The 117,441-nt window shown below is 51.3% G+C and overlaps 11 protein-coding genes and 23 non-coding genes across 44 annotated transcripts; 19 read left to right on the plus strand and 15 right to left on the minus strand.

The window, feature by feature from the left end:
• Nucleotides 1-1,347: 1,347 nt before the first annotated feature.
• On the plus strand, nucleotides 1,348-7,434 carry BTN1A1 (butyrophilin subfamily 1 member A1). The gene is made up of 8 exons (XM_059674448.1): nucleotides 1,348-1,490; nucleotides 1,973-2,101; nucleotides 2,322-2,675; nucleotides 3,091-3,372; nucleotides 4,376-4,525; nucleotides 4,986-5,006; nucleotides 5,129-5,155; nucleotides 5,557-7,434. The coding sequence occupies exons 2-8, from the start codon at nucleotides 2,008-2,010 to the stop codon at nucleotides 6,228-6,230; spliced, it is 1,602 nt and encodes a 533-aa protein (XP_059530431.1). The 5' UTR covers nucleotides 1,348-1,490; nucleotides 1,973-2,007; the 3' UTR covers nucleotides 6,231-7,434.
• A 2,198-nt stretch (nucleotides 7,435-9,632) lies between these two features.
• On the minus strand, nucleotides 9,633-9,706 carry TRNAT-AGU (transfer RNA threonine (anticodon AGU)). Its single transcript has one exon. It is a non-coding gene; the product is annotated as a tRNA-Thr (tRNA).
• A 1,780-nt stretch (nucleotides 9,707-11,486) lies between these two features.
• TRNAR-ACG (transfer RNA arginine (anticodon ACG)) lies at nucleotides 11,487-11,559 on the plus strand. Its single transcript has one exon. It is a non-coding gene; the product is annotated as a tRNA-Arg (tRNA).
• A 471-nt stretch (nucleotides 11,560-12,030) lies between these two features.
• Nucleotides 12,031-12,103, plus strand: TRNAV-CAC (transfer RNA valine (anticodon CAC)). The gene has a single exon. It is a non-coding gene; the product is annotated as a tRNA-Val (tRNA).
• Nucleotides 12,104-19,802: 7,699 nt separating this feature from the next.
• TRNAK-UUU (transfer RNA lysine (anticodon UUU)) lies at nucleotides 19,803-19,875 on the minus strand. The gene has a single exon. It is a non-coding gene; the product is annotated as a tRNA-Lys (tRNA).
• Nucleotides 19,876-20,833: 958 nt separating this feature from the next.
• TRNAA-CGC (transfer RNA alanine (anticodon CGC)) lies at nucleotides 20,834-20,905 on the plus strand. Its single transcript has one exon. It is a non-coding gene; the product is annotated as a tRNA-Ala (tRNA).
• A 514-nt stretch (nucleotides 20,906-21,419) lies between these two features.
• On the plus strand, nucleotides 21,420-21,493 carry TRNAI-AAU (transfer RNA isoleucine (anticodon AAU)). Its single transcript has one exon. It is a non-coding gene; the product is annotated as a tRNA-Ile (tRNA).
• A 1,007-nt stretch (nucleotides 21,494-22,500) lies between these two features.
• On the plus strand, nucleotides 22,501-22,572 carry TRNAP-AGG (transfer RNA proline (anticodon AGG)). Its single transcript has one exon. It is a non-coding gene; the product is annotated as a tRNA-Pro (tRNA).
• A 249-nt stretch (nucleotides 22,573-22,821) lies between these two features.
• TRNAK-CUU (transfer RNA lysine (anticodon CUU)) lies at nucleotides 22,822-22,894 on the plus strand. The gene has a single exon. It is a non-coding gene; the product is annotated as a tRNA-Lys (tRNA).
• A 90-nt stretch (nucleotides 22,895-22,984) lies between these two features.
• Nucleotides 22,985-23,057, plus strand: TRNAK-CUU (transfer RNA lysine (anticodon CUU)). The gene has a single exon. It is a non-coding gene; the product is annotated as a tRNA-Lys (tRNA).
• Nucleotides 23,058-24,458: 1,401 nt separating this feature from the next.
• Nucleotides 24,459-24,546, plus strand: TRNAY-GUA (transfer RNA tyrosine (anticodon GUA)). The gene is given in 2 exon segments: nucleotides 24,459-24,495; nucleotides 24,511-24,546. It is a non-coding gene; the product is annotated as a tRNA-Tyr (tRNA).
• Nucleotides 24,547-25,590: 1,044 nt separating this feature from the next.
• On the minus strand, nucleotides 25,591-25,663 carry TRNAA-AGC (transfer RNA alanine (anticodon AGC)). Its single transcript has one exon. It is a non-coding gene; the product is annotated as a tRNA-Ala (tRNA).
• A 1,894-nt stretch (nucleotides 25,664-27,557) lies between these two features.
• On the plus strand, nucleotides 27,558-30,676 carry ABT1 (activator of basal transcription 1). The gene is made up of 3 exons (XM_059674460.1): nucleotides 27,558-27,833; nucleotides 28,784-28,989; nucleotides 29,141-30,676. Exons 1-3 carry the CDS (start codon nucleotides 27,593-27,595, stop codon nucleotides 29,519-29,521), a joined length of 828 nt encoding a protein of 275 aa, XP_059530443.1. The 5' UTR covers nucleotides 27,558-27,592; the 3' UTR covers nucleotides 29,522-30,676.
• An 8,172-nt stretch (nucleotides 30,677-38,848) lies between these two features.
• On the plus strand, nucleotides 38,849-38,955 carry LOC132221497 (U6 spliceosomal RNA). The gene has a single exon (XR_009450026.1). It is a non-coding gene; the product is annotated as a U6 spliceosomal RNA (small nuclear RNA).
• Nucleotides 38,956-43,785: 4,830 nt separating this feature from the next.
• Nucleotides 43,786-43,858, minus strand: TRNAM-CAU (transfer RNA methionine (anticodon CAU)). Its single transcript has one exon. It is a non-coding gene; the product is annotated as a tRNA-Met (tRNA).
• A 1,938-nt stretch (nucleotides 43,859-45,796) lies between these two features.
• Nucleotides 45,797-45,869, minus strand: TRNAM-CAU (transfer RNA methionine (anticodon CAU)). Its single transcript has one exon. It is a non-coding gene; the product is annotated as a tRNA-Met (tRNA).
• A 462-nt stretch (nucleotides 45,870-46,331) lies between these two features.
• On the minus strand, nucleotides 46,332-46,404 carry TRNAA-AGC (transfer RNA alanine (anticodon AGC)). Its single transcript has one exon. It is a non-coding gene; the product is annotated as a tRNA-Ala (tRNA).
• A 1,960-nt stretch (nucleotides 46,405-48,364) lies between these two features.
• Nucleotides 48,365-54,536, minus strand: LOC132220826 (transmembrane protein 225B-like). 9 transcript variants are annotated; one of them, XR_009449875.1, is made up of 6 exons: nucleotides 54,013-54,535; nucleotides 53,523-53,713; nucleotides 50,488-50,701; nucleotides 50,010-50,119; nucleotides 49,639-49,776; nucleotides 48,365-49,233 (listed from the first exon to the last, which is right to left on the minus strand). XR_009449875.1 is itself a non-coding variant. In XM_059674462.1 (6 exons), the coding sequence occupies exons 3-6, from the start codon at nucleotides 50,684-50,686 to the stop codon at nucleotides 49,091-49,093; spliced, it is 624 nt and encodes a 207-aa protein (XP_059530445.1). In that variant the 5' UTR covers nucleotides 50,687-50,701; nucleotides 53,523-53,713; nucleotides 54,013-54,536; the 3' UTR covers nucleotides 48,365-49,090. The 9 variants fall into 9 exon arrangements, 7 of the variants coding, with proteins under 7 accessions (XP_059530445.1, XP_059530446.1, XP_059530450.1 ...); XR_009449874.1 differs by having other exon boundaries at nucleotides 50,010-50,043; nucleotides 54,013-54,533; XM_059674462.1 differs by having other exon boundaries at nucleotides 50,010-50,153; nucleotides 54,013-54,536.
• Nucleotides 54,537-55,614: 1,078 nt separating this feature from the next.
• On the plus strand, nucleotides 55,615-55,696 carry TRNAS-GCU (transfer RNA serine (anticodon GCU)). Its single transcript has one exon. It is a non-coding gene; the product is annotated as a tRNA-Ser (tRNA).
• A 2,461-nt stretch (nucleotides 55,697-58,157) lies between these two features.
• On the minus strand, nucleotides 58,158-59,088 carry LOC132220854 (histone H2B type 1-C/E/F/G/I). Its single transcript, XM_059674508.1, has one exon. It carries the CDS (start codon nucleotides 58,938-58,940, stop codon nucleotides 58,560-58,562), a length of 381 nt encoding a protein of 126 aa, XP_059530491.1. The 5' UTR covers nucleotides 58,941-59,088; the 3' UTR covers nucleotides 58,158-58,559.
• A 37-nt stretch (nucleotides 59,089-59,125) lies between these two features.
• Nucleotides 59,126-60,173, plus strand: LOC132220838 (histone H2A type 1). The gene has a single exon (XM_059674491.1). The coding sequence runs from the start codon at nucleotides 59,263-59,265 to the stop codon at nucleotides 59,653-59,655; it is 393 nt and encodes a 130-aa protein (XP_059530474.1). The 5' UTR covers nucleotides 59,126-59,262; the 3' UTR covers nucleotides 59,656-60,173.
• A 3,690-nt stretch (nucleotides 60,174-63,863) lies between these two features.
• Nucleotides 63,864-64,288, plus strand: LOC132220866 (histone H4). Its single transcript, XM_059674525.1, has one exon. It carries the CDS (start codon nucleotides 63,897-63,899, stop codon nucleotides 64,206-64,208), a length of 312 nt encoding a protein of 103 aa, XP_059530508.1. The 5' UTR covers nucleotides 63,864-63,896; the 3' UTR covers nucleotides 64,209-64,288.
• Nucleotides 64,289-66,314: 2,026 nt separating this feature from the next.
• Nucleotides 66,315-66,764, minus strand: LOC132220851 (histone H2B type 1-C/E/F/G/I). The gene has a single exon (XM_059674505.1). It carries the CDS (start codon nucleotides 66,732-66,734, stop codon nucleotides 66,354-66,356), a length of 381 nt encoding a protein of 126 aa, XP_059530488.1. The 5' UTR covers nucleotides 66,735-66,764; the 3' UTR covers nucleotides 66,315-66,353.
• A 276-nt stretch (nucleotides 66,765-67,040) lies between these two features.
• LOC132220848 (histone H2A type 1-H) lies at nucleotides 67,041-68,211 on the plus strand. Its single transcript, XM_059674501.1, has one exon. The coding sequence runs from the start codon at nucleotides 67,048-67,050 to the stop codon at nucleotides 67,432-67,434; it is 387 nt and encodes a 128-aa protein (XP_059530484.1). The 5' UTR covers nucleotides 67,041-67,047; the 3' UTR covers nucleotides 67,435-68,211.
• A 4,246-nt stretch (nucleotides 68,212-72,457) lies between these two features.
• TRNAT-AGU (transfer RNA threonine (anticodon AGU)) lies at nucleotides 72,458-72,531 on the plus strand. The gene has a single exon. It is a non-coding gene; the product is annotated as a tRNA-Thr (tRNA).
• Nucleotides 72,532-75,031: 2,500 nt separating this feature from the next.
• TRNAI-AAU (transfer RNA isoleucine (anticodon AAU)) lies at nucleotides 75,032-75,105 on the minus strand. The gene has a single exon. It is a non-coding gene; the product is annotated as a tRNA-Ile (tRNA).
• An 839-nt stretch (nucleotides 75,106-75,944) lies between these two features.
• Nucleotides 75,945-76,017, minus strand: TRNAV-CAC (transfer RNA valine (anticodon CAC)). The gene has a single exon. It is a non-coding gene; the product is annotated as a tRNA-Val (tRNA).
• A 1,194-nt stretch (nucleotides 76,018-77,211) lies between these two features.
• TRNAL-UAA (transfer RNA leucine (anticodon UAA)) lies at nucleotides 77,212-77,294 on the minus strand. The gene has a single exon. It is a non-coding gene; the product is annotated as a tRNA-Leu (tRNA).
• A 1,405-nt stretch (nucleotides 77,295-78,699) lies between these two features.
• TRNAV-AAC (transfer RNA valine (anticodon AAC)) lies at nucleotides 78,700-78,772 on the plus strand. Its single transcript has one exon. It is a non-coding gene; the product is annotated as a tRNA-Val (tRNA).
• Nucleotides 78,773-79,588: 816 nt separating this feature from the next.
• On the minus strand, nucleotides 79,589-79,662 carry TRNAI-AAU (transfer RNA isoleucine (anticodon AAU)). The gene has a single exon. It is a non-coding gene; the product is annotated as a tRNA-Ile (tRNA).
• Nucleotides 79,663-80,051: 389 nt separating this feature from the next.
• PRSS16 (serine protease 16) lies at nucleotides 80,052-86,336 on the plus strand. The gene is made up of 12 exons (XM_059674449.1): nucleotides 80,052-80,164; nucleotides 80,239-80,399; nucleotides 81,341-81,440; nucleotides 81,536-81,665; nucleotides 82,818-82,941; nucleotides 83,145-83,222; nucleotides 83,311-83,358; nucleotides 83,887-84,177; nucleotides 84,930-85,071; nucleotides 85,522-85,701; nucleotides 85,780-85,925; nucleotides 86,044-86,336. The coding sequence occupies exons 1-12, from the start codon at nucleotides 80,056-80,058 to the stop codon at nucleotides 86,110-86,112; spliced, it is 1,578 nt and encodes a 525-aa protein (XP_059530432.1). The 5' UTR covers nucleotides 80,052-80,055; the 3' UTR covers nucleotides 86,113-86,336.
• A 3,432-nt stretch (nucleotides 86,337-89,768) lies between these two features.
• TRNAQ-CUG (transfer RNA glutamine (anticodon CUG)) lies at nucleotides 89,769-89,840 on the plus strand. The gene has a single exon. It is a non-coding gene; the product is annotated as a tRNA-Gln (tRNA).
• A 3,966-nt stretch (nucleotides 89,841-93,806) lies between these two features.
• Nucleotides 93,807-97,029, minus strand: POM121L2 (POM121 transmembrane nucleoporin like 2). Its single transcript, XM_059674411.1, has one exon. It carries the CDS (start codon nucleotides 96,997-96,999, stop codon nucleotides 93,934-93,936), a length of 3,066 nt encoding a protein of 1,021 aa, XP_059530394.1. The 5' UTR covers nucleotides 97,000-97,029; the 3' UTR covers nucleotides 93,807-93,933.
• A 6,895-nt stretch (nucleotides 97,030-103,924) lies between these two features.
• On the minus strand, nucleotides 103,925-115,893 carry ZNF184 (zinc finger protein 184). Of its 3 annotated transcripts, none has more exons than XM_059674413.1 (6): nucleotides 115,514-115,893; nucleotides 115,113-115,251; nucleotides 112,038-112,105; nucleotides 111,080-111,206; nucleotides 110,624-110,719; nucleotides 103,925-106,311 (listed from the first exon to the last, which is right to left on the minus strand). In XM_059674413.1, the coding sequence occupies exons 2-6, from the start codon at nucleotides 115,117-115,119 to the stop codon at nucleotides 104,354-104,356; spliced, it is 2,256 nt and encodes a 751-aa protein (XP_059530396.1). In that variant the 5' UTR covers nucleotides 115,120-115,251; nucleotides 115,514-115,893; the 3' UTR covers nucleotides 103,925-104,353. The 3 variants fall into 3 exon arrangements, with proteins under 3 accessions (XP_059530396.1, XP_059530395.1, XP_059530398.1); XM_059674412.1 differs by having other exon boundaries at nucleotides 115,478-115,893; XM_059674415.1 differs by lacking the exon at nucleotides 110,624-110,719 and having other exon boundaries at nucleotides 115,478-115,893.
• Between the last annotated feature and the right edge of the window lie 1,548 nt (nucleotides 115,894-117,441).

Below are 117,441 nucleotides of genomic sequence, written 5' to 3' on the forward strand. Positions count from 1 at the left end.
GGGTCAATCATTTGTTTGGTCTTCATCATATTCCCAATTAGAAGTCCAGGACTAAACTGTGGTAATGAAGGATTTTTGCCACAAATATAATACAGAGCTGACATCTTTAATTTATAAAAAAGCTCATACAAATGGATATGAAACAGCACCAGAATGTGTCTGTCTAGGAAACAAATGAGTGGTTGGCCTGAAGAGCTCACTTCTGGAAAATATTGAGTGGATAATATGAAAAGTGACCAACCTCACTATTATATAAATACATGGTAAACCCGGCCGGCGTGGCTCAGTGGGTGAGCGTCAACCTAGGAACAAGAGGTCATGGTTTGATTCCCAGCCAGGGCACAGGCCTGGGTTGCAGGCTTCATCCCCAGTGTGGGGCGTGCAGGAGGCAGCCGATCCATGATTCTCTCTCATCATGGATGTTTCTCTCTCCCTTCCTCTCTGAAAGCAATAAAAATATTTTTTAAAAATAAATAATTAAAAGCATGGTAAGATCACAGCTTGATCCACGTCAGTGGTGCAGGCAGGGTTAGGTGAGGAGGACGTTCTGTTGATAGTGAGGCAGGTTCAGCATTCCAGGAAGGAACTTGGGCGGCCTGCTCATCCCCTTGGACCCAATGACTACATTTCTTGGAATTGATCAGAAAGCATATCAGGAAGTTATCAAAGATATGGACAAAGCCTATTTGTAACATGTATTATGTATAATAGGCAAAAAAAACAAAATGCCCACAGTCTTGGGAAGTGTAAGAACCTACAATATGATCTAACTGTTAACCACCCTTCAAATCATGTGGAAGCCTCATCAGTTCTGTTTTCTGGTGCACATGCACGTAAGGTAAACCCTGGGATGAAAGATGCTGACACGTGAGTAGCGGTTATCGTCAGTCGGTGACATTATGGGTGATTTCTCCTTCTTAAAAAACATTTTCCCATATTCTTTTTCCATAACAACAAGAGGCTTAACCTCGAATAGGAATTGCAGGCCTCATGAGTTGCTCCCAGGGAGGCAACCCGGGGCCCTAAAAACCGAATCACACACAGGTACATACAGCCTGCCTGGAATTCTCAGCCCACATAAATAATAAAAAAATACAAGTCACACCCTCTTCTATGTCCCTACCGTAAGCTTTGTGCTTTACATGCTTAGCCTCTCTGAATAAGGTTATTATTAACAATATTCCTGTTTTAGAGATGGAGGAGCGGAGGCTCCCGGCTCCTCCCAGCGTTCTCTTGCCCCTTCCCTGTCCACTCTGCCCATTTAGTTAGCCCCGTGCTTCTGCGTAGGCCCTGTTGTCTGAGCAGCAGACCCTTCCTGTTGTCGCTGGAAAACTCCTTTCCAAAGTAAACACGTCGGGGATGGGGTGGGGGCAGGCGCTCCTGAGGGCACTGCCCCTTCCTCCTCTGTAGCTTTAACTTGGACCGGGGCACGCCCAGCCTTCTCAATCGGTGGCAGTGCCTGGCAGGTGCCCTTTCCTCCAAGGAGCCAGGTGGGTGCCCAGATCCCGCTCAGCCAGGACGCATGTCCTCTCCCTCTGGCCCCGGGCGCCTCCCAAGGCCCAGGCCCTCTGCACTGCACGCCCTTAGCTCTCTCAGCGCCTTCCCTGTCCTTCTCCAACCTCTTCTTTTTCCTCTTCATTCCCGGGCACCCACCTCTGCCTCTATCGCGTTATCTCTGTCATCATTGCTAAAGCAAATACCAAATCACTGCCTTTGAAAGAAGAGGGTTTTTGTAGAACAGTGGTCCCAAGATTCCTTCCTTCACAGGCACCCCTTCTGGGGCACCCTGTCTCACAGCTCCCACCTCCTGTCTCCTCAGGGTTGTTCTTTTAGGGTGTTGGGTGGGCGGATGGCCGGGGTGTGTGTGTGTGTGTGTGTGTGTGTGTGTGTGTGTGTGTGTGTAGCGGGCGGGGGGCGGTCTGTGCAAGGCCTGGCTCCTCCGAGGGGGAAAGAACTGCCCTTTGTCTTCTAGGCCAAGCTCCCCACTGACTGCAGCGGAGGAGGGCGATGGCCGCTTTCCCCAGCCCCTGCCTCGGGGGGTGTCTGCTCACCCTCCTGCTTCTGCATCTGCGCGGGCTGCACGCAGATCCTGTGGACGCAGGTGGGTCTCCCTGCTGTCCCTGGCCTGCAGGGTAAACAGAAATGACCCCATTCGGTTCTCCCTGGAGGCTCAGCCTGGGCCCCAAACTGGTGTCGTGGGGCGGGGTGCCCCAGGAATGGGCGTAGGGACGCTGCCCTGGGGCGGGGAGCCCTGTCCCCATCCGTCCTCGGCCCTCCCGGTGTCTGGCTGTCCCGGTGTCTAACTGTCCGGTTCCCGGCAGCTCCCTTCGACGTGGCGGGGCCCGCGGAGCCGGTCCTGGCGCTGGTGGGCGCGGACGCGGAGCTGCCCTGCCACCTGCCCGCGAACCTGAGCGCCGCGCCCCTGGAGATGCGGTGGCTGCGGGAGCCAGAGGCCCTGGCGGTGCTGGTGCACCCGGCCGGGCGCGCGCAGGACGCCAAGCAGCTGGCCCGGTACCGGGGCCGAGCTGAGCTGGTGCTGGACGGCCTGGCCCAGGGCCGCGTGGCGCTCCGGATCCGCGGGGTCCAGGCCTCGGACGACGGCGAGTACCGCTGCTCCTTCCGGCGGGAGGACGGCCCAGGTCAAGGAGAGGCCCGCGTGCGCCTGCGGGTGGCCGGTGAGTACCGCGTGTCCTTCTCCCTGACTCCCGGGAGGTGTGCCTCTCTTTTTAAATATATGTTTATTGATTTCAGAGAGGAAGGGAGAGGGAGAGAGAGATGGAAAGGTCAATGATGAGAGAGTCATTGATCAGCCCACAACCCGGGCGGGTGCCCTGACCTGGAAGGAACCCTGACCTCCTGGTTCATAGGTTGATGCTCAACCGCTGAGCCAGGCCCGCCGGGCTGGCGCCCCTTTCTGAGGAGGTTATGAAATGCCCGTGTTGACCCTCAGTTTCCTTGTGTGATGCAGTATGGAGAGGAGCCCCCTCCCCCCTCCCTGCGTGCTTCTCTTTTTCAATCTATGCCGTCCTGTGGGTCTAAGGCTCCAGAGGGAGTGCCCTGAAGGAGTAAGACCAGCTGCTCTCTCCACAGCGCTGGGCTCTGATCCTCACATCCACATGGACCTTCAAGACAACGGGGAGACCCGGCTGGAGTGCACCTCGCTGGGGTGGTACCCAGAGCCCCGGGTGCAGTGGAGGACACCCACGGGAGAGAAGTTCTCCTCCACGTCAGAGTCCAGGGATCCCGACGAAGAAGGCCTGTTCACCGTGGTGGCTTCCGTGACCATCAGGGACCCCTCCATGAAGAACGTGTCCTGCTGCATCCAGAACCTCCTCCTCAGCCAGGAGAAGGAAATAGACATTTTCATACCAGGTCAGTGAGCCCAACACTGGGTTCCTCTGTGAAGCGTGACCTCCTGGCAGAGCAGTCTGCTTTCTCCACCTAAAATCCCACCCACTCTCATGAGGGAGCCCCACCAATTTCACTCAGAGTAAAGATTTTAGCCCCAAGATTCAGTGGATGAGCGTTGTCGACCTATGAACCAGGAGGTTGCGGTTGGATTATCGGTCAGGACACATGCCCGGGTTTTGGGCTCAATCCCCAGTGTGGTGTGTGCAGGAGGTAGCTGATTGATGATTCTCTCTCATCATTGATGTTTCTCTCTCTCTCTTCCTCTCTCTCTCTCTCTCCCTCTCTCTTTTCATTTCTGAAATCAATAAAAATATTTTTTAAATATTCTGAAGGCATAAACTGTACCAAGACCTTGTAGAAAACCCAGGTTTTCTTAGGAGATGCACCTTGGATAGAGAAGCTTTGTCCCTCAGGCCTTCCTGATCCCGAGACCCACTCCTTGAGCAAGCAAGAAGACTAAGCCCTCCTGTTTCCACCCCTTTCTCCTCCAGCCCAGGCGAGAGCTCTGTCCAGGGTCCTCAGGAGAGTGAATCTTCTCATTGTCCCCCACACACGGCCTCTGGTCCAGGCAGGAACTGTTCCTTCTCCCTGGGTCACTGAGTCTGTGCTGTTGCACCCAGAGGTGACGCTTCCCCTTCCTGGGTTACTTCCCTGTGCCCTTGGCTCAGGTCCTCCATTGATCATTAAGGAGGAATTTCCATAACGACATGAATTCGTCCATTTTTTTCTTGTTCTGTCCCAAAACGACTCTTATTCATCTTCATTCCTCTCTTTCTCTGCTTTTTCCTACCTAAGATCTTTTTTTCTTTTTTCCTGAAAAGCCTGCGTGGCATTGGAGGGACTGTTTTCACCCTGGAAGGAATGGGAGGGAGAGGTCCAGGTCATGCCCTCTTCCGAGTCCCTTTGGAACCAGAAGAGGAGCTGGACTTGCTCAATGTTTCGCAACAAATGTCCTTTGTTTCAGCTCCTTTCTTCCCAAGGCTGACTCCCTGGGTGGTGGCTGTGGCTGTCATCTTAGTGGTCCTAGGAGTTCTGACCATCGGGTCCATATTTTTCACCTGGAGACTATACAAGGAAAGGTCCAGGCGGAGGAAGGATGAATTCAGCTCTACAGGTGAGTCATAGCATCCCGGCTGCTTGTCAGGAGTGAGTCCGAGTGAGCTTGGATCCAAGTCCTGTAGGATAGTTGCCAGGGGAAGATATTGGACTCTGGAATTCTGAAAGTCAAAGGGGATTCTAGGGCTCCTGGGGTCACTGATACTCAGTCTGAGCAAGGACAGAGGTTTGGGTGCAGGAGGAATCAGAACCAGTTCTAGCAGGTATTAGACCTGAAGTTTGCTCACTACCCACCCTGAGGCTATCCTCACTTTTACTGCGGTTTCCCAGTAAGGACTGCAGATAAGATCCGAGCCAATCGGAACTTCCTGCATGTTACTTAGAAAGCAGCACAATTCTTGTGCCTCACCATTGGTCATGTTTCAGTGGTGGAGTAGCCACGAGGTAACAGCTACTCCTTTGTGAGCTTCATCGCGTCCACGGTAGAAGGTCATTCGTTATTTCTGTTTGTTTTCCAGAGAAACTCCTGAAAGAGCTCAGTAAGTTCTGTCTTCTTGTCATTATTTCACCCTCAAGATTCTCCCTCTCCCTCTCTCTCGCTCGCTCTCGCTCTCTCCTATAAAACCTTTCAGTGACTGTCTCTCTCTCTGTCTCATTGCAGAGTGGAAGAAAGCTACACTGCATGCAGGTCAGTGACTCTCAACCTCTCAAGGGCTCTGAGGCTTCAATCCCCAGGGACTCAAAGTCCTACAATAGTTGGAAACAAAAGCACCAACACCTTTTAGGGGTGAGGATAGAGAGGGGGAAAGGTGGCAAATAGCATCAACTTTTCCTTGAGGCACACGGTGGCGTGGGAGATGGATAGGAGACAAGCCCGTCTGGCCAGGGTGTTAGGCCCTGGGGACAGTCAGCTTGTACATCACCTGTGGCTGTCGAGGGAAGAGGGGAACAGAGACAGCTGAGCAGGCTGAACAGTTCAGCTCTTCTCAGAGGAGACCTGCCAGCTCCTGTCTCTCCGGAGAAGGGAGGACAGGGCTTGCAGCCTCTTACATTCGTGCCTGCTCAGATTCACTTCCTCTCTGTGTCTAGTTGATGTGACTCTGGACCCGGACACCGCCCACCCCCACCTCTTTCTGCATGAGGATTCCAAGTCTGTGCGGCTGGAAGATGAACGTCAGAAACTGCCCGAGAAGCCGGAGAGATTTGACTCCTGGCCTTGCGTGTTGGGGCGGGAGGCCTTCACCTCCGGGAGGCATTACTGGGAGGTGGAGGTGGGGGATAGGACCGACTGGGCCATCGGGGTCTGCAGGGAGGACGTGATGAAGAAAGGATTTGACCCCATGACTCCCAAGAATGGGTTCTGGGCTGTGGAGCTGTATGGAAACGGGTACTGGGCACTCACCCCCCTGCGCACCCCTCTCCCCCTGGCAGGACCTCCCCATCGGGTTGGGATTTTCCTGGACTATGACTCAGGAGACGTTGCCTTCTACAACATGATGGACGGGTCCCACATCTACACATTCTCCAAGGCCTCTTTCTCTGGCCCCCTCCGACCCTTCTTCTGCCTGTGGTCCTCTGGCAAAAAGCCCCTGACCATCTGCCCGGTCACGGATGGGCTGGAGGAAGTCACGGTAGAGGCTGTTGCCAGGGACCCCTCCAAGGAGATCCCACTGTCCCCCTTGGGGGAGGATGCTGCCTCTGGGGACACAGACACACTTCATTCTAAACTCATCTTTACCCAGGCCAACCAAGGGGCACCTTAGGGATGAGCCCAGCTTAGCTGCTTCCCTTTGCTCTCACCCCTCTCTGCCACCTTCACCCCTCAGGCTTCACCCAGCTCTGTGGCTTCCTGTTGGATAGGGATTAGTCTTGGGAAGGTTGTGTGGCTGCTGCTAGAGAATGTGGGGTGTGGGACCTTTCTAATCTGTTTCTGTACCAATAGTCAGGGTCCAGGGAGGTGACTCTTCAACGACATCTGTTCTTCTACCCCTGGAGGCCACATCCTAAAGGGAAGGACTTGAAATAAACTCAACAGACAGCTCAGGGATCGAGATGGGGTCAGGTTAGATGGTCATGGGGTGATGACAACCACCCTGGTGTCCAGAGGAGGGGTCTGTGGAGGAACAGGCAAGCAGAAACCCCAAAGGATTCTGGGAACAGGAGACCTGAGGCTAACACCCCTTCAAGGAACCTGGAGGGGACACTGGGATGGAGGAAAGTGAGGTGACCGTAGGCCAGGGATGACCACCTGGCCTGCCCCTACAGTGTCAGGGCCTGTATCTCAAATACCTAAGCTTGTCCTACAGAGCAGAGGAAACAGGCCCTGCTGCTGTGGAGTCCGAGCGATTGGAGGGGGGAGTAGAGGAGAGACGCCAGGAGCAGGGCCAGGGTGTCAGACAGGAGGTGGACAGGGAGGAGGATTTTAGACAGTTGTGTGCACAGCAGTGTCTCAGACCCCGTTCCTCTCCACACTGACCTGCTGCTCCCTTGCCTGGGGGCCATCCCACCCTCACGCTGTGGGCCCCAACGTTTCTGCTTCTCCTCCTCCTTGTGATCTGGGCTCTCTCCTGTTCAGAGGCAGTTCCGGGAATCGTCCCTCAGGGACATCCCCACTTCATCAGCCACGATCTCAGCCTTGTGCCCCCTCGGCCGTCATCCCAACGTCCTGTGTAACCCCTCACACGCCCCTTCCCTGGGCATCCACTGCTCCCTTTTTCCAAACCGTGGCCTGTGCGCTCTCTCCCCACACAGCCTCCCTCCCACACCCTTCTCCTTGGGTCCCCTGATTGCGGTGTCCCTGCTCAGCACAGCGAGCCCAATTGCTCCTGTCTGTCTTCACATTTCCCTTATGCCCCAGGCTCCTCTGGTCAACAGGCTGCACATTTGTCCACGCTCACATCTCCTACTCAGATTGTACTTTCCCTGCGTTCAGCATCAATGTCGCCCGTGGTCTTAACCTAATAAATAAGTCTGTCTGATTGCTGCACCTTCCTTTCTTTATTGCAATGAGTGGAACCAGAACAAAAACACAGGAAAGGCCCGGCCAGCATGGCTCAGTGGTTGAGCAGCAACCTATGAACCAGGAGGTCACGGTTCCATTCCCCTTCAGGACACACACCTAGGTTGTGGGATCGATCCCCTATAGGGGGCGTGCAGAAGGCAGCCGATCGATGATTCTCTGTCATCACTGATATTTCTATCTCTCCCTCTCCCTTGCTCTCTGACATAAATAAAAATCTATACTTCACACACACACACACACACACACACACACACACACACACACACACACACACCCCTGAGGAGAGAAGGCATGTTGCTCACTGAGCATTGTGGTTCTATTTACCCAGGACCCATCGGGGCCTGACAGCAGTGGGTGGGCTCACCTGGCAGGCAGACCCGGGGCTGCTGTCTCAGGAGAACCCAGGGACTCTCAAAAAGGCCCGGTGCCCACTGGCTGCCCGCCCTCGGCCCGTTTGGGTGCTGACTCCATGTTCACCTCTAAAAAGGTGATTCTGGTGCACGTCAGTGAAGCCATGTCTTGGCATTTTAAAAGTACTTTTCCAGGAGGAGGAAACGTTTGGAAAACTTTTCATGGGAATGCCTTGGAGTCGGGAATCAAGCAAGCAAACAAGCCTGGGTGACCTTATAGACCGCTGTTGCAGGCCCTTGTAGTTCAGCGAGAATCCCGCTTCCCCCTGCGTCGCCCCAGGCAAGGACCAGGCACAGCCACCTCCCAGAGGCTCTGACCAGCCAGCTCTGCCGCGCGAATGGATAGAGTGTGAGTCTGTGTCCTCTCCTCGTCCTGCCTCAAACACTACTCCCCCCACACTGCCCACCGCATGCCACCCACCCACACTGTATCGCTGGGAGAAGAACATGATTTATTCCTGCTTTAAAAGTGTTCATTTGTGTTGAAATTATGCTTTTAGAAAGTCAAAGAAAGAAAACCACTAACTTAAAAAAAAATACTTGGGAACCTCGTGCAGTTGCTTTGCTGGTTTAATGTGTAACGCGTATCCTGAAATGTGTATGTGAAAGAAACCTCACCCAGAACAGACGGGCTGCCACAGGAACCCCTTGCTGGGAGTAGAAAGAGAACCGGTTACAGATTTTAATCAGCGCCACAACCTCGCCCCTCACCCCTTTCCTTTTCCCCTTCAAGGAAAACGGTCACCAGGCCCAGGACTGAGCAGGTGACAGGCTCTTAGGAAACACCTGTGCCCTTCCTTCCCCAGCCCTAGCCTCTGGGCACGAAGCACCAGAAGCCGACTTATCAGATGCACCTGGACCACCCTTTCCAGTTGGCACAGGTGCCAGTGCCTGGGGGACATTGTCTTGCTAATGTTGGCTTGATTTCCAAATCTTCTAAAAGGGAAGGCACGTCGTCTTGCCAAATGCCTTGCCAAAGCCTGTCTTCATCACCTGGGGCAGAGTCAGGCATTCTGGGATTTCAGAAACCTCTCAGGTGTGATTACGGAAGTGGCTGTGGTGGAAACCCCGTGCCAAGTGCTCCCTTTGCCGGGTTTAGTAGACACAGAAACTACTCATCTCTCTCTCTCTCTCTCTCTCTCTCTCTCTCTCTCTCTCTCTCTCTCTCTCTCTCTCTCTCTCTCTCTCTCAGTATAACATCCATTCAGAAAAGTCCGCCCATCTTTGGTGTGCAGCTAGATAAACTCAGAACAGGCAGCGAGACACCCCAGCCCCTACACGTGTTACATTTAAGGTAGGATTTCAGTGGCTGCTATGAACGGAGGTGTTTGCAGCCTTCTCCACAGCACCTGTGCCCATCATTCCTTTCTAAAAACATTGCCTGCAGAGTGTGAAAGGGCGTTCGTGGGAAAGATGAGAGAATGATCAGAGGTTGTATAGCTTGAAGTTTAAATGCGGTGACTTTGCCTTCTGCTTTCCCTGGTTCCTTTTGTACTTGATGAAAAAATACACGTGGAACAAAAGTATAAAAACAGGAAGGATGGAAATATTCTTCAAAAGAACAACAAATTCATCTCCGTGCTGTTTTTGTAAATAATAAGGAAGTCCATCCTCAGGCCCGTGTAAAACAGTTTTGTGAAACCGCATAGAGAAAATTTACCCTTAGGATTTCACTTTGATCACCCATCCTCTTTTGAACTGGGGAAAGCCACACCCGGAAGGGGGGAAAAAAAAGGCCCCGCTGGGATTCGAACCCAGGATCTCCTGTTTACTAGACAGGCGCTTTAACCAGCTAAGCCACGGAGCCCGCACGCCGGCTCGCGTCCAAATCGATGGGGAAAGAGAGAGACCTTTGATTTTATGCGGTGCATTTGCTTATTTCTTCTCCGCCAGGGTCAGGCGCAACCCAAATGCTTCCCAAGACGCGAAAGACGAGTCTCGGCCTGAGGGCTCGGCCTGGACACCGGCAGACGGAAGAAACCGAAGGAACCGCGCAGCTGTGGGAAACTGAGCCTCCCCGCGCGGGCGCGGGGCCAGGGGGCCAGGGGCGGGGACCCGCCGCGTCCACGCGGAGACACGCCTCCTCCGGTCCCGGGACACTGACACCAGAACAGGTCCAGCACCAAGAACAGGTCCGTTCGGGAGGCAAGCTGCATGTTTTCTATCCCACGGTTTTTAATTAAAGTTCCAGTCATTCCTTACCGCAGGTCTTTCCGTAAATTTGGGTTCCACCTGCTGCTTGTAGCTTGTAATGTTAACTTACACAGTTCTAGAGCTGCACCTTAAAAACACAAGGCTGCCCAATGAAAACCTAGTCTCGGAAAGAAATAAAAGGGCGATCCCCGCTCCTCTGACGCTACAGGAAGAGACACTTTCTTGTCCAAAGGCTCTCTTTTGATAAGATGTCAAATTGAGAGCATTCACAAGAACTTCTACTCTCGCATGGGGGCTTGTGTGAGTATTGGTGGCGGTGCCCAGCCTATCCTCTGCTTTGTAACGTGAATCTGAACAAACAGCTGTAGTGAAACTCCGAACAGCTTACAAACTGTCGCCATAGCTGTGAAAGTCTCCTCCCAAATGAAGCCTGTAAGTACGCGGGGCCGTCTTGCTTGATGACTATTGTCATGGTGATACATGTATTTCTAAACTGTCCTAATATTTAAGGATTTCTCGGTCACACCATAAGGCACTTATTTCCGCCTACATACGTGACGGGGCAGCATGACTCTGCCAGATGCCTTGTTTTTGTTAAAAGATTGAAAGTCGACGAACTCAACCCACAGGTGGATGGAAACTCCATGAAATAAGCACCTGTTTCTTTACTATGGTAAGATGAGCATCATATGGTCAGAGGGCGCGGAGCCGCGTCATGATCAGCAGCGCAGCCACCCTGATGGGCCGTGGCTCACCGCAGCGCCCACAGGATCCGGCTGGGGTTCCCTTTGGCCGGCGAAGCACGGACATGCGGGGCGTCGAGGGGGCTGTGCAACAGGCCGGGGGCCCGTCTTGGGAGAAGCTGGGACCTGGAGCCACCACTTCCAACCGGGGTGTGAGCTCTATGTTCTGCTCCGGTCTCAGGCTGACCATTCGGGCCGTGGAAGGGCCCTCGGGCTGGCTGTTCCATCACCTGAAGCCGGAGAAGGGGCAGGTTCCGGGGTCACAGACCCCACCATGTTGTAAGGACGTGTGGGGGTGCGGACAGCGCCGTTTCCATCCGCTGGGAGAGAAACCGAAAACTGGGTCGTCTGTGACTTGGAGGGAGAATGTGATTCTGACTGAGTAACAAGTGACAGCTGAAACTTGGCGTTTCCTTCCACGATGAGTACAGGCAACAGATCACAGTTGCATGTCGGCAGTTTTGACTTGATCACTATGGCTATTTTTCAGATCAATTCAGGCGCTCCATCTATCAGATTATAACCCCCTGTCGGTGCGGGACAGGCACCTGGACCGTGTGCTCCCGGCAGGTGGCTGCCCTCAGAAGGGCCTGAGCGGGGAGGGATCAGACCCGGGACGCGCACCCCCGGCTTCCCCGGCCCCGCCGGCTGGTTTTGATGAAGACGAGCCGCCGCCCCTGCCTTCCGCGCGGGCCAGTGGCGCAATGGATAACGCGTCTGACTACGGATCAGAAGATTCCAGGTTCGACTCCTGGCTGGCTCGGTGGGCGCAGCTCTATTTTGCTTCTCTCTCCGCCGACCACGGAGGAGCCGGAGAAGCTGGTGCAGGAGAAGCTCCCGCCGCCGGCGGCCCCACAACGCGCGGCCCACTCCGGCCGCGTCCCCCACCCCCACCCCCACCCCCGCGCGCCCTCCCCACAAGTCACTCCGGGAAGGTCGGTGGTTGGAAGGAACCTTAGGCAAAGGGAAGCAATTAAAATGTGCAAATTCGTGTTGAGAAGCAACCACGATAGGCTTCAGGTAACGATTGGAGCCCCTCTTTTGTTCTTCCCCCATCCGGGAATTTCCAGTAAAAAAAAGACTGGACAGGGCGGCGCACACGGGCGCTCGCGCATGCGCACAGGCAGGGGCCGCCACAACAGGCTCCCGCGCATGCGCACCCAGCGCCGCCAGCGGAGGCGACGGGCAAAACCTGTGCGAGGAACAGCGGCCCCTGGAAAGCAGCCGCCAGCGCGTTTCCGTAGTGTAGTGGTTATCACGTTCGCCTCACACGCGAAAGGTCCCCGGTTCGAAACCGGGCGGAAACAACTGTTTTTCTCACCATGTAGTTGGTCAGTTAAAAGCCTATTTTACTTAATTTTTTTAAATGATCACGACCTCATAAACACGTGCCTCCTTTTCTGGTCTGGCTCGCCCGGGCTGTGGTGCTGACGAGAGTGCCGAGTCCGGAGGCCGCCGCCGCCGCCCGGCCCCGGAAGCGCATCCCGGGCTCGCGGCCTTCCCGGCCCATCCCTGGCCTCGGGTCCTGCGAGGGTTCGGTCCCGATACTCGGTGAGCGCGGAGCCCCCGGCGCCTCCGGTCCCATCGCAGCCCCTGCGGGGAGCTCGCGGCGGGCGGTCCCTCGGGCCCGGGGTTCGAGGTGTCGCTGGTGGAACCCCCTTGGAGGGGACAGCGACGGGCCCAGGGTCCCCCGTCCAAGCGGAAAGACCCCCCAGCTTAGGGACCGAGCAGTGCAGGGCCTGAGGGACCTGCCCGGTTGACCTCTGACCTGGGGCGCTGGGCCGGGGCCCGGGGATGCGATCGGCCCGCGCGGGGTGGGAAACGGGTCGGCTCCCCCCTGGTCGCGGGGTCCCTGTCGGACGCGTTTCCCCCGGTTTCCACCCCGTTTCTGAGGGTCAGAGCCGGTCGCTGCGGTGCCCGGGGCGCCGGACGGGATGGGGCGTCTGACGTGTGTATGGCGATGAGGGCCCCCGCCCTCCCTGCCCCTCGGGCCCCGTCCCCTCGCGGGGCCCTGTCGGCAGCACAGGAAGCGGGGCCCGGCTCCCCTGGGTCCAGGATGTTTTTAGTTGCAGCCCCAGGCCAGGCGGGGGACAGGGTGCCCCCTCTTTCCTGCACCCGGGGCCGCAGTGAGGCCGGGCCCGCCGCCCGCGTGCACGTGGCGACTGTGGTCGACGCCTGCGGCTCAGCGCAGGGCAGGCCCGTCCCGTCCCTCCTTCCCGGGCCCCCGCCCCCCGTTTCCTAAAACCCCTGAACGCAAACGGCCCCCAAAAGCCAACGGAGCCGAGAGGCCGGAGGGCGAGGCGGAGGAGTCCGGCTGGTGGGTGAACCCGGGACTCGGGGGAAGCACGGCCCTGGGCGGGCGGAGGGCCTGCGCGGCCCCCAGACACGCGTCCCCCCAGAACGCGGGGAGGGACCCGGAGACACCGGGGAGGGACGTGGGCGATCGGGGGGCCGGCGCCCGGTCTGTGCCCGGCTCCGCGGAGACACGTCCAGGCGCCCCCAGTTCCGTGACTGCAGGTGCCCGGGACCCCGGGGCCGGTGGAGGGCAGTGCCACGGGGTCCGCACACCCTCAGCCCCAGGGGGACCGGGCCCCGGCCCCCACATTTCCTCGGGGGAGGTGTGTGTGGGGGGGAGGGGGTAGCTGACACCATGTCACCTCTGCCCTGTAGCCCTGCGCCTGCACGCGCTGCTTTCCCTTCTTCCTGCACTAGAGGCCCACGCAGGACAGTCATGCTGGGGGCGGGGGGCTCCCTCAGCCCGGCCTGCGCCCTTTAGCAGCCTGGGGGGGGCGGGGGGCTCCCTCAGCCCGGCCTGCGCCCTTTAGCAGCCTGGGGGCCCTCCGGGATGTCGGGGAGCGGCTCCCGCCACCACCCAGGAGCTTGCCAGCGGGCTTGTGGCCGAGGGGCTCCCCCTGGGGTCAGCTCCTGCATTGAGCGCTGCCCCCCGTGGCCAGTGCGGTCACAGCGACCCGCTGTCCGGTCTTTGGGTGGTCATGCCGCTCAGGCTTTTATAGAGAGAAGGCGGAGGCTCCAGGCTCACTGTCCTCAGCGTGGCCTTCCCTCCAGCCCGGCCCTCTCTCGCCCTAAGTGGGGGCAGAGGGGGGAGGGGGTGGGACTGAGACCCGCACCCACGGAGACCTGCCTTTCAAGGGACCCAAAGGAAGCGGCCACCACGGGCCTTCCTGTGCGCTGGCGCCGGAGTGAGGATTGTCTCGGTTTTCTCTTTTGCTGTTGTTTTCTTAGGGGGGGGGGGTGCATATTGGATGAAGTGGGATTTGGTCCATGGACAGTGGAGACAGACTCACGAAGAAAGAGGAAAAAACGTATTTGATGTGCTTATTCACCATCCATGTTTCTTCTCAGAAGTGCTTGTTAACTGCCCATTGGTTTCAAATTTTCACTTTGTCCTTTTCTCATCGACCTGTAGGAATTCTTTACATATTCTGGATTCTAATGCTTTGTCCGTTATATGTGTTATGAATCTCTTTGCCCAGCTTGAAACTTATCTTTTTATATTTTTAGGCTATATTTTTATATACGCAGATGATTAATATAATCAAATTTGAGTTTTAATGTCATTAAGCCTGTCCGTCTTTCCCTTTATGGCTTACACTTTTTGTGTCTTGTTCCCTACCCGTTCTAGGGGCTGCGGGAGGAAGAGGGGCGAGCCCTGCGGGAGAAAAGCCACCTCCCGGCCCGGCCGCCATGCCCAAGGGGCAGGCCGCGGGGGATGCGCCGGGCGAGAGTGAAGGGCAAGGAGCCGCAGAGGAAGTCGGCGCGGCTGTCCGCTCAGCCGGCCGCGGCTGCAAAGCCCGGGCCCGGGCCCAGACAGGCCCCTGCAAAGAAAGGGGGGAAGCCGCCCAGAGGCGGGAAGGGGACAGCGGATGTGGGCCAGGCGGGGAGCAGCCCTCCCGGAGCCCGCGAGGCCGCCGCAGCCCGGGCGCAGAGAGCGGAAGGCGCCGGGGTGCCCAGTGACGTGGACTTTGCGCGTAGCTCTGTGCTTCGAATGCTCTACTATTTGAAATACTATTTTTTAAATCAAGTTTTATAAAAATGCGGGGTTGTGGTTTTTAAATGTTAGCACGAAGACACTTTGTTGTTGTCTTTTGTGGAAAAGGCAGATACCACTGAGGGTTTAGCAGCCGGACAAAACCGGGGAACCGAGTCTTCTGTCCTCGGTTTTGAAGATGACTCTCGGCTCCGGGCGCCCGCCGCTCTGGCTCCGAAGACGGACAGGGCGGGAAGCCGGGCATCGCGTCTTCCTTCCTGACCCCTCAGCTCAGGACTGGCCTCGGCCCCTGCCGTCGGCCGCGTGGGGTGGCAGTGCTCGGGCTTCCTGGTGATGGCAGCGCGACGGTTTTGCTCAAAAGGGCCAAGGTTTCTGTTTCCCGGCTGTGGATCGCCCCGTGGAGAACCCTGCGGCTTTAGAATTTCTTCTGGTGGCAGAGCTGACCCGTGAACATGCTCCTATAACATCGCTCTCCCCTCTGAGAACTCTTCCTGTTCAAGCAGCAACGGCAGATTTGATTGACTTTTTGAGGAGAGGATTTTGGAAGCTGTAAAATTTGTGTGTGTGGAAGTTGTAAAATTTTATAGATTGTTACCCATATTCTGCTGGAAGTAACAGGGGGTTTTGTTGTTGTTGTTCATTTGTGTGTGTGTGTGTGTGTGTGTGTGTGTTTAAGTATCTGAAAAAGGGGGAAAGCAAATTGGCAGTGGGAGGGGGACCATTTCCTACCCAAATTCATGGAGCTATTATCATAGAGATGCCTTGTGAAAGTTGTATAGTTTTGCTTTTCCCATGTATCCTTAGCCTTTCTGAACTGGTTTTTGTGACACATACGTGGTAGACGTTCAGTATGATATTTTTTCCATATGGATAAGTGGTCATCCCAGCACCAGTTTTTGAAAAGTTTATCCATTCCTCCCTGATCTGCAACACTGCTCTTCCATAAATCAAGTTTCTGTGTGTGTGGAGGGGGAGGGTGGGATCTGATGGTGGTTTCCAGTCTAACTGACCGGCCAGTTTGTCTACCTGTGGCCGTGCTATTCAATCCTGAGTACTACAACATTAAAAAAAATCTTGCTATCTCAGGACAAATCCAACCCCCACCTCCAGCACCTCCACCAAAGTTTCCTTCCTTGGGAGTGTCTTGGCTATGTTTAGCTAGGGAAGTTCTAAATCAAACAAACAAAAATGTGTTGGAATTTTATTGGATTTGTATTGAACTTGTAAATTACAGTGTTGAGTCTTTCAATCTATGAACGTAGTATAGCTTCATTTATTTAGGATCTTTAAATGTCTTTCAATAAAGTTTTATAATTTTCCCCATGAATATCTTCTTTTGTTAATATTTCGTAGGGACTTTATACATACTTTTTGATTCTATTTTATATGGCACATTTTTAGTTAACTACATTTTGTTTTTAGCAAAAGTTGATTGTTGTATCCAGCAACTTTGCTAACCTCTCATTAATTCTTATATTTGTATACTCTTTTGGGTTTTCTACATAGACAATCATGGATTATTTTGTATATGCAAACAATTTTATTTCTTTACCACCATATACTATTTTTCCTTTTTCTAATGCTAGATATTGTCCAGGTGCCCAGGGAGTGGGTAGGAAGTACAACAGTGAACAAAACAAAGTTTCTGCTTCTACCAAGCTTATATTCTAGTGGGTGAGTGCGGTAGGAAATACACACACTTCTGTGACAGGGGACTTAGACGTGTAAGTGGTACTACTTTGATAGGGTGGTTAGGTGATATTCCAGTAGAGTGAAGGGGGATGTAAGACATTTGGGGGCGGCTAGCAATCGGAATCTGTGCCAGGAAGCTGCCTTCTAACACACACTCTTGCTGGACGATAATTAACTCCTTTGATGCCTGGCCTGTCTTACAGAACCTGTTTCCCAGAATTCTCCCATTTTACAGAGGCCATAGACCAGGAACCACACACAACCCCCAGAGGGGTTATCAGCACTGGAGCCAGGCCAGGCCTTTGGGTGTAATCTCACCTCCCCCATCCCAAACACAGGGCTTTTCCCAAAGCCTGTGAAAGGTCCGGAAGCCGGCCATATTTGGGGGACAAAGAAACCAAAGGGCATAAAGGGAAAGCTTCCTCCGTATTCATCACTCAGGGTTTGCAGACTGACTCCCCTGAGTCACGGCACTAGTACATCTGAAAATAAATGGGTTTTTCCTGAATCTCTGAGTACTCCTTGTGTATTTTCCGGTCGCCTGGTAAATTCTGTAACAGAGCACTTAATGAAATAAGAGAGCAAGAGATGTGACTATGAGGGGAAAGCATTCCAGCGGAGAGAATAGCAAATGCAGAGGTGAGGTGGAACTAGACATGCTGAGGAAGAGCCAGGAGGCCGGAGTGGCTGAGTCGGAGTGAGGGTAAGAGTGATACTGATACGACTGCAGAGATGGCCAGGGGCCAGAACATGGATGCCTCTCCAGGCTTGATTTTTCTCTGTGATAGGATACCATTAGAATTTTGAACAGAGAAATGACACAATCTAAGGTGTGTATGTGGCTGATGCATGAGCTGTGTGTGTAAGGGGGGAAGAGTTAAAGGAGAAAGACCAGTTAAATACAGGTCTCCCACTTCAAATTCACCCTTTTGCAAATCCTCAGTTACTTCAAATATTTTTTTTGCTAATTTCTCCGATGATTACTGTGGAAATTGGATGAAGATGACTTGGAGAATGTGTGGTTGGTCTTGGACAATGTAAGCCTCCACAAACCCAGGAAGTACGTGATCTCGTTGGTGAGATGAGGCATTCCTTACTATTCCTGCCACCTTATTCTCCAGTGATGAGGCCCACTGAAGAAGTCTTTTCAAAGGTTAAGTTCTGCACAAATATTTTGGCAGATCCTTCAAACCATGAATGTTTAACAAATGTTATTAATCATTCTGTAGCGACTATTACGCCTGAGGATTGTCACAATTTATGAATATGTACATGAAATTGCCACAAGTGGGTGGGAAATCCACTATAAGGGAAATTGTAAGTATTTCTGACATTTAAAAAGTATTTTATGTTTATTACTATATTCATGCAATAAAATATTTAATTTAAACAACAACTTTGCATAAGATTTTTGTTACAAAGCTTTTGAAATTATTTTAGTGGAAAAATTTGCTTTGCAAAGGGTGAATTTTTCTTTGCAAAAGGTGAATTTGCTTTGTAAAAGCAAAAGGGTGAATTTGAAGTGGAAATTTGTTTATTGTTTGCCAAGGACTGTGTCTGCCCAATGATTTATAAGCATAACTTTATTCCATGACTATGAATTCAATATTACTATCCCCATTTCACTTTAAATGCAAGGAATGAAAATATTCTGCAAGCCAAGCAGTTGTAATTTCCAATAAGGAAGGGTAGTCATGAAAGGACAATAAATTGCAGGGGAAAGTGGTCATGGTCCTCAGAGCGCCAGTACGTCTTCAACAACATAAAACTAGAAGGAACATTGTTTCTGTTCAAGGACGCCAGTGTTTTAGACAGAAACATCCCTGAAGTGGGAAAGGGCAAGTTAAGAAAACGTAAATCCGCCTTTAAACCACTTTTCCGATCCATTGGGCACTTACATGCCTATCTGAAAAGTCATACACCAGCGCCCTAGTTCATAAACATTTGGGAATTTGTGTCTGGCTTGAGACAGCCTGAGAGGCCCAGAGTTGTCAATAATCACGTGTATCACTAATCACATGTTCAATAATCACGTGTATCAATAATCTCAACAACGGAGGCACTGGCCCGGCGGGGGCTGGGAGGAAACGGAGGAACACTTACTCCCTGTACCGTCCAGGCTCAACTGTGGTCGCAGCGACCACGCTCCTCGCCAGGCCCCTGCACGGCTCCCGGCCGGGTCACAGGAATGACGGACGGAAGCCCTACCGGAACTTCCTGGGGATACGGCCGCACCGCGGACTCACTTCCGGGTCCCCTCTAGGCCGCTCGGAGGGCCGCCTCTCGGTGGCCCCGCCCGCTGGCCAGGCGGGACGGCGCGGTGGTTCCCCGGCGGCCGGGAGGTGTGAGCGGGAAGTTCCGCCCGCGCTGCCGCTCGGCCCCGCGCAGACCCGGCTGGGGCTTCGGTCTCGGCTCCTGGAGGGAAGTCCGGGCGGAAGGGGACGGCCTGCACCGGGGGTCGGCCCAGGCTCGGGCGGGGCTGCCTCCCCCTTAGGTGCTGACGGAGGCCCTGGGGCCCTTCTCCAGATTTTGGTGTTAAAAGCCCCCAAAACCCGAAACATAGGTAACAAGGAAAACAATTATACTACGAAATAGTTACCACACCGTTGAAATGATTTGCAATGGTCACATGCGTGCTTCCTCGTTAATGCAAGGCATTAAATATACATGAAACAGGAAGACCCCTCTCGACAGCTGTGTCTTCAGATACTCAAGCAGGAGTTACTGGTAACAACTGTATTGTGACATGAAAATGCCTGCGATTTCTCTTGGCGACAAGGCCACAGCTACTTCTCTTCCGACTGTAATTGTTGCTTACATTCATACGTGAAGAATATGCTCAATTTCAGTTAAAGGTTAGAGATTTTAAAGATTTTTCTTTTATCATCCAAGTTCACCAGTCCCCAAATAAAACCCAGAAAAAATGCTTACTACAGTGCCTAGGACATGGAAAGCGCCCCCCCCCCCCCCCAAGCCGATATTGGTAATTTTATTCTTACTTTTTTTGCGCCTGTTCAAATTTCCTTTAGGTGACCAGATGGAGTTAATCACATGAAGTACTGAGTTGAGACAAAGATAAATTATAATTCAGCCCACTAATTCAGATACGTTCACCCAAAAATAAAAGGCCAACGTGAGACGCAACAAATACTTATTTTCCGAACAGGCCCGAGCTTATGATTTCGGTACCGTGCTCAGGATTCCCTCTCACTTTTCAGTGACATCAACCTGTGATTTGTGCAGGCTTTCCTACCTGTTACTATTTACTGGAACAAAATTGCATAAATGGGCAAGAAAAACGGAGACGCCCGAACAGGGACTTGAACCCTGGACCCTCAGATTAAAAGTCTGATGCTCTACCGACTGAGCTATCCGGGCTCTTGCGAGTAAGCTGTTCAAAACAACTATATTTAACAGAAGTCTAAAATCGAAGAAGAAAGTCATTTTAGAATTTTTATCTGTGATTCCTGTTCAGAGCTAGTCGATCTGAAAATGCGTCTTAACATTATTAAGCACAGAAACTCAGCTACAACGAAGATTTCCTTTAAGACAGAAGTCAACCCTATTACATTAATGCTGATGTCCCCCAAATTCTATATTTACAAAAATATATGAAATCTGACCAGGAAAAGGAGAGGGCTCTCCCCTAAAAGCTGACTTCTTTTCTTTATTCTTTTGTCCAAAGACAGCTGAGGCCCAGCTCGAAATCAAACCGTTTCCTCTGCCCCCTTTTCGGTGTCCAAAGCGCCTTGGAAAAAGTGATTTAATCGACCCGCTAAAGCACAGCATCGGATCGGCTTCCCTTTGAAAGCTCTCTGCTGGGGCCTGAGGGTGGAATATTTGGGCTATTTCTCCGGGATGCCCGGGAGCTGCAGTTCCTGATGCACTGAGTTCTGCGCAGTCCCGTATGTATTTATACGCACTATGTGTACATCTATTGTAGCGCATATCCTGGGCTTTTTCCAAGGCACTTTGGACACCGAAAAGGGGGCAGAGGAAACGGTTTGACTTCGTGCTGGACCTCAGCTGTCTTTGGACAAAAGATTAAAGAAAAGAAGTCAGCTTTTAGGGGAGAGCCCTCTCCTTTTCCTGGTCAGATTTCAGGCACTTCGCTCTATCCCCATGTGTCTAGGTTAAAAGCTGACGAAAGTCCTAGGACTGCGAGGATTCCTCCACTTGGAATACTGATAAATGTTGTTTCATCAACCATTTCAAGGTTTTTATGAATAAATGAAGAATAATTTAACTTTAACATTTAGAAAATCCTGGAATTGCTGAGGGGAAAAATCGAATTTTAAAAGTTGGGGAGAACAATAAAGAGCCTGTTTGCAGGGTAGGGGATGTAGCTCAGTGGTAGAGCGCATGCTTCGCATGTATGAGGCCCCGGGTTCGATCCCCGGCATCTCCAGGCTCATTTTGTACTTAGACACAATCAGAAGTTACATTTTGAAAATGTCCAGTGATTCTATGCTGTATCCTCCCCTTCATAAATTTCTTACAGTGTTCTCTCACCGACGGGAACTGTTTATGTAGAAAAGGAAATTAAGTTGCTGAAAAGTCTTTTGGGGTATCTTCACCTGAAACGCAATTGAAAAATGTAAAAACACACCCAATTGAGAGGCCGAAGAGAAGCAACCTGGAGAATTGCCCCGCACTCATTAAATTAACGGCCGTCTTTGGTGTCTAGCTGGTCTTTATAAAGGACAGAAATCTTATCCTGCGAACACAGAAAGGGAAGGAGGCCTTTTGCTAACCCCTGGCTGCTGCGTCGCGCCACGAAAAAATAGGAGCAGCACTGGGAAAAGGAGAAGCCCAGCGCGGTGTGCGCGAGTTCCGCTGCTGGGATGCGCTGCACTGCTAGCAAACAAGCAACGTGGAGGCTACAAGTCCCTTCTGCTAACTTCTCAGGGAACACGCCCGTTGGCCGGTTAGCTCAGTTGGTTAGAGCGTGGTGCTAATAACGCCAAGGTCGCGGGTTCGATCCCCGTACGGGCCAGTGCCTCTTTTTTTCTTTTTCCATTGCCGCGGTGGAGCTCACGATGTTTCAGACACTGAGTTCATTTTCCAGAAAAGATAAATCACACGCCCGCCTGCTGCCCAGAGCACCCGTCTGCGTCAGCGAGGTGCTCACAGCGTTTGCTCTGGATCGGAGGGAAAGCTGCAGGACACCTAAGCAGTTATTAAATTCATCAGAAAGAAAAGTGTCACCGTGGGCTGGCCAAGCACTTCCCTCCAAATACTACGACGCAGATATGTCTTGAGCGACTGGCACGAGGGGCCCGTGTGCGCAGGCGGGTCTCAGTATCGCCCCTCGGGTGGATCATCGGAGGGTCCCGCCCTGAGCCCTTTTCCAGGATCCACCTCGCCCTCGGTCACCGACTTGTCACTCTGCTCGGTCATTTCCTGATGTGACGCCTGTCAAATCGGCTTCATGTTTCACCAGAACGGACTTTTAGCGCCTCAATTATGCATCTCCTGTAGCCCGGTGCAGCCCATTTCCTTGACTCACTACGATCTCACAGCTTCACATCCCGCTGAGAAAATTTTCACTATTTTCCGTGGGAAATGCTGAGACCAAATCAACAGCTGCACGTGGGTTTGGGAACGCGAGCGGAGCCAAGAGAGCCCCGCGCTTACAGCTGCAAGAGCCTTAGGGGCCTTGTCAAAATGCAGCCTGCGGGCCCTCGCCCCAGAGAACCGGCGCAGGTTTCCGGTTCCTAACAAACGCACGGTTTATTGCAAAGGATGGGTCAAGGGCTTCTGAGAAAAAAGGTTTTATACGATCTTGAGAGAGCTGGGTTGCGGGAAACCCCGGGAAGTTCTGAGAGCAGCGTTGACCTGGTTTTCAAAATAGAAAAAAAAGAGGAGCGAGGGAGGAAGGGGGGGAGAAAAAGAAAATATGGATTATAGTTGTACACATCTATACATGAAATACAAGAACAAAAACAAATAACAGAAATTCACTATGTATTTAATATATTCAGGAGAAGAATGAGCACGTGCGGCTCGTTGGTCTAGGGGTATGATTCTCGCTTAGGGTGCGAGAGGTCCCGGGTTCAAATCCCGGACGAGCCCAGGCTTTTGTTGCCTCTTTCTGTCACTACATTTTGTGATCTGCCAATATGGGTTGGGGAGAATAAGATGTGGACCAAGTGCGTGCAATGCATGCTAATAACTTCATAGGATGCTTACATTATTTGAATTTCATGTTATTTTACCTATAAGACAAAAGCAAATCATCAAACAAAAATGTAGATCTTATATTCAAATCTCTCACAAGAGCTTTAGTAGTCTCCTTATACATTTGAAACAAGTATCGCGTGCGCCCGGCTAGCTCAGTCGGTAGAGCATGAGACTCTTAATCTCAGGGTCGTGGGTTCGAGCCCCACGTTGGGCGACTTCTTTTTGGGCAAGCTCTTTTAATTTGCTTCCAACGTTTTACCTAATTGATTTCGTGTGATAGTACTTGAAACATTCCCCCACGGGCGCCCGGCTAGCTCAGTCGGTAGAGCATGAGACTCTTAATCTCAGGGTCGTGGGTTCGAGCCCCACGTTGGGCGAGCTCTTTTAATGTACTTCCTACGCTTTTAAAAGAAGACGTCTTTCGCCGCTGTCCCATGAGAAAATTTAGAGCCCAACTCTGGGGACAGCTACGGTTCCTGCCTCTGGGAATACCTTTCTCTGGTTTTTTACTTGGTCAAGAAGGGCATTTACTCTATATAGTTAAGCTTCTTGGATGCGAAAGAAGGTGCAGACATGTTTGGGAAAGGTGGAGTCTGAAGGTGCACAAAACGATCCACAGGGAACAGTTTGACAGGCAGAGGCTCGGAGGCGGCAAAGTCCATGGAGAGTCTCGAGCACGTGTCGTTATGGAAACATGGAAGACGCATGTTTTATAACCATTGCCTCCTACACCTTAATGGGCCCAATAGATAATGCTGTTTCCCACCTTTTTCCTTCCCTATGGCAAGTAAAAGAACCAACTGAGCCACGACGGGCTGTACTTGCCTACAAAATAAAATCGAAAGGGTTTTGAAAATTCAAACTCCATTTCTACCCCCGACTCCCAGTGTCCAGCCACTGACATTTGCTCACTTCCTCCGCACCAGGCACCCTTTTTACTCGAACAGATACATGCTGGCTGTGGACCCGGTGAGGTCCGCCCTGTACTTCGCCAGTGTTGTCCCCGATGGAGCGAATGTGGCTGTTATCAGAGAGTGAGTTGAAAATCAGTCCCTTGGTCAAATTGGCCGAGACTTTTTGAGACTCCCCGTCTCTCTGGGAAAATCCACTGCACACGTCTTCCTTTATTATTCCTTGGAAGCTTTCGTACGTTCATTGGTATGGGTTTCACCAAAACACCCAGGACGACGAGAAGAGAAAGTGGACGCATACACTTTTTCATTGACTCTAAAAGCCGGATTAACCACACTCCTCCCTCTGGCTTCACTGACGCTGTTCTCATGTCCTCCCAGGCCTCGGGACAACGCGATGGAAACGCCTGCGTCTGGGAATCCCAGAATGGCTGTGCATGTGAACCACCTGGGGAATTCCTAACATTTCAAATTTCTGGGCTCTGTCTCACACATGGTCAATCTGAGCCTGGGATGGCTTAGAAACCGTGTTTTAAGGGGGGATACCGATGGCTTGTGTAGACTTTGCCACAGGGTGTGCACGCCGACGTGGCTGAAGAGGAAAGTCATGATTTCTGCAACTTACTTTCAAACGTTACAGCTCAAGGAATGCGTGCACACACGAAAAAGAGGGGAGGGGGTGAGTAAGGAGAGTGACAGGAGGCAGGGCCTTCTCTCCTTCCAGGTTCCCATGTTCTCCTGGGTCCCCAGTAGCGGACCTGTGACGGTCCGGGCCCACTAATCCAGGACTCGGGCGCGCCGGGTCGCGGGCCCCGGAGCTGAGAGCGCAGAGTTGGCACCCGCGGAGGGAAACTCAGCACCGCGCTTCCTTCGATAGCTCAGTTGGTAGAGCGGAGGACTGTAGCGGTGGCTCCCAGGCATCCTTAGGTCGCTGGTTCGAATCCGGCTCGAAGGAACTAACATTTTGCGCCAACTTTTTTTTTTTTTCTTTTTCCATCCCCAACCCTTTAATTCCTGGGTGGGCATCCATTTGACTATCTTTATTGTGCAACGAATCTATGTTTTTATGTCTTTATTCTCCGTCATCGTGAGATCAGATACGCGCGATCAGATGTCAGCCCGGTCATTCGCACACAACCGGTGCCACAGGGAAGTCCGGAGCCCCGGCCGGGCGTCCAGAGCCGCGAATCCGCTCCCCGAGGGACCCGGAGCGGGAGGGGCGGAATGGAGGGGAGGACCGCCTGGCTGACCCGCCGACCGCGGGGACCGGGTGGAGCACGCGCGCCCCCTGGTGGCCAGAGAGCCAGGAGCCTCCGGAAGGATGTTCTCGGGGGACGCGGCAGCCCCGCCCGCCGGGGGGCACCCCGCGCTACGCCCGCTACGCCCTTCAATTGCGCGAGGGCGGTTCTCAGCCTCCGCCGGGAACGGCTGGTGGACGTCAGCATCACCGGGAGGCTCGGGCCACTGCAGGGAGGCCCCTCGCGCTGGTCGTTTTCAAAGCTCCCAGGTGATCTGAACGTGCTGCGAGGTTTGAGAACCTCTGCTACAAGAGAAACAAATATTTTAGAAGAAGAAAAAGAGAGAAAAAGCAGTACGATTGTCTGCCCGCTTTGCGAAATACAAGGTAGAGATTTTCTTAACCATAGAAAGCATTTCGTAATGTGGTGTCGATCTCATTTCTGCCCCGTCTCAACAATGTGACCCCGGATGCCTGAGGAGTCCTCTGTGGGTGAGAAAGGGTTGCCTGCGGGCTGTGTGCCCGGCAGTGTCTTGTATCTTTATTCTCAAGCTCCAGAACTTTTCATTCCAACCTGCAGACGTGAGAGGAATCCCAAAAAGTTGACCCCGCCTGTCCCATCATGCAGATGAGGTGACCAGCAGTATCGGAGCTCTGGTCGCGACGGCCATCCCGGCCTTGAAAATGGGCGCTGAGAGGTCCGGAACCCTGAGACGGGGGTCTGTAAGTGAGAGGGTTTCAGCAGTTATTTTGTTTAAAAGTTGGAGAATGCGGGCATCGATCCCGCTACCTCTCGCATGCTAAGCGAGCGCTCTACCATTTGAGCTAATTCCCCGTCCTTCCCTGACCCACTTTAATATTTGGAAAGAATTTAGATTTATTTTTTTTTCCTGACACAAGCTGTAGTTGACCTGTCAGCCCATGGGACTGGGTGGACTGCGGGTCGAAGGTGACCGGACAGCCCCAGGACAGAATGCGGGCGCGGAGCGGGTCCGGTCTGGAGACACTCGCGCAGCGCAGCGGGCTCAGCGCGGAGGCGGCGGACACTGGACACCAGTTAATTCAACACGAATCCACCCGCGGGGGCAGGGAACCGAAGGAGGCGCCGGGGCCTCCGGGAGGGAAACCAGTGTCTCGGGCCGTGGGGAGGCCCTCACCCAGCACCTGCACCTTCAAACTGCTTCGCCTCAAGCTGCAGCTCAGAAACGTCCTCCTTGAGGTTTCGTGTTACTTTTAATCTAATTAAATTGGGGCAAGAGGATCAAAATTAAAATGGAGGACGTGGCGCATCTTATTTAAGGAAGTGCCTCTGTCTCTAAGTTCTGCAGGACCTGCAGGATGACCGTCCCAGAGCCCGACAGTGTCCTAATGCTTGTTCTTCCTAATGCCTTTTCTTTTTTTTAAATTGCAATCAGGGCTGACAAAAGTGGATGACTTCCTGTGGTAAGAAACCCACCGCCCCCACCCCATCTTAGACGAGAGTTCAGAACCTCGTGTTCTCCGTGCGCGTGGAAGCCCACCGTTCATCGCAGAGAGGCCACCTCCTGCTGTCGCCATCCTCCTCCCCGGACAGCACGTGCCCAGCCGCAGAACTCAGCGTGGCCTCCACTCATGTGCTTCTGCCTGTCGTTTTCCATGGTTCTGTTAGGCGTGCAGGTGCAGAACGGGAATGAAAGAAAGCAGCCCGCACCAGCCCATCGCTCAGATCCATGGAGCTTTTTTTAAAAAAAGGGAAACTATTTTTATTGTATCAATTTCTTTTAAAAATATACTTTTACTAATTTCAGAGAGTAAGGGAGAGGGAGAGATAGAAACATCAGTGACGAGAGGGAATCACTGATCGCCTGCCTCCCGCACGCCCCCTCCTGGGGATGGAGCCCGCACCCCGGCAGGTGCCCTTGCCCGGAATGGAACCCGGGACCCTTCAGTCCACAGGCCGATGCTCTATCCACTGAGCCACACCAGCTAGAGCTCCACGGAGCTTCATCAAGGCTGGCAGGGAACTGGGAGTGAGGGTTTGCCGCGGTCCCCAGGATGCGGTCTTCACTCCCTATTGCCGGAGCACATACTGAGCATTGACATTTTACAAAGGCCGACTTAGCAAACTTTCTTTGGGGAATTCAGCCTTCAAATACGAGTAACCACATCAGTGCTGAAAGGCAGTGCCGACGGGGAGCCCATTAGTTTACTTCCGGGGAGGGTGGGTGACAGGCAATACCGGTCACGGGAAGGACACAGGGAAAAGGGAAACTGGTCGAGGGCGCCCTCGTGTGGCCATTGGCGCGCCCTGCGCACGGCCCCTTTAACAGCCAATATGGCGGGTAAGAAAGCCGCAAGGCTGCCGGAGGACAGTGCACTGTAGAAAACCGAATAAGGTGGTGCCTCCGATCCATGCAGCCGTGCTTCATACCGCCACCACATAAGACACTCAGCATCTCCCCAAATCCGGGAGAAGCCAGCTGCATCCCGCCGTTTCACGTCTCACACGGCGTTCCGCAGAGTGTATTACATTTCCGGATCAGCCTTTTCCGGTGGGCATCTCTAGCCCGGAAGTCAGGCTACTTCCTCTTTCCTGAATCTCTGAACACCTCTCTTGGTTTGAATTTCCCGCTGAGCTAGGACCCACTTCCGCCCTCTGCACTAAGCCTAGACTTTCCATTGGTCAAAACCCTCATAGGCCCCACCCCCTCGCGCAGGCGTCGCACGCAGCGCGCGTCCGAAGGCGCGGCGCTTTACGGCTGTCGTGCTTCGCGTCTCGGCAAGCATGGCGGCGGGGGAGTCGGAGAAGGAAGTAGCTGAGCTGGAGCCTTTAGAAGAGAAAGACCTGAAATTAGAAGCGGAGGAGGAGGAGGAGGAATCCGAAGAGGCGGCTGGCAGCGCCAAGAAGCGGGTGGTGCCTGGCATTGTGTACCTGGGCCACATCCCGCCCCGCTTTCGGCCTTTGCATGTGCGGAACCTTCTCAGCGCCTACGGCGAGGTGGGGCGCGTCTTCTTCCAGCCCGAGGGTAAGTGCGCGGGTCCGAGGAGTGGGGGGTCGGGGGTGGAGGGTTGAGTCCGCGGTGTGTGCGGGTCTGGTAGGGGCCGGAGTGGGGCGCAGCCCCGCAGCCTATCCTCGGAGAGCTGATTTGGGTTTTAACCTCGCCTCCGCCCACCCCTATTTTGGCCCGAATTTGCCAGGTAGTTAATGCGTACAGCCTGAATGAAATCGCAGTGCTTTTTCTCAAAACAGAAGACATCCCTTTGTCCTTTCGGGCGAGGTGAAGAGACAGTCTGATCAGCCGCCCCCACCTGCCCGGCAGGCACTAACCGGAAGTGGAGTCGGGGCCTGTGCAGGTTTTAGGGCAGACCTGATTCAGGAGTGTTAGCACCTAAATTAAAGGCCTTGCCAAGTGGGAAGCAACAAGCATTTATTTGCGATAAGAGGCCCAAAAAGTCTAGCCCTGATTTTGAGACAAACACACAAAGGGTATTTATGAGAAAAGGGGACAATTGCATCAGGAGAAGGAAGGCATTGCTATAGGTGCAGGTAACATCGGGATTCTGATTCTAAACAGTGTTTTTAATTTTCAGCCTGGTACTTACAGTTCATTAGTCATTATGTCTGCTTTCTTGTTATCTTTGCAGAGTTCTTTGGGGCACAAAGTTGCTTTAGGCCCAATCCAAAGGTTATTTTGCCGTTTAAACATCCAGAGGTTGGAGGCCTAAACATATAAAGCAGCTCTTCGGGATAGCAGCTCTGGTTCCAGTTTTAAGTGGCTCCATTTATATTTGGACAGGAGCTAACATTGAGGAAGGAATGAGTTAGGCATAGGGAGAGAGGGTGGACTTTGCAGTTCTCAACTCCCTTCCCTACGAAGACCTTGAAGTAGGATCCCGGTCTCGGGCAGGTTTTGAGAACCCGGTGAGTGGCTGCTGCGCCTGTCTCCATGACCACGGCTCTCTCTTTGGCACACAGGTGGGTTCGTGCGGCGCAAGAAGAAGGCAGCGGCAGCCTCGGCCGGGGGAGGGAAAAAGCGGTCCAAGTACAGCAAGGACTACACAGAGGGCTGGGTGGAGTTCCGGGACAAGCGAGTGGCCAAGCGTGTGGCCGCCAGTCTGCACAACACACCCATGGGTGCCCGCAGGCGCAGCCCCTTCCGTTACGACCTCTGGAACCTCAAGGTGAGGGGATAGGCTTGTCTGCTGCATCTCCCATCCTACCTCCCCAACCCCAGCCCGGCACCTGTGACCTCTTGTTGGCCCTGCCCCCTCCTGTTTTCTCTCCATCCCTGGCCTGTCCTACCCAGACCTTTTTTTGTTTTCCTGTCTACAGTACCTGCACCGTTTCACCTGGTCCCACCTCAGTGAGCATCTTGCCTTTGAGCGCCAGGTGCGCAGGCAGCGCCTGAGAGCCGAGGTTGCCCAGGCTAAGCGTGAGACTGACTTCTATCTTCGAAGTGTGGAGCGGGGGAAGCGCTTCCTTGCTGCTGAGGGGGACGCTACCCGGCCGAATGGCTCCTGGACCTTTGCCCAGCGACCTACTGAGCAGGAGCTGAGGGCCCGGAAGGCAGCTCGTCCAGGGAGTCGTGAACGGGCTCGCCTGGCAAATGCTCAGGACCAGGCTCGCTCCAACCGAGGGCTCCTCGCCAGGATCTTTGGAGCCCCACCACCCTCAGAGAGCATGGGGGACCCCGTGGTGGTCAAGGACTCTTGAGGGGCAAGGAGTCCCCTCCATCTCCCAGCCCAGCGTTCTGTCTAGCTGATAATGACTACTCACGCAGACAGTTTGTTTCTCAGACCAGGAGTTTCTGGTGAGTGTCCAGATATAGTTTGGGCCTCTCCTCCCCTCTCCAGCTATTGCACATGCCTGGCTGAAGCACCTAATTCATGCTAGTGCATGATTATGACAACTGCAGATGCCTGTTTTGTCTCATCTGACAACCAGTTGTCTAACTTAGGATTTACCGAGTCACTAGACGCGGCTGTGAATGACAGCACGTACCAACGCGTACTCCTTGGCATTCGGAATCGCATAGGAAAGGGCAGGTATTTAAGAATAAATGGACAGAGGCATCATGGTGGATGTGTGGTGTGTAAGGGGCCATGGGAAGGTATGATTCCTGATCACAGCCTTCAGAGATGGGGTCGTTTTTTCACCAACTTTTCCAGATCATTCCTAAAGAATGAACAGAAGTCTGGAAGAGCCTGTGAACTGTAATCACAAACAGGTCCCAGGACGGAGAGTTGGGTGGAAAGCAGTGCACAGGTGAGCGACGCCAAGAGGTAGTGGCACAGTGACCCGCTCGGGTGCACCTCGTGTTGGGGCTCAGACGGGAGCCTCGCAGACAACATGCAGAGCAGCCCCAGAGGCGCTCCCAGTAAACCATAGGACTGCAAACGTGTCACCATAACAGAAGTCTCCACACGGCCTTGTAGAGATCACGCTGGGCAAATAGAGTAGTAGATCAGAGTTTAGCTAAATTTAACTCTCTAATAAAAACCCTTACAGTCTGATAATACAGAAGTTTCTTACTACACATCTCAAAGTTAATTGTGAAACATTTAAAATACTCAATTAAAATCAGGAATGAAGATACTTCCTATTACCACTACTATTCATACACTGTCCAAGAAATCCTGGTGATACAGAGACAAAATGGAAAAAAGGATAAAACTGCCCCGGCTGGTGTGGTTCAGTAGGTTGGAGCGCTGTCCTGTGCACTGAAAGGTTGCCGGTTCCATTCCCAGTCAACGCACATACCCAGGTTGCATGGTTGGTCCCTGGTCGGGGTTGTGCAGGAGGCAGCCAATCCATGTTTCTGCTCATCATTTCTCCCTCTGCCTTCCTCTCTAATAATAAAAATATTTTTTTAAAAAAGATAAAATTGACATTGTAAGTATCATAATTTCAACATAAGTCTCCAGAAAATTGGATTTCCTGGTTTGAGCATAATACTGTCCATAAATGTAAATAGCACTCTGCCTGATAACACTAGATAAGGATGCCACAGACAAAAGACCCTGCACTGAAGTAGGAACACGTGTGCAATGTGTATAAAAGCTGTTCTATCAGGACTAAGACAGCACTCAACTACAGGGATGGGTAAGTATTCACTGTAATTGTATTGACACATCAACCCACATTTCTATCAAAAGGGCATGGGTAGGATTATCAAGAACAAAAGGGGGGTGGGGATGGGTAGGTAAGTTGATGTTCAATGGAGGTAGGCCAAACTGTATGATCGGTATAACTGTCAGAACTCTTACCTGTCATGTTCACCCACAAACCTCAACCCCATACATTTACCGCTCATGGTAAGGACCCTATAAACCAGAGTGAGAAAAGCATTTCCTGGTAAGTTAGAGCCATGTCTGGATTAACCTGTCCACTTAACGTCTCCAGAAGGAAGTGTTTCTTGGCAGGACCTATTGTCCTTCACTAATTACATTGGAAGGGATGTTTAACCCTTCCCCACTCACCTAGCCCTCTCACCATAGGTGTGCTCCTGTTTTCATGATGCACTACTACTGGCACTTCTGCCCTGCCCAGCGAGTGGAGCAGGGAAAGTAGTTGAGCAGAACTGAGCTGCTCCAGACGACGTTCTCCCAGGTGTCTTTCTCTGGGAACCTGATGTGTTTAACAATTGGGTAACAAGGGCACTGGACTCCACATGAGTCATTAATGGTGCATTGGTAGTTACTGACTTTTAGCCAATATGGTCAGATAAAGCTATTACTCCTCCTTGTGCTGTTTATGTCATGCAGTGGGGAGGCTCTGAAAGGACCCACTGTCCAAAGAGCACAGAACACATTCCTTCCAGGTTTCACTCTCAGCCTTAGCACCAGAATTCTAGATGGTCCATTAACTACCACCACCACCAGGACTCAGGGCCAGCCACATGAATATCCACCTTATTCTTTCTTCAGCTTCATTGAAGTACTAGAGGCCCGGTGCATGAAATTCGTGAAGGGGGGGGGGGGAATCATCCCTCAGCCCAGCCTGCAACCTCTCCAATCCAGGACCCCTCATGTGATGTCCGACTGCCAGTTTAAACTGGCAGCCAGACACCCCCCTTGCAATCTGGGATGGGTGGCTCCTAACGGCTCACCTGCCTGCTGGCCTGATCCCCCTAACTGCTTTCCTCTGCTGGCCTGATTGCCCCTAACCACCTCTGCCTCGGCCCCGCCACCATGGCTTTGTCCGGAAGGACATCTGGAAGGTCGTCCGGAAGATGTCCGGTCTAATTAGCATATTACCCTTTTGTTAGTATAATTGACAGATAAAATTGTAAGATATTTAAAGTGTACATCATGATGAGTTGATATATATTGTGAAAGGATTCCTGAGTATTTGCTTTATTCTAATACGAGTGTAGGGGGGAAGTTTGTTCTTAGTATAGTAGAGACAAAATGCAGTTTTTCAAAACAAATGTTTATTTAAGAATTAAGGGAAAACAAAAACATTAAAGCATGGGAATACATTGAATACAAGTGTCTTGTTTGGTCTGAAATCTTGAAAGTTACTCTAACTACTTACCTGAGGTAGATGTAGGTTGGCACTGTTTCAAGAGAACCTCCATCCATCCCAGAAGTTACCTCCCAGTTTTGGTTACAGGCTCCCAAGTGGTCCTCCCCAACCTCAGGTTATGCTATAGGAACAGTAACAATACATTTCCCCTATGGTTAAAAGACCTCGGACTTGTTTCATACCCACAAAGTTCTGTGTTTGAGGTGGTCCATCTTTAATTTGCTTGAAGACTAGAGACAGTCATCATGAGATTAGCTGAAAAAAGGGTCAAGTCAGCCTGTCAATTATACCAACTCCGTCCCCTTCTGCAAGTTCTAGTGACTAACAAGTAGCCCCGGAACTAATTTTATCACCACCATGCCACACACCCATACTATTTTAGTGTTACAATAATCCAACATAGACTAGTGATAGGCATGATTTTCAAAAGAAAAACAAATACATGGTGTGTGTTTTACCACACTGGGCAACTTTTCATGGTATAAGAACTATTTATGAAAACAAACATATCAGCTTGAATCACCTCCCAGGATCTGTTTGCTAAAAGAAAAAACACCTTAGAATCAGATTCCTTACTATCACTATGAGCTATACCCACTGACCCTAGGATTATCAAGATGAGCAGCCAGTCATCAGGATCATAGCTTAAAGCCACACACAAAGTAGCCGCTGGCCACCTCCATGAGTCTGAGGCCAGCGCTCCTGAGTTCAAGGATTCGCTATGATCGACCAGATCAACCAGACAGACTAGCAACAAAATATTTATTCACCAGTCTAGTCCCAAACACTGCAGAAATCTTAAGTATTTTTATTAAATGTCTTTTAATCTGAGAGGAAAATACCCTCAGAAGTGTCCATGTATAGATTCCTGGATTAATTACAGTACATCTAGAGAATATTAAATATAATAATTATTCTGTTAAACTGGAAATAAGTGCTTATTCTCAAAACTCTGATGAATTTGGCAACTACTTTTTCTCTCTAGCATTTAGCATCCTAGATTCCAAGCCAAATAAATATCTTATATTGTGATTGCAATCCTTTCCCTGGGAATAAAAAGTATTCTCTTTTCTTCATTCTGGCAGATGAAGGAAATGAAAGGCATATCATTATGGGACTGAATTTGCTATAAACAGCAGGATAATGGAGTGAAAAGAGCAATGCTTTGGCGTCAGAATAGTTAAACCAAGAAGCATGGCTCCTCCATTAACTGCGTCATCGTGTGTTACTTGCCTGAGCAAGCCTAACCTTTCTTCCAGTCTTCCATCAGCCATTCTGCACGGAGCTGATGAGGATATATTATCATTCAAAGAGATGATACGTAAAGTCAAAAAAAAATGTGTATACTAGCAACATCATAACTGTCACCCTGGAATCTGCACTTCTGAGTTGAAAAGAGATGACTCTCTAACGTGGAAATCTCAAATACCAGTGACACTCTGACATTTCAGAGAAAGGAAATGTCAAGGGTGAGCCTCAACTCACACCACGTAAAACCTGGGGGTTTTGCTTCTGTATGAGATTGGCCCTCCAAAGGAGAAACATTTGGGGGTTCTAATCCAGGATAACTCCTCCCCACTGCTTAGTTCTTCTCACTACCAGCAAGTTTCCCAAAACACCAGGCACCAATCTGGCCAAGAATTTTTTTTTTTTTTTTAAAGAGAGATCAAGAGGGAAAGTATTCTCCTTTCCCCACAGTGACGCATGCCACACCATCTGTCACAAGGGCACAGTCCTATCCTTTACTGGATTTCCCAATTTTAAAAAAGAGAAATTAAAGCAATCATCAACTAAGTGGTTCAGACAAAAGCATCTTCACCTGAGTTTCCCATCAGCCTGCTCGGAACAGCCCAAGCTCCTCCCACAACAAGCTTCTGGGTACCTAACCACTGTTTACATCCTGACTCGTGAAAGCCGCCTCCACCCCAGGGGTCAGCTAACTGTGAGCACAGGTATTCTCATATCTATTATATGTACAAGGTCCACAACTAGATCTCTCACTAGAGCAAAATTCTCTGCAGAGTAGGTTCTTTGGGGCCCAAAGGTAGAGGTTTCTAGCAGGACTTTTTTCAGACTCGAGATATTTACGGGGTTTTCACTCGTGTGAGTTCCCTGGTATACCAAAGGCGCTGGTCATGGACAGCTTTTCTCAGACGTCACAAGGGCTCTTCTCAGATGGCTTTTTGTGTTGTTCAAACCCGAGAAGATTCTCCATCTAATGCTTTCGCCACATTCCAGACAAATACCTACATTTTCACCAATATGGCTTCTTTGATGGGTAAGAAAGTCATAGTTCTGTTGGAAGCTTTTTCCACACTTGCTAGAGTTTCTCCCAGTGTGGGTTTTCTGACGTCCAGTGAGCTGCACACAGTGTGTGAAGCACTGTTCACACCAAGGGCATTTTCTTTTGGTGCAAATTCCCTCAGAAAGAGAGCAGTGAGCATTGCTAGGAAGCTCTCTCACTCTCTGCGTCTCCAAGGTTCCCCACCGGTACGAGTCCTCTTGTGGGGATCAGCTATGAGCTCAGACTAAAGGTTTTCCAAACCTGAAGGCCTTTGAAGGTTTCTTGTTGGAGTGACTGATAGGTGTTCTGTTAGGGTGGCTCTCTGGGCAAACCATTTCCCAGCTTCCTAAAATTGCAGATTCTCTGGTCCCCACTAAAGTCTGAGCTCTTCCAAAGGTCTAAGATTTGCCTACAGTTTTTCATCTTAATGAGTTCTCTGACTCGTAAGTGCATTTTTTTGTGGTGTTATAACTTCTTGTCTGGCCAAGACGTCTGCAAGGTTTCTGATGGGTGGGGAGGGCTGAGCTCAAGCCCCTTCTCACCCGCATGACAGATAGATGGTTTCTCACTGAGGTGGACTGTCTGATGCTGGAGGAGGGCGGAGCCCTGGCGGAAGCCTTTGTCACACACACTGTATTGGTAACGCAGCTCCTCTGTTTGAGTTCTCATTTTCGGTTGGGCAACAAAGCCCATGCCTAGGAGAAAGCCGCTCTCACATGCAGACCACTGGTGTGGCTTCTCTTCCATGTGGATTCTTTGATGCACAATAAGGTCTGAGCCACAGCTGAAACTTTTCTCATATTCAAGGCATTTAAAAGTGTGTGTGTGAGTTGCCTGGTGCCTGATTAGGTTGGCACTCCGAGTAAAACTTCTCATACACTCCAAGCATTTATAGGGCTTCTCCCCGGTGTGGACTCTCTGGTGAACAATAAGGTCTGATTTCTGGCCAAAGCATTTCTCACAGGCACCACACTTATAGGGCTTCTCCCCAGTATGAACTCTCTTGTGAACAATGAAGGCTGAGCGGTGTCGGTAACTTTTCTCACACTTGCTACATTTGTAGGGCCTCTCGCCAGTGTGCGTTCTCTGGTGGCTAATGAGATCCGATTTCCCACTAAAAGCTTTTTCACACTCCAGACACTTAAATGGTTTCTCACCGGTGTGAGTTCTTCGGTGCCGAATGAGGTTTGTACTTCGACTGAAGCATTTATCACACTCACTGCACAGGTATGGTTTCTCACCTGTGTGGCTTCGCTGGTGGACAAGCAGATCAGAGCTCTGTCCAAAATTCTTGCCACAAATGTCACATGTATAGAATTTTTTACCTGCATGTGTTCTCTGGTGTCCTGACAGGGCTAAGTGGTGCCAGAAGCTCTTCTCACATTTGCTACATTTATAAGGTTTCTCATAATTGTGGATCCTCTGGTGTGAAATGAGATCTGAGCGCTGGATAAATGTTTTCTCACACATATCACATCGATAAGGTTTCTCCCCAGTGTGGGTTCTCTCACACATAATAAGAGCTAAGTTCTCACAGAAGTTTTGCTCGCGTTCAAGGCACTGGTATAACTGATCATCTATTTGAGTAATCTCATGCACATGAATGAAAATCTTTTGACCCTTCTGAGGGCGCGCATGATATAATTTCCTTTTCTGAGTTCTCTGAGTAGCTCTCTTTTCTGAAGTGCACATTTCTATGGCTCTCTCCTAGGGAGTTTTCCACTGGTCGTCTTGACCCATCATCTTCATTGTCATTTTTCTGATAAGAACTTGAATGACACACTTGTTTTAGGCCTTTGAGTCATGAGCTGTTTGTCTCTACAAGTTTCCAGCATCATACACACTAATTTCTTACTCGGTATTTCCAACACTGTGAGACAAAGAGAAGTATTATTTATATTCCTGCAACTAAGAAAAGAATGCTCAAAATTAGCATCACTGTTGAAAAGACAGAAATTCTGCATCAGGGTACATAATGCTATTGGTTTTTCAGGGGCTGAAATCAGTTAGTCTCTCTCTTTGCCAATATCAACCAATCAGCAATATCTATGGAACGTACTAGGGATTATTATTTATTTCATGATCTGGGTGATCTCCAACCCAGGCTCTTCCTCTCCCATCACTCTGGCTGAGCAGTGCCTGCCCTGGCGTTCTCTGTCCCCTTTGCTGCTGTTTTTCTCCATGGCCCTTACCACCCAATACAGTGCACACGTATTCACTGACTTGCTGTCTATGGTTGGAGTATGACATGACGTCTGTTTGATCGCTGCTCTTCCCTTAGTATACAGAGCAGTTCAGGCATATCGTTGGTGCTTCATAAGCAGCTTATTACAGTTCTACTAGTGTCCTTATCTGGTAAAGGACAAAGGCTGATGCCATGGGAGCTGGTCTGAGGAAATGCCTTTTAGAAGAAAAAGGAGACATTTCAAAAGACTGAGGAAATGGAGCTCACCTAGAATGTAAATGGAGGAAACGCAGCATTTACTTTCTGGTCCTGAGAATGTGATTTCTCAAGGAAGATTGCATTCTGTAAAACACAAGGACAAGAAAAGGGTCAACAGTCATAAATGAGAGGACTCAGCACTAGATCATTTCACTCAACCTGAAAACGGAAACTTCCATTAACAAGAGAAAATGGGGGGGGGGGGTGTGAGAAAATGGTTTTCTTATACAATCCCTGTTACCCCATTTGACCCTGAAGAAAAAGGGCGATAAGACATCTATAACCATCCTTGGGAGTATGACACTAACCTCTTTGAAACACTAAGGCATCGCCTTCCCCAGGAGTGCACGCTGCCCGGGTCTGAGGTACATCAGGGAACACAGGTCCCTGGGGACGACACCCCCACCTTCCCTGCAGCCTGCCATCGCCACCATTCTGGTCCTCCACAATTTACAACAGACTTGGCTGATTTATATTTCAGCCACAAACAACTCGGGACGCAGTCACCTGGGGGCATGAGTAGTTAGACAGCCAGACCTGTCCACTGATTTCTACCTCACAGCTTTAACCTGCCTGCTCCAGGTCACAAGACTTTCAGCTGTTCCCTCAGCAATGTTCTGCTATTGAGGACCTGACAGGCAGCACAGGGAACATACACTTAGCCCATGGCCACCAGTAATAACAGGACAGCGTTCATGTTCTGGTCCCAGGAAAGACAGGGGCATGACAGCTGGTTCTCCCATGAAACGCAACTCTGAACTCCGCACCAGATCACGGGACACAACCCGACCTGCAGTGAGTTCACTATTTTTTGTCCCCTTCTGTGCCCCTGGTCTGAACTCAATGCAGGCTGAATCGCAGAAGTCAGAGAAACTGTAAAATGTAATTCAGTTGGGATTTTTTTGAAAACCTAGGGGCTCCCATGCCGATGATTAAAACTGACTTCAGCCAGTGGATAGAAAACAGAGTGCGGCAGCCTGTGGCAGAACAAATCTAAAGGTCACTGACAAAAAGAGAAAACCCACTCTAAGTACAAGAGAAAATTTTTTTAAGATTTCTCATAACAGCAGAATACAAGGAAGAGAAGAGACCTAGTGTGCACACAGGAGAGGTGGCCCTGGAACAACTCTTAGGAAAGGGCAGAAAGGACCACACAGCCAAGGAAAAAATGAACAAAGGAAACTATAAGGCCCTTCAACATGGAGAAAAAATTTAAAATGCACAATCTATCTCCCTGGTATATTCTAAAACTGCCATCCAGTTTTAAAACAAAAACGAAACTTTACTACAATGGCAAAGTGGTAATGTGCTGCTAAATTAGCAACCTTGTAAAATATGTTATGTTCTAATAAAATAAAAATAATTCAACTAAAAACTGGGAGAAGAGGAAGAAAACAGTGAAATAACCTCACTGATTACTGCATTAATTAATGGCAGGCAGAAGTTAAGAATGCTATTAAGAACTGGGAAACCAGATAATTAAAGGTTAAATAAGAAAACGGGAATAAAGGCATTTAAAAAGGTCTAAGTACAAACGTAGCCATTATAACAAAAATCAAACTTTCTAAAAATATTTTTAATGAAAGAGCAATGAAAACACATCACGTAGGGAAAAAACAGGACAAATATTACATAACACTGATAACCAAACCTGATGAAGAGAGCATACAACAATTTTACAGCCCAGTATCAGTATCAATGTGAAAATTACTAGCAAAATCCAACACATTCTTACACAAAATGCAGCATACACTTTTATACTGTTACTTTTTTAAATTACGATTTAGTGCTGGCTTTGGCAGCACATATACTAAAATTAGAACGATACAGAGAAGATTAGCATGGCCCCTGTGCAAGGATGACATGCAAATTCATGAAGCGTTCTATATGGAAAAAAAAAATTACCATTTATCCTGGAAATCACTCCACATCTATTGGTAAAGATTTTCTTTATTCACTTTCACAGCTGCATAATACCCCATTATATGTAGCTATACCAAGTTTATTCAACCACTTTCATACTTATGGGCACTTCAGTTGTTTTAAATATTTTCAAATTATAAGCATTAGAATGATTACCCTTATGGATGTGTATTTTCATATTGTTGGAGGTGTATCTTCAGAGTCAATTTCTAGAAAAGGGACTGCTGAACCAGATGTAAATGCATATCTATGTGAGCAGAGAAACAAGTAGACAGAATCATAAAGCAAACATAGTAAAATGTTAACATTTAGGGACTACAGGAAAAGGGTGTATGGGCATTCTTTGTACTATTTTACAACATTTTTGTAAGCCTCAAATTATTTCCAAATTAAAAGTTTTTAATTTTATTTAAAAACTTTTAAAGAACATGGTAGCTGAGCGTTGGCACACTGTGCTAGTTAAAATTAAATGTGCAAGCTCCGAAATCAGATTTTGGTTCAAGTTCCCACTACGCTCCTCTGTAGCTGTGAGAACTGGGGTTCTGACTTGAGGTCTCTGGCTTCAGTTTCCCCTTTGATAAAGCAGGGAAGCTACGATGACATGCCCGAAGGAGCTGCTGTGAGAACTGACACAGTGTCAGTTAAGGACTCGGCTCAACGTCTGGGTCTCCACAGGTGCTCGACAAATGACAGGTCCTGTTGTTTTCTTGATTCCTTCTTCACATGCACAAAAAGCCTAACATTCATAGAGCCCATCCTCTGTGCCTGCCTCATGTGTAAAGCCTTGTTCAAAATCCATTTAAAATAATTAACTAAATAATAAATAATAAAATAACTCAGCAAGTTAATGATTAATAAAAAGACTGTGCAAACACAGTTATGGAGAAATGTCACGAGGAAAAGGAAGAATCCAGAACCACAACTAAATGAAGATATGCAGGATCTAGACAAAGAGCTAATATAAGACGAGTTTATGGGAGTCCTGCCTTTTAAATTGTGTATTACTGTTAAGCTCAAATAGAGAATAGAGTAGAAACAACGGATGCTGCCCTGGCCGGTTTGGCTCAGTAGAACAAGCTTCAGCTCGAGAACTGAAGGGTCCTGGGTTTGACTCCCGCCCTGGGCCCAGTCAGGGTGTGTGCCGGAGGCAGCCAAAATGTTTCTCTCTCTGTCTCTCCCCGTCCCTTCCACTCTCTCTGAAAATCAGTGAAAAAAATATCCTGAGGTGAGAATTAACAAAAAAAGAAATAAAGGATCCGAGCTTGGCCGTAGCCTGTAAATGAATCAGAGTATTTCCTGAAGTTGCCCGCCCAGGGTATTGTATTTGCCCGAAGTAGCCAACAACTGTGGGGCACTAAGAAGAAAAAAAATTGTTAAATAAGGAAATAATTTTGTCAAAACTCTAAGTAGACAATAACACTTTCCTACTTCAAAATACTGTAATTGTCTCTTATCACACGGAAAAACACAAACTTTCCACAGCTGTATGCAATGCGGCTCCTCCAGCCATCTCCAGCCTCCCTCTTCCTTCGGCCGGGAACGCTCTTCCCCAGGTAGCCTGCTCCTTTATTTGATTCAAGGGTCTGGTTGAGAATTACTTCCTCAGCAAGCAGCACACTCTGACGACTTTATCTCACATAACCATCCCCCTGATCCTGTTTCTCCCTCTCCGAGCGTGTGTGTTTTATATCTGTTCATGTGTTCCTCTCTCCTACTAGAACAGAACTCCCGCTAGGGTCAGGACTTAGTCTTTTGTTCACTGCAGTAACCTAGCATCCAGAACACATTAGTTGAATGAATAAAAAATATGAATGAATGATTGAATGGATGAATGAATACCAGAACAAAAAGCCATCATCATCCTGGGAGCGCAGCAGCAACGCATCCGGCTAGGAGCTCTGGCAAAGCTACAAGTATCCTTCAAGTCGTAGCTTCAGGGAGCCCTCCTCTAGGAAGAGACTGGCTCCCTCGTCCACCAGGAGGGTCAGACGCACCGAAAGAACAGCAATAAAAGCACAAGCACAGCAGCTGAGCAGAGAACTTCAAAGCTCAAGGTTATCCTTACAGTTAAAGGTTATACGGGACCAGCAGACAAGGTCTGTAAAGCATTATCTAAGAGTTAGATAATTCTCGCCCTATCGGGCCCTAGGTTAGGGATTATCATACCTATTTTTCATTGCTTACACAGACTGCCTCATTTAATCTTCCCAAGAACTCTGTAAAGTTGGTGTCAATTCCAATGTTTGCACCTTACAGATAGAACGCCTGATGCTTAGGGCAGTTAAAGAATTACCCAAGATGTCACAGCGAGTCAGTAGTAGAGCCAGGATTTAAACTGCCATCTCTGACTGCTGACCTGCCTCGCACTGGACACAGTGCCTTTGGAGGCTGCAAATCCATCAAGAGGCAGTTCCTACAAGCCCATCGCGAACGTGCATGTTGGGATGGAGTGTGCAATCCACGTAAACTGCAGGTAGGACCTGATCCTATCACTCTGCTACCCCACAAGCTAAGGCGCATTCCCCTTGACCCTGATCTTCTCCCGTCCCACCTGCCCTCCCACCCCCTTCCCTCCTCCTCCTCCACAGCCCACCGATTTATACGGAAACGTACAGCGTGGTAAGCCACCTGCTCCAACAACCAAGACTCAAGACTTCTTCCTCCGTAACTACTCGCCACACACACCTCTTCCCTCTCCTGGAGGAAACACACACACACTCAACAACGCGCAATTTCCCCGGAGCTGGACACGCACATATTAGTCCCAGGTCCTCCCCGGCCTGGTCAGCTTCTTTCACCCCGATCTGGCCGCTCCTCACCTCTGCTTCACTGTTTCTCCTGCAAGAAGGACCTGCACTGGCAGCCAGGGTTCCCTCCCAAACAGCTCAAGACAAAAGCTAGGAATCCCTCTGGATAACAACAAACTTCATAACAAAGCCCCGACTCCTGCTTGTTTAACGTCTGTCCTTCTGCTAACTGTTTATTCCGTCAACCTCTAAGGTCAAGATCCCGTTCTCCTACCACTGCTAAGGGCATATATATAACAAAGTGACAGAATGCAAGTTTCCCAAAACGGCCGCGGCGCGATGCAAACCACCAGAGTCTCCTGCACCCAGACCCGAATCTCTGCTCGGGGGCCGGGGCGGAGGGGGGCGGAGGGGGACCGGGCGGAGGGGGGCGGAAGGGGACCGGGCGGAGGGGGCGGGGGTCCACTGAACGCCCGCGGTTTTCCCTACACGAAAAGCCCAGGTCGCTCAGAAACGCGCCCGGCAGCGTTCGCGGCCACGATCCGCAGGAACCACCGCGCTAAGCGGCTCTTCTTTCAACTTTTCATTGATCGCCTTTCCGTCCGGGTCCAGGGTCCCCGAGCCGCGGGGGAGCACGGACCAAGGCCGCTCCCAGGCCGCGGCCACGGGGTTCCGGTCCGCTGCGATCCGCGGCGATCCGCCCCGACCCCGCAGGCCCGGCCCCCCGAGGCCCGTTCGCCCCGCGGCCCCCGCACCGCCCCTCGGCCGCACTTCCGGTGACTCGGGGACACTAGGTCCGGCTCCCCGGCGGCCGCGGACCGAAGGGCCCACCCTCGGGCGAGGAGGGGAAGCAAACCTGGGGCCGACGAGAGCCGGGAGCGGCGCCCTCTGCGCGCAGGGCCGGGGAGCAGAGGCCTCCACAGCGACCGGGCCGGAACGCGAGCCCCCTCAGCCGGGCCGGAGGCGACGGCGCAGCCCCGCCCCCAGAGTCACGTGGTCACGCCCCCGGCGACAGCGCGCCCCGCCCGCCTCTGCGCCAATAGGGCCGAGCCTCCGGAAGGGGCGGGGCGAGGGCGCGGGCACCCGCCCAGGGCCGAGGGCCCGGATGTAGGAGCCGCTCGGCGGGAGCGGTGCAGTTCCTGTTGCTGTTCCCGACGTCGGTTCCCTTTCTGCACGGCGCGCCCCGGGGTTGGGCGCGGGAGTGGAGGTGCCGGGATGGAGTCTGCCAACCCCGAGAGAAACACCCCGAGGCACCGGGGAGAGATGGGAGACCCCAGAGAGGAGGCGGGAGGAGGGTCTCCGGGTGGCGGCTCTGCTAAATGCCGTTCTCGTTCAATGTCAGTGTAGCCCGGCGGGCGTGGCTGGGAGGTGCGCATCCACCCAGGAGCCCAGAGGTCCCGGTTCGAGTCCCCGTCAGGGCTCATTCCCGGGTTCGGGCTCTATCCCAGTGCGGGGCGTGCAGGCGGCAGCCGAGGGGTGTCCCTCTCGCTCTATCCCAGGCCCTTCCTCTCCCTAAAATCAACACAAACATTTTCTTTATTTGTTGTTGTTAATCCTCACCCGAGGATATTTTCCCTTGATTTTTAGAGAGTAGAACAGAGAGGGGAAGACACAGAGACGCGGCTTACTATGCACCTTCTTTGCGCGCCTGTCCTCCCACTCCGACCGAGGAGCGGCTCCAAGGAGGGCGGTGTCTGCCCTCCGAGCCCCGGACCCGGCCGCCTCTGAGTGGGACGCTGGGCGACAGAAGCGGGAGTGACCACACGGGCCGCCGCTCAGGGCTGCGGGGCGACCTGCAGGGCCGCGGTCGGAAGAGCCGGGTCCCTCCTCCTCCTCCTCCTCCCCCTCCGCGTGCGGGAGGAGGCCGCCAGGTGGGCCTGTGGTTTCTGGTGTAAAGTGGTTGGTTCCCAGTCGTCTGCATCGAGGCCCTGGGAAGCTGAAGAAAGTCCAAAAGCAACTTCCCAGGCCGGGAGCACGGTGGGCTTTGAAAAGGCTACTTGGACCACCTGCTGGTCCTCCGCGCGGCACCCGGGGTCCGGCCGGACAAAAGCCGTGCCCTCTCTGAGGCTCGAACTCAGGACCTTCAGATTATGAGACTGACGCGCTGCCTGCTGCGCTAAGAGGGCGCCGGCTCCCGGCCTCCGGGGCCCGAAGACGAGGGTGAATTTTACTTCCGGGCACCGTCGTATGGCGGGTTTGGAAGAGCACCATGGAGGCTCCTGGAGAATCACGACCCGGAGCTGCGCCCGGAGGATCCGGCAGGCGGGTGGGGTGCTCGCTTTCCGGTTTCCCCAGCGCCGAGGCCCGCCGAGCTGGGCCCGGAGACGCCGCGCCGCCCTGGCTGCTCTTGGCTCCCGGGACGGGGATTCCCTGCCCAGAGGTCCCGGTCCATCTTTCCCTCTCATGGTCTCCTCTAAAAAAGCAGGCGGTGCCCAGGAGATACTAGCTCACTGACCGAGTGGATGAGCGAATAAATCGTCCTGGAATTGTCTTTCCTGTCTTACTCTGTATCTGGTATATAACGTAACTCGCATAAATAACTACATATTGACTTTCTTATCGTCCGCACATTTATTTTAAATACATCCTGACAATCTCTGATTTTTAATTAATGTGTTTAGATTGTGCGCACTTAATGTTAGTATGGATACATTTGCATATAGGCTTACTAATCAATAACCTATTGATCATTTATTCCCTTTGCTTTTCATTCTTCTTTGTTCCTCTTCCCACCTTTTGGGGTTTATTTAAACATGGCTGTAGCGGATGGCTGTGTTGGATCCGAGAAGTGCAGACAAGGAGGAGGCAGCCACAGGCCCTGCAGCTCCCTCGTTGCTGCAATAATTATGAGAGTGCCGGAGGAAGAGAGGAGGGAAAGGGGCAGGTAGAATATTGAAGACACTATGGCTGAACACTTTCCAAGCTTGAATAAAGGCTTTCATATGAACATCCAAAAACCTCAATGAATTCTAAGGAAGATGAACTCAAAGAGACCCACACTGAGACATTATAATGAAAATTTAAAAAGACAAAGGCAGAGAGAATCCTTAAGGAAGCCAGAGAGAAGTGAGTTATCTCATACAAGGGATCCTCTGTAGGCTTTCTCATGAGGAACGTTGGAGGCCAGAGAAGTGCTGTAGGAGGGGCTGGGGAGAATCGCATACGAATCCCACAGCTGGCAAAGCTGTCCTTCAAGAGGGAGGGCGAAATGAAGACATTGCCAGGTGTGCAGAAGCTGAGGGGTTTTCCGTCAGGTGGGGCAGCCTCCGCGCTCCCTCCTCCCAACGCGGCTTCGATTGCCGCTGGGATCTCATCCCTCTTCCCGTCTTCCTGGAAGACAGAATCAGGGAAGGAAGCGCTAGGAAAAACTAAGGAGGGGCAGGAGAGTCTAACAGACTTTGGCTTCCGTAGAAATCAGACTACCATAAAGGGAAGGCTGGCAAGGAGAACCTGGTCAGAATCTCATCCCATGGTCATTATCTTTGAGTATTTTGAGTCTAAAATAATGGAAACAGGCTCTTTCCTATCCTGAACGGAAAGGCAGCATTGGACCCAGAGACCATGGAGGGCCTCAGAGGGACAGGGAGAGAACCCAACCTCTAAACCGATTCCATAAGCACCGAGGAGTATCTGGGATGACGCCCACGGGGCAGAGAATGTTTGTGTTTTATTTACTCTCTAATCACTGTTCCCTGAATAAGATGTGTGCTCCAGAAATAGTTGTTGGAGGATAAAAGGATGAATGACCCCACACCTGGCCCACCCGTTCAGTGCGGTGGGGCCACCTTCAGAGCCTGAGGTTGGAAGAGCAATTTCCCTGCTTCTTCCGTGAGAGAGACAGGAAGAGCCCCAACAGGTGTCGCAAGTGGTTTCTGGTGTGAAGTGAATTTGTTCCACAATCATCTGAATAGAAACCCTGGGAAGGAAGCCTTAGAAAGTCCAAAAGCGATTTCCCGTTTGGGGGCGAGGGGAGGCTGTGGGATATCCGTTTTGAAATGGTTATTTGCGAGCTTTTCTTTGTGTTGTGATTTATGGTGCGAGGAACATGCTGTAAAAAGCACCTGTGCCCTCTCTGAGGCTCGAACTCAGGACCTTCAGATTATGAGACTGACGCGCTGCCTACTGCGCTAAGAGGGCCACTTGGAGGGGTTCCCTGTATTGCAAACACAAGCACCGGGGTGGCCTCACGTCCCAGCTGTTAAACAGCCGATCCATCCTGGTTGACAATGATCCCTAAGGAGCCGGTGCCGTTTCCCTTTCATTCTCCTCTGGCCGTTCTCAGGAAAATTTTTCTTTAGTTTTCAGACGTTTGCCTGCGACACGCCTGGGTGTGGACGTCTTTGGGTTTCTCCTGCGTGTGTTTTGCTGAGCTGCTTCGACCTGGGTTTACGCGTCCTGCACTGTCCAGGACTGTGTCGAACTCAAGGCCAAGTTGCAGGACACGTGGGGAAAAATACCAACTTAGTAGACCTCACCCTTGTGGGACCTCACCCTTGTGGGAGCACCGCTCCTCGTGAGAAACAGGTGAATTCTGAGTTGGAAGATCTATATGTCTGGACTCAGGGTTAACATGAGAACCGAGGCTGGGGGAGTAAAAACTGGAGAATGTGGGCATCGATCCCACTGCCTCTCGCATGCTAAGCGAGCGCTCTACCATTTGAGCTAATTCCCCACCTGCTCTTCCCCTCGTCCACAGGTCAAAATTCGAACAATGGCCAGATGACCGCTGTGTTCAAAACAGTGCACAGCCGGTCCATGATTCTCTCTCATTGATGTTTCTCGCTCGCCCTCTCCCTTCCTCTCTGACATCAACAGAAATATATTTTTAAAAACGAGGCCAATCCTCATTCGGCCTCTGGAGCTGAGAGGGGGCCCATCTCCTTCAAAGCCAAGGCAGGGTGCGAAAGGGCCTGTGAACAGAACCCTGATCCTGCTGGGAGGAGGAGTGTGGGCGTGATGTGGGTGCCCGGGGGGTGACAGAGGCAAGCCGTACTAGCTGCTCCACCCGGCTCCATCCCCATTTTTAAAATAAGAGGAAATAAGTACTTTTAAGCATTTTGAAAGCTGAGAGCTCTGTTCCTTACATTAACCAGCATTAGACCGTAGCCAGAGTTCCAGATCTGACCGTCATAGAACTGATTTGACCTACAGCTTGTATTCAGTACTTGTGCTCAGGACATGGCATTACGTGTCCATGCTTATACATTGGCATAGAAATCAGAACTGTACAAGCGTGGCTATTAATAAAGCCACACATCACAGGGCCTTATGACTACATGGTAAAATGACACTACATTTCTGAATCTGGGCTCAGGGGCTAATGGGCACCGCAGGGCAGAGACCTGAAGCTCCGCCCCAAACCGCCGCCTCCATCTGCCTTGCGGAGAGGACAGGAGTGGTATTATTTATTCTGGAAATTGGTAATTTATGCTGCCTCAATTTGTCTATCAAATATATACTGTAACTCTCATTCGCTCCCAGACTTACTTTTGCAGCCTCTTTAATAACCATCGATTTTTAATGTTTCATCACCACAATCTGTTCACCTCCAGCATAACCCTAGTTAACACTGTCTGCCTTAACATAGACTCTCGATTCTTGTCATTGTCCACATAGAAATTTGATCTGGAAAGAAAGAGCAGGCTTAGAGAGACCCATACTAAAGTCTTGACTCACCAGGTATGTGAATTTGGACGAATCACTTTTGAGTCACCCCGTTACCTTATCTGCAAATGGGGTGATGCTCACTTGGCAGGTTTGTTGTGAGATTACAGGACTCAGTGCCAGGCACGTCCTGCCGGTAAAGCGTGGCCACCATTGACAGGTCTACCCACCACAGAACTGATATGACCTATAGCTGGAACTCAGTACTTGCATTCAGTGCATGGCAATCTTCTAAAGCGTCGCCTCAGTAACTCAAAGGGTGTTTATCTATTCACCCAGCAAAATGTGAAACCCTGAGGGTGCAAAGGTAAAGCTTACTCCTCATTCCTCAGGGAACTAACACCTAGTCAGAGAGACAAATCTGAACTCATAGCTACACTGAAACAGGAATTAAGGAAACGTGCTGGGGACGAGCCGATCAATCACGGGCAGGGCCGTCAGGGAGGCTCTCCAGACCTGGCACTGGAGCTTCACCTGGCCGCGGAGAGCAATCCGGCCGACGCTGTGGAGAAGGAAACGCAGGACTGAACGTCACCGCCTGGCAGAGTTCGGGAAAAGCAGTCCCAGGAGGTGGAACGGTGTGAACTGGCGTGGAGGGGACTGAGCCTCGGGTACCCTGCAATGTTGTTTTTCTCTAGAGATGGCGGTTCCGTTCTGGTCCCTCCAGCAGCACTTTTTTCGCATGAATGACATGAATCACAATAAAAATATTTAAAACATTTTGAAAGACAGGTTGGCATCAACTTATAAAGATCTTTATTTATGAAGATAAGGAATTCATCCTGAAGATACGAACAAGGCAAAGTGGTTTTTAAGGAGAACGTTCTCAGCTCTGTGTTCTCAGAAGAGGGGTTGGGCGCATGGTGGAGACAGACCGCAGTGGGGAGCCACTCAGAGCCCCTGGCCTGGCAGGGGTGGCCCGGGCCCGCTGGCCCATGGTGTGTGGAGGGCTCAGACGGAGCAGAGGTCTGGCTGGTGAGGGGGGGGGGGGGGCGGGGGAGGCAGTGGGAGGGACAGGCTTTTAACGTGATGAGCAAGGGGATTTAGGAGACTGTTTGCACTTAGGAGTCAGGACATTCCATTAAACTTCACGGAATAGTTAAAGTGGTGCCGTGTCCTGGAGGAGAGCTTCAGGTTCCACCCGTGTCCTGTGCAGCCCTGGTCCTACCAGGACTTCTGTTGGGTCGCCGGACTATCCCTGCGACCGTCCGATAAGTTCACTCTTTCGTTGTCATTTAAGTGAGTTTGGATGAGGTTGTGTTTCCTGCAACACAGCCCTGAGTTATATGACAGTAAAAAGATTATACTCACAGAGTTACCAGAGGGCAGAGAATTTATATCAAAACTCAGGCCACACGGGTGGAGAAAGAGCTTCTCGCTGTTAGGACACGCCTTGCAGGACACAGGAAACACTGAGATGGCGGGGTGGGCCTTGGTCAGGTTCCAGGCGAGAGGAGGTTTTCATTCCAAGTCCTCGAGACCCAAAGCAGACTCATCACTGCCCAGCCTCGACTGTGTCTTCTCTCTCGTGAAAACCCAAGTGCCCGGAATCCTAATCCTCATTGGAAGGATGGCCAGGAGCGGGCCAGCTCTCCGTCTTCCACAGCAGTTAAACACGAGTGTGGAGCCGGGAAGTCTCGAGGTGCAGGCTAGCCAGGAGGTTTCCACGGTTACCTGCTCGCACGGAGGGCAGGCTAGCTGCCTCCACCCGGTTTGCTCTCGGTGACGGCTACAGGGCAAGGACTGGCCACGGGCGTCTGCAGGGGTTTCACCTGAATCGGCCGCTGCACAACACACTGAAACCAGCAGCGGTGGGCGCTGACGAAGCAGAGAATTCCTGAGGGAAGAAACGATGATGTTGAAGATGACAATGACAACAGGTGATGTTTTTAAAGAAATTACCAGTTTTAAAACAGGTTTAACAAATGAGTGTGGGGTCTAGGGACCTGTCATCCCATTTCTCTACCCCGCCTACCCCTCGCCCTCCTACAATCTGTCCTATAAATTCTCCTATCCCAGCCACGGTTCTTACTGAATGTACAGCAGAAATGGAGGCTATTTTTCTATAAAGGCAAAATTCCAACATAGAGTAGGAGCAGCTGCATCAAGCAAATGAAACGTCGCTGCACCAAATCTACACCCAGAAACTAACAGTACTCAGGGGGGAGAGCTGGAGCCCTGGGCGTGGCTGTTCTGGACTCAGGACTAGCCCAAGCGCTCACAAAGCCCCCCACTCACTCACCAGACAAGAAAAACAGCGTGATGCTGACGGAGAGGATGAAAGAGGGGTAGAGAAAGGTGACTTTCGCTTCCTTGAATATGTCAGTTACTTTCCAAATATACAGAGAGTGCAGCAGCAACGCAAGGAGCACACAGACACCTGCTCCTCAGGACAGGGGCAGAGAGCGGCCGGGTTAGTTCAGTGCGTGGCCTTCGGGCGAGGTCCCAAGACCCAAAGCTGTCATCTCAGCGCCGCTGCCCTGCTTTAGCGTCACAGACTGTCTGCTGCCTTAGCGGTGCTTGGGCAGATTCTAAGCAGCTGTGTGAGCCCCTGGAACGGACCCCAGCCCAGCACAAGGACCACTGAGGGAACCCACTTCCTCCCTCTCTCACCTACGATGAAGCAGGTGATGGTGAAGACAAAGTACTGTTTCCAGGTGTCAGGAAGGGCGTGCGGGAAGGCCAGGAGTGTGATGTTCAGGAAGAAGGAGAGAAGAAGGGCGCTGATCATGAAAATTCGACCAAATGCGAAGCCGTCTGAATTAGGGAGGGAGAGGGAGAAAGGCCAGCAGCTCCCTCTAGGGTCCCCTCCTTCCTGGGTCTGAACCCCCAGAACACGAAGGAAGCAGCGCAGGGACTTTGGGGAAGGGACCGGTGGCAGCGGAGGGAAAGGGAGCTGCCGGAAGGTCCAGGACAGCGATTCTGGCGGGGCTGGTCGCCCCAGAGGCCTGACCCCCTGGCCCATCGGCAATGAGCCACTGTTACTGAGAGGAGGACTGCTCCGTCCATGTGAACTGGGCAGAGCAAGAGGCTGGCAAGTCCTGGAAGGGACAGGTGGGAGCAGGGCCCTCCCTTCAAGGCCGGCACTTACATGACTTGGATGGAGGAACCCAGCACCTGACCTCCTGGCTGCAGATGGCAAACAGGGCGCTGAACAGGACCTGGGGGCTGTCGGGGACGTCCACCTTCGCCCAGGTGGGCAGGCTGAAGGCCCACCACAGGAGGGCCGACCCCGTGACCGTGCAGGTGAGGACCAGAACGCGGTGCGGCCTAGTGATCCCACATCTCATACAGACGGGAGCTGGCTGGAAAAGGGGGGGCAGTATATGAGTTTGTTTCCCTTTGGGATTTCTCCCCAGACAAGTCCAATCCTCCGGTCCTTTCTCATATCGGCTCCCGGGCCCCCTCCCCCCCTCGTCCCCTAACCAGGTCCTCTCCAGGCCACCGGCTGACCCGTCCCTCGCCAGCGGGATGGAAAGCTCCCTTTGGTCTCTGCATCTGGTCTGAAACCCCTCGCACACACCCCTCCACAGCCTGCACTGCTGCTGTGCTTCCCACAGGCCCTGTCCCACCACCTAGCCTTGCGGTCCCTTCAGAGTCCGACTCGTCATCTCCGTTTGGCACAGTCCTTACATGCAGGAGGAGCCCGTATCTCTTAACAGAAAAGGCGGGGGGGGGGGGGGGGACCACAGTAGATTCCAAGCACATCCCTTGGTGATGTCAAGAGAAGTTTGGCTGCAGCCTCCGCATGCCTCCTCCTCGTCATTCCCCTCAAATCACAGGCGTGCTTTCCTCTGCTGGTCCTACCCCAGCGAACCTTTTGTCTCAGTTCTTTTTCGACCCCCTCTGCTTCAGCTTCCATCCTCTGATGCCCTGTGTTCCATAGCAGCGCCTTTTTATGGGGAGCCCCTCCTGGCCTTCTCCCCAACAGCAGAACGCGGTGGCCCTGCCTGTTCCATGGGTTCCGTTGGCAGGAACGTTTAGTGACGTCATAAGTGTGTGACCTGCCTCCCAACAAAAATGTCAGCTCCCACCCTGAGGCCGTTTTTTAGAGAATGTGTCACGTCCCACGCCCTCCGCTGAGCGATGCCCTGTGTTCCTCGGCACATGTGCGCTTCCCGCGTCATGGCTTGTGTCCTTAGCTCTCGCTCCTAACACCAAGTGGGCACCTGCGCCCTATTCCTGTACCAGACTGCAGGGCACGTGAGAGAGAATGCAGGCCACTCAAGGGAATAACTGGGAAGGTGTAAGTACAAACAGATTTTATGTGAAGGGCACAGTGGGTCATACTTGTCTTTCACATCCTCAAACAGAAGGTGTCAAGACATGTGATGCCTTCTGACCCAGCCTTACTGTCTCGCACATGGGTGACTGAGGGTGAACACTAGGCAGGTTTGTTGATGAAAGAATTAACAAATGAATGACAATAGAGACCAAGAAGCAGAGGGCTGCTAAGAACCTCTGTTTAGATGTTTCTTAAATGTAGGCTGTGGGAAGGCAAGGATTAACTTTGTCTCTTCTACTCACGTATGAATTCTAAGCACCTGCAACTTTACTGGCACAAGGCAGGTGTTGCATAAATATTTGTGGAATGAATGATCCAGGAACGGTCAGTTTCCCTCCACTGGCAATGTGTGTTGGGTATATCCTTTCCCCTGTATTCCCAGGACTGGCTGGGACGCTGGAGTGCAACAGCGGTGCATCGCCAGCCGAGCACTATAGGGTCATGTGTTGATCAGTTCTGCTACTGAACGAGGACAGCGGGGCCGTGGCCTTGGCTGGGGAGACAAGGAATAGTCGTGGCAGGAAATGAGAAATAACTCAACAAGGCAGAGAGAGCTTTTGACAATCCTGTGCACACAGCGACCCAGCCAGGAGGCTCAGGGAGACGACCCTTGAAGGCAATATGTTTACATCTCTAGGTTGGGGGGAGCCTGAACTTTGAACTGACCCAGGAAAACAAAGCAAATGGACAAACTGATTTCTGCTGATGTCAAAAACGGAACAGATGGAAACTGTAAACATATTTACAGGCAAGCTCTCCATTGTCAACATTGGTCCCTACTCTCTTACTTACAACCTCTCAATCCACACGTTAAAAACAATCACTTACTCCACATCAACTTTAAGTTGTCCCTTAAAATTATACAACTGTGTTTTTTTGTTGTTTGTTTGTTTAAAATGGCTTGGGAAAGGAGTCAAGGAGAAACCGGAGACAGGAAACCTTCATTTAAATACTAGTTTTGCCAATTACTTTTTGTACAGGTAACTTCTTATAGTAAGAAATTACTGCTACAGAAAGAGAGAAATTACTGCTCCATTTGCTGAATGTGGTAGTGGTGTTGCACTTATAAATATTATAAAATAAAAAGTTCTTATCTCTAAGACATACAAACTGAAGAATTTAGGATGATAGATAGGATAGCTCTAGGTTTAACTTTAAATTATTCCCTCCCCACCCCAACCTTCCCACCTCACAAAAAACATAGTGAAAAGATAGAGGAAATGAGACTGGAAAATGTTGATGATGTTGATTGATCACAGGGGAGTTCATGATCTAATTATGTCAATGCCCATATGTATGAAACTTTTCAAAACATGTAGTTTAAAATATATAATGAAATTTGACATTTCAGTTTCCTAAAGGGCTAGAAACTAACTTTTCTTTTGCAAACACGCTGCTCACATGACTGAAAATGCTGCCTGCTCTCTAATAGCTATAGGATTACAAAAATATTTAAGTAATAAGACTTGAAAGTTGAAATCACTTTTTTCCCCTTGAAATTACTTCTTGTTACATAGGCTGCAGAATGGGTGCTGTGTTCGCAGGAGGGAAAGCGACATCAGAACGCAGCATCTGCAAAGCCTAGTAGGGCGCAGCACGAGACAGGCGTGTTGCCTTCTACGAACGGAAGGCGTGTGGCAGCCAGCGCGGAGCCGGTCGCTTGGCACTATTTTCCCAGCAGCATCTGCTCCCTTCGTGTCAGTATTTCATCGTTATGATCTGTGATCAGCTACTTCGTGCTGCTGTTGTCATTGCTTCAAGGCTCCAGAATGGCGGCACAGGTTTGCCACAGGCGCCCCTTCTGCGCTGCGGCTCGCAGGCGCCGTTGACGGGGCGCCCACCTGCTCTGGGCCGACGGCGGAGGGTGCACAGCGCCCACTGTCTGGCCTGACCCGGCCCAAGGTCCGAGCTCGCTCACCGCGGAGGCGGGTTTCGGGAACCGGTGGCAGGGCCACTCTGCTCAAGCCGCGGGTGTCGCTGCTGTTACTTTCTTGGCTAAAACTGGCAAGCCGTGATAAAATGTAACCACCATCTAAAAAGGAAAAGGAAGCACTGACTTCTAACCGATCGAATCAGAATCCTCGGGGCTGGCTCCTGGCCTGTCTTCTCAAACGTGGGTTATTATTCCTTTAAAAAGCTCCCCAGGTCATTCTAACGTGCAGGCAGGGACGAGGAACACTGGACTAAACGGTCTCTGGGGGACTGACCTCCGGGGCTGGCGGGAAGCCTACACCAATGAGATTTAAATTCAAAACGAAGGGCGTGGGAGGAAGGGACAGGCCCGCCGCCAACCCGCAACAGCACTTCCGGCCCCGGTTGCTGACCCCTCACCTGAGCCCCAAGAGCAGACAAGCCCTTGGCCCTCCTCCCGGGTCCGCGGGGGACTCGGCGCCTCCCGCCGTTGGGGAGAGGCTGGGGGCGGCCCTGTCCGCTACACCCCTGGTTGCTCGGCCACTAGCAGTACTTCCTCCCGGACCCGGGGTCAGAGGTCGCAACCCCTGGGAGCAGAGGGCATCTCAACTTCCGGAGGGAAAAAATAACGAAGGTGCGCGAGCTCGTCGCTAACTTCCGGTTTCCCTGGGCGCTTAGAGCCCCTGACAACAGGGTTCCGGGACCCGCGCAGCCCCAGGAGGCTGGCTCGCATCGGGGCCTCCCGGTCGCCTTGGAAGTGTCCTCCCCTCGTTCGCGCAGCAGTGCGGCTCCGTGCCGGCCGGGAGAGTGGCGCGGGGGGTCCACGGCTGGACCCGGTCCCTGGGCCCCGGGGGCACAGCCACCCGAGCCAACGCAGACTGACTAACCTGTGACCAGAAGAGGGCGTGGGTGCTCCAGTGGCGTAGACGCTCAGCGCGCGGTGGTTCTAGGTCAGTGCCGGTGATGCTGAGGTTGGGAGTTCGAGCCTCCCCTCGAGCACCCTAGGCCCCCCGGAGCGCGCACCCCTCCCCCAGTGCTTTCCTTTCTCACAGAGTTTCGGAAGATGTTAAATTCTTAATTAGTAAGGCCACCGGGCTTGGGCTTTTTTTGAAATATTAATTACGGACTCCATTTTAAAAAATGTCCGGATTTTCTATTTTTTTCTTGTGTTCATTGCCATAATTTACATCCTCTGGGAATTTTTAAAATATGTTTTTATTATTGATAGTATTACAGATATCTCCCATCCCTGTCCCCCTTGCCTTCCCTCCTCCCAGCCCCTAGCTCTGGGAAATTTTTCATTTTATCAAAGTTAATTTGTTAGCATGACGTCCATACTATTTATCCCTTTATGATGTTTTCATTTTTTTTTTTTGAGATCAGTAGTGATGCTCTCTGTTTCTTTCGATTTCTCATCTCTCTTTTCCTGTTGAGTCTAACTAAAACTTCGTTCATCTTGCTGACTTTTCAAAAGACTCATCTCTTCATTTCATTGGCTTTCTTTATTGTTTTTCTGTTTTCCATTTCATTGATTGTACTCCAGTCTTTATTCTTTCCTTTCTTGTACTGGCTTTGGGTTTAGTTTGCTTATCTTTTTCTATCTTAAGATAGAAGCTTAGGTTACTCATTTGAGTTCTTTCTTCTCTAATGCAGATATTTAAAGATATAAATACTGTGTAAGCACTGCTTTAATGAAATGCCATAATTTTGGTGTATTATGGGTTCTTTTATTCAGTCCAAAGTACTTTTACATTTCCCTGCTGATTTCTTTTATACTCATGGATTGTTGATTCTCTCAAATTTCCTTCTGTTACTGACTTTAATCTGATCTTACTATCATCAGAGAACATTTTTTAACTCGGGGAAGGAGTGAAGGCCTCGCACATACGTTTCCATCGTGTCCCAGCTGATTTGTCCTTGCTTATGCAAGGGAAAGAAGCTGTCCCCAAGGCCCCACCTCCCGGACATTGCCCAGAGCCTTTCCATCTGGGAGTGACATGGTCCAGGGGATTAGTCCATGGAGACGAGGTGGCCGAGTGGTTAAGGCGATGGACTGCTAATCCATTGTGCTCTGCACGCGTGGGTTCGAATCCCACCCTCGTCGACTGAGTGGTTTTTAGTGTGTAAATCTCCTAAGAAGGAGACTTTCAAAAGTCTCTTGGATGTTTTCCTAAAATATCTGCCCCTTGTTCTGACCTTTACCTGCGCAACACTAATCCTCAGTCACTATGATCTGAGCACTTTTCCTGTCCTTCCATAAGTGGTCATTCTTGCATTTCGGTAGAACAGATTTTTCGGAATATCCCTCAATTTTACCTGATGTAACATTGCTTGAAGGGGCTTTTATTTTCAACTAACTCATAATTAGAATTCTTACGTTTAGCATCCATTACATATCTCATCTTGGTTGGTATAACAGTTTCCTGGTTTGCCCATCCAGTTCCAATTTTTATATCTATGATACATACATCTCAATAGTTCCAGAGTTGTCTTTAAAAGCACAAGTTTTTTCCAGTGAGTTCACTGCTTATCATTGTCAGTGGCTTTTCTCTGGGGGGGCCCGGATCAGTCCCGGGTGTGCTGAGGTTTCCCGAGGGGCCTAGGAGGAGCCAAGTAGGACTGGGTGCTGTCAGGAGACATGGGCGGTTAATGAATTAGGCACCCCCCAATAATGGTGGGGTACAGCAAAGTGGGTTGGGGCATCCTTGATAGGAAACAATAATCACTGGGGGAGAATAACCTTGTAGATGACCCTGGAGAAACACTCCGGGTAACTGCAGCCAGCGTTCTCTACGTTCTCCCAGCCGGGGTGACAGCAGGACAGGTTTCATCGTCATCAGTCCAGGCCGCTCGCCACTCTTTTCAGGCCTGAATACGACTTTACTTTTTCCCCTACGGACTCTTTCGCTGTATCTAAAATAAGGTGCTGGTAAGGAATTCTTGTTCTTACACTAGATACAAAGATGCTTACTGTGCCGTGCCAGCGCGGCCAAGGGTGAACCTGAGGAGGGGCGGTGAAAGATTAAAGACAAAGAATACAGCTGGGGCTGGGAGGATCTCCCATGCCTGGATGAAGATGCAGACAGATCCAGCCTGCAAGCCGAGCCTTTATTTTGTAGTCAGAGCAAAACAAGATAGTGGTCAACATGGTTACAATGTTCTTATGAGTTTCACTTGTTTTGGCAGCACTTGCTGCACCTCCCACAGCCCATTAGCTGCCCAGGAAGGAACTAGGGAGCGGCTATAAGGTCACGCTTAAGTATGCTAAGAGGGCTCTGCCCTCCAAGCTGGGACTTGTTTGTGGCCCTGCCACAGGTCAGTCTGAGGCTTGACCTATAGCCGCTCCCTACAGCTTACTTTCTTGTTATTGTTTTGCATCATTTTCTAAAAATACCTTAATCAGAAATAACCTCTCTAAGACATTTGTATAGAACTATGGCTATGACCAAAGTTTCTATTTGCCAAAAAGATAAATCCCAGCAATATGCCCTCAAGTCTGTTCCTGACAGATACATTCCAAAAAGTGAGGAAGGGAACTCCAGGTGCCCTCAGGGTCTGACTTCTGCACACAAGACAGTGGGGATCTCCCACGGAAGCCACCCCGGGGTGAACTGCTCAAGCACCTCTGGGTCATACAGGCGGAGGCTGGTACCCATCCTCTTTCTGGCGGAGACACAGAGCGAGCCCAGGTGCTCAGGCTGACAGGTCTCTCTGTGAGTCAGAGAGAAGCAGGGCCTCGCGGCGCTTTGGCAGGAGAGGTTTATGGCGCAGGAGCGAGCGATGCCGGAAAGGCCGGGTGGCCGCACCCTGTACTCGCCCTGCGGTCAGGTTCTTGTTGCCCCTCCTGGCGGCCGAGGCCCCTTAAGCCTTCTCTGCACCGTCCGGGTTCGAGGCGCTCCTGGCTGTCATCAGCCGTAACCGAGACCTCACCCTGCCCGGAGGAGGGAACCCTCTGAAGAGCCCCAGTGCCCGGAGGGCCACTCCCCTCCCTCCGATTACCGCTGTTTGCCCCGGACATGTTCCTCGTTTTAATCGGGTTTTCCTTCTATTAACAGGAAGGATGTGAGGGAGAAAATGAACTCGAGTTTCCGTATCAGCATTTCCCTTTTTTAAGTCCCTCTCCCTGCACCTCCCTAAAGCTGCAACGCTCTGACCCGAAAGGAGGCCGGCTTCTGAATCAGTCGCCTTCCTTCCCTGCGCAAGGCCTTGCTGTGCCGCTGGCCCTGAGGGTGTAGCTTTCCAGGCTCATCAGGGCTCCGGGAAGAAAAATGACGCCCCTCCACCCTCCGAGTTCTAAGCCGAGGCCCCTGCAATAAGGGAGCCACAGGAGAAAACAAGCAGATATTTATGGTCCTGTGGCCCTGGGTACATAAGGAGAGACCCGGGGGAAAGGACTCAACTCCTGCGGTACCTAAGAATTGAGGTGTGAACACGACTTGAACAGAGCAAGGGTTTCCCTCCAACCAAAATGTCAAGAGGAAGTCTCACTCCTGAACAGGGCACAACGCAAAGGAAAGGAAAGGCGAGCAGCAGGTGGAATCACCCACCGTGCTTATCAGGTTGCGGGGGGTGCGGGGCAAGGTCCCTCCGGGCAGCTGAATGGCCAGACCGATTCGAGGGCGCGCGCTCCCGGGCGAATTCAAACCCCGGCGCAGCCTCGGCCCAGGCGGGAGTCCGGCTTAATCCCTGGCCCGGGCCGGCCGTGCTTAAATTTGCTTAGAGCTTAACGTTTTCCTCTCCGTCGCTCCTTAACTCTGATACATGGTGGGGAGCCCTATTAAATGCAGGAAATTCCCAAATCATGCGGACTCCCAGACCCTGGAGAGCCAAGCGGGTATTTCTGTCGTTAGTGACCCACAGGTTCTCCAAAGGTTGTTGCCCGACTTCGCACCAGCCCCTTCTCTGCGAACGTGGGTGGCTCTGAAAAGAGCCTTTGGGTTCAGGAGTGAGGCCGGGGGCTCGCGCGTCTACTTGGAGCTGGTGTACTTGGTGACGGCCTTGGTGCCCTCGGACACGGCGTGCTTGGCCAGCTCGCCGGGCAGCAGCAGGCGCACGGCCGTCTGGATCTCGCGCGACGTGATGGTCGAGCGCTTGTTGTAATGCGCCAGGCGCGACGCCTCGCCCGCGATGCGCTCGAAGATGTCGTTGACGAACGAGTTCATGATGCCCATGGCCTTGGACGAGATGCCGGTGTCGGGGTGCACCTGCTTGAGCACCTTGTACACGTACACCGAGTAGCTCTCCTTGCGGCTGCGCTTGCGCTTCTTGCCGTCTTTCTTCTGCGCCTTGGTCACCGCCTTCTTGGAGCCCTTCTTCGGGGCGGGCGCGGACTTGGCGGGCTCGGGCATGGTCGGGAGGAACCGCCGAAGAAGCCGGTAAACAACGGGAAGAGCGAGCGCGAGGCTGCGAGTGTCCTCCGGTTCGGGCTCCTTCCAGGCGGCGGGGAGGAAAGGCGTGTCCGACTGGTGGTGAGTCCCGGAAACGTCACCGGGATGTTGTCCACTGACAACGAGTGTGTTTCAGAACCAGGATCCCATTGGTTGAAGAGAAAGGGCTGTAACTTGCCGCCAATGGCACAGACTCACGTTCGCGCCGCGGCGCGACTATAAAGAGGGCAGCTGCGGGCGACTCAGCTCAGATCAAGGTCTGAGCGGAGGTTTCCTGTCCATCATGTCTGGACGCGGCAAGCAGGGCGGCAAGGCGCGCGCCAAGGCCAAGACGCGGTCCTCGCGGGCCGGGCTGCAGTTCCCCGTGGGCCGCGTGCACCGGCTGCTCCGCAAGGGCAACTACGCCGAGCGCGTCGGCGCGGGCGCGCCCGTGTACCTGGCGGCGGTGCTGGAGTACCTGACGGCCGAGATCCTGGAGCTGGCGGGCAACGCGGCGCGCGACAACAAGAAGACGCGCATCATCCCGCGCCACCTGCAGCTGGCCATCCGCAACGACGAGGAGCTCAACAAGCTGCTGGGCAAGGTGACCATCGCGCAGGGCGGCGTGCTGCCCAACATCCAGGCCGTGCTGCTGCCCAAGAAGACCGAGAGCCACCACAAGGCCAAGGGCAAGTAAAGGAACAAATCGCAACATCCAAAACCAAAGGCTCTTTTCAGAGCCACCCACACTTTCACTAAAGAGCTTGCCGTTGCCATGTTGGAGCAGCTACCTGAGAATGTTCCCTTGACTGACAATTACTGGAGGTGTCAGTATGTTAACACCCCAGAAACAAAACACTAGCCATACATTCAAAACAAATGTAAAAGGAACACAATGGTTTGTGTCAGGTGATTAAGCAATTGGTGCAACACGCCCTGGGGCTCAAGTGCCTCAGGACGGAAAGTGAAGTGCTCTGCAGGCTCAGCCATTCTTTTCTGGTAAAGAGCTTAGCACTTGTATTTGTATTAGAAAGTGAGTCATCGGCCCAATGGAGTCACAGTTCCCCATTGAAAGCAAAACATTGTCAAAAACTGCATGAAGAAATGTGTATCCATCCACATGTGTTCCTGAATTTTAAAAAAACACCTTACTTTCCACCCCAATACAGATTCTTACAATAAAGATGTTGGCCACAATGTATAACAATGAGAGACACTCAAGTGACCCCCCTCCCCAGAAGTGTTGTTTCGTGGGGTTTTTTTGTGTGTGTTTTTTAAGCTAAAGTTTGGGTTGTGAATAGGACTATGAAGAAAGCTAAGTCCGGTCCTGTGGCTGAGTGGCAGGAGAGCTGGGGGTGTCTGCTTTTATGTCACTTACTTACTGGGCTGCCTGTGACATTTACTGCTCGGTGGCATTACAGGGAAATAGACGCCCTCAGTTCGGGGGGCCAGAGGTCGAAATCACGCTGCTGCCAGGCCTGGCTCATCCCAGGGCCTTTGAGGGTGGCACCTCCAGGGGACCCTTCCAGATGCTGGAACAGAAATACCCCAGAAACGAGCTTGCGCCTTTGATGGCCAGCAGTTCTCGGGGCTTCTTGACTGAACACATCCCTCCAGCCTGGACCTCCCTCACCCTCCCCGCCTGAGTCTGTCCTCTCCTCCTGCAGTATCACAGCCATCGCTAGACCCAGAGCCCCTCTGAACCCAAGACGCTTTCACCTGAGATTCTTCATCATCATGTGCAGAGGCCCTGTTTCTAAGCAGGGAGGTATTGCGAGGGTCCAGGCAGGCGGGGATGGTGGGGAGCACTCTTCACCCGCTCCCATGACTCTGGAAGCGTTCTGACTAGATTGTCTTTGAGCAGAGATCTATTTAAAGCCGGGAAGTAAATTATGTTGCTCTTTTGGGTGATGTTCTAAGCAGAGAAGATACTCCCAAAACCTGAGGCCGTCATGTACGTGGAATGTTTAGCAAGACCCGGAGGTCAGGGTGCAGGTGTCAGAAGTGAAATCAGAGGCAGGTCCATCGTGTAGAGCTGTAGGATCGTGTGGGGCGTTTTGCAGGCCATGCTGCGTTGGGCAGATGATTCCAAACGCCCATTCTGTGAGTTCTGAAGAGAGGAATGGGATAACCCGGCTTACGATTCTTTGAAAGTCATTCAGACAGCTGCCTGGTGAGTACAAACGTTAGGACAGACATCTGTCTGTGAGAGATGGCCCTGGCTTGATCTCACTGGAAGCAGCAGACCAATAGTTAGGGCTTTTGCAACTGTAGCTAATCAAGTGTTGCCGGATTTGATGTGTACTGTGTGGGAGAGGAGGCAGTACATTCCTCTGAACCATTCTGCGTGTTTAGGTGAGGTCCCTGTAATCAAGACGAATTAACCAGAGAGAAACAACCAGAATTTTATCCATTTTACCAATGTTTATGGGGCAGAGACTCGGGAAAACTGAGTAAACTCCCCAAAAGGCCCCAAGCCACCATCACATTTACCATCTTCAGTTAAAGGCCAAAGACAGGAGAGGGGAGGGGAGGGCTGCGGGAGGGCAATTAGGAGAGATTACCTGGAGGAGGGCAGGTTTTGTGATGCAGATTAAGTACCAGTTTTCCTGGGGGATGAGATGTGTGGTTCCAGGCACAGGGAGGGGGTGGCTGGTGAGATTTCCTTTGTAAAAGTAATGTCCCTTACAAAATGGAACTTCTGCTTCCTTCCCAGATTCTCTCTTGTCTGCTGGTTCTCAGAAATAATCAGGTCAAATTAATCCTCATTCGAAAGAGGCCAAATTGGCCGGGGGTGTGGGGGGTGGGGGTGGGGCGGGTGTAGTCTCCCTTTCAACTGAGAAAGACTGTAAAGATAGGAGAACAAGACCTGGATTTTAGCCAAGCTTACCTTCATATATGAAGGTTGTTAGTATGTTAGAAAACAGCCCGAGTTGCATTACATTTGTATAAGATGATACGTGTATCGAAGAATAAACACCTTTGGCTATTAATTTCCAGAACTACGAAGCCTTACAAACTTACAGCCATCCATTGCTAACCTTATCACTAGTTTCTATTAAAAAAAACAACTCATGAAACTATCGAGGGATGAAGACTACTGGTTGGTGGGAAATTTATTCATTTTTAAAGTAAAGAAGGGCCTTTGGCGGTTTGGTTCAGTGGACAGAGCGTAGGTCTGCGGATTGAAGGAACCCGGGTTCGATTCTGGTCAAGGGCACAAACCCCAGTGGGGGCGTGCAGGAGGCAGCCAGTCAGTGATTCCCTCTCGTCACGATGTTTCTATCTCTCTCCCTCTCCCTTCCTCTCTGAAGTCAATTTTTAAAAATGTTTTAAGAAGGGTCTAAAAAATGTATCTCAGTAATTAAGGTTGGACATAGTAAAAGAAATATACTTTCCCCCTTCATTCGAACTATCTACATATTCACTAATGAATTAGTGGCTCTTGTCATTAGTAAAAGTGTTAGGGGCAGACAGAATATTCGGGACCAGCTACAATGGTAAGAACTATGAATCCTGCTCTGTTCACCATGATGGTTCTGTTCTAATTAGAGAAAGCCCCTTCTCACCCGGCAGGGAGAGTACGCCCGGCACATGGCAGCCAGCGGGCAGGCAGGCCATCCTCCTGTCCCGAGAGCTGCCTCTCATTATGGAAGGATTGGCGACCTTGTGGCTGAGACCATCTAGTCCCGGAGGCACCTGCTCTTTACACCCCATCCTATTGCCTGTAACTGGTCCCGGGGCCCAGAGGTGCCTGCCCTCTGAGAACACCCCCTCCTCCCTACCCAGCCTGCATGACTTGTAACCTGTAACGAGTGTCCGGTGCCCACTTTCCCATCCCTGCAATTCCTACTTTCCCACGTAGCCTTTGTCCTTCTGCCCAACAGAAGCAGCCAGCTTATGGGTGAGGGAGAGCAGATTTCTGTGGGAGACCTGCTGCTCTCCCAACGCTTCTGACATTATTGGAATAAACACTCATATGATTCAACCCTGTCTCTGCTGAATTGGCTGAAGGACTGACAGCCAGCCCGGGCTCCTTGGTTGGCAAGCAGACAAAATCATTTGTAATTTTAAGTAAAAGGAGTGGTGATAACAGAAATTATTTTGAAAAATAACTGGGGTGGGAATTCACTGCCAAATATTAAAATATTTTTCAACAGGAGAGACAACTGTAATACTCCATCATTACCATAAAAACTGAAGAATTAATTTTAAGTGAATACTCAATAGATGATAAATTCAGTTCCTCAAATCAGTGGGGACCTATTTGATGTGTTGTACTGATTAACCAGTTGGTTGTTTTTTCACAGTTTAATCTCTATACCTGGATCGTTGGAATTCTTTAGGTGATTCTACCCATTATTAATTAGTAAGACATAATAGGATAGGCTCTGCTGTTGAAAATGAAAATTGGTACCGTTGGTGGAAGAGAATTAAACAATCTGCAAGACGCTAGAATTCTCTACTTTGTTACCATCATATTCTGTGGGGTGTAGCTCTCCTGGAAATTAAGGAGAGAAACGTTCCGAAATGGCCTAGCCTTGTGCAAACCTAGAGAAAGGAAACACGTGTATTTGTAGAAATGCTTTCCCACCGCTCTCTAATGCGTCTCCTACAACAGCGATTCGACCTTCGCTTGCTCGTACCATGAGGGGAACAGGTTAAAAGTCGCTGCTCCACAATGTGAAGGTTTTGTTGTTTAATTTGGATGGAGCAGGAGGCACGAGGGATAAGAAAGCAAGAAAAGCTGGCCGCTGCTGAGCATTAAAAAGAATTGCCTGAGGGCGGGGCGGGGCGGGGGAGAAAGGGAGGACAGAGCCGCGGGTTTTCGCTCTTAGGCTCCGCCCAGCTCTCGGGTTTCACTCCGGTCCGCCCGCGGCCCTATAAGAAGGCGCTGCAGACGCCGCGGGCGCATTGCTGGTCTCGGATCCTCTCACCATGTCCGGGCGCGGCAAAGGCGGGAAGGGCCTGGGCAAGGGCGGCGCCAAGCGCCACCGCAAGGTGCTGCGCGACAACATCCAGGGCATCACCAAGCCCGCCATCCGGCGCCTGGCGCGGCGCGGCGGCGTCAAGCGCATCTCCGGGCTCATCTACGAGGAGACGCGCGGGGTGCTCAAGGTCTTCCTGGAGAACGTGATCCGCGACGCCGTCACCTACACGGAGCACGCCAAGCGCAAGACGGTCACGGCCATGGACGTGGTCTACGCGCTCAAGCGCCAGGGCCGCACCCTCTACGGCTTCGGCGGCTGAGCCACCCACCCACTGGCTTCTTCAGCAAAACCAAAGGCCCTTTTCAGGGCCGCCCACCCCCTCTCGGAAGAGCTGCACGCTGCCGCTTTACGGGAAATGAGGCAGGAATGACAGATTGGCCCTCGGGATCCCCGCGGTTCCAGCGCCGGGACCCGGATGATCGTGGTGGAAACTCCTACCCAGGGGCCGGGAAGGGGCTCAGCCACAGGCTCCGCCAAAAACTCCAGGTCCCCCCTGGCGGGGTGCCGGGGGAATTTATGCAAAGATTCCCGCTGGCCCCCACGGAGACTCACACATTGCACGGGACGTGTCACCAGGATGCTGGCTCACTCCCCACCTTGTCGCGGGCTTCTGAGGAAGGGTGATCAGGTGGAGCCCATCCGTCTCCCGGCCTGTCGAGCGTCCCTGTGGAACTGCCTCTAGCGTGTGCAGTCTCGGTCAGCCCCTCTCTACCCGCAGGCTGAGCAGTGGCGTCGCTGTCAGCTCGGGGCCAGGGTTCTGAGTCTCCACTTCCTGTTCCTGGGGCCTCAGTTTGCATTTGAAGGAAAAGTCGCCTCCCACTTCATCTTCCTCTTCACCACCTGCTGTGCGTCATGAGACGGGTTTCTGTGCCTTTTTGGTTTGTAACGGGCCATTTAAACACTACGACATGGTTACAAAAAGCTTTTGAAACATGTCTTCGGATTGAACTCACACACTCGCTTTGTGTAGCAAAACTGAAGGCCCTTTTCAGGCCAAATGTTCCTGGAGAAAAGGAAGTGACGACTGGCCAACGTAAACTTCAGTGCCGTGCCCGCTGGACCGTGGGCGGGACAGTATTCGGTGCGCGGCCGCGAGTTTTGGACAGAGGGTGGGGCCTCTCTTCCCTCCCCCACCTCTCCTCTCCCCACCCCACCCCACCCGGGTTTTTGGCTTCGGGTTGGAACTGCCTGGGGCCTAGGCGGCCCTGCCCATCGTTAATCTTTCTTAAATGTACTAATGCCTGGCGTTGGGTCTGAACAGAGGAATGCGTTGCTGGTTTCCCGGTGTTCTGTTTCACCAGGGGTGCCCAGAGCCCTACGGTGGGTCTTGGAAAACCTGCGTCTTTCTCAACATTTAACTTAACGATAAAAGGGCCTTTCAAAGTGAGAGGCAGCAAACATTTACTTGAGACCAATCGGGCAGGAGCCCGGATCGTGTCCCGATAAGGAGACAAACAGGAATTGAGGGGCAAGGGAAGGGGAGCAGTTACTCCCACCGCAGGAAGGCGTTGCTGCCGCTACAGAAAAGTTAACACAGTGACGCTAGGTCTAAACATGTTTTTCTTTTCAGTCTGTCACCCATCAGCTCAGTACTTAACATTATGTTTGCTTTCTTTTCCTCTCAAAGAGTTCTTTGGGATACAACATTGCCCTAAGTTAGGTCTAAATGTAATTTTGCCGTTTTAACCCTTCAAGGTTTGAGGTATAAGTACCTCCAGCTCCATTTTGGGTGTTTCTGTTTGTTTTTTGAGGGCACATTTGTTCAGCTGGGGCCAGTGAAAGCACAGCCGTGGCTCTGAAACTATTACAGGAAAGAAATGAGCCACTGGGGCTGGCTTTAGCTCCCTGGAAAGTCAGAGGACGCGGCCAGGTAGATTCAGGGGTTCACCTGGATGAGCCCTGTTGCACGTCTGTGGGGACCCTCCGTCTTATTTTAAAGCAGGTCCCTTTCTATTTGTTCACAAACTACACCACACACTTGGGGCAGCCTTTACTCTCGATAAAATAGCCACTTTCCCGACATTTGCATCCATTACTATTGCAAATACTAGAATGTATGTCAGACAAAGAAAAGATGTCAGTGAAACACCACTTAGTTCGATGTTACCGCCAAAATTAACCCAAAAGCAGTTAAATTCTGTGTCTCAACAAGAGACCCAAGCTCTCCCTGCCTTGGAAATTCACCAGGGTCCTTACCACGGTGTTCGTCCGCTGCCGGTTTTGTTGTCTAAACTTAGATGCACATGCCCCTAGGCAGTATGTAGCAGTTTCACATCCGGAAACCTTAAAGTACCTAGTGCCTGTACTTCCCCCCAGACTCGATGTGTTTACAGCTCCAACACTGACAACTGAGTGGCTCTGAAAAGAGCCTTTGGGTCAGGAGTGAGGCCGGGGGCTCGCGCGTCTACTTGGAGCTGGTGTACTTGGTGACGGCCTTGGTGCCCTCGGACACGGCGTGCTTGGCCAGCTCGCCGGGCAGCAGCAGGCGCACGGCCGTCTGGATCTCGCGCGACGTGATGGTCGAGCGCTTGTTGTAATGCGCCAGGCGCGACGCCTCGCCCGCGATGCGCTCGAAGATGTCGTTGACGAACGAGTTCATGATGCCCATGGCCTTGGACGAGATGCCGGTGTCGGGGTGCACCTGCTTGAGCACCTTGTACACGTACACCGAGTAGCTCTCCTTGCGGCTGCGCTTGCGCTTCTTGCCGTCTTTCTTCTGCGCCTTGGTCACCGCCTTCTTGGAGCCCTTCTTCGGGGCGGGCGCGGACTTGGCGGGCTCGGGCATGGTCGGGAGCTCAGTGGAGGTGGTTAGTGAGAGGAAAAGTGAGAGCTGAGCACGCTGTGTCCTGTTTATATAGAACCTCGCATGCAAATAAGGTGATAAACCAGAGCCCTGTGTTGGCTCCGAGAGCAACCTTGAAAACTTAGCTCTGCCCAATCAGAGCGCCAGAATCCCAAACGTGCACGTTCACTGGTTTAGAAGAAGCTGAAACCTGAACCAATGACACACCTGCTTCTTCGCGCCACAAACGTTTATAAAAAGTGCCGCCCGTGCACTTTCACTTTTGTAGCCCCTTGCAGTGAAGTTTGTAGCCAGAATGTCCGGCCGCGGCAAGCAGGGCGGCAAGGCGCGCGCCAAGGCCAAGACCCGCTCCTCGCGGGCCGGGCTGCAGTTCCCCGTGGGCCGCGTGCACCGGCTGCTCCGCAAGGGCAACTACGCCGAGCGCGTCGGCGCGGGCGCGCCCGTGTACCTGGCGGCGGTGCTGGAGTACCTGACGGCCGAGATCCTGGAGCTGGCGGGCAACGCGGCGCGCGACAACAAGAAGACGCGCATCATCCCGCGACACCTGCAGCTGGCCATCCGCAACGACGAGGAGCTCAACAAGCTCCTGGGCAAGGTGACCATCGCGCAGGGCGGCGTGCTGCCCAACATCCAGGCCGTGCTGCTGCCCAAGAAGACCGAGAGCCACCACAAGGCCAAGTAAGGAGAAAGCAGGTTAGGAAACTGGACGGCAAAGGCTCTTTTCAGAGCCACTGACACTTTCAGAAAAAGCTGGAACGGTAACTTGTCCTATTCTCTCGGCAGGAGTTTCCACTTTAGCATTTAACTCCAGGGGAAGTTAGAGTTTGATTTGTTGACTTAAAATATGCGGGCGTTCCTGAAACCCACGTTGGTAAATTCCTGGCCCTGTTTCTTCGGGACAGCTGTGTTCATGCCCTGAATTCCAGCAGGTGAGGATACAGCAAGGAATGCAACCTTGGGAATTGCCTGCCTACGAACCCAGGTGGGGGAAAACAAATAGGCATAATGCAGCTGTTTAGATAGAGGATGAGTGGAGGTAAACGCTGTAGGTAAAGGCGCTGCATGGCCAGAGTGCTACCTAAATGGAGAGAAGGATTGAGCCCAGCAGATGTTAGGGGAAGAGGTCTCCAAAGAGGCGGAAATGCAAAGGCCTTGCCAGGAAGTGTGTTTGGCCCTTGGGAACAGTCCATGAGGCTATGAGGTCAAAGGTGGGCATGGGGGTGAAATGGGACCATAAATATAGGACTTCGTGGGGTGTGTACATTATGCACAAGTATTTAGCTCCGTTGGTGTGGCTCTGGTAGAGCACTGACCTATGAACCAGGAGGTCACAGTTCTATTCCTGATCAGGGCACATGCCCAGGTTGTGTCCCCAGTGTGGGGCGTGCAGGAGGCAGCCAATCCATGATTCTCATTGATGCTTCTATCTCTCCCTTCCTCTCTGAAACCAATAAATATTGAATAAAATAAAAATTACATTAATCCTGACCTGACATAATAAATTTGATAATACAAATTAGCTATGGAATGCAACCCACTTTTTAAAAGAAGACACCAGAGAAATATTATTAATGTTAGCATGTGGTTTACAACCTGAAAGATTTGAGAGGAAATGGTTTGTAATTCAATACATAGGTCTGTTTGTTGCTTGTCTTTGCAGAAAGCCTGTTGAGTAAAATGATAACATACAGCAGACCCCTCCACACAGAAACACGGTGATGCAATGAGGCAAGTTGGGTTGTGTGGAAGCAGGTGCTGAGATGGAGTTTGAAGTGGAAAATGATTATCAGGTCCCCAAATCTGTGAAGGGAGGAGAGTGTCAGACTGACACAGGCCAGATAAACATGGGGAGCTCTGGAGCCAGTATTGTCTGTTAAGAGGTGCCCCCACATTAGCTCTGTCCCTGGACCAGCCCTTACCTCCCCACGTTGCCCATCACTGGATGTGGGAAGGACCGGGAAGGAGCTGTCTGCACTTGGCCGGTGAGTCTTTCCTTCAGGGGGAAGTCTGGGCACTGCATTCACATCCCTGAAATAGGTACATTAACATGAATAGAAAGACCAACATGGTGCCCTAGCTGGTTTGGTTCAATGGATAGCTCGTTGGCCTGTGGACTGTAAAGGTCCCAGGTTCGATTACAGTTAAGGGCACATGCCCAGTTTGTGGGGTCGATCCCCAGTAGGGGGCGTGCAGGAGGCCGCTGATCCATGATTCTCTCTCATCACTGATGTTTCTATAGCTCTTCCTAAATCTCTGAAGTCAATCAAAATATATAGTAAAGATCAACATGGAGCAATGTCTATATTGGCCCTTTTTAAAAAACAGTATTTTTATCTCCACACTGGGGATCGAGCCCACAACCTAGGAATCGAACCGTGATCTCCCTCCTGGTTCCTAGACCACTGAGCCACACAGGCAAATCGCAAACAAAAGGACCCCCAGTTTGCCTTCGAGGGGGAGGGAATCCTGTGGTCACTGGTCCCACCCGGGATCAGACCCAGGCCCTTCGGTGTGTAAAGCAGCCGTGCTAACGCTGCACTAAGGAACCACACACTCAGGGTGTCTATGAGTCAATACAGTAGGAAATGTTTATAATTATTTAACTCAAACATAAATTTGGTGGGTGTTTGGGTTTTTTGGAGCTAAATTCCATTTCCCGTCCATCTCACCCGCACGAAAGTTTGAAATCACTTCAAATAGAGTCATTGTAAACACACGAGAAAGAATTATCTAAAGCCATTCTTGACCCTGTGATTGCTTCTATGTCCGGGATTATGTGTTCTGAGCGTCTACCGTGCCTCGAGCCACGCCCGTGGGGCCGCCTCTTACGTGGCGGGGTCTGCACCGCCCACGGCAGACACCAGGCTCGGGGCCAGTGGTCCCCATAAGCAGAAGCCACTGCTCCCGGGCTGCCCCGCATGCGGCTGGTCAGCACTGACCGATGTGGAATTCTGTGCACTAATTCGCGAGCGTCGGCCTATGAGCCAGGAGGTCACGGTTCAATTCTCGGTCAGGGCACGTGCCTCGGTTGCAGGCTCGATCCCCCTTCCTCTCTGAAATCAATAAGAAGATATTAAAAGAGAGAGAGAGAGAAAGATGGGAGGGAATTAAATAAAGGATGCCACCCCAAACTACATGTACCTCTGGCATTTTGATTATTTTGAATGTGAAGCACTTGAAAACAACAGATTTTTTTTTAAATATATATATTTCAGAGAGGAAGGGAGAAGGAGAGAGAGATAGAAACATCAATGATGACAGAGAATCATTGATTGGCTGCCTCCTGCACACCCCCTACTGGGGATCGAGCCCGCAACCCAGGCATGTGCCCTTGGCCAGAATCGAACCTGGGACCCTTCAGTCTGCAGGCCGACGCTCTATCCACTGAGCCAAGCCGGCTAGGGCAACAACAGATTTTTATAAAAGGCATCCTGTGCAATTACATAAAACTGAGGAGCCTTAGATAACAAGGTGTGGGTGCTACATGAGCACCCACACATCCTGGACACCCTCACCAGACCAAACCTTTGGGCCCTGGAAGACACAACTCCAACAGAATGTCACATACAGACCAGACGTGCATCTCGGTCTCCAGGTGGGTCCATGTCTCGAATGGGAAAAAGAAAACCTAAGCATTTTTTTGAGAGAATATGTATAACCTAGTAACAGGAAGACCTGTTAAGCCTAACCTCAAAAAGTGCAAGTCCTGCCCTAGCGGCTTGGCTCAGTGGATAGCGCACAGGCCTGCAGACTGAAGGGTCACGGGTTTGATGCCAGTCAAGGGCATACGCCTGGGTTTCGGGCTCAATCCCCAGTAGGGGGCTGGCAGGAGGCGGCCAATCAATGATCCTCTCATTGATGTTTCTATCTCTCCCTCTCCCTTCCTCTCTGAAATCAATAAAAATATTTTTTTTAAAGTTCTGATCACAGGAACAACAACAAAATACAAGTCCTAAGTGGGAGGGGAGACAAGTTATTAACAAAATTAGGCTCCTGCCATTAACTTTCTCCCCCGACAAAGCTGATAGGACGTGAGGGCAGGCAATATTGCAAGGTCTAACGTTCCCGGCAGACTAACCAGTCTGCAGTGCACGCCTGCACACCACCATGAAAAAGGCAGCCTCCGTTTCTACTGCGGCCCTAATTTTTAAAGTAACGCTAACGGTGGATGACGTCTCAATGTTTTCAGTGATGTTCTTCAGGGGATGTTTCTTTTGAAAAGAAACACCAGCCTCAGTAAGAACGCGGCAAACATAAGCGTGAATGTGCTGAAGTTCAACTCGATGGCTAAGTGTCTGCGTCTTTAAAGAACGTGAACACAAACCTTAAAAGGCAGCGATGAGAGTCCTCACTCCCACCTCCTCCATTACGAAGTCGGAAGCTGGGCAACGTGAGCCGGGCAGGCTGGAGGGACACGCGGAGCCGGCGGCGGGTGGACAGCGGAGAACACACGGGAGCTAACCCTTCTGTTCCTGCCTGTGTATCCACGGGGCCCTCACACAAGCGCATAAGGGGGCTGGCCAGGCGGTCACCTGCGGCATCGGGACCGGGGCCTGTGCGTCCATCCCCGGGACCGGGGGCCTCTGTGCGTCCATCCCTGGGGCCGGGGCCTGTGCGTCCATCCCCGGGACCGGAGCCTCTGTGCGCCCATCCCCGGGACCGGGGCCTGTGTGTCCATCCCTGGGACAGGGCAGGAGGGACCGGGCAGGAAAGACGCCGGGGGCGCCCGCCACCGGCCTGCGCGCAGCAGCCGGAGCAGTGATGTGGGCGTCCACAGGGCAACTTGGGTGGATATTAGTCACAATGCTTTTCTGAAAGACATAAGAGTAGGTACTATAGCAAATGTATCACGTATGGACACAAAACAAAATGTCACCTTTGTAAAAAAAAAAATTAAATAAACGTGAGATCAACTTGGTGCGATCAGCCCAGGAGCAAGGCCGCTTGTGGGGACAGGCGGGGTCCGTGGAGCAGGACACGGTCGGTCCACCCTCCGCCCAGCTTCACGGGCTCCGCGGACAGGAGCCAAGTCAGCACCAGGCGCGACCCCCGCGCGGAGCGGAGGCCGGGCTGGGCCGGAACCGAGGGGCCTGGCGGCGCCAGGCTCGGGCGGGGCGGGAGCGGGGGGTGGGGGGGCGCTGCGGTCCCCTCGGCATCCCCGGCACCGGCGTCGCGCCCTTTTCGGTGGGAGCGGGAGGCGCAGGGCGGCCCTGCGGGGGCAGGGAGTTCGCCCTGTAGGTGGCGCCGTGGGCTCGGCCACCGGACCGCCGCGGGACTGGTTTGGGGTTTGGAGACCAAACGTTAACTTGCTTTCTTGACCCTCCTCTGGATACAGACGCCACAGAAGACGGCTCTGTGGTGTTTGCTGTTCCAGCTCCAGCGCCCAGAAAAGTCCCCGAGATGCAGGAGCGGCTCCACGTCATTAACAGACACAAATTTAAAATGTGCTGCAGTCTCCGGCATTTCCTCTAGATGGCGACAGTCTCCACGGAATAGGAATTTCATTTCCATTTAAAATCATTTTTAAAAAACATTGCAGTACAGAATGCATTTTTAAAAAAATGTTGATGTTTCTGCTTTACAACGAATTTAGAAATACTGACAGTCATAAAATCTCTGTCATAAAATCAGGTAGGTCTGGCAAATTGTTACATTTCACAGAAAAAGTTACAAATATGATATAACTGAACATCTACCTAAAAGGGGGCCCTGTGGCTTAGCTGGTCAAAGCGCCTGTCTAGTAAACAGGAGATCCTGGGTTCGAATCCCAGCGGGGCCTTCTTATTTGGTTTTGTATTTTCAATAGTGTACATACCATTAAATAAGTTACAGAGGCATTGAGGCATTTATATAGCTGATTGGCCCTGTATTGAATTGTTATTTCAATTGTAGAAGGTCTCTTGACAGATAATTGCATCACCGTTTGAGGGATTGGCATGAAGAGAAAAATGAATAACTTTTCTGTAGTTGATAGAAAACGATGGGTTTCAAAAGCAAGGAAAGTAACGGCAAAAATAAATGAATGGGAGTACCTCAAACTAAACCACTTCTGCACAGAAAAAGAAACCATCAAAAAGCATAAAGGCAAACAACTAAATGGGAGAAGATATTTGCAAACAGTTCCTCAGATGATAGGCTAATATCCAAAAGATATAAAGAACTCATACCCCTCTTCTGGGTATCCACATAAAAAATTAAAAACATTTATTTGTAAAGATATACATGCCCCTATGTTCATTGCAGCATTATTCGTGGTGGCCAAGACATAGAAACTGAAGTATCCTTCGATGGATGGCTGGATAAAGAAGATGTGGTACAAATATACAATGCAATACTACCCAGGCATAAGAAAGGATAAAATACTGCCTTTTGTGACAACATGGGTGTGTATTTTTTAATTTTAGAGAAAGAGGAAAGGAGAGGGAGGAAGAGTAACATCAATGCAAAAGAGAAACATTAATCATTGAGATTATCAAGCTAAGCAAAATAAGTCAGACAGAAAGGACAAGGACCATATGATTTCACTCATATGTGGCATATAAAGCAACACATGGACAAACAAAACAAACTCATAGACAAAGACAACAGAATGGTGGTTGCCAGAGGGGAAGGGGTTGGGGGTAGATAAAGAGGGTAAGGCGGCCAAATATATAGTGATGGAAGGATGCAATGTACACGTGATATATTACAGAATTGCACACCTGAAACATATAATGTATTAACCAATGTCACCCCAGTATATTCAATTTTATTAAACAATGAAAACAGGAAAGTAATGGGTTAGCTGATGGATGATCGGTAAAACTGGAATATGAACTGAGCAATAATCATTTAAAGTTCTGTCTTGGAAGTGCAATCTTGGTTGGGTTTCAACCTGTGACAACCAACATTGTTAGCTACTAAAAAATGAAAATTCAACCCAGTAAATTTAAAGATTTCACTGGCTTTATTGAATCAGGGCAGCATCCCATCCAGTACATAGAAAGGTGCTTCGAGTTGTACAAAACGGAAGGCTTTATAGGCAGAAAGAGGGTGGGACAAGGAAATCAAAAGAGTGGGTTATATCAAGCCATGTCACCTTGCCTTAGGGCAGTGGTTCTCAACCTTCCTAATGCCGCAACCCTTTAATACAGTCCCTCATGCTGTGGTGACCCCCAATTTCATCATTGTTACAAATTGAACATAATTAAAGCCTAGTGATTAATCACAAAACAATATGTAATTATATATGTGTTTTCCGGTGGTCAATGGGGTGGGGCATATGTAATATTTTCAACAATAAACAATTATTAAAAAAAAATCTTGTGTCATCTGTACAGTTATTTTACTTCCAGGCTTCCCCGAAGGCATGTGCAGCGAACACAGGGCCGAACGCGTCACGGAAAGCGTCCCAGCAGCTGCTCCTGGGCCCAGGGCCCCGGGGGCTCGCCTGCCGGTCCTTCTGCCCTTGAACTCGGCAGGTTCATAACTTAACGGGCAATGGAGTACGAGGGGCCCTTTGTTCATATCTGGATGTTTCCCCGGCGCTGCCTGTGAGCCGGTCTTTGTCCCTCGCCTGGAGGAGGCAGCACCCCGCAAGCAACGCGAGCCCCGCCCTCCTGGGTTCGTGGAGCACCCATGGGTTCCCGGCTGAGGGTTACGGGCCTCACTGTGTCATCCGGGATCGGCGTGTCCTCTCCACAGTGCGCCCGCGCTCGTCAGCCAGACGAGGAGTGAGACTGTGCTGGGAGCCGGCGGGGCGGGGGCCGGGGGGTGACAGCCGGCGAGGAGGGCCGCAGGCGGAGGAGCCGGGCCATCCTGTCCCCATCGCGCACGCACCTTTGTCTCTCAAATCTCAAATCCTGGGAGGAAAGAATCAGAGGTCACTGCAGGTTGAGCTCCGCGTGAGGTTCCAGAAAAACAAAACAAAAAACAAAGCACTAAACCCCGCCTCCGGAGGCCGCAGGCTGGAACCTGCCACCCTCACACCGTGGGCGTTCAAGGGAGGTCTTCTTCAGGTCTATCGCACCCTTCGGTCCAGCTCCGCACAGACGGTGCAAGGATCCTCTAGGCCCCGTTTCCCTGACCCCTAAATGCGCCCTCCTGGCCGCGTCCCGTGTTCTCTCCAACCTCTCCATCCTAGCTCCCCTACGTTATTTCTCAGACAAAAACAAAAAAAGAACCTGACAAATCTTATCGCCCAGCGGTGGTGATCTGAGAAATGTCTGTAATCAGATGTGAGCAGAGTCCACGATGAGATAGATATAAAATTAAAAAAAAAAAATCAAAACGCTCACAGCTGGCCCGTACGGGGATCGAACCCGCGACCTTGGCGTTATTAGCACCACGCTCTAACCAACTGAGCTAACCGGCCGCCCGGAGAGAGCGCGCTCACTTAGCCTTTGTAAAGTCATAGGAGACTCGTCAGTGTGTTCTTTTTCAACAAAAGGTTAAAAAATGTTCTCTTTCCTACAAAGAGAAAAGAGCCATCCGAGATGCGGACGCGGAGGAACGTGCTCCTCCCGGGAAACTTGGAATTGCTCTAACCGAGAAAACTCGCGGAGGCGTGGGCCCGGCGCTGCAGTGCGGAGCGTCCGACACGCGGTGGCGCCCGAGTGCGGCGGGGGGGGGTCCACGGGGCCGGAAGACCGTGCGACCGTGTCTCAGAGCCCGCGACCCCATCCGGTTCCCAGGAACAAGGACCCCCAAACCCACGACCATCGGCGTCCAGGGTCAGGGCTGTTGTCTGAACCGGGAGAAACGCCGAGATCGCAGGGGAGATGCCCCTCCCAACCGGGCCTGACCGGTGTCCACGGGGGAGGGGCCCGCGCAGCCCTCATTCCTGGGTCGCCTCTGTTCCCTTTCTCTGTTGGACCCTACGATGCTCCCATTTTTTCTCTGCTTTCCTACCCCGTGTTGTGTCTGCAGTGAATGGACCCCCTACGTGCAGCTGTCTACGTGCTGGGCGATCTTAGGCACTGACACTATGGGCCATGGAGAGCTTCCCTATGCGGCGGGTAACTTCCACCTCCGCTTACACGGAACCTCTTGGGTTGGAATCCCCCTGGCTTTGCGTAATTTTGGAAATTTGTGCGGAACCCCAGTGATTCCGCGGGTGTCTTAGGAGAACGCCTGCTTTCCAAAAAGGAGCAAGCGCACGAACTCTGAGCTCTGTAACTTATAAGTGTCGAAATAGCATTTGGGGAAAAATTATGTTCCCGCCCGGTTTCGAACCGGGGACCTTTCGCGTGTGAGGCGAACGTGATAACCACTACACTACGGAAACAACTGCCTAGTGGCCCTGCTGCCCCCCCCATCCAGAACAGAGGAGACGGCCTGAGTGGCCTGGGTTTGCCACAGCCTTGCATAGAAAGTGCACATTGTTGTGGGTTCCCCCCCTTTTAAAATTTTATTTCAAAGACTTATAACCAAGCAAAGGCTTGACCCAGGGATCAAAATAGTACACAAATTCCAGGCACTAAAAGCTAAGAAAGCATCCTGGAGAATTTTCGTGTGTGAATTAATGATATTCCCCCCTTCCTCCCCCCCCCCCCCGCCCCTCCCCCCCCCCCCCCCCCAGTTTTATTGAGCTATAATCTACACATAGCACTGCGTAAGTGATCCAGGGCTCATGGACAAAGTGTGACCCATGAGGAGGTGAGCTACACATAAGAATTGCATGATTTGGCCAATTTATACTAAAAGAAGCCGGGCAAGTTTGAGTAGGAATGGATCTTACGTGTATAGAATTAAAGTGAAAAGAATATAAAGTTGAATCAAATCAAATTACTTGACGTGGTCTTACTAGGCAGAGATATTTGATTTAATATTTTAACTCAAGGGCCTGGGGACATCTCTAATTTTTTATTAATTACGAATTATAACCAATTCTTAATTAATTGGCTATAATTAAGAATAATTAATTATATTTTAATTACAATTAAAAATATAATTATTATATTAAGTTTCCAGATTTTAATAACTCTAAAAATAACTGCATAATGCAAAAGTAGTATAAACATGCTGTACAGTTATAGTGCACATGAAAGCAAACTATGACAACAATAACACAAAACATAAGAGTGAGTAAACTTCTCACCTACACAGGACCAGCACGATGGTATCTGAAGGCAGGCATTAACTGTAGCTGTATATTAAGAAATCCTAGCGAAAGCACTAAAAATTGTTTTAAAAGACATAAATGTTAAAGTGATAGTGGAGAAAAAAATCCAAATCATGAAAAATGCTCATATATTTCAAATACAAGAGAAAAGATTTTAAAAGAAACAAAAGGACACAGAAAACAACTTAGATTTTAATACGGAGATGTCAGGAACTATGTTACATACCAGTTACCTAAACCCATCAATTATAGACAGCCATTGGAATGACTAAATTAAGGCTCAACTAGAAATGGCCTAGTATTGCACAAGGAATTCATCCTCTCCCCCACATTTCAAAATACCTACTCCAAACAACCTACCGGGAGTGGGGTTCGAACCCACGAGGACAAACATCCATTGGATCTTAAGTCCAACGCCTTAACCACTCGGCCATCCCGGTGGCTGAGACACATCCCTGTTAAGTATTATCAAGTTAGTACTAGTTAGAACTGCTAGTTCTTGCAAGATTATAAGTTTGTGAAGTTATTTTCCCCTTAGGCAACAGGGAGGACATTGGGTGCCCTGCACCCCCCAGGTGGTCAAAAGAAAGTGAGCCCAACCTGCTCGGGAAAGACGGCCCTGGAGGAACGGTTCGCCCGGCGCAGGGAGCTCGGCTGAGGACCAAGCTCCAACAGCACAAGCACATGCGGTGATGCTGTGGACAGCTTTCAAACGTAAGAAGGTTTGAAACATTCGTCACACAATATCGGCCCTTTGTATTCACTGACACCGAAGCCCAAGAGGCCTTTGGGTGGGAATGGAAATGGTCATGTTCGTCTTGGAACAGTTGATCCTTCCCTACCCGTGACCTCAGGTTAAATCTAAGCTCCTACAGCGGAGGGTCCCCTGAGCCCGGCCCGGCCCAGGCGTGTGACCTACTCCCCGGGACACGAGCTTCCGCGAGGAGGAGGAGGAAGGAAGACAAGCTCGGGGTCACCCCGGGATGGGCGCTCTCGGACCCGCTCCCGCCCTGCGCCCGGCTCGCCCGGTGCAGGCCCCTGCTCTCCCGTCCGCGGCCCTTCCCCCCTCAGGTGTGTTTACGTCACACACTCCCCCCAGCAAGTATTTCCTGCCCCCGAAGACGGGAAGGGACGCCCGTCTGCTGTGAGAAATCCTGTGACTTTCGTCCCGGGCATCAACCTGACTGTGACTAAGTCACTACACACGAACTTACCGTGACAATCGGCATGGCGCCTTTGGGGACGAGCACTTTCTGCTCGGTGCCTCCGGGGTGGGGTGGGCGGTCAGCCTCGGACGCTAGTGGGAGGCAGGTGGCCTGGGGCCCTGGAGATGGGGTGTCGCACCAGGAAGAGTCGGGTCACCTTCCCGCTGTGGGACGTTGCGGGAATAAGACACGAGCGCACACGTCCCAGGTCGGTGACATGAGTCAGAACAGAACAGAAGTGTGACGTCGGATGGACCGACTCGGGGCCCCTCCCCACCCCTCGCGGTCACACTGGGCCCCGGCCACCCCCTCCCCAGGTCCTTGCCGTGTCCTCTGGGCTCGGCCAGCTTCTACGGGATAATTGCAGTCACCGAGAGATGGGGGACGGGGAACGAGCGCGGACGTGCCAAGATGATCCTTGAAATTTCCCAGGCGCCCGAGTTCCCCGGTCCCGGGCGCGGACCGTCACGGAGAGCTCAGCTCCGACGCTGTGGAGGCCAAGGATCCGGGTGTGGAAGGAAATCCGTGTCTGAACAACAAAAGACAAGACAAAAGAAACGAAGAAAAAAACTTCATGGAAAGGATAAAGTCAAGGTTAATTTTTACTTATTTGGAAATGCAGAAAGGTAGCAACAAGCCCGTTTCCGTAGTGTAGTGGTCATCACGTTCGCCTAACACGCGAAAGGTCCCCGGTTCGAAACCGGGCGGAAACAACTTGTCCACCTTTTCTGAGTTTTACAATAAAGACACTCTGCATGGCAAGTTTTAAAATAGAGCTCACCACGCATAACTAATCATCTCTGAATTGATGCAGAAAGTTCAAAATTGAAGTCATGTTTTATTACCCAGTTATGACCTCCATACATTGCAGGGCCTTTCTCCAACTCTACCGCAGCCACCCTCAGCCTGTCCTTAACCCCATCTCTGCTGTCCCTTCCGTCATTGAACTGAAAGGCAAAGGGGTCTAAGAGATAAAACTGGTATTTTTAATATACATGACTTGGATATGGAAGGAAGGAAGGAAGGAAGGAAGGAAGGAAGGAAGGAAGGAAGGAAGGAAGGAAGGAAGGAAGGAAGGAAAAAAAGGGAAAGAAAATATGTATGTGTCTGATTGTGATGGTTTTAACCATAAAAAGCACCGCTGCCGACAGAGCTGAAGAGGAGCAGGCGAGGGGACGGCAGGTGGATGAAGCATAAGCGACTCGCGGAGACTCGTGGCGCTCAGAGTCCGCCGCCGCCGGACACACCTCTCACCTCCGGGGCCACCCCTGCTCGTGAGCCCGCGTCCTCTTTACTGAAATGTCTATGGAAGGCTTTATGCCACTTTTTCCTCAAGTCGGGTTTTTTCTCTTTTTTTTCGTTTTTCCTTCCTTTGAAGAGGGGGACAAAGAACGTTGGTGTCACTGCTGAAGATTAAGAAATGAAGCCAACATTTAATCCCAGCCTTACATGGGGGGGGGGGGGGGGGCTATTTCCCACGTGTGGGTGCTGCAGCAAAATTACGTTGAGGAAGAGAAAAACAGCCGTCTTGGCCCGTACGGGGATCGAACCCGCGACCTTGGCGTTATTAGCACCACGCTCTAACCAACTGAGCTAACCGGCCAGCTGCAAAGAAGGCCGCTTTTGCTTAGGAAAATAAAAAGTTTGCTGACATTCTTGCGTGCTTAGAAGTAAAGGATGTCTCTTTCCTCTTTTCAAAGCAGACTTTCTTTAGCTCGTTTTAACGACGACTGAAGGGCAAGAGGGGACACTGAAGCTCAGCGAGGAGAAACTGAGGGCCAGGGCCAGGGAGACCAGGGGACGAGAGGGGAGAAAGCCAGGAACAGGGGGGAGGAAGACGCTGCATATCCAGGTGCGGCTTCGCCAGCTCTGGACGCAGACGCGGGCGTCCCTGCCCCGCGTAGGTGGATCCTACGGACGCTTGACCGGGAAAGGCGTCTGCAAAGAAACCCGAGCTCCTGCGCCTATAAACCTCCAGGCCAGCCCGGGGGGCAGGATGGAGAGGCCCGGCGCCCCCCGCCGAGGACTGGGCAGCATGGCCCTGGGCCCTGCGCTGTGGCTGGGCCCTCTGCTCCTGGCTTCCCTCGGGGGGTCCTCAGCTCCAGGTAGGAGGAGCCCGGGGTTCAGGCGGGGCTCCGAAGGGGGCTCGGCTGAACGCTGTCCCCTCTGGGCCCCGCAGCCTCTCTCCTTAGGCGCCTCGGCGAGCACATCCGGCGTTTTCAGGAGAGCTCTGTCCTGGGCCTGAGTCTGGGTCCGGGGGTGGCGGCCCGCCCTAGAGAGGGGTGGCTGGAGCAGCCCCTGGACCCCTTCAATGCGTCTGACAGGAGGTCCTTCCTTCAGGTGAGGTCGGAGCGGGGAGCCCACTGTCTACCCTGCCCTCTCCTTCCCTCTCTCCTCCGTCCCTCAGCCTCGGCGTCCTCTCTCTCTCTCTCTCTCTCTCTCTCTCTCTCTCTCTCTCTCTCTCTCTCTCTCTCCCCCAGCCCCCCCTCCATGTCCTTCAGAATGAACCCTAAAACCACCACCAGTCTGGATGTGTGCAGACTTGGACTGACTTTGGAACCCGCCCTGGCTCACACCCCGAGATATCTCCTGAATGAATGAACACCCTCACCCTTTTCCACACGTGCTCTGTACACAGTCTCCCAGGTCCTCTCACCTCGGGCAACGCCCCATCCACCTGCATGTGTTACTTATTCTACAATTATCAACCTAGCAGGTGCCTCCCATGTGCTCGCCACTACACTTGACCCTGGGATATAAGAGAGAAAACGCTGACCAAAATATCTGCTCTTGTAGGTCTTACACTCTAGGTGAGAGGACAACAGGAGGGAAATGAACCCATAAACACGCCTGGTTCAGACACTAGGAGGTGTAGGAAGAACGACCCCCTAGGACAGCGGTTCTCAACCTGTGGGTCGCGACCCCTTTGGGGGTCGAACAACCCTTTCACAGGGGTTGCCTAAGACCATCGGAAAGCACATCTATAATTACATATTGTTTTTGTGGTTAATCACTATGCTTTAATCGTGTTCAATTTGTAACAATGAAAATACATCCTGCATATCAGATATTTACATGACGATTCATAACAGTAGCAACATTACAGTGATGAAGTAGCAACGAAAATAATGTTATGGTTGGGGGTCACCACAACATGAGGAACTGTATTAAGGGGTCGTGGCTTTAGGAAGGTTGAGAGCCACTGAAAGACCGGGAGGAACAGGGAATAGAGAAGAGAGGTCAGACGCTCACAATCCCATTTCTTCCTCATCCACTCCCAGCGGTACTGGATAAGCGACCAGCACTGGGCCAGCCGGGATGGACCTGTATTCCTGCATCTGGGGGGCGAGGGCAGCCTCGGGCCGGGCTCAGTGATGAGAGGTGAGAAGCAAGGGTGGGAGAGACGCAGCTGGGGAGCCGGGGGAGGGCTGCGAGGGCTTCACCCGCCTCACACGCCCCTTCCACCCTCTTCACAGGGCACCCTGCAGCCCTGGCCCCAGCCTTGGGGGCCCTGGTGATAGGCCTGGAACACAGGTTTTATGGCCTGAGCATACCTGCTGGGGGCCTGAACACGGCCCAGCTCCGCTTCTTGTCCAGCCGCCATGCGTACGTTGGGATGGGGAAAGGGTTTGGGGTCATGGGACTAGAGATGGCTCCCCTGCCTGAAGTTGACCTTGAGTCTTTGGTTCATGGCTGTTGTTGTTTTTCTGCCTTTCAGTGTCTTATTCCCTTTCCATCTCTGGGTCTCTGTCCCTCCCCATCTCTTTCTTTCTCATACCTTGTCTTCTCTCATCCCGTCTCACTGTGATGACTGGTCCACACGACCTGGCCTCCTCTCTGAAGGTCAGTCCCCTCACTGGCCTTCAGTCCATGCTCCAGAGGAAGCCAGAGTGATTGGTAGGGCGCAATCCCAACCACCACCCTTGCTGCCTCAGAGCCCTCACCTCTGCCATCTCATCACAGTAAAGTCCCGTCTTCGCAGTGGCCCCGAGGTGTGACTGGCTCTGGCCCGATCCCCCTCTGACCTCCACTTCCTCACACTCATACGGCTCCACTGCACAGGCATCCTTGCTGTTCCCCACACATCCAGGCTCTGCTGTCTTGAGCCTCTGAGCCCTTCCCCTGGGCTCCCCCCAGATGTTGCATATTCCCCCTCCCCTCCTTTAGGGCACCCTACTCCGCCTGCACCCCCTGCTCTGACCCCTCACCTGCTCCATTCTCCACACACTTGTCTGGAATCCTCTCCTTTCTCTGTCTTACCCTTGTCTCTGTCTGTCTGTCTGTGTCCCTCTGTGCTACTCCCTATCTTCCAGTCTTTTCACAAACTTACCTGGTTTCGCACTGCAGTGGGGTGGCCCTGACTGCAAACTGGTTCAGGAAGGTTCAGGTTCCGGCGGGAAGAAAGCACTTAGAACAGACAAGAGGAGGTCAGCCGGCCCAGCATCGCTTCTGTCCCCCCTGCCCCGTGCTCTCACCCACCAGCCAGGACACCCTCTGCCCGAGGACCCCCCTTCTCTATTGTCTGGTTTCCGCCTGCCCTGCCCGAGGCTTTCCGCTCCCGCTACTTGGAAGCAGGAGGGCTGAGGCTCCCCGGGGGCCTCCCCAGGGGCCACTTCCGGACATGGATGTGCGGGTGACGCCTTCAGAAACACTTCCTGGGGAAGGCGCCCTGACTCCTGGCCAGACACCCCTGCCCCGTCCAGATAGAGGGGTGCCCCAGGGATTGCAGAGGTGACCGACGCCTCCCCTTCGCCCCAGGCTGGCCGACGTGGTCTCCGCGCGCCTCGCGCTCTCCCGCCTCCACAACGTCTCCTCTTCCAGCCGCTGGGTCTGCTTCGGAGGCTCCTATGCCGGCTCCCTGGCCGCCTGGGCGCGGCTGAAGGTCCCGGGACCCCTCTGGGCGGACACGGGGGGTGGGGTGGACTCGGGGTCCCCATCTCAGGGGACAGGAACACCCGTCTCCACAGGGCCCGGTGCACAGGGAGAGGGGCTCGCCTAGGGCCACGCGAGGCGAGCGAGCACAGGGCGGAAGATCGGGGGTCCCAGCCCCCGTCCGCCTGACAACCCCCCCCCCAACCCCCCCAGTTCCCGCATCTCCTCTTCGCCGCGGTCGCCTCCTCGGCCCCGGTGCGGGCCGTGCTGGATTTCTCCGCCTACAACGAGGTGAGGACGCGGGCCTGGCCCGGGGGGAGCAGGGTCTCAGCGTCGGGGTCCCTGACGCGCCTCTTCTCCTCCGGCGGTCGGACCACAGGTGGTGTCCAGGAGCCTCACGAACACGGCGATCGGCGGGTCACCAGAAGTAGGAGTGGGCCGGTCCCTGGGGGCTGGAGAGGGGAGGCGTCCTTCAAATGGGGGCCAGAGGGAAAAGTGCAGCCAGCTCGGCGCCCGGGTCTGGGGAGGTGGGACCCCCAGAGATGCTCGGACCCTAGGAGGCTGGCACGGAGGAGGGGCCAGGACGTCGGAAGGGAAGAGCTTCAACGGGGGCAGGGCTGCTGTGGGCGGGGCCCGAGGAGCGTGGACCTATCAGGAGGTGAAGCTCGGTGTGGGGCGGGGCCTGAAGAGTTCACCCTATAGGAGGTGAGGCTCAGTGTGGGGCGGGGCCTGAAGAGAGTCGACCTATCAGGAGGTGAGGCTCAGTGTGGGGCGGGGCCTGAAGAGTGGACCCTATAGGAGGTGAGGCTCAGTGTGGGGCGGGACCTGAAGAGTGGACCCTATAGGAGGTGAGGCTCAGTGTGGGCATTCGGGAGCTCAGGTGGATGATGGTCCTGGAAGAGACAGGCCGGGCCCAGGCCCTGGTCTCCGCCGACAAAACCTTTCTTCCCCGCAGTGCCTGGCAGCGGTGTCCACGGCCTTCGCGGAGGTGGAGCGGCGGTTGCGCGCGGGAGAGGAGGCCCGCACGTCTCTGAGGGCTGAGCTGGGCGCCTGCTCGTCCCTGGGCCGCGCGGAGGACCGGGAGGAGCTGCTGGGGGCGCTGCAGGCGCTGGTGGGGGGCGCAGTGCAGTATGACGGACAGGCGGGGGCGCCGCTGAGCGTGCGGCAGCTCTGCGGACTCCTGCTCGAGGGCAGGCGCAATGGCAGCCGCCCTGTGCCCTACCACGGGCTGCGTCGGGCGGTGCAGGTGAGCGCCCCAGAGCACGGTGGGCGAGTCTATAGACAAGGGCTCCGCCCACCCCGCTGTGCAGTCCGGGGCAGCCTGGAACCCTTTCCGAGCCTTGTTCTCTTCTCCTGTCAAATGGGGAGGACAGGGCCCTGGGGAGGTGAAGTGAAGGGTGCCTGCGATGGGCTCACACACGATGCAAAAGTAGCAACGAGGCTATCTCTCCTGTCTGTCTTGTTTGTCTTATACTCGGCGCCTGCAGCAGGGTCTGGCACACAGCAAGTGTCAATTAGTATTTAGACTTGAAAGAAAAAATATAGGTAGCCCTGAGCACAGAGTTCTTCTGAAGCCCAGAACCCCCACCTTCGGAACCCACAGTTGCGATCCAGCCGTTACTTAAACAGCGCTATCTGCACAGGGAGCTGTGTGAAGTGTTTCACATGTGTTACTTCAGTGAATTCTCACAGTAGTTCTAGGAGATCGGCACTGTTACTATCCCCGCTTACAGAGGAGAAAACTGAGGCCCAAGATAGTATCACTCGCCCAAGGTCTCACAGGTCATAGGTCCAAGTCATCTAGTACCTGAGCCTCTAACCCACAGGGACCCAGACGCCCGCCCCCTCTGACCACTGACTCCCAGGAGAACTCAGGCACTCCCCCTTCTGACTTCTCACCTTTGACTTTTAGGGACCTAAGCTGCCAGACCCTGGCTTGCAGGTGGGAGGGGAGACATTTATGAATGTATGTGTGTGTGTATGTATATTGTCCCTCAGGTTGTCATGCACAGCATGGGCCAGAGGTGTTTAAGCTTTTCCCGAGCAGAGACATTGGCACAGCTGAGGGTCACAGAACCCCAAGTGTCCGGCGTGGGTGACCGGCAGTGGTTGTACCAGACATGTACTGAGTTCGGCTTCTGTGAGTGCCTGGCCCAACCCTCCTCTGATAACCTTTAAAAAAAAAAAAGCCTATTGAAGTGATAGGTGATGGGCAATAAGCATTTATTTGTGATCAATAAGAATACCTGTATGAGAAGTACTGATTCAGGCAGAAACTTAAATAGTTTTCCAATTATGAGACAAAGGCAATGGTTATTTATGAGAAAGGAAAGGGAACAATTGCATCAACAGAAGGAAGGCATTTTTTTCTATTGGTCCAGATAAGCTAACGTAGTACATGAGCATTCTAAACGTTTTAATTTTCAGTCCATCACAGCCCTGTCGTTCTGGGCCATCACTGTCCGGGGTGCAGGAGGTGCCTCTCCGACAGGGCTGTGAATTCATTGGTCATTGTTGGGAGAGCTCAGCGATTAACTGCAGGAGGCTGGGGTGGGGTTTATACCCCACACTTACAGATATCTCCCTCCAGATGTCACCTGTGAGGACCCCACATGTCCTTTCTCCAAACTCCCAGCACTGCCCTCCCAGCTGGAGCTGTGTGAGCAGGTGTTTGGGCTTTCAACCTGGTCCACAGTCCAGGCTGTGGCTCAGACCAACTCCTACTACGGTGGCCAGACCCCAGTGGCCACCCAGGTGCTGTTCGTGAATGGTGAGTATGCCCTCAGAATCTGACCTCAAAGTCTCCAGCAGGCCCCAGCTCAGCACACCATTTCCCCTTTCTTCCCAGGGGATATGGACCCCTGGCACGTGCTGAGTGTCACTCAGGACTTGGGGCCCTCCGTGTCAGCCCTTCTCATCCCCAATGCCTCTCACTGCTTGGATATGGCACCTGAGCGGCCCTCAGACACCCCCAGCCTCCGCCTAGGGCGCCAGGTAAGACAACAACAAAAAGCCCTGGATGATTTACATTTTCATTTGCATACTAATGTGCATGCTCCTGCCCTCACTAGTACTGGGATCTGACTTTAAAAATTCTTCCACCTCTTTACAGAGCATCTTGCAGCAGCTGCAGACCTGGCTCAAGATGGCGAAGAAGAGCTTGGTTAGGGGTGGGGTCTGAGCCCAGCACCCTCGCCACTCCCTGCAGCCGACCTCAGACTAGGACATATTTGTTCACTGGACAGGAGAAAGCAGCATGTTTACGAAGAGGAAATTCTCAGAAATTGGCATTCAGCACCTGTTCCACATATAACTGACTTGTGTATGCAACCATCCTCACTCCCAGCTAAAACAGCTCTGTTACAGACAAGAAGTTCTGCAAATATAACTGGGTGATTATTCTCATTGTGGATGTCGCTATTTTAATGGCAAATGTCAGAGAAATGTCACTGTTCATGCTGGTGCCCTCCCTCCACTAATCAGATTCTGACTCACATTCTGCTCTGCTGCCAGGCGGGCGCTTTCTGCAGGTCTCTCTCTGGCCCTCAGCCCGTGCCCTGCCTGCTTCATGCTCTGCTCATTAAAAGGCACCCTTAAGAAATGGAAAGACAAGTGAAAGAGTGAGTGAAAACGTGCATAATACACACAGCTGACAAAGGACTTGGGTCCAGATTATTTAAAGAAATCCCAGAAACCAATAATAAAAAGATGAGTGAATGACAAATGGGCAAAGCACTTGAATAAGCACTTCAATTTAAAAAATACCTGTATAAAAACAAAGAAAAAAAATACATGCATGGTCAATAATTACACCAAAAGGATGCCCAACCTGTTTAGTCATTAGAGAAATGTGAATTCAAACCACAGTACTACTTTACACCCAACTGAGTTACAAGCAAGTAAAACAAAACCCCCTAAAAGTTCAAAAGGTGACGATGTCACCCTGTCTAGTTTTGGAGAATTTTGGACTCAGGTTTTGAGTTACATTTGATTATGAGTCATAGAGTGTCCATATTTTTATGTTTTAACAAGAAATGTGAGAAAAAATGCACTGTGTGTGAAAATGTACTAAAAGAAAAATCATTCAAAAGTATTAGTTTTGGGGACTCCTAGGAAGTAAGTATGTGACTCCGCTATACCGTAAAGCAAGCATTCAGCATGGTGTTTCCATAGCGTAGTGGTTATCACATTCGCTTGACACGCAGAAGGTCCCGGGCGGAAACAACCCTTGCTTAAGGTCTTTTGTATTTGCATTTCTCCTCTAAATGCCTAAGCCTTCGAGGTTTCTAAAAAGTCCTCCTCAGAGGAGCACCGCTGAGACCACATCCTCATTCATGCTGTCAACCTGGGAATTTATGCAGAGACTTTCTAAGAATCACAACTCCAACTCCACCAAATTATGTTTAAAAATTAGATCCTTCCCTCTTAGCATTGCACTTTAGCAATTCTTTATGTCATCTGGGTCCAAGACCTTTTATGATATGTCGATAGATGGCAGATGATTGATAGATCAATAATAGAGTAGTAGAGGGACGATAGATAGTGGGTGATAGATAACAGATGGATAGATCCTAGGTAGACAGTCGATGATGAATAGATTCGACAGAAAGGAGAGAAAGAAAAAAGGAAAGAAAGACAGACCTAAGGACGACCTCCATCACCAGGCAGAGGCATTCCAGGTGCGGGGACCAGAACCCAACCCTCGACTCCACATCAGGCTTCCGGGTGCAAGTGCTTGAGTCCGACCGCGTCTCCAGATCTGGGCGGACCTGAGCCCAATCTGCGTCTTCACACCCGGACTTCCCAGGCGCTGGGCCCTGAGCCTGACCGGTCACCTGGCCGAGACTTCCTGGTGCTGCGGCCACTCGCGGCCAGAAGTCGTCAGCTGGGCGCCGAGCAGCTCGGCGTCAATAGGTTCACTTTCCGTTCCATTCCATTCAGCACAGACCAGTCCCGGCTGGGAGGGCCACGCGGTGCGGCTGTGTTTACTTGGGTGTGTGATGGAGGTAAGTCGGCGAGACAGACACGCAGGGAACCCGGCGTCTAGGCCTCGCCGGTAGGGTGTGGTGACCGCCAGCGGTTCCGCCCGACCTTTCCAGGGACTGGCCTCGGACTTGGTTCCAGGTGCGCGCCCGGCTGGCGGCGATCCCTGGTGGCCAGGAGGGAGCCGCACGCTTCCCGGGGTCAGGACCATGGACAGCGCGCCCTGCATTAGCCGGGCCGAGTGAGGGTTTTCTGGGAAGGAAATCGTTTCAGGTACCTGGAGTTGGCGATGTGTGTGTTTGGTTCACATATATTTTTTTAAATTTTTATAAAAGCCTGAGATACCGGACACATTGTTTCTATCTGATTGAATGCAGGCTGGAAAGCGGGCTCGACCCCATCGGGGAAATACTTCACGTCCGACTGCTGGTGCGCCCGCGTTTGCCCGGCACCGCACCGGGGGGCAGGGGACAGGGGACCCGGGTTCCCGCTGCCCAGCGAGACCGCCAAAGGGGATTCACATGACCCGAATTCCCGCGCGTTTTCTCAAATCGTTTGGGAGAAGTGTAGCTCTTCTATACCGAGATTGGGTCAGACCAGGTCTCCAATTCTGTGTACTTTGAGAGGACAAAGGGATCCGAGGCAGAGACTGTGGTGTGTGCGGTTAATAAAAGAGCTATCAGTTGCCTACGTGTTTTTATGTTTATTTATTATGTCACCCTGAGGATTATGGCCCGACTGTCTTCAGCCTCGTCTTCACATTTCACAGCTCCTTTCTCTCCAACACACTGTCCTGTTTGCAATCTCTCTAGTTTACCATGGATTTGTACACATGTTATTGTCCCTCCTTAAATACTCTTCTTTACTGATTAGCGTCTTCTCAATCTTCACTTTTTTAGAAAGAACTTCCCAACTTTCTAGATAAATCTTCATATTTCTCTTAGCACTATACCCTTCTCATTGCAAATTTTGTGTTAATTTGAACGATGACTCGATTTCTCTGTCGCTCTCACTAGAATATAATTTCCAAGAGATGTAATGCCCTGTTTTGTAAATCTATGAAACCCTAGTACACCATGCCTAGTACACACAATAAATCATTTTAAAAATAGATTTTTATTGTTCAGAAAGGGAGAGGGAGAGAGAGAAACATCAATGATGAGAGAGAATGTGGGTTCGATTCCCATAAAGGCCACAGGTGTGTTTGTGTTTAGAGAAACTCGATTCCTAACCGGCAAAAAGCAGAGACTAACCTATTCCGGGCCATGTTCTCCAAGTTCGGGTCCATCGCTCTTGCTGTCCTTTAATCCACTCATGACCCAGCTCAGTGCCCCTAAATTCGACGTGTCCCCGACATGTTTCCTTTTCTTTCCTCCGGGAGCAGTGGCTGAGCACAGAGTTGAGGGGGCCGAGGACTCAAAAGTGGGAGCTCTGCCCCGTGGAAAAAGAAAAGAAGCGGAAAGGATAGCTGGCAACTTCTTTAAAAGCTTATTCCATTTTAAATGGTCTTTCCAAAGCACCAACTAATCTATTTTTTAAATCAACAAGAGATACGGCGCAAAGGAAATCCTTAAAAGGCTGTTCTTCCCATGACTCTGAAGACTCTGATTTAACCAGCAGCCCACATGGCCCGGGAGGAAGCACCGGGAAGGATGGCCTGGCGTCCGATGCTTCCTCTCCGTACGCGTCTTCCCAGAGACCCCGATGCACAAAGTGTTGGCCCGCCCGGGACAGGTAATCGCCCACCACTTGATCCCAGAGAAGGAAGAGCAGACAGACCTTCATGCCTAGGTCAAGGCGCCTGGGAGAAGGAACTATGTCACCACAGAGTTTAGATGATGCCTCCAGCACCTGGGCCCCATGGTGTAATGGTTAGCACTCTGGACTCTGAATCCAGCGATCCGAGTTCAAATCTCGGTGGGACCTTGTTTTGTTTTTGGTCCTTATTTGAACTGCACTTCCCCTCGCAACTCATTCTCTTACTCGTACAAATCCCCGCACCCAAGTTTATTTCTGATTCTCCCACCTCACACTTTCTGAGCCCGGTGTCTGCAGTCACTCAGCCAAAGCACAACTTAACACTTGCTGGGCGCAACTTCTTTCTTGGGGCGGGGAGACGGGGGGGGGGGAGGGGGGAGGGGAGGGGAGGGGAGGGGAGGGGCGGGGGGGAACGGCGGGGGAGGGAGGGCGGGGGGGGGGAGGGGAGGGACCTCAAACGAAAATGCGCGCAGAAAGCACCCAAGCTTACTGGAACCGGAAATCTCTAGAAAAAACCCGTAAACGGAGGAGACGGAAGGGAAGGTGGGAGCGGGAAGAGCGAGAGGAAGTTTGTTGATGGTCGTGGCCGGAGAAGAGTGGGGCTGGATTGTAGAAAAGGGTTTACCCCTGGACTATGGGCCTGAGAGAGTCGCTGTCACTGTGGCGAGAGAAAACTGTTCGCAGGCAACACCACATAGGGATGGAGCCCACGTTCAGAGATCCAGGTGGGTTGACCAACCAGCAGCGATGGTCAGTGGTCAGGGGACCTGCGGGTCCGAGTTTGCACACGCTTTTCTGGTTCAGGAATCGGAGAAAGCCGGTTCACAGACGCTGCCCCGACCTCCCCTCGTCTCCCCCCGCCGTGAACAAACCAGGGGCTTCGTTAGAATTAAATAACAAAGTTTTATTCAAGGGTCTTACGCGAACTGCAATTCTGGAAATACTACCAAGAGATACCGAGAGTGTTTTGAAGAAAATGTTGAGCGTTTTTATAGTAAAACTAGAGGCCGGGTGCACGAATTTGTGCACGGGTGGGGTCCCTTGGGGTGGCCTGCGGAGCTTGTGCCCCCAGCCTGCAGCCCCACCTGGCACCCCACCTTGGCCTGGTGCCCGCCCCCCTCACCTGCTCCACCATCCCACCGTGGTCCCGCTCTCTGGGGGCCCATCCGGCAGGCAGCACCTCCACTGCCCCCGCTGCCAGCACCGCATTGCCAACCCCGGCCATAGCCTGCACCACTCCTTGGTGGGCAGCACACATCATAGCCAGCAGTGCACTCCTGGTCAAACCATCCCCTGGTTCAGAGGGTTGTCTGCAGGATTTATGTCCGGCTGGGCATTGATGCACAACTGGAAAGCTAGAAAGTTCAAGGCCTCGGGTTAGTTAAAAGTAGATGAAAATGATCATGTTGCAGCCCTTTCTGATTTAAGTCGTTTTGTTAGCTTGAGTGTAGTGTCTCTATTTTTTCCCCTCACCAGCAAGGGTGCCCAGAACTGTGTGTCTCCCCCCACCCTCCACCCCCCGGCCCTGCAGACCCTCATGGGGTGGACCGATTGAAGGAATAAAGAGGTATCTGAAAAAAATCTGAAGTACATGTTGATTAATATAAGTATCTCTCAGCACAAAGAGGATTATGGAGTATTTGTAATATTTTGTTTCTTGGATGCTGGTTACACTGATGTGTTCAGTGTGAGAAAATTCAGTGAGCCATACCCCGATGTTCAGGGTACTTCTCTGACTATATATAAACTTCAGCAGAAAGTTTAAACACACACACACACACACACAAAAAAAAAAAACAAACAAACAAAAAAAAAAACTAAGCACTGTGATCATCCAAAGACAGCATTATTTGAGTGAAATACAAGTTTCTAAGTGGGAGAAAATATTGCAATACAAAGGCCTCAGAGTGAGAAAAAAAATACCTTCCATAACTCAATAAGAAAAAGAAAGACAAGTCAGGAGAAAATGTTCAGAAGATGAGCTTCCCAGACAGAAAAAATATCTTTCATTGGTCAAGGACATTGCATTTGCTCCTCATAACAACCCTGGGAAGAAACACAAGGACAAAAAAAAAAAATTGGAAAAAACATATAACAAGAGTCTGAAGGCGTTTATCCATAGTTACCCAATGGTCCCACTTCTAAGCTTCAATCCTTGAGAAACACAGATGGAGATAAAGATTTTCATACAGATATGTTCACCTCAGCATTGTTGAGAAAAATATTGGGAATGTATAAAGTATAATCAGTTTAAAGGAACAAATATTTATGAGCTTAATGCATTCACTATCATTGACACAAAATAGGCATGAAGCATGTGGTCCCTAAGTGTCCTCTGTTCAATAAAATACATGGAATTTTCAGAATTATATTTGTAAAGAGTATTTGTTGCCATGGAAACAAGTGCATGAATGTAAGATTAAACAAAAATATATTAAAATATGTATATGTAATATATGCATGTAAAATAAAATTATTTTAACAAATCCTTTCTGGGTGCCTTCTATAGAAGGGTCAATGCCCACCCACCCCAGCTTAGTTTTTTCTATTTCCATTTTTCATCACGTGACACCATAGGACATGACACACAAGTGTCACAGGTGGAGATGAGCTGGTCAGAAACCAGCAGGACAAGCAGACTCTCAATATGGTCCCGATCACCACCTGCCACGGTCATGCCCTTGTTTGATCTCATCTCTGGAGGGTCTGGCTCAACCTGTGACTTTCTTCTCACAGAATATGATAACTGTAACAGGGAGTGAGTCAGTGTTCATGATTACGTGAGTAAGTCCTATGACATACAGTATCACCCATTTACTTTGCTGAAGCAACAGCATGGATACTAAGACCTGGGTTTGAGCTCTAACCTCGGTGATTTGCTATGTGAGGGAGGGGAAGCCCGGACCTTAGAACCTTTCGGGTTTAAATCCCATGTCTCCCCTCTACTAACAGGTGGGCTTGGGAAAGCTTCTTAACATCTTTGTTAAGAATCGACATGAATTTCACAGTCAGTTCTACATCATTGACTCATTTAGACGATTTTTATTTTATCGACCAGTTTAAGATGGCTTATTTTTCCAGTGAGGCCTCTTCCAAGGCACCCATACAACCACACGGCAGAGAGCTGTCTACAGGGAGTCGCTCTTGTCTCTCTCCTTTGGGATGGTAAGCAGTGCTAAGGAGCACGCCACAGCTCACTCACAGGCCGCCAATGGGCTGCAGAGCAGAGACCAGCCCAGATACCTGCTCTCTTTTGCTTTCTTCCTTTGTTCTCAGGCCCAAGAGACTTCCTGCCCTGCCCAGACCCCCAACCCCCACTCCCGGAGACATGAGCATGGAGGAGTGGTTTGAGGTACAAATTAAAAGGAAAATGAGGTGTAAGCTTTGGTTCCCTAACTGCATTTTTGCTCCTACTGGAGGCAACACAGCCTATGTTGTAGAGAGAAGCAAGGTTGCACCACCCTGCCTGGCCCTAGTTCTTCCTGACAAGTCATCCCTTAAAGCCAAAAACACTTGAAAATTGGCATTTGTAGGCACAGTGTGGTGCGATTCAACTCATCCAGTGAGGTGGGCCTCAGACTTAGGTCCCACATGTGGGTCTGGTCATTGGTCCTCAGCTGGAAGCACACATAGCCGTCCTATCAGACACCGTGAAGAGGGGTCTGTGTACAGACCGGAGAATGGTGGACAAAAAGGCAAGGCCCACCTGACTGCTCCAAGCCTGGAGGGTCACTGGGCAAGAGCTTCCCTTTTCTGCAATGAGGAGCGGGCTCTTCTTCCAAGAACCCACTGAGGAACAACACAGCAAGAATGAGGACTCAGCGTCCCCAGGGACCAGAGAAAGGGGCTCACTTCTTAGAGCCAAATAAAAGCTAAGACTTTGAATCCATTCCTCCTCCCAAAGATGCAAGAGGGTGGGGCTGTACCTGCTGCCTCCCGGCATGTCCGTTCCCAGGGGAAAAGCAGGAGGTAGTGTACTGACTGAACCTATGAGTGATACAGAGGGGAATGGGCGGGGGGGGGGGGGGTGAGGGGGGGGTGAGGGGCGGAGCGGGGGGGCTCTGCTCAAGTCCAGAGGTTGCTTTCTGCTGTCACCACTAGACATCCCGGTGCTCCACCTTCTAGACAGGATGAGGACCCACGGGTAAACATAAAGCTCTAGCCTTAAATCTGGGTATTTTTTACTTTAGAGAATTAGAGGATATGAAGGCTCTTCCCAACAACACTGAGGTCCGAGTCAGGGTGAGGGTGAGGGACACAGCTATTTCCTGTGGGCATGATGCCTTCGGGAATGCCCTGGCTCCCGACTCTTTGGGGTTTTGGGCTTGGCACCAATGGAAAATGAAGGGACTGCTGGTCTGAAGGACCCTCTCCCAAGGGAACCCTGGGCAGGCGGAGAGGGAATCCCTAAGCCAAAGCTACTGCCTGTCTGAAGTGGTCTAGGGGCAGGCAGGCTGTGAGCTAAGGGGGCCATGGCAGGGCCTCCAAACATAATCTTTCTTGCAGAAATACTGGGCCTCCCCAAGGCAAAAGGGGTGCCCTGGGGGGTCAGGCCCTGGGTGTTCTGACTCCAGCCTTTTCCGAAGGGTGTGACGGCATGCTTGGCCCCACTGGGCATGGCTCTGATGGAGAACACTCCAGAGTTGGAGCTCATGTCTGGGACAGCCATGCTGTCTCCAGACTCCCCACAGTCCATAGGGGTCACTAACCCCCCAAAAGCAAAAGGTCGTGGGGCTGTGATGCCAAACACTGAGGCCTGAGCCCCATTCTGGCGGGGCTGGGGGACAACCCCAAAACCAGTGGCACTAGCTGGACCAAAGGGAAAACCTGCTGGGGTGCTGCCTGCACCTGTCTGGATGCTGGCAGGGATGTGGAAGGTGGAGGCAGAGGGTGTCAACACCCCGAATGCTGACCATGTGGGGCTGCTGAAGGCTGGCTGAGCTGGAGCTGGGGCTGGGGTTGGGGTTGAGGGGACCACTGCCGAGTTTCCTAACACAGAAGAGCTCTTGAAGCTTGGGCTAAGGGCTGGTTGGTGGGCCCCTTGCCTTTGCCCACCTGAAGCCCCAAATGCAGGCCGGGCCGTGACTCCCAGGGAGAGTGGGAAAAGTGGCTTTGAGCTTGACCCCAAAGGAAGTGTGAATGCTGGGGTTGGCTTGGAGATGCCCGATGGCAATGTGGGCTGGCTTGGGGTGACGAGGGCCGAGGCCGACAGAGGGCTGCCCTTGCCCTTAAAATGGGCGGTGCTTTTCCTAGGGGATATCTGGGCAGCGCTGGGAAGAACCTGGCTAAAGATGTTGACTGCATTTACCATGGGAATGGTGGGAAGCTGGGGAGGTGGGGAGGTGAAGCCTGTGACTGGGTTCGAAAGGTTGTCCCTGAAGGCATGGGGAGCCCCAGGGAGGAAAGTGTGAGAAGGGGAAGAGTCAGAGTACGTGTTGCCTACGGTCCTGGTAACACCTGCTCCACCAAAATCCCAAGGTGGCTTGAAAGAGGAGCCTGTGGATGTGCTGACGGGGGCGGTGGAGGTGGCTGCAGAGCTGGTCGTGCCCAGGTTGTGGAAGAGGAGGGTAACAGCAGGAGGACCTGGAGGAGACGGCTGCTTGAAGGAGAAAGGAGTGATCACAGGCCTAGTTTTAAGCGGATCGATGCTGCCAAAGATGGGCTTGAAGGTGGGCATTGGGAGGCCTGGAGGGGGTCGGGCTGCAGTCGTGGCTGAGATTCTGGAAGGTAAGGAGACTGGAGCCTCATTGTCAGGTGGGGGCCTCCAACTGGGCTTTGAGGTGGGGTCAGCAGACGTGGCAGCAGGAGGTGCAGAGGCAGGAAGATGGTGAGCTAGTCCCCTCACCACTCCAAACACAGTCCTTTGTGCAGAGGGTGCTGTGGGGGTGATGGCAGGTGGGCCTGGGGGCCTGGAAAATGAGTCAGCCTGACAGGCGGAAGGTGGCCACGTGGTGTCAGTGACAGATGAGGTGGGAGGAGCAGGGGTCAGAAGGGTGACAGCAGCTGTGGGCTCGGAGCCTGCAGAGGGGCCTGGAAGGGGTACTGGCTGGGAGCACCCGAGTGGGGCCAGCAGGCTGGGCGTCTCCGGAGGCGAGTGGACCACACTGGTTCCCTCTCCCGCAGGCACTGGGGGGGCGCGTGGACCTGGAGATGCCGCCTGAGGATCCGTGCCCTCGGCTGGAGCGGTGCCTGCAGAAGGCAGGGTGAGGGACAGGGGAGGCAGAGCCGGAGACTGAGCGTCAGGTGCAGGGTCTGCGGTGGCATCCTTCTTGGTTCTGTTGCTCCACGGAAGCCCAGCTTCTGTCCCCGAGGCCAGGTCCTCAGCAGGGACTGCATAACCAAGCTGCGGGGGTGGACGCAGGGCCAGCGGGGGCCCAGGGCCAGTGAGCAGCCGTGGAGTCGCCTCACCTCGCGGCCCGGGGCTGCCGGGCGCTGCCGGGGACTCCTCCGCGGCCAGTGGGCCTGGCAAGTGACGCTGAGGACCGCTTTTCTTTTTCACCGGCCACTCGGGCATCTGGAGGGGCGCGCGTCTCTTCCAAGGCTGGGAGAGGCCTCTGGCGGAGCTGTAGGAGCTTGTGATCGCGTTCCTTTTGGAGCCGAGGGGGCCCCCTGGGTGCGAGCCGGCCAAGGAGCTCAGGGAGCAGGAACTGGGCCTCCTAGCCAAGCTGCGGCCCAAGCTCAGAGGCCCAAGGCTGGGCACGAAGGAAGCGAGTTTCCCACTCTTCACCAGAGGCTTAAACGCAGATGCTCTGGCTTCTGGGCTCCCCCTCTTGCTGCCCGGCCTGTCGGGGGCCTGGGACGGCGGTCCCTCCAGCCTCCACCTCACCTGCTTGGACTCTCTGAGGACCCTCAGCACCGCCTCCTTCGCACGCGAGTCTGGGGGCGTCTCCGAGGCTGAAGCCCCTGCGGAGCGGATGGTGGGCGCCGGGGGCGTGGCGGGGAGCCCTCGCTGCGCCAGGGGCGTGATCTTGATGGTCACGGGGCTCCACACCGCCCTGGGGTGCCGGAGCGACCAGATGGTCCGCTTCAGGTAGCTTTCCCACCAGTCCGAGGGGCGCGGCCCCACGATGGAATGCTGGGGGCGCCGCATGGGGAAGCGGCTCCAGGCCTCGTTCGCGACCCACGAGGCGGGGTTGGCGGGGTCCCAGTCCCGCGGCCTCCTCCCCGGTCGGAGCCGCGGCGCAGGGTGGGCGCGATGGACGTGCTGAACCCTGTGGAGCTGGTGAAGGGCCTGGGAAGGCTGGCGGGTCACGGTCCTCTGCGGCCGGTCTGCGCCCCCCTCGGCTGGGGGTGGCGGGGGTCCCTGTTTGCCCAGGAAACCGCCCATGCGGAGCAGCGAGGCGACTCGGCTACTCTGAGGACGGCGTCGGCCTCCGAGGTTTCCTACATCCGCCGGCTCCACCGAGTCCCGGCGCTCAGGGTTCGGTGACGGTTGGGATCCCGCGCGAGGGAAATGAGAGGGTGTTGGGGCGCCCCGCACCCGCGGGGCCCGCGCCAGTCGAGCAGCGTCAGCGGGACCCGGGCGCGCGGGGCCGCGGCAGCCCCGCGGGCTCTGCGGTTTGGAGGCCTGAGCTATGCGCTCAGCCGAGGAGAGGGTTCCGAGGGGACGTGAGGCGTGAAGGGCTGGGCCCGGGCGTCGCGCGGATCCCCGGAGTCGGAGCCGGGAGAGCAGGACTGGACACCGCGCAGCCGATGGCGGGCGTGCGCAGTGCGCCAGGTGGGGCCGCGCGTGGCGAGATGGCGACGTGGCTGAGCTCGGGACCAGCGGTGCCTTCCGGGGCTCCGGCTCGGGGTGGGGAGAGGCCTCCGGAGGCCCCGCCCAACTCAGAGGGCGCGCGTGGGAGGCGACCCTGGGGGAGGCCGGGAGCTTGACCCCCTGGCAGAGGACTGGCACCTGCTGGTTGCAGGAAGGCAAGTGCAGCCGGAAAGGAGACACAGCCCCTCGGTCCTGGCTGGTCCTCTGGGTCAGGCGGGGCCTCCTCTCCCCACCCAGAGCCGGAGCCCCCACGAAGGCGCCTCCTTCCCGAGCTCCGTCACCTCGCCATTCACCAGCGCGGCCCGCCGGGCGCAGCAGCCGAGCGCCTGGATGGGAGCAAAGACGCCGAGAGGGCTTCACCTGCTTTGGGACCGAGTGGGCTTCTAAGGGAACGCAGTCTCCAACGACCTTTCTTGAAAGAGTGGGACTCGGTTCGTGCCAGTTGTATTGTCATTAGAAGGAACCTTTTTCGTCATCTTTAAACGTTATTTGGCTTTAAAACTTCGAGAATGTTAGTCACCTGGTTGATCCTGGCTTAGTCTCAAATTCAGTGAGACCTTATGTATTCGCACAAAAATCGGTTATTTGGTTTCTCTACCAAAATTGTATCCAACTTGTTCGTCTATTTTCCCCTTTAAAATGATCTATTTTCTGATTTTAAGGAGGATTTAGAAGAGAGTGTTTTGTTGTTTTTATAGTAAATGATCGTAGACTAGTCTTCATTCAGCATATTTTTGTAGCTATTTTGGTTTATTTTCTTTTTTGTAGCCAGTTTTGTAAATCAGTTTACTTTGTTTCTTAAAATGGATTGTATGGATTCGTTCCATCATCTTCTTCAGAAATAAGTGCGTGAACTTGAAGTGGCCTGATTCCGCTCGCAGCTGGTCCCCGCAGAGTGAGGGCAGCTTGGGGGTTCCAGGTGCGCAAGACGCTGGCGCCCTTTTCATCTGCGTGGACTCTCTGACCCCACCCGTCCTGGCCCCGACTCCCGGATGCCTCTCCCGGGCTCACCAAGGCCTTTACTTTAGGCTGAAAATCCTTTCTCCCAGTCGGTTCATGGGAGACTGGAGGGCCACGGGAGAGACGTGGGGCAGGGCAGCTCCTCCCTGGTCCCTGGGAGACTGCGCGCTGCCGGCACCTCCTTCAGTCCTGGGAGGACATGCAAAGAAAAAGAAGTGTGTTTCCTGGGCTTTCCAATCCATAGCAAAACTGTACAGAACACCTTGTATTTACATGTCATGTAGTGTCAGGTAACAGCTTTTATGAAAGTCTGGCCAGATAAGGGACATTCTTTGTTTTGCAGGAATGTCCACCATCCCTGGCCCTCAACCAGCATGACAACCAGAAAACTCTCACAAATTCCCAAACTGCTCCCTAGGAGGTAGTACTGCTGTAATAAAGAGAGAAGAGCCCTGACGATATACTAGCATAGGATCTGGGCTGCAAGAATATAGGCCAGCCAACCTGGCAGGAAAACAAGTTCCCATAAACTACGCAACTGGGTTTTACTGCAAGAGCCTAAATAAATGAGAAATTCTGACTCCTCAGTCAACCCAGTGGAAGGATTCTTGTGTTCCCGATTTCCAGCTGAAAGGTATGTTCTTGGCAAAGCTGGACACAGCACCACCACATTTGTGCACCCCGGGGGTCCCTCAGCCAGGCCTGCGCCCTGTTGTGTCCGGGAGCCTCAGTGGGACATCCTTAGTGCTGCCTGGGAGACGGGAGAGGCTCCCCCGACTGCCACTGTGCTTACCAGCTGTGAGCCCAGCTTCTGGCTGAGCTGTGCTCCCCCTGTGGGAGCACACTGACCACCAGGGGGCAGCCCCAGCGTTGGACTGCCCCCTGGTGGTCAGTGCGCATCATAACAACCAGTCTTTCCTCTGTTTGGTGTATTTGCATATTAGCCTTTTATATAGGAACTAGAGGCCCGGTGCACAAAAATTTGTGCACTCAGGGGGGAGGGGGGTCCCTCAGCCTGGCCTGTGTCCTCTCGCAGTCTGGGACCCTTCGGGAGATAACGACCTGCTGGCTTAGGCCTGCTCCCGGGTGGCAGAGGGCAGGCCTAATCCCTAGGTGCAGCCCCTGGTCGGGCTCAGAGCAGGGCCGATTGGGTAGTTGGGGCGCCGCCCCCTGTCATGCACAGAGCAGGGTGGATTGGGAGGTTGCGATGCCACCCTCAGTCACGCTCAGGGTAGGGCCGATTGGGGGGTTGGGGCACTGCCCCCTGTCACACTCAAGGCAGGGTCAATGGGGAGGTTGCGGCGCCACCCCCTGTCACGCACAGAGCAGGGCCCATCAGGGGGGTTGGGGTTCCGTACCCTGACACACACAGAGCAGGACCAATCAGGGGGTTGGAGTGCTGCCCCCTGTCACACACAGAGCAGGGCCAATCAGGGGGTTGGGGAGCTCCCCCCTGTCACGCACAGAGTAGGGCCGATCAGGGGGTTGAGGAGCTCCCCCCTGTCACTCACAGAGTAGGGCTGATAGGGGAGTTGGGGCACCACCCCCTATCACACACAGAGCAGGGCGGATCAGGGGGTTGGGGCACCGCCACTGTCACACTCAGGGCAGGGCCGATGGGGAGGTTATGGCTCTACCCCATCACACACAGAGCAGGGACCGTGTGTGTGTGTGGGGGGGGGGGGTTGGGGCACCGCCCTCTATTACCCACAGAGCAGGGCCGATCAGGGGGTTGGGGCACCTCACCCTGTCACACACAGAGCCGCAGGGTGATCAGGGGGTTGGGGAGCTCCCCCCTATCAGGCACAGAGCAGGGCTGATCAGGGGGTGGGGGCGCCTTCCCCTGTCACAAACAGAGCAGGGCGGATGGGGAGGTTGTGGCCCCACCCCCTGTCACATACAGAGCCACAGGGCGATCAGGGGGTTTGGGCGCTGCCCAGCTGTCACGCTGATCCCGGTGCTGGGAGGCATATTACCCTTTTACTATATAGGATAGAGGCCTGGTGCACGGGTGGGGGCCAGCTGGTTTGCCCCGAAGGGTGTCCTGGATCAGGGTGGGGGTCCCCACTGGGGTGCCTGGCCAGCCTGGGTGAGGGGATGATGGCTGTTTGCAGCTGGTCACACACCCTTCAGGGTGGGGGTCCCCACTGGGGTGCCTGGCCAGTCTGGCTGAGGGCTGTTTTCAGGCTGGGACTGAAGCTCCCAACTGCTCCTTTTTTTCTTTTTCTTTTTTTATTCTGGGCCAGCTTTAGCTCTGGCTCCAGCTCTGAGGCCTCTGGTGCTGAAAGCAGGTATCTGGTTTGTTTGGGTTCTATAATCGAAACACTGTATCAACTCCAGCTCTGAGGTCTCGGCAGGCTGAAAGCAGGTTTTTGGGGTATTGTTTAGCTTCTATATTTGTAACAATGTTTCAAACTGCAAGCTCAGAGGCCGGCAAGCCTCATGTTAGCTTCAAGCTGCCTGGCTGCCGGCCGCCATCTTGGCTGGCAGTTAATTTGCATATCTTGCTGATTAGCCAATGGGAAGGGTAGCTGATGTACGCTAATTACCATGTTTCTCTTTTATTAGATAGGATATTAGCCTTTTTTATAGGACTAGTGACCCAGTGCACAAAATCATGCAAGACCCAAACCCAGGGGAAATCGCGTGAGACCTGGGACCCCAGACTCCTCCAGCGCCACAGGACCCAGAGTCACATCCCCACCCACCTGCGCATGCCTTGCCATGCACGCAGCCTCCTGGTGACCCGTCTTTGGTCATTATGGTGTTAGGGCCACTGGGTTTGTATAATATAGATAACTGTTGGGGGTCAAAAATGAGTCAGGAGAACTTGCAGGAGACAATCAGATAGGCAAGCTGAAATGTCCACATGGCACCAGAGGAATTGGCTAGAACCGTGGTGGGCAAACTGAGTCACATGCGGCTCTTTGGCCCCTTGAGTGTGGCTCTTCCTAAGCCTTAGGAGGACCCTAATTAAGTTAATAACAATGTACGTACCTATATAGTTTAAGTTTAAAAAATTTGGCTCTCAAAGAAATTTTAATGGTACTGTTGATATTTTTGGCTCTGTTGACTAATGAGTTTGCCGACCACTGGGCTAGAAGGTCAAGGTCAGGATGAGCTGTGGTTTGCCCTGGTTCCTCAGTGGAGATGCAAGAGCCTACTTTGCATTTGGAAAGGGAATGCCCATTTTAAAAAAAGTACGGCCAGCCTCGTGGCTCAGGGGTTGAGCATTGACCTATGAACCAAGAGGTCACAGGTGGATGTCCCATCAGGGCACATGCACCGAGGGTTGTAGGTTCGATCCCCAGTGTGGGGTGTGCAGGAGGCAGCTGATCCACGATTCTCTCTCATTGATGCTTCTATCTCTCTCTCCCCCACTCACCCCACCCCTTCCTTTCTGAAATCAACTTTTAAAAAATTTCTTTAAGAAAGAAAAGCAATTGCCGAAACCGGTTTGGCTCAGTGGATAGAGCGTCGGCCTGCGGACAGATAGGTCCCAGGTTCGATTCCGGTTAAGGGCATGTACCTGGGTTGCTGGCACATCCCCAGTGGGAGATGTGCAGGAGGCAGCTGGTCGATGTTTCTCTCTCATTGATGTTTCTCTGTATCTCTCTCCCTTCCTCTCTGTAAAAAATCAATAAAATATATTTAAAAAAAAAAAAAAGGAAAAGAAAAGAAAGAAAAGCAATGCTCTCCTAATAGTAAGGATTTCCGGTGAAGAGGTGGGGTCAGAAGGAATCAGGGATGGGGAGGGTGGGCTGTCAGCTTTGTTTTTTTTGTTTTTTAAATATATCTTATTTTTTTACAGAGAGGAAGGGAGAGAGATAGTTAGAAACATCGATCAGCTGCCTCCTGCACACCCCCCACTGGGGATATGCCCGCAACCAAGGTACATGCCCTTGACTGGAATCGAACCTGGCACCTTTCAGTCCGCAGGCTGGCACTCTATCCACTGAGCCAAACCGGCTAGGGCATCAGCTTTGTTTTAAGGAGAAAATTTCACTGCGGCTCCGCTGACGTCTCCACAAAGATGCCCCGAGCGCAAGGCCAGGCGCTTGTCGGGGCGCTGCGGGAGGAGGGAGAAGGGCTCCCGCGGTCAGGAAGGCAGTGCACCAGGGCCGGACGCCGCGTGCTGAGGGCGAGCCTGGCCCTTCTCGGCCTGTAGCAAGGCCGCGTCGTGCACGCCCTTTTCACGGGGGTAGCTTCCAGGAGTCGAGGGGTGGAACCACCAGCCTCCCCCGAAGCCCATTCTTTGCGAGGCTCGGGGGGCCTCTGTGAAGCCAGATGCCCCAAAGAGCCCGGAGGGCGCGGCGTCTGGCTGGGAGGCTCCTCGCGCAGGGCGCCCCCCACCCCCCATGTCCACCTGCCCGCCTGCCCCGGGCGCATCTGCGCGGTGAGTGGGCCCTGCCCACCTCGCCCCCGCCGGTGTCTTTTCCTTTTCAAACACTAGTTCGCTAACTTGTTCACGTGTGGATTCTGGCTATGGACGGTCTTCTTGAGGTGGGAACCCAGGGCAACGCGTGGACGAAGCGGGCGGCGGAGGAGCGAGCCGGGCCGGGTCGCACCGAGACCGAGGGAGCCGCAGGGAGCGCGCTGTTCCTTCGCCGGAGGGAGTCTGCTTCGGAGGCGCTGATGTCGTCTGCAATGAAACTGTTTGTGCTACAAAACACTGACTATGCGCTCACGACCTTTAACAAAGTGGTAATGCTTCCTGACAGAGCAGTTTGGGGATCTAAATTCAAGTTAGCACTTGTTTTCATGAAGCACGTGCATTGCTGGCTATGCTTGCTAACCAGGATACTCATTTTCCATTCCCATTGTTATGCAAAGGTTTGTGTTTAAGCTGCTAGTGGTTTTCGGTCTTTCCCAGTCTGAATTAGTTGTTCTTGCAAACTAATCAGAGCATCTTGCATTAAAATTTTGTAACAATGAAAGATAGAAAAAGGACTGTAGTTACGAACCCGCGGTGCCTGAAATAGTGGAAACGTGAGCTTGGAGCTGTTGGGGAATAGCTGTTTGCCCAGTTCTTAGTTGAGGCTTTTTATGCAGTTTTGGGAGGGAGAGGGGCAGCTGGTGATTAACTTTTACATCCCATCAACACCATCTTTATATCCCTTTTGCCTTTATTCTCCCAGCACATGTTGTCTTTTAAAATTTGCCTGTGAGAGGAAATGGAGATGGAAAGGAAAGGCAATCAGAGGATGAAATAATCTAAGGGGCTGGTGGCCATCAAGACACCAAGCCCATACCTTTTGAGGACTTACAAGAACTTTAATATAATCTGTGGCCCAACATTTGAAATTTTTTTTGTAATGTAAACTATGAAGCTGTATACCAGGCACGATTTAGCAATAGTGTATAGTTCCTGAAGCGATCCCACTATGCCACTAGGGTGAGGTAATGCTGGTTTAAGCTGTAGAAGAGAATCTCTATAGTTGTAAGAAATTAGAATGTTAAAACATACTAGAAAACAATAGGAAAGTTCAATACTTGTGCTAAGACATTACATGCTACTGAATTATTAACATGAGGGTATTTTATAATTCTTTTTATTAAATAGGAATCAGTTACTCAAACAATTTAAATGCATTAGAGCAGGAGCACAATAGATCCCTAGTTGCTGAAGTGTAAATGCTTTCTTAGCAAAACATGCACGAATATATCCTAGATGCAACACAGCAAAATCTGATGTATAGTAATCCTATTCAAGAATAGATTGAGTAGACTGAATATAAACCTCCAAACAACCTTTGAAATCATCTTCTCCAAACCACTCATTTCACCAGGAAAATGAAGCTTGAAGCAGTTGAATTTTCTCATGTTACAAAGTTGCTTAGCATAATTGATTACTTCAGCCCAATGCACTTCCATTCCATAGTGTGACAGTAAAAGGTTAAAGTGATTTAAGCAGTTTCTCAGTCCATTCTGGTTCTTCAGTACTTGACAAAAGGACAAAGCACAGTCATATGCCAGGGTGCAGCCTCTGATGTTTGTTGAGAGCAGAGCGATACCTGAAGGCTTTTCCACAATCATCACATCCAAAAGGCTTCTCTCCCAAATGAACTCTCTGATGCTGAATGAGGTAAGTGCTCTGGCTGAAAGTCTTCCTGCATTCAGGACAGCTGTATGGCTTCTCCCCAGTGTGAGTGTTCTGGTGCTCGGTCAGGTGGGTGCTCCGGCTGAAGGCTTTGTCACATTCATTACACTTATACGGCTTCTCTCCAGTGTGGATTCTTTCATGCTGCGTCAGATGGGAGCTCTGGCTAAAAGCCTTTTCACACTTATTACACTGGTAGGGCTTTTCTTCTGTGTGAGTTTTTTGATGCTGAGCAAGAGATGAACAATGTCGAAAGGCTTTGCCACACTCACCACACTCATAAGGCTTTGCTCCTGTGTGAATTCTCTTATGTTGTGTAAGGTGTATGTTCTGGTTGAAGGCTCTCCCACATTCATTACACTTGTATGGTCTTTCTCCAGTATGTATTTTCCTATGCTGAATAAGGGATGAGCCATAACTAAAGGTTTTCCCACATTCGTGACACTGATAGGGCTTCTCACCAGTATGAATTCTTTCGTGTTTAGCAAGAGATGAACTCCGAATAAAGGCTTTCCCACATTCCTTACATTCGTAAGCTTTCTCTTGGGTATGAGTCTTCTGATGCTGATTAAGGTTTGAGAGGTAACTGAAAGCCTTCCCACATTCACTGCATTCAAAGGGCTTTTCTCTGGTGTGGATTCTGCGGTGCTGTGTAAGGGATGAGCAGTAACTGAAGGCCTTCCCACATTCATTGCATTTGTAAGGTTTTTCTCCAGTATGAATTTTCAGATGTTGAGCCAGGGATGACCAGTAACTAAAGGACTTTCCACACTCAGCACAATCGTAAGGTTTCTCCCCAGTGTGCGTTTTCTGATGTTGAGTGAGGTTGGAGTGCTGACTGAAGGCTTTCCCACATTCGTTGCATTCATACGGTTTTTCACCAGTGTGAATCATATGATGACGGATAAATGTGGAGGGCCCATTGAAGGCCTTCCCACATTCATTACATTTATAGGTTTTCTCCCCAGTATGAATTTTTTGATGTTGAGTAAGGTGAGTGCTCCTTGTGAAGGTTTTATCACATTCAGCACATTTAAATGGTTTTTCTCCTGTATGAATTTTCTGATGTTCCATAAAGTGGCCTCTCTGGCTAAAGGCCTTTCCACATTCATTACAAGTATATGGTTTCTCACCAGTATGAATTCTATGATGCTGAACAAGATGGGTCCTCTGACTAAAGGCTTTCCCACACTCATCACATTTATAGGGTTTTTCTCCTGTATGAATTCTTTGATGTTGAGTAAGAGATGGACCCTCAATGAAGCCTTTTCCACATTGATCACATTTATATGGTTTATCTCCAGTATGAATTCTTTGATGGTTTATAAGGTTTTCGCTCCTGCTAAAGGCTTTCTCGCATTCATTGCACTTGTAAGGTTTTTCTCCAGTATGTGTTCTCTGATGGCGAATAAGCGCTGAACAATAACTAAAAGCTTTCCCACACTCATTGCATTTACAAGATTTCTCTTTTTTAACTGGTTTTAAATTCTGTTTGATGCTTGTTTTAGGAGCAGTCTCCTTTGGAGATGCGTCCTGTTGTGGTACTAGGTTTGTACTAATATTGATGCTTTTTTCAAAGTCATGATTTACATGGTCTCTCTCCAAACGCGGTACTGTTTTCTCAGTTATTTTTATTTCCTTTGGCAATGTCTGGTCATTTGCCTGCTGCCTCTCTAGACTTTCTTCAGATACCCATGCTTCTGAGGGGTTAGAACTCCAAGACTCATCACTTTTGTGTTTTTCTACCTCTGCCTCTGGAGATGGCTCTTCAGAAGTGTCTGGCTCTGGGACTGACATGTTAGTTTCTGGTCCTGTTACCCAGTCTGAAAGAAAACATAATGCCAGCATTCTCTGAATAGAGGGGTGAAAAACAAACAGTAAATAACTGCTGTTGTGGAAATGACCTAATGAAATTAAATTTAAAGCCCTCAGGAAATGCTGAGGATTTTCAAAAATAGCCCTATTATTTGAGGAGAAATTTGGAAGGAGCTAAGGAGAATGATAACTAAATAAAAGATAAAAATAGTAAGAGAATATCTAATTCAGTTTTTTAAAAATATATTTTTATTGATTTCAGAGAGGAAGGAAGAGGGAGAGAGAGATAGAAACATCCATGATGAGAGAGAATCCTGGATTGGCTGCTTCCTACAAGTCCCCCCCCCCCAGGGACCAAGCCCACAACCCAGGCATGTGACCTTGACCGGAATCGAACCTGGGACCCTTCAGTTTGCAGTCCGACACTCTATCCACTGAGCCAAGCCGGCTTGGGGTAATTCAGTTTTATATATCATCTCTAAGAACTCGTAAGGGAACTCCATTTAAGGAAATTGTTAATTTAAAGAGTGACAGAGAGATGACTAAGAGGAGACACAAATAGACTAAGAGGAGGTAGTCTAAACTGAGATTTCTCACCAATGAACAACAACACAGAAATCTAATAACTCTGATTTCAGGACAGAACAAACAAAAAAGACCTGGCTAAGACTGCATGGATTGTGACCTGGAACACTGAAGTAACAGTCATATCACTGCTAAAAATGGGAAAGTTGTAAATAGTAGAGGAAATAATTTAAGGGAGAGGGGAGGACAACAGTTTGACTCTAGGCGTTCTGAGAATTAGGAACAGAAATGGAGACTATAGTAGTACTTGTGGGGGTGGAAGACACCAAAAGAAGCAGAATAACCAAGATATTCAAATACAGGTTAGGAACTATCAACTCGAAAATAAAGGAAAACAATAGCTGAAGCCATAGGAATATATGTAAGAAAAGAACACAGGTGAGTGTGTAGGGTAATGGGATAAATATACTAATGAAAGAAGGCAGATTATTAGCAAAGAAAACAACAGATGAAACGAAAAGAAAAGCACATAATCAAGAAGTAGAGTTACACGATGTAGTTTCTACTCTGGGGTTAGGGTGTGTTTGTCAAGTCCCAAGAGAAGAAAGATGACAAGTAAATGAAGCAGGGTAGTCAATGTCAGCAGATTCAGTCAAGAAAAAAGACTGTGTTTGCCCTGACCAGGGTGGCTCAGTTGGGTGAACACTGTCTCATGCACCTAGAGGTCACCAGTTGATTCCAGTCAGGGCACATGCCCAGGTTGCAGGCTCAACCCCCAGTAGTGGGAGCGTAGGAAGCAGCCGATGGCTATTCTCACACCCATGTTTCTCTCTCTTCCTTCCTCTCTCTAATACCAATAAAAAGATGTTAAAAAGAGGCTGTGTTTAAAAAATCTGGTAACAGGAGGGTACAGCAGACTGAATCCCTGAGCTGCCAGCCCAGCCTATGACTATCACTGTCGTCCCTGCACGCTCAAGCAGCGAGGCAGACCACCCCTGGCACTCGTGCCGCCTGTGAGAGCAGCAGGTTCAGAACAGCAGCTTCCCCAGCAGGGACCAAACAATCAAAGCAACACAGGCCTTGGGAAACAGCCACCCACAGAAGTGATACCAAGAAAGACATATTTGTACAGCAGATGGCCATAAAGATGACCCCCCCCCCCCCCTAAAAGTACTTCACAATGAAGGGCTGGAGACCACGGCCTCTGATGCTATGAAAGGAGAAAAGGCCAAGGGAGTGGCCCATCTCCAGCCCTGGCTGGAGTTCCAGTTGAAGACGACAAAATGTGACCTATGCTATCCACACTGTCATGTCTTCTACATAAGTTACCAGAATACCAGAGGTGGGCAAGGAGTGAAGGACTGGAGAAAGTTCCAGAAGGCCAGACTGAACAGCACCATAGGGATTGTACAAAGCCATTTCCACTTCACCACACGGAAAGCCTATGGGCACTGAGTGATCATCGAGGGGGCTGACAACCAGCAGCAAAGGAACACCATGAGCCAGTGAGGAAGACTATACATCAGCATATGGTCACGACTCTGCTGGGGCCGGGTCACAAGGCAGCCTAGAAAGGGTGTCAAGAAAGAGGGTAAGAAAAATCATGCAGACAGGGCCCAGGACCAGGGCCCACCTCAGTGTAGGCACCAACACAACTTCAATGACCGGGACAGATGCCTGCAGACTATAAATCAAGTTACAGACATGAAAGCAGCGAGTCACCAGCAAAGGCTAAGTCTGCTCCAAATGCCGAAGAGGCAGGCCCAGGGCAAGCTTGCCAAGACTGTTGCCACTGGCTCACTTCCAGCAACAAAAAGTGAGCAAGAGACTGGAACGAAATACTTCAAGTGACGGTCTTCTGCCCACCGGAATTATCGACATTATCTGTGCAACATGGTTGTATTATTTTTTTACCTAAATATAATCTCTTTTTGGTAATGACTAAAGCATTAAAAAAACACTAGGATTTTTTTTCAATACCTTTTTAAGTATTTTTAAATTGTTTTATATGTGTTCAAGTTGGGATTTTTAAGGACTTTTTTTTTAAATTTATATTTTTTTATTGATTTCAGAGAAGAAGGGTGAGGGTGAGGAGGGAGAGAGAGATAGAAACATCAATGATGAGAAAGAATCATTGATCGGCTGCCTCCTGCACGCCCCTTACTAGGGATCGAGCCTGCAACCCGGGCATGTGCCCTTGACCTAAATGGAACCCGGGACCCTTCAGTCCGCAGGCCAATGCTCTATCCACTGAGCAAAACCAGCTAGAGCTAAAGACTTCGTTTTTAATTCATAATAAAACTTGGAAGAAGGGGACGGGGTGGAAGTGGAGGAAGGTATAGGGAGCATAAATGATGAAAAAAAAAATTTTTTTTAAATACACACACCAAAGACAAAAAAACAGCAACACAAAAGTCAATAAGCACAAAGTTAATAAGTCTCTTATTTAAAAATATATTAGTTTTCTAAATTGCATTCCATGAAACCATATTCTAATATAAAGGTTATAAAACTGCAGTGTGAAAATGGATTCATGACCGGGAGAGGGGAAATGTTATATTCTATGCAACTCTGTTGGAAATTCATAATGCCTAGCTACGTATTTTAAAACTATATGAGTGGTCCTCCAGTAATTAACTTGCTAAAATTTAAGCTAATGGCACTTTCCACATTTGAACATGGAATACTTTTTTTCCCTCTGTAAGACAGAACCTCTGGTGGGTGGGTGGGAAGAGATTAACCAAAGAACTTGTATGCATATATGCACAACCCATGAGCACAGACAATAGTGTGGGGAAGGCCTGGGGTGGGGGACAGGTGAATGAGGGGAAAGAGGACATTTGTAATACTTTCAACAATAAAGATTAACAACAACAACAAAAAGAACCCCCACTCCCACCTCATTCTCTCCGAGTGTCCTCCCTTACCTAGAGTGACTAAGTTTGCACATTTTCCAGGATCTGGTCTTTGAAGAGGTCTCTGTGCAGTTTGGGAATTAATGCTTTACAAGAAAGTATAATTTCAAGGACAGTCTGGTAAAGTGACAGAATCAGAAGCTGATATTAAGAATCACACTGGCTGAACCGGTTTGGCTCAGTGGATAGAGCGTCGGCCTGCGGACTCAAGGGTCCCAGGTTCGATTCCGGTCAAGGGCATGTACCTTGGTTGCGGGCATATCCCCAGTGGGGGGCGTACAGGAGGCAGCTGATCGATGTTTCTCTCTCATCGATGTTTCTAACTCTCTATCCCTCTCCCTTCTTCTCTGTAAAAAATCAATAAAATATAAAAAAAAGAAAAAGAAAAAAAAAAAAAGAATCACACTGATACTAAGAAAGGTCTGCAATCACTACTGCAGAGTGTGGATGAGAAGCAAGGAGGCAGACTGGATGGTAGCCAAATAGATTGACCATGTTGAATGAAAGTACTTGGAAATTAAGGTTACCTGCTTCTGTTTGAAGGTACTAATGATACAGCCAGCAACCCAAAAGGAAAAGGCTGAAAAGTGAAGTGCTAATTATGAACTAAGGTTCCCAAAGGAGATGGGAAAAGATGGGATCCAGAACTAGTTAAGAGGTTACCTTTACATAAACTTTATAAAGGCAGGAAGAGTACCTTCTCCGAGGAGTATAAAAATAGAATATGTGTTGAGATGGTGTTTTGACGAAGCATAGGGGAGTCCAGGTGGCATCCCCTTCCTCCCCAGGAAGCAAGTACATCCACATTTCAGACATGAGATCCTCTGGTCAGGCTGGTGGTTTGGGTTAATGACATTCCTCTCTGGGACCCATTACTTACCTCCAGAGCCACCCACTGGAATGCCTGAGTCCACAATCCATGGCTCTGTCCCTTGCTCTAACTGGGAAATCACATCAGGTTTGGAAACTTGGAGTCCTGCTCATGAGGAAGAAAAAAAAGACAGGTACCTGTCTGCAGTGAGGGAAACGTGCCAAGTCAGAATTCCTTTCACCACTTTGTCTCAAGAGGAAGGACATGCAGGGCTGATCCGATGGGGATGAACAGCATATCAAGCGTCAGTGTTACAAACTCCCTGACACGGTGTAATTTGGGAACTGATCTGGGCTCAGAAAAATTATTAGTCTGTCCTACTCACTAGGAGAGAGAAACCTGTTCCAAGCCTTTCAAAATTAGGAATCCTTGGTTCCTTAACTTAAAGGCAAAATTCACCTAGGTACAAGATAACCCCTTCCTCCTCCTGGATCCCCCAGATATGAACTCAGACATCATCCTTACCTATAGAGACCAGGTGTGTATAATTCTCCAAAGTCACATCCCTGAACAAATCTCTCTGTACAGGATCCAGCTGTTTCCATTCTTCCTGAGTAAAGTCCACCACCACATCCTTGAAGGTCACTGATTCCTGAAATACCAAACACATTCCTGCTGGACCACAAAGCATTTACCTAAGAAAGGGGTAAAGTTAGCAATACTGACAGATAAGGCAAGCTGTGGGCTATCTGAAAAATGATTCTGATATTTCCTCCTTTGTAAAATGAATATGAAAACATAAACCAAAAGGTTGGGGGTTCTATTCCCAGTCAGGACACATAATCACGTTGCAGATTCCATCCCTGGCTGGGGCATGTACGGAAGGCAACCAATGGATGTTTCTCTCATATAGATGTTCCTCTTTTTCTCCCTAAAATCAATAAAATATATCCTCTGGTGAGGGTAGGAAAAAACAACAATTAATGGTTCACAAATGGTCTATAGAATAAACCTTTCAACTTCTTATCTAGACATTCACGACCTTTCATATTCCAACCTTATTCAACCATTTGTTTACAGTTTGCCAAAATAAATCATCTTCTCCAATTTTTTATGAATCCTCTATAACACCAGCTAACTCTTATCTGTTAACTTTTGTTCATAATCTTTACCCATACTCAGAATATACCTCAACTCTCTGACCTTGTTTGTCCACCTACATCTTATTCATTCTCTATTTTCCACAGCATTCATCTCACCTTTTAAATATTTACTTGCCACAATGAAGCATGGCAAACTACTAGTAAACAAGAGGTAAGTGGTAATGCATTAGTTAAGCTGGAGAGGCAGAACTAGGAAGTACATGCGATGGGAACCCGGAATGAAACACAACATTGGTTTTTGGATAAATATATCCCACAGCAAAAGAATGTACGATCCCACTCTAAGGGCTGAAATGGCACTTCAGGAAATCCCAACGTACCTGAAAACTGGCTGATGGGAGTATAGTATGGCCCCCTTGGAGAAGGGCAGATACTGGAGAGGGCAGACCTAGGCGAGGAAGAAGAAACCAGTGAATCCTGTCCAACATAGCTGCTCCCAGCAATCTGTCAAGTCCACTTGTTTTCTATTTGAAAACAACAGGAATTGTTCCATTTTCTTTAATTCACAGAATCCAAAGAATCAAGATAATTGCTGACGAGGGTCCTGATACTTTCATTGGTAGCTTGAGAAGGTAAATCGTTACTTTAAGATTCACAATTTGTCTCTAGATACTTACAGCCATATGGATCACACTCTCAGTCTATGTTCCTATTAGTGAGGCAAAATATTTCTGGGCTTCCTCTGTTACATAAAAAAATATGATGACTTTCCAAAAGTCTTCACAGGCCCTTTGAAACTTTGCTATTAATTCAAATCAAATGTCACAGGGGTGTATACTAACTTGTACTACTTACAAGAATGTCTAAAATTAAAGGACATGGTCAATACAACTGCTGGCACAGGGCAGGAACTCGGGGGCGGCTTTCTCCCAGACGGCAGTGCTCGCAGGGGTCATTGTTCCGTGCTGGGGCCTCCCCCATTGCCGAGCTGACTGGCAGCCATGGCTGAGTTCCCATCAGCATGGTGCACACTGTTCACTCTACCCTGGTGATTCCCTGAGAGCCCGCCCCATCCAATTTGCAGCCCCACCCAAGCTGTTTGCAGTGGCTTTTCCATATGAATGGTCTGTCCTGGCTCAGGCTTCAGATTTTTTTTTTTTTTATTGCTTAAAGTATTACAAAGGGTATTACATATGTCTCCCTTCCCCCCACACCCCCCCCCGCCCCCAACCTTGACAATCCCCTGGCCTCCCCTACCCCCCAGTGTCTTATGTCCATTGATTATGCTTATATGCATGCATATAAGTCCTTTGGTTGATCTCTTACCCCCCCCCCCTTTCTGGCCCCCTAGGCTTCAGACTTTTAAAAAATCTCTTAAACAAGCAGCAGCTGGCATGAGCATGCCCCAAATCTATCAATAAGAGGCCAAAGACCCGGCACAAGGGCCATCCTGCCTTGCTGTGCAGCTGGGCCTCACACGGGCACTTCCAAGCCCAACACAAACAGCAGCCACCTGGTGGTCTCTCTGCAGCTCCTGCTGGGTGGCCCCAGGCAGTGACTGACGGTGCACCTCCAGGAAGGCCCAGAGCCAGTGGACAGCTTCAGGCCATAGCGGATGACAAGTCCATGTCCACAAGCGGCACACTCAGGGGCAGCCTCTGTGAGCACCAAAGCCCCACTGAAGCAAGTCCTCTCCATGGGGTGTTTTCTGCACAGCAGCTCTCCCACTGCAGTCACAGCTGGTCCTCACAGCCAATTGGCCTGGAGGTCATTCCTCCCAGTGACGTCAACAGCAATCAAGGTTCAACTACAACAAGACTGCACACAGCCCACACAGGGGTGCACCTAGAGTGCCCAGCTCAGGTGACTGGGAAAGCTGAACTACTGGGCCTTCCCGGACACCTACTACCAAGGCACTCTACCAATTCCAGGAGACACAGCAGCTCTATGTAGGGGGCACGCAGGAAGCAGCTGATCAATGATTCTCCTCATTGATGTTTCTCTCTCTCCCTCTCCCTTCCTCTCTGAAATTATATATATAAAAGAATTGAGACAAATATAAGGTATAGCTCTACCTACATAAATAATATAAATAATGTTAAGACTTCTAATGATATTAAAGAAATGCAAGAAAATGACTGTATAATAATAGTTAGGTTAAACCAAACCTGACTGCATAGCCATGCCTAAAGAATGTAAAGACCGTGACAATGCAGAGGAAAGTCTACAGGGACATGTCACAGAGCTCTTTTCTTACCCTGATCTGTTTGGTGACATGTAGGAATAAATAGAAGGGATATTCAATAAATCTGCTAGTTACATAAAGTTGTAAAGAGAGTTAAAACAATGAATAACTAAATTAAGATTATTAATTATTCTGACAAGCTGGAGCTCTTGGCCAAAATATTAAATATTCATAAATGTGAAGTCTGGCATTAGGGATAAAAAAAAATTTCTATTACACAAAGATGGCCTGAATCTAGTTCACTGCAAGTTATGTAAAAATGATCTAGGGTTTACAGCATAATATCGCTAATTTTAAAAATCCAAATACAATCTGATACTGAACCGCAGAAGTATAATCCAAATTGAAAGAAGCAGTACATCATACTTTCAGTATTTTTGAAAGCACACCCCGTGGACCGTTTCATTTTAAGAAGCACGCTGTCATTGCCGTAGAGTTTCGGAGGTCTCACTATATCACATGAACAAGCATCAAAGGAACGGAGGCTATTCTGCTTAGAAACGAATTTGTGAACAGGATTGTCATAGCCGATCTGACCTATCTGCAGGACAGCGGCGTGAGAGGGAAAACAGTTTTGCTTTGGGGACTCCAAGAACTAAGATCAATGCCGAAGTTAAGGAACAGGCGCTTCTGTCTAAATAAGGGATTCAAAAGAGAGACGAGGGGAAAGTCTGCACACAAAATGGAGAGTTTAATGCCACACTCGTAAGGATTGGCGCCGGATGGCCATCTCCCAACGATATTTTAAAAAACGATCTATAATAATAAAAGTGTAATATGCTAATTAGACCTGATGTCCTAACGAAGGACTTTCTGGACAAAGCGGGGCTGTGAGGGAAGCCTGGGTCTCTGGCGCCTGCGAGCGGCCGGAGGGAAGCCGGTGCGGCAGCCGGGGGAAGGCAGGCCTACTCTTGCACAAATTTCGTGCACCGGGCCTCTAGTATTTAATAAATATAAGTCATGTGAGGATCACAGACATTCTGCATCACTCCCCCTGTCATTCCCCAATCCCCGAGCCGGGGAGAGTTAACTCCCTCCAAGTCGCTCCCTGCGATGTAAATGGGTCTCTGCTTGATTCTTAAATAGATTTCTCCTTCCGCCGCTTCCAGCTGACAAGTACTAGTATGTGATCTTCAAGTGATGACTGTTCTTTTGCCTCCATCATCACACCCCCACCGCCCACCCCCACAACCTCCGTGGTCCCCACTACCTTCCATCTCAGGAGCTCATCCCGTTCCTCTGGAACCCGCTCGCCAGGGTTTCCCAAGCAGCGTCCCTCCAGTGCGTCCTCCGTCCGGGGCTCAGGGATCCAGACAGAACTCTGCTCCTGCACCCGCGCCGAGGATGGCCTGGGAGACACGGGGCGGGTCAGCAGCAGGCGTCTCAACCAACCCTCTGAGTTCTGCGCGGTGCCAGGAGGTCCTGGGAGAGAGCCGTGCCGGCAGTGCACTCCCGCGGAACAAAGCAGGGAGCTCGGGACGCAGGTTCAGCCCAGGACCGGGAAAACCCTCGGTGCCCCGCCCCTCCCCGCCCCCCGAGAATCTGGCCGGAGGCGCCCACAGGACTTCCCCTTACCTTCCTCCCCTGCGGACTGGGACTCGGAACGCACACCTGTTGCGGGGGCAGAAAGCTGGAAGGTGGCCTAGCGGGGCGGGGCCAGCTCCGTCCTTACCCCCCGGGCGGAACAAAGAACAAAGCCGTCCGCGGGATCCGGGCGGAACCGCCCGCGCTGAAGCTGAAGGCGGCGTGGGGCGCCCCCTTCCAGGACTTCCCAGCTCCCTCCGCAGAGGCCTTTCCAAGCTGGGCGAGGAGGGTGACGTCACGCGACCGGAGAGCTGGCGGTTGCCATGGTGATATGTAGGCTTCCCTCCAAAGCGATCCACAAGCTCCGATCGCTGGTCCGGAAGCGCCGGGAGGATTCCCAAACCTAGAGCCGCTAAACTGGCCCAGCGCCTACCCCCGTCCCGGTCTACAGTGGTTTCAACGGCCACTTCCGGTCGTCTGGAGAGAGCCCGCCCCCGTCCACGGCGCAGGACTACGATTCCCAGAATGCTCCGCGCGCTGGCGCAGGACTACGATCCCCAGGATGCTCCGCGCGCTGACCCATTTCCCAGTGGCCTCGGTCACCGGGTGAGACCCGTCGCGCCGGCCTCGTTATCGTTTGCCCTGAGCCGCTCGGGTGGAGGGGTGCCCTGGAGCGCGGACTCGAGTTTGTGGCTCGGACCGATCATAAGAAATACACATTTTCACGCATGTAATTTTAAAAAGCAAACATTTCGCCATGCATGAAGGACTTTCATGACCTGTCCTGCACTCTATTCAGTGTTCTATGCCTTTGTTTAGACCCACTGTATTGCTTTTGTGACTCCCAAATGGGTCGCAACCCATAATTTTTAAAATGCTGAAGGAATCGGGAGGTGGCGTCACCATGTTCTGCCCGACTGCAGTGCAGCGGGACGTCGGTAGGTTTTTATATTTTTAAATACGTGGCCTACGCATTTTACTGGCTTGTCTGCGTCCACAGCATTTGGTCAAGTGACCTAACCTGTTGGTTTACAGAACTTAACTCGGAAATCCTAATAGTAAATGGACACAAAGTTGCCGTCAAGGAAAGGAAACAGTATCTAGAAGTCTCTCGAGAGCAGATTTCGGGCGGCGGGGGTCAGTAGGAACTAGAAAATTTAAAGAAACAATTTGGTATTCTCGGTAGATTGCAAGAAAATATGGCATAAATGAAACTCGAAAGAAAGCTGTGAGAGAACACTTGAGATAAAGACGCGAAGTGAAAGGGAATACACACAGATAGCACATATTTAAAAGGCAGCAACAATTAAAGTCGTTCTGGAGAAGAGCTGGTGCTGTGGCAAAGTGATCAGTTGCGTGTAGGACATTCTTTTAAAGCTCTGCCACGACTGGAAGGAAAAGATGGGTGATAAAGGACAGGAAGGGGCGCCAGGTGTGGACAGTTGGCCACCAGGAAGGGGCCAGTGAAGTCAGCTACCGTTTAACTCTGTGTGCCAGGCAGGCTTAGTGCATCCCATCTGTTTATTTAATTCTTGAAACAACCTAATGAAGTTATTTCTGTATTATTGTTTCTACTTTACAACGAAGGAAACCGAGGTACAGATAAGTGGAATAACCTGCCCAAGTTCGCATAGCCAGTAAATGGGGAAGCTAGGACCTCAATTTAGTAATCTGGTCCCAAACTCTCACTTTTAGTCACTAACACTAGACTCCCTAGTCAAGAGATTAGCAATTTTCTGAGTTTAAGAAACATCAATCAACCAATGAATGAATTCATAAATAAGTGGAACAAATCGATGTTTCTCTTTTAAAAATTAATAAATAAAGAAGAAAAATACATCTCTTATTCCTTGCTGGTGGGTGTGCAAAGTGGTATAGCTACTTTGGAAGACAGTTTGGTAATTCCTTACAAAACTAAACAGAAAAGGATGGAAATTTACAGAATATGTATAGATTAATAATTTAAGATCTAACCCTGTCTTAGTTATTTGCACAATGAGTACAATTTTAGTAAT

Source organism: Myotis daubentonii, chromosome 18 (assembly GCF_963259705.1).
Source record: "Myotis daubentonii chromosome 18, mMyoDau2.1, whole genome shotgun sequence".
Lineage (NCBI taxonomy): Eukaryota > Metazoa > Chordata > Mammalia > Chiroptera > Vespertilionidae > Myotis > Myotis daubentonii.

What these genes read in the sequence shown, in the direction of transcription:
- ZNF184 (XM_059674413.1), bottom strand. An exon ending in TCCCATCAGCCAGTTTTCAG is followed by an intron (nt 111,207 to 112,037) that starts GTACGTTGGGAT and finishes TTGGTATTTCAG; the next exon opens with GAATCAGTGACCTTCAAGGA. An exon ending in TACACACCTGGTCTCTATAG is followed by an intron (nt 110,720 to 111,079) that starts GTAAGGATGATG and finishes CCTCATGAGCAG; the next exon opens with GACTCCAAGTTTCCAAACCT.
- LOC132220851 (XM_059674505.1), bottom strand. Translation starts at nt 66,734, where the DNA reads ATGCCCGAGCCCGCCAAGTCCGCGCCCGCCCCGAAGAAGGGCTCCAAG.
- ABT1 (XM_059674460.1), top strand. Translation starts at nt 27,593, where the DNA reads ATGGCGGCGGGGGAGTCGGAGAAGGAAGTAGCTGAGCTGGAGCCTTTA. An exon ending in CGTCTTCTTCCAGCCCGAGG is followed by an intron (nt 27,834 to 28,783) that starts GTAAGTGCGCGG and finishes TTTGGCACACAG; the next exon opens with GTGGGTTCGTGCGGCGCAAG. An exon ending in ACGACCTCTGGAACCTCAAG is followed by an intron (nt 28,990 to 29,140) that starts GTGAGGGGATAG and finishes TCCTGTCTACAG; the next exon opens with TACCTGCACCGTTTCACCTG.
- PRSS16 (XM_059674449.1), top strand. Translation starts at nt 80,056, where the DNA reads ATGGAGAGGCCCGGCGCCCCCCGCCGAGGACTGGGCAGCATGGCCCTG. An exon ending in CGGGGGGTCCTCAGCTCCAG is followed by an intron (nt 80,165 to 80,238) that starts GTAGGAGGAGCC and finishes TGGGCCCCGCAG; the next exon opens with CCTCTCTCCTTAGGCGCCTC. An exon ending in ATGTACTGAGTTCGGCTTCT is followed by an intron (nt 85,072 to 85,521) that starts GTGAGTGCCTGG and finishes ATCTCCCTCCAG; the next exon opens with ATGTCACCTGTGAGGACCCC.
- POM121L2 (XM_059674411.1), bottom strand. Translation starts at nt 96,999, where the DNA reads ATGGGCGGTTTCCTGGGCAAACAGGGACCCCCGCCACCCCCAGCCGAG.
- LOC132220848 (XM_059674501.1), top strand. Translation starts at nt 67,048, where the DNA reads ATGTCCGGCCGCGGCAAGCAGGGCGGCAAGGCGCGCGCCAAGGCCAAG.
- LOC132220826 (XM_059674461.1), bottom strand. Translation starts at nt 51,104, where the DNA reads ATGTGCTTGGAATCTACTGTGGTCCCCCCCCCCCCCCCCGCCTTTTCT. An exon ending in GGTTCCTCCATCCAAGTCAT is followed by an intron (nt 50,154 to 50,487) that starts GTAAGTGCCGGC and finishes TCCCTAATTCAG; the next exon opens with ACGGCTTCGCATTTGGTCGA. An exon ending in CACGCTGTTTTTCTTGTCTG is followed by an intron (nt 49,234 to 49,638) that starts GTGAGTGAGTGG and finishes TTCTTCCCTCAG; the next exon opens with GAATTCTCTGCTTCGTCAGC.
- LOC132220866 (XM_059674525.1), top strand. Translation starts at nt 63,897, where the DNA reads ATGTCCGGGCGCGGCAAAGGCGGGAAGGGCCTGGGCAAGGGCGGCGCC.
- LOC132220854 (XM_059674508.1), bottom strand. Translation starts at nt 58,940, where the DNA reads ATGCCCGAGCCCGCCAAGTCCGCGCCCGCCCCGAAGAAGGGCTCCAAG.
- LOC132220838 (XM_059674491.1), top strand. Translation starts at nt 59,263, where the DNA reads ATGTCTGGACGCGGCAAGCAGGGCGGCAAGGCGCGCGCCAAGGCCAAG.
- BTN1A1 (XM_059674448.1), top strand. Translation starts at nt 2,008, where the DNA reads ATGGCCGCTTTCCCCAGCCCCTGCCTCGGGGGGTGTCTGCTCACCCTC. An exon ending in CGCAGATCCTGTGGACGCAG is followed by an intron (nt 2,102 to 2,321) that starts GTGGGTCTCCCT and finishes GGTTCCCGGCAG; the next exon opens with CTCCCTTCGACGTGGCGGGG. An exon ending in GGATGAATTCAGCTCTACAG is followed by an intron (nt 4,526 to 4,985) that starts GTGAGTCATAGC and finishes TTTGTTTTCCAG; the next exon opens with AGAAACTCCTGAAAGAGCTC.